Consider the following 144,179-nt stretch of genomic DNA (forward strand, 5'->3'; position numbering starts at 1 on the left):
CAAGGACAGCTTGCTAGCTCCTCCAGTGATTCTCTGCAACTCACTTGAGAGAGAACACTGCATCTTGGATTACTGTCCTTTCCAAATCAATCCAAGAATTAATATTTTGGGTCTGAAGAAGGGTCTCGACCCGACACGTCACCCCTATTCCCCTCCAGAGATGCTGCCTGCCCCGCTGAGTTACTCCAGCATTTTGTGTCTATCTTCGGTTTAAACCAGCATCTGCAGTCCCTTCCTGCGCATACTGTAAATATTTTATAACTTTGTTTGAAATTATTCCTGATCCTGAAGGAGTTACTGCCTTGTTTACTGCCCTGCACTTTACCACCTTGTTTATGGTGGGGAAGATTGCATGTGTCTAAGCTACATTGGTGGGTGGGGGGGGGGGGGGAAAGGAAGGTGATGAAAGAAAGTTCAGTGGACAGAATGGGCAGGAGCACGGCAGGGAGCAAGGAAGGATTGTTGGATTACATTGCATTTACTTTAATGCAAGAAGCGTTAAGAGTAAGGTGGATTAACTCAGGGGATAGATTGGGATTGGGACATTGCGACTGGGACATTGCAGCCATCACTGAAATCAGGCTGGAGAGGGACAGGTGCAGAAGCTTAATGCTCCAGGTGACATTGGAGAGATGGAGGTGGGGGTAAACGAGGAGGGGGTGTTGCGTTATTGATCAAGGGGAATGTCATGGCAGTAGTCCGAGATGATATTACTGTGACATCCAGTGAGTCTATATGGGTGGAGTTGAGAAACAAAAAGGGGTTGATCACCTTGTTGGGACTTTACTATAGACCCCCAAATAATCAACGGGATTAGAAGAACAACTATACCAGGTGATTGCAGGCAGCTGCAAGATTAATAAGGTTGTCATAGTAGGGGGTTTTAACTTTCCCAATATAGAGAGGGTTTGTTATAGTACCAAGGGCTTAGATGGGGTGGAATTTGTCAAATGTGTTCGGGAACATTTCCCCAGGCAATATGTAGAGGGCCCTACAAGAGAGAGGGCAAAGCTTGATCTAGATGGGCAAGGTCCTCAATGAGTATTTCTCCTCTGTTTTAACCACGGAGAAAGACATGAAGACTGGGGAACTTGGGACAGTTAATGGTGATTGGGAAGGGCAAGTGACTGAAGTGTCCATGGGAAAGCCTTTTGACACCAGCAACCACAGTTCTATGAGCTTTAAAATAGTTATGGACCAAGGCAGGGCGGGCCCGCAAGTTAAAGTTCTGAATTGGGGCAATGCTAACTTTGATGGTAGAGACATGAACTTGCTAAAGTTGATTGAAGTTGGTTGTTTTTGGGCAAAGGAATGTCTGGAAAGTGGGATACTTTAAAAGATTGACGACAAGGGTTCAGGGCATGCATGCTCCTGTTAGAGTGAAATACATGGCAGGTGGGAGTATGGAAGCTTGGACAATGAGGCTCTGGTCAGGGAAAAGAAGGAGTCATGGGACAGGTATCGGCAGCTGGGATCAAGTATATCGCTGGAGGAGTTTCCATAACTGAGGAGCATTCTTAAGAAGGAAATAAGGAGGACAAAATGGGGGCAGGAGCTGGCTTTGGCAGGTAAAATTAAAGCAAAATCCAAAGAAATCTTATGTACATTAAAGGAAGGTAGGTAACTAGAGAGAGAAGTGGGTCCCTCAGAAACCAAAGTGGTCATCTCTGTGTGGAACCACAGGAAGATGGGCAAGGTCCTCAATGAGTATTTCTCCTCTGGAGAAAGACATGAAGACTGGGGAACTTGGGACAGTTAATGGAGATTAACTGGTGGTCGAGAGGGCCTTCGGTACATTGGCCTACATCAATCAGTGTGCTGAGTATAGTAGTCGGGATGTTATATAACATTTGTACAAGGTATCATTTGGAGTATTATATTCGGTTTTGGGTACCCTGCTACAAAAGGGATGTTGTTAAGCTGGAAAGAGTTCAGAGAAGATTTATGAGGATGTTGCCACAACTTGGGAAACTGAGCTACCAGGAGAGGTTGAGCAGGCTAGGACTTTACACGCAGGGTAATCTTATAGGGATGTATAGGGTCATGAGAGAAATAGATTAGGTGAATGCACAGAGTCTTTTGCCCAGAGTAGGGCCATCAAGAACCAGAAGGCATAGGTTTAAAGTGAGAGGAGGAAGATTTAATACGAATCTGAGAGGCAACTTTTTCACCCAAAGGGTGGTGGGTGTACGGAACAAACTGCCAGAAGAGGTGGTTGAGGCAGGTACTATGACACCATTTAAAAGTCATTTGGACAGGTACGGGGATAGGAAAGGTTCATGGTTTCAAGGTTATTGGTCAGGTTATTGTCACATGTACCAATTAAGTTACAGTGAAATTGGAATTAGATGGATATGTGCCAAACATGAGCAGGTGGGACTAGTGTAAATGGAGCATTTTGGTTGGCATGGGCAAGTTGGGCTGAAGGGGCTGTTTTCGTGCTGTATGACTCTATGGCTATGACTATGACTGTAGACTGACTCTGTGTGGATTATGCTCCTGGTAGGGTCATCCTTGTAGGGCAGGTCAGGTGGGTGGGGGGCGCCTGACAAAACGCGGCTAAGCACAATAGGCGGAGGTTGGTGGCTGACCATCATGTGGACCACCACAATGGCTGAGAAGTCAAGAAAGTCCATGGCAAGCAGAAACTCCCAACTGTCCTGGCGTCCACGCCGTTGGACCTGGGTCTGTCGCTGCCCAAACCGCGTGTTGGCTGCCCATGCACCCGTCTCCCCACAGTAAGAGATGTCACACAGAGGTGTCCACCTAGAGGGACACACCATAAAGTCTGTGGTAGCAGTATTGGCCTCTTCAGCCATCTTACGACCCAGAGCAAGGAGCCACCAGCAGGACGGTCAAGCTTGACTTTGAGTGATCGCCAATGGCGACCATGATGATTTGGCAAGTTTTTCTCGCGAGAGAAACGTTCCAGTTAATGACCAGCGCACTGCGTGGAGCCAAACAACTGTCGGGGCGGGCCACTGGGAGCAACCCGGCGTGGGGGCACTGAGTATAAAGAGGGACCGGGTGTGTGGGGGGGGGGGGGCGGAGGGGTTAGGTGCCAAGAACGAGGGTCCCAACGGGGGGGGGGGGGGGGGGGGGGGACACTGAAAACAAAGAAGGACCCCGCGGGGCATGTCCAGTGGCATGTCCAGTGGCAGATAAGACCGTACTAAGAACCTTTGAAACTGGTCAGCACCAGAAACGTGGCGACTCCTTGTGTACTGCCCGGGTGAGGTCTGCTGTATGATTTAACATAGATTGTATGCAAGAACCAAGCATTTCACTGTACCTCGGTACATGTGACAATCAAGCATCAATGAATCATTGAGGAGAACACAGATTTCTTACCTGGTTGTCCAAATGGAGGAAAGTTTGGCGGGGTTTGCATGGAGTTATAGTACATCGGAGGTGGGTATCCATAACCACCATACATGGGAGAAGTTGGCATATAATAACCACCTGTAGCAAATAAATCATTCCATTGATTCAGGGCATAGAGCAAATATTGGTCTGAAAACTAGCACATACTGTAAGCCTTGTCTCCCACTGTCAGTAAATTTAGTTTTGTTTATTATTGTCAAGTGTACCGAGGTACAGTGAAAAGATTTTCCTTGTATGCTGTCCAGTCAGCAAAAATACTATCCATGATTACAATGAAGTCGTCCACAGTGTACAGATAGATGCAAAGAGCTGGAGCGTGGGAGGAAAGCAGAGCACCTGGAGAAAACCCACGTGGTCACAGGGAGAAGGTACAAACTCTGTACAGACAGCACCCGTGGTCAGGATCGAACCCGAGTCTCTAGTGCTGTAAGTCGGCAACTCTACCGCTGCGCCACTGTACCGCCCTTCAAGTTCAAGTGAAGGACGAGATCTGTAAAGTTGGCCCTTTTAGACAAAACTAAACTACGGGTAGGAACAATGATGAAGCAGGTTCTGTTGGCCACCCTGATTTTGATCTTTGGTGCTGTCTGTGTGGAGCTTCCATGTCCTTCCTGTGACAGCGTGGTTTTTCTTTGGGTGATCTGGTTTCCTCCCACACATGTTGTAGCCCACATGTTTGGTGGGCTCATGATAGGGATTGGTCAGCTTGGGCAGCTTATACTGCAGCGGCATGAATATCGTCTTCGCCAACCCCAATCCCTCCCCCTCCCCAGTTCTCTGACCAGTCTGACTGTCCCCGATTACATTTTATCTCTGTTTGCTTTGTTGTCACCTTCTACTAGCTAACAATGATCTAGATATTCCACATGTTCCTTGCGCTCATCTCTTTTGATGGATGTCTCATTTTCACACCTTACCCTTCCTTATCTCTGTGTCACCCTCTTCCCCCGACTCTCAGTCTGAAGAAGGGTCTCAACCCGAATCGTCACCCATTCCTTCTATCTAGAGATGCTGCCTGTCCCGCTGAGCTACTCCAGCCTTTGATGTCTATCTTTGGATCTGGAGTTGGGGAACGGGATTGATAGAATCGGTTTGAGACTTAGCATCGAGTCAAGAGTGCGATTAGCTTCCTCCCATGATGTATGGAATTATGAAAAATGAAGCAAAATTTGAGAAGGTCATTGTAGAGTTATTTTGGGTGGGGGTAGTGTCTGGAGAATAACCAATGATATTTCTGCAAAATAATCTAATCTATATAATTCTAGATTTCAGTAACGGAAATATGTAACAAAAAAATAACACTACCTTGCGGAGGAGGTGATGCAGGAACATATGCATAACTTCTGCTCTCATTTACAACTGGAGCAGCAGATCTAAGGAAGTTTTGGTTTCTCACTGGTATAACACGAATCGTTTCATAAACGTACACCACAGGACCGTAAGGTGCAACGTTTCTAGATGCTGCAAGGACAAATTAAAATTCAAATCAACAGCGTGATTATATAATTAAACACCGTATCAAAATGCTATGGGACAACATTTTAGAGTAAAATATTCCCTCAAGTTTCACGGCGTCTCATGAAGTTGATATATATATATTTATATATCGGCGAGACCAAGCGCAAACTGGGTGATCGTTTCGCTGAACACCTACGCCTTGACCGACACGATCCCCCAGTAGCTAAACATTTGAACTCCCCTACCCATTACACTGCTGCCTTTCTGGCCTGGGCCTCCTCCTCTGACAGAGTGAGGCCACACGCAAATTGGAGGAACAATACCCAATATTTCGCTTACAACCCAGCGGTATAAATTTAATATCTCTAATATCAAGTAACTCTTGCATTCCTTCTCTCTCTGCCCCTCCCCCACCCTAGTTGTCCTGCTAGTTGCACTGTTCGTATCCCTTTGTTCTCACCTCTTCACCAGCCAACAATGGGCCATTGTGGGCTCCACCTTTCCTGAGTCATCGGTGCCGGCTCTGATTTGTTCTGAACCTTTACACATCTCTAGTTTCCCTCTCCCCTGACTCTCAGTCTGAAGAAGGGTCTCGACCTGAAACCTCACCTATTCATTTTCTCCAGCAATGCTGCCTGTCCTGCTGAGTTACTCCAGCATTTTGTGTCCATCATGAAGTTTGTGTTTTACTTTCTTAAAAATGGCAATATCCAGTTTTGGGAGCATTTGAGATAAAATGTGTTTATCTTTATAACTTTGAACAACTGGATGTTCTTAGAATCATAGTCATAGAGTGATGCAGTGTGGAAACCGCCCCTTCGGCCCAACTTGCCCACACCGGCCAACAATGTCCAAGCTATTCTAGTCTCACCTGCCTGCGCTTGGTCCATATCCCTCCAAACCTGTCTTATCCATGTACCTGTGTAACTGTTCCTTAAACATTGGGATAGTCCCAACCTCAACTATCTCCTCTGGCAGCTTGTTCCATACACCCACCACCCTTTGTGTGAAAAGGTTACCTCTCAGATTCCTATTAAATCTTTTCCACTTCATATGAACCTATGTCCTCTGGTCCTCGATTCCCCTACTATGGGCAAGGGATTCTGTGCATCTACCCGATCTATTCCTCTCATGATTTTGTACACCTCTATAAGATCACCCCTCACCCTCCTGCACTCCAAGGAATAGAGACCCAGCCTACTCAACCTCTCCCTATAGCTTAGACCTTCTAGTCCTGGAAACATCCTTGTAAATCTTCTCTGAACCCTTTCAATCTTTGGTGCCCAGAACTGAACACAATACTCTAAATGTGGTCTCACCAATGTCTTATACAACTGCAACATGACCTCCCAACTTCTATACTCAATACTCTGACTGATGAAGGGCAATGTGCCAAAAGCCTTTTTGACCACCTTATCTACCTGCGACTCGAACTTCAAGGAACCATGCACCTGCACTCCTAGATCCCTCTGCTCTACAACACTCCCCAGAGGCCTACCATTCAATGTGTAGGTCCTGCCCTTGTTAGACGTCCCAAATGCAACACCTCACACTTCTCTTGCGTACTTAGTAGATCAGTCTCGTCGGCACAGTCATGAGTATAATGGTATGTGGTTAAGTGACTGGGCTGGGATCCTGATTCCTGGACCACTGACGTGCGGATATGAGATTGAATTACACCATGGGAGATATGGGATAGCAGAGCTGCTGCCTCACAGCACCAGAGACATGGGTTTGATCCAGAGCTTTGATGCTGTCTGTGTAGAGTTTGTACATTCTCCTTGAGACCGCGTGGGTTTCCTTCCACATCGCGAGGATGTGTGGGGACTGTGGGTTAATTGGCCTCTATACATCCTCCTTAGTGTGTAGGGAGCGGATGAGAAAGTGGGATAACATAGGACCAGTTTGAATGGGCGATCGATGGTCAGCATGGACTCGATGGGCCGAAGGGCCTCTCCGTACTGTATCTTTCAATTGAATTCAAGTTGAAGTAAATGGGAATTAAAAGGCTAGAGTCAATGTTGTTTGGAAAGCTGCTGTTCTGTCCTCATGTGTTTCACAGGATCTTCTCCCTACCTGCTGGGGACAATATGTGAGACAGGACGTTTCATTGTGGCTTTAGTTTTTTTGTAGGATACTGTGCCTGGGAAATGTTGCGGGGAAATTTTTGCCGTGTTAGTGGTGCTGAACGAAAGGAAATTGTTGGTGTGTGGAAGTGGGAAAACATCTACAAATATTTCATAGCACGAAGAGCACAGTTGTAATGAACAAGGCCAATCGAATGTTTCAGATGTAACCATTGTCAAAAGCAACCCATTCCACGTCATACCCTTGAGGGACTTTAGATGTTACTATTTAGAGATACAGCGTGGAATAAGGCCCGCGTCCTACTGAGACTGCGCCGACTAACGATCACCCCGTACACTAGCACTATCTTACACACCAGGGACAACTTTACATTTTTACCAAAACCTGTATATCTTTGGTATGTGGGAGGGAAATAACCCCCAGGGAGAATGTACAAACTCGGTGCAGACAGCACCCGTAGTCAAGGATCGAACCCGGGTCTGGCACAATAATCAGCAACTTTACCCCTGCATCACTGTGCCGCCATTGTGCCGGACACCAGTATCTTTCCCATTGCCTACCGGGATTGGCTACTTGGACAACCGTCTTGGCAAACTCAACCGCTCCTCCAGAGTAGAACGTCAGTCTGAATGTCGCTTTTCCTTCCCAGCCACCTGGTTGGAAAACAAAACTGTGAGAAATGGTACGTAGCGCACAGCTCAATTAAGAGAAATCACCGGTGGTTCTTTCCAACAGTTTCAAATGCCCGTGGCTTGCACAGCCTGCAGTTTTTAGTTAGATTACAAACTGTTAACAAAAGGACACATGTTGCTGGAGTAACTCAGCGGGTCAGGCAGCACCACTGGAGAACATGGATGGGTGACATTCGGGGTTGAGACCCTTCTTCAGACATGGAAGGTCACCTATCCATGTTCTCCAGAGATGCTGCCTGACCTACTGAGTTACTCAAGCTCTTTGTATCCTTTTGTGTGTTCACCAGCATCTGCTGTTCTTTGTTTCTACGCATTACAAACTGACCATGCATATCCTATGGCTGACTATGCATATCCTATACTGAAATAACTGTTGGCGTATGATGAACATTTCCTTTGCTAGGCATTGCATTCACTCACAGTGTCAACGCTTTTTTCCAATACTGTTTGAACTTTCCACAAGATGAGGAACTCAATCATGAGGTGGAAGACCAGCTATGACTGGCCATGACCATCCTCCTGTGCGACCTTCCCTCTCCCGTGTCGGGTCATTATGGATATCCATCTCCGACGCACTGTTTCCATGTAACCCCTTCCAAACTTTATCCCAGTTGGACAACCAGGTAAGAATTCGGTGTTAAACTGACCATTGACTGGGTCTTTTCTCTCACAAGAAGAACGTGCCAAATCATTACCATTGTTAATCTGGTGGGAAGTTCCCGGTGTGTGCCGTGGAGTCGTCAAGGGAGGGCCCGGTGGCGGTCGAGGAAAGGCCACCATTGGGTGCCGGAGGTCGGTTGGACCCGCGGTGGGAGCCATAGGGTCAAATGGTCCTGCAGAGGGTGCCGGTCGGTCGAGAATGCACTGCCGAGAACAAGAGGGACCCAACATGGGGGGTATGGGTGGTGGGATGGGCACCAAGAACAAATAGGGGCCATTGGGGACTAAATGGGATACTTTGTAACTTTGGCACCCTATATGTAGCGACTCAGTGCATACTTGTGTATGCAAAACAAAGAATCTCACCGTGACATGTCACATGGGATAATAAAATATCATTCAAAGCTATTCATTCAATCAGGATCGTCATAAGATCCCTTCAGATTTTTGTTGCATATTTTCACACAACATGCAAGCATGCCATTCAGTCCATCATGTCTTGTGCTAGCCTCAATAACAATCCCACCAAACCCATCCACCCACTTATTTCCTTGTAATCCATTCTCTCTCTCCTATACCCATCAACTCCATCCTGATTGTCCTCTCATCAGGCACACTTGTTTAGAGTTTGTTTAAAGATATAGTGTGGGAACAGACCCTTCGGTCGACCGGACCCGTGCCGACCAGCGATCACCCGTTCACCAGCACCATCCTATGCACTAGGGACAATTTACAGAGGTCAGTTAACCTACAAACCTTCACGTCTTTGGAGTGTGGGAGGAAACTGGAGTACCCGGAGAAAACCCACGCATTCACAGAGAGAACATACTAACTCTGTACAGACAGCACCCGAGGTCAGGATCGAACCTGGTCCTCTGGTGCTGTAAGGCAGCAACTCTACCGCTGTGCCACTACTTGGCCTAATTAATCTGGCAACCAGCTTGTTGTGCTTGGGATGTAAGTCCCAGAGAAACCCTCGGGGTCAGAGGACGAATAAGCAAACTCCACGCAGAGATCAGGGTCAAACCCAGGTCACTGGCGACGTGAGGTACATTGATCATGAACAATTTCAGAAAGATACAATTTTCCTTGATTGCTGAGAATCTTAGTGCCATATTTTTTAAGCAGCACAGTTGCCTTGTGTCTTACCTTCAGGCTGAGCGGTTATCCTTCCCTTGATATAATTACTGGAGAATAACCCCTGCTCAACAGTAAATCCTTCAATGAGTTGAAATGGCAGTGAGAACGATTTCAGTGGTTTAGACTGATCTTTTGACAAGAATATCACCTAAGGAATAAAGAAATAATATCGATAGCCTGAAGCATCAACTAAATCAATTGTTTTGGTTGATTTGGGTCAAAGGAATATGATTAAGAATACCTACCCTCCATTGAGTGAGAAAGACCTCTCCTTTCCTTTTGTTTTTCATTAGATCAGGGATTTTATTCATATCATGGATAGATAGCTGGACATCTTTGAAACTCAATAGTATGCTATAAAGATCAAGACATTTGGTTACCTTTGACATTTGGTAGACTGTAGAAATGCAATTTTGTCCAAACCAAGCTGTTTGAATGACAATAAAAGGCATTCTATTCTATTCTTCTATTCTACCTTCCAATTCTATGAAATGGATACGATGCTATTACAGTCTGCTCTCATTATTGTGGACCTCATGGATTATAAAAATGGATTCTGGTTAAAGTGGACAAAATATGTTGAAACCTGGGTCCATTCATATTGGGAACAGAGGGTTTGTTTTAGACTTTAGACTTTAGAGATATAGCGTAGAAACAGAATCTTCGGCCCACCGAATATGCATCGACCAGTGATCACCCCATACACTAGCACTATTCAACATGCTAGGGACAATTTACAATTTTACCGTAACCAATTAACCTATAAACCTGTACGTCTTTGGCGTGTTGGAGTGTTGGAGGAAACCGGAGCACTCGGAGAAAATCCATGAGGTCACACGGACATACATACTCCGTACAGACAGCACCCTTTGTCAGGATTGAACTGGGTTTCTGGCACTGTAATGGGCCTGTCCCACTTAGGTGACTTTTTAGGGGACAGCAGGAGTCTATGCAGTCGCCACGTGGTCGCCACATGTTCATGGGTGGTTGCTGGGGAGTTGCCTTCATGGTCGTGAAGAGTTCCCACAATCTGGGAACTAGTCGCGGCCTCGTTATGGTTGCCGTGAATTTTTCAACATGTACCTTTCAACTTGTTGAAAAATTAGCGGCGACCAGAATGAAGCCGCCATGTGAGAATTATCGTGCCGTAGGTGGGTCGCCAGGTGGTCCTAGTGGGTTGCCAGGAGGTTGAAGGTTCTCGTAGGTTGTAGCCAGTGCTGACCGGTGAATTTCATTGGCTCATTGGGAAAAAAAAACGTAAGCAGTAGTTTTCAGAACCAAGGATAATGTTGTTTTCAGAAGCGGTAATGTTAATGTCTGCCAAGCTTCACAGCCGTGTATCTCTGGCTTCTTAAAAGTTGTCTCCACTCCTTCTCCCCCTTCCCCCCCCTCCCCCCCCCCACCCCCCCCCCCCTCTCCCCCCCCACCCCCCCTCTCCCCCCCTCTCCCCCCTCTTTTAAAGGACTTACGTGATCCTTCCAGTACACTGTGTTTTTACCGTCTTAATTACAGCGCCAACCTTCCTGTTCATCGCGGTGTGTGTCTGTATCACATTGGCTTTGCACCGTGTGAATTTCACTCAGACAGCACTCCCCCCGCTTGCCCTGTCCCCCGCCTGCATAACGGGCTGGTGAAGGAAGCGATGTGTGTGTGTGTGTGAGTTCCACTCTGACAGCCGCCGGCAGTCGCCTGAAAAATCCCCTATGTGGGACAGGCCCATAAGGCAGCAACTCTATCGCTGCGCCACCATTCCGCCTAGGTCCTCTGTCTATTTTCCTCCGCAGATGTTGCCCAACCAGCAGGGTTTTTTTCCACATAGCTCTGCAGTTTCCATATTTGCAAAAGTTTTAAAAGGAAAAAAACAAAGTTTGTTATTGTCACGTGTACTGAGGCGCAGTGAAAAGCTTTGATTTGCAAACGGATCAGATATACCAGATATACCATGCATGAAAATAATTACAGCATGGAGGCACAGTGGTAGTGGTGCTCCTGTTTCCTCACACACCTCAGAGATGTGTAGATATGTGCAGGTAGACGTAACAATAATAATCTAAACATGGAAATAGTATGAACGGGTGATCGATGTGTTGGCATGGGCTCGGTGGGCTGAAGGGCATGTTTCCATGCTGAAGCTTTAAATTAATCATAGTGGTGTTACTTGTGAACATAAAGCTGGGAGTGGTGACTACAGTGATTGTGACACCATCGGAGACTCTTGTGGTAGAATATTAGGAGCTTCATGGTTCCATTTCCCTTCTACTTGGTGCTGGAGACGAGTTCAGCGCACCTACTGATAAACCCATTTAACATGTAGGAAGGAACTGCAGATGCTGCTTTACACTGAAGGTAGACACAAAATGCTGGAGTAACTCAGCTGGTCAGGCAGCATCTCTGGAGAATAGGAATAGGTGACATTTCAGGTCTGAACCCTTCTTCATTGATAGTCTAAATTTAGGCTGATGGAATGTGTTGCTCAGCTTTATAGACAATAGACAATAGACAATAGACAATAGGTGCAGGAGTAGGAGCCAGCACGACCATTCAATGTGAACATGGCTGATTATCCCTAATCAGTACCCCATTCCTGCCTTCTCCCCATATCCCCTGACTCCGCTATTTTTAAGAGCCCTATCTAGCTTTCTCTTGAAAGCATCCAGAGAACCTGCCTCCACTGCCCTCTGAGGCAGAGAATTCCACAGACTCACCACTCTCTGTGAGAAAAAGCGTTTCCTCATCTCCATTCTAAATGGCTTACTCCTTATTCTTAAACTGTGGCCCCTGGTTCTGGACTCCCCCAACATCGGGAATATATTTCCTGCCCCTAGCGTGTCCAAACCCTTAACAATCTTATATGTTTCAATAAGATCCTCTCATCCTTCTAAACCCCAGAGTGTACAAGCCCAGCTGCTCCATTTTCTCAGCATATGACAGTCCCGCCATCCCGGGAATTAACCTTGTAAACCTACGCTGCACTCCCTCAATAGCAAGAATGTCCTTCCTCAAATTAGGGGACCAAAACTGCACACAATACTCCAGTTGTGGTCTCGCTAGGGCTCTATCTGGCAGAAAAAGTCAGTAAACTGCTGAAGAATCTGTTATAAAGGTGCAACGACGCAGATAATTAAGCATAAAATTAATTTTCAAGGACTGAAAGATGCATTGCCTTTTTTGGCTAAAGGGGCCGTCCCACTGCGGCGACCTAATTGGCGAGTTTAGAGAGTTTGCCCTCGACTCATACTCGCAGCATGGTCGACACGTGGTCCTAGGAGGTCTTTGCAACTCTCCTTAATGCTCGAGAGTAGTCCCTGCGTACTCGAGGCCTCAGCTAGGTCGCGGCGTATTTTTCAACATGCTGAAAAATGCCCGCGAGTAAAAAAAGGTCGCCATGGAAAAAAACGGATTTTTTTTTTACTCGTAGGTTTAGTCGAAGTCGGTCGTAGTAGGTCGGCATGTTATTCATAGGTAATCAAAGGTAGTCAAAGGTAGTCGTGGATAGTCTTCAACACAGTCGAAGGGAGGTCGAAGGAGATCGAAGGAGGTCATCTTCACTCTCCACTATTCGGTGTCCAATTTTCACGAAGCTAGTCGAAGCTAGTCTTCAACATAGTCGAAGGAGGTCAAAGGAGGTCTTCAACATAGTCGAAGGAGGTCTTCAACATGACACTTTTTCAAACTCTCCTAAATGCTTTTAAACTCGCCAATTAGGTCGCCGCAGTGGGACATCCCCTTAACAGAACATACAGAAGTGACACAAAACGCTGGAGTAACTCAGCGGGTCACAAAGCATCTCTGGAGAAAAAGAATAGGTGACGTTTTGGGTCAGAACCCTTCTCCAGTCTGAAGAAGGGCTCCGACCTGAAACATCACCTACTCTTTTTCTCCAGAGATGCTGCCTGACCCGCTGAGTTACTTCAGTATTCTGTGTCTATCTTCGGTGTAAACCAGCATCTGCAGTTCCTTCCTACAGAATTGATGATCGATTGACAATTATTTTGGGGGGGAAATGGCTTGAGTGAGCAAAACATAACTAATTATCTGAAGATCATTTTGACTTGGCTAGATTAAGGAAAGTGATAGGTGAAGGCAGAAGAAGAATTACAAGGCCCATTAAGATTCTGAGATCATTGCTGATGTAAGGCTGAACAATTACTGAGGACATAGTGATGGAGTTCTGACATCACCTGTTTAGATCTACACTGTATGTACCCATGTGTTGCCATCACGGCTACACAAAATGATCACATTGAAAGTGAGTAAGTGGTTCCGTCTCTGAGCTGGAGACTGAGTAAGGATGTTTAGAAAGGAGGACATTTGCTGATGTTGATGGAATAGATCGTATGTTAGTACAGACATGCTCATTCACATATCGGGGGGCGGCAAGGTGGTGCAGGGGTCGAGTTGCTGCCTCACAGCATCACGGACCCAGGTTCGATCCTGACTATGGGTGCTGCCTGTACGGAGTTTGTACCTTCTCCCGGTGACCGCGTGGGTTTTCTCCAGGAGCTCTGGTTTCCTCACACACTCCAAAGATGTACAGGTTTGCAGGCTGATTGGCTTGTGTAGGATAGTGTTAGTTCGCGGGGATCGCTGGTCGGCGTGGACCCGATGTGCTAAAGGGCCTGTTTCCGCATTGGATCTCTAAACTAAAGTTGTGAACACATGCTTGCTCATTCCTCATGTGACCTCATGCCCAGTGTGTGAGATCTGTCCATCCTTAAGAGTGAGCAGCCACATATCCATTGTGATATGATGTTTGATGTTTGTTATCAGTGCGTCATGGCAATGAACCATAAACAATAATATGCCTCCGCATCAAGATAGTTCACTCTAATTCTGCATTAATCATTAAACGAGAAACTCTTGAAGTTGAGGCTGCAAGAACAGGTCAGATAAGATCTTGCACGTGTAACTATGGCTATGGGCATTTTCCCTTTACTGATGCTTCAGTGTGTCAGGCAGCATTTGTGGATGGAATGGGCAGACAACATTTTGGTTTCTTTTGATGTTAATTTCAGAACATTCCAGTTTCTGTGTGTCTGTTCCCTCCACAGATGATGCCTGACCCTCTGAGTTCCTCCAGCTTTGTTTATTGTCTAAGATTCCAGATTCTGCAGTTTCATGTATTTCCATGCTTGTTGTTAATACATTTTTAAAGTATAAATGACTGTTCAATCACTGAACACTAAATTTAGAAATTCCATTCGTTCGATGGGATACAATTGTGAAAATAGTCATAGTTATTCACTGTATAATCAGTAAACGTCAAAGCACAACCTGTTCCACCAACGTTTTGACCAAATATGTGAGGAGGTGGCAGTATGTTAATAACATAGAATGGGCAAAATGAGTGGAAATGGCAGGTCAAAGAAAAACTATGAGAGATGAACAAAGCATTCTCCTGGACTAAAGGACACAAAGTGCTGGAGTAACTCAGCAGGACACTTAGCATCTATGGAGAACATGGATACACGTTCCATGTTCTCCAGAGATGCAGCCTGACCTGCTGAGTTGCTCCAGTACTTTGGTGTCCTTATTTGTATAAACCAGCTCCTGCAGTTCCTTGTTTCTACAATCACCTGGGCTAATCATGAATAGGTCTCTTGAAAGGCATTGCATAATTTCTACAACAAACCACACTTTACTTAATCGGTACTTATTCATTGTGAAAATATTATCAAAGCAAATCCAAGGTCGGATTATGGAGCAAAGGGGAAGATACTGAGTGCAGAATATAGTTCTCAGCATTGTAGTGCATCAGATGCAAAATACTGGAGTAACTCAGCGGGACAGGCAGCATCTCTGGAGAGAGGGAATGGGTGACGTTTTGGGTCGAGATCCTCTTCGAACCGAAATGTCATCCATTCCTTCTCTCCAGAGATGCTGCCTGTTCCGCTAAGTTACTCCAGCATCTTGTGTCTATTTTCGATTTAAACCAGCATCTGCAGTTCTTTCCTACCCATTGTAGCATATCAATTCCATAGACAAAGTTCAATGTCCGCAATGGGATAGAAGTGAATTGGACAGTACCCCAGCTTGTGGAAGGACCGTATAGAAGCCTGATAACAGAGGGGAAGATGCTGCTCCTGAGTCTGGTGATGCACGCTATCAAGTTTCTGCACCTTCTGTCTGACTGGAGCGGGGAGAAGAAGGAATGACTGGGGGTGGGACGAGTCTGTAATTTTGCTGGCTGCTTTTCCGAGTAACTGCGTGACTGGAAGTACAATTTTTAACTAATTGTTTAAACACACAAAGTGGTAAATAAAGTTCCGAACCGATTACCCAGGAAAATATCATATATTAATTTCTAAAATAATTTTAATGAAGATTTGGGATACTTTTTTGGGGGGGAATAGTTTGCAAGTATTTAATCAGATATAAAATATCCCATATTGACGAAGAGCAGAGGATTTTATTGCTGATTAATTTATTTCTAAACATTTGGCCATTATCTCATGGCGGATGTGGGAGAGGACAAGGCACAAACTGGCTGTTATGTTTCCTATAGTGCAATAGGGAGTAAACCTGAAGAGTTTTCAGGAAATGTTTAATTAACTACCATATGAAGAGGAGTATTAAGCAGTTTTGAACATTCAGAAAATATATGAAATGTTCATAGTAGCTGCAATTTTTTATTTCTAATAGGTTTCAAATACCGTACAACATTTTGTTACTCTTGCATTACAGACAGAAAATAACTTCAAGTAACCTTTGCACTCCCTCTCTCTACAGCCAACAATGGACCATTGTGGGATCTACCTTTCCTTGATCTTCGTTGCTGTCTTTGATTTGTCCTTTTGCATACCTTTCATTCATTTGTTCTCCTGTTCGTATCGCTAGTTTCCTTCCTCCCTGACCCTCAATCTGAAGAAGCATCTCAAACTGAAATGTCACCTATTCCTTTTCTCCAGAGATGCTGCATGACCTGCTGAGTTACTCCAGCATTCTGTGTCTATCTTCACTGTAAACCAGCATCCATAATTCCTTGTTACACAAATAATGATTTGATAATTTCCCTAGAAATTCATATTAAATACCAACTCTTACCCTTGGTTTCATTTGGATATGTTAGATCTTTCTTCTCTACATTTCAAATATGTTAATACTAATAAAAGCTACAAACCCAGCTCAGGGGCACTATTTAATTTACAGCGCATTTGTGGGTATTAGCTTCTTTATGACAACTCTGTTAAACTGTTTGATCTTTACCTTTCTTGGTCGTCCAGTACTGGCTTCCCATTCTCTACCTTCACTATGTTCACCGCCATTTTCTCTGTTTCTCTTTAAACTCCTCACATGTTTGATTGTGTTTACATTGTTTGTTTTTTCCTGGTTTTTTTCCCCTTCTCTTTTGCTTCTCCTTCCTCTCCTCTATCTTTCACCTCCTCCCCCCTTTTCTTTTGCTTCTCTCCTTTTGCCCCTCTTTCATATCTCTTCCTCTCCCTCCCCTCTCTCGCTCTCTCCCTCCCTATCTCTCTCTCTCTCTCTCTATCTCTCTCTTCTTTTTCTCTGCTTTTCTCTCCCCTTCAGTAAAGCATTGTGTCATAATCAGCTACAACCTGGTATGTCACCGGCCATGTATAAAGCGGTTAAGGCACTTTGGCATGTTTGTAGTTTTTGCATTTTTGCATTAAGTGAAATAAATGTACTGTATTTAGTTCTGTCCCTCAGTAAATAATCGATGGCCACAATTATGTTCATATGAGAAACGATCATTTTTTTTGTCTTTAACATGCATTAAAACATGACAGTCAGAACGGGTGTCAGGAGTTATGGGGATAAGGCAGGAGAATGGGGTTAGGAGGGAGAGATAGATCAGCCATGATTGAATGTGTAGGATGGAACTGCAGATGCTGGTTTAAACTGAAGATTGACACAAAAAGCTGGAGTAATTCAGCGGCAACTTCTCTCCAGAGATGCTGCCTGGCACACTGAGTTACTCCAGCTTTTTGTGTCAAGCCATGATTGAATGGCGGTGTAGACTTGATGGGCCGAATGGCCTGATTTTTGCTCCTATCACTTATGACATTATGGCCTTTCTTCTCAGGGTGGAAATGCCCAATAGCTATAAGGTGCGAGAGGGAAAGTTTCATGGAGATATGCCGGGTAACTTGTTTTTTACACACAGAGAGGTGGGTGCGTGGAAGGCATTGTCAGGGGTGGTGGTGGAGGCAGATACAATATGGCGTTAAAGAGGCTTTGGGATCGGTACATGGAGGTATGAGGAATAGATGGATATGGATCATGTGCAGGCAGATGAGATTGGTTTAACTTGGCATCATGTTCAGCACAAACATTGTGGGCCGAATGCCTCGTTCCTGTGCTGTTACATTCTAAAACATTAATTTATAGTGAATTTGAGATTATTTTAGGTTTTATATTGTTAAACACAGAGAGTGTAAATGCGATGTGGAGAGCCAAATTTTTCACGCAATGAAACACAACTCAGTCCCGTTCTGAAATGCCACCTATCCACGTCCTCCAGCAATGCTGCCTGAACCCCTGAGTTACTCCAGCACTTTGTGTTTTATTTTGTCAACCGGCAACTGCAGTTCCTTGTTTCTTCATTCTCCCAGTGAGGGTATCTGGTAGAAACAGAAGAATAAGAGCATGAGTGAGCCCCATAATCCCTTGAGTCTGCTTTGCCTTTCAATGTGTAAGAATGAAGATGGACACAAAATATTGGGAGTAATGTGAAGGCAATCAAACTGAAAGGGAAACACCTGGAGTAACTCAGCGGGTCAGGCAACATCTCTGGAGAAAAGTAAACGGTGATGTTTTTCGAGTCTGAAGAAGGGTTCTGATCCAAAACAAAAGGTCACCTATTCCTTTTCTCCAGAGATGCTGCCTGACCCCTGAGTTACTCCAGCATTTTGTGTTTGCCTTTCTATGTGATTGCCTTCATTGCCTAAAGAAGTATTTCATTGTCACTTGCTAAACTTATCTGATGTTTGGAGATAGTTTATACTCAACACCTACAGTTCGCTGGGATAGAGAATTCCAAAGATTCACAGCCCACAGCGTTAAGAAATTCCTCCTGAACTCAGCCCCAAAAGTTAACTTTGATCTACGACATTCTTAACTGGGAGTACTGATTGCCAGCGATCGCTATTGCAATCATCTGCTACATCTGGAATGTTGCAGCACCATACATTCAGTGCTATGATGACACAAAGGTTTGTACATTAGAATCAAATTCACAGGTCTGGACAGTTGACTGTCGACTATTTGCTGTAGTGGAGACAAAACTAGATTCCTGAACAATGAAAAGAAACTGCAGATGCTAATTTACCAAAAATAGACACAAAATGCTGGAGTAGCTCAGCGGGTCAGGCAGCATCTCCAGAGAATATGGATAGGTGACGTTTCGGGTTGAGACCCTTCCCGACCAGAAACATCACCTATCCATTTTCTCCAGAGATACTGCCTGACCCGCTGAGTTACTCCAGCATTTGGTGTCTCTAGAAGGTGCTGGTCAGACCGCATTTGGAGCATTGTGAGCAATTTTGGGCCACATATCTGAGGAAGGATGTGCTGGCACTGAAGAGGTTCCAGGGGAGGTTTACGAGAATTATCCCAGGAATGAGTGGGTTAACATCTGATGAGCATTTAACGGCACTGGGCCTCTACCTGCTGGGTTTTAAAAGGATGAGGGGCCACCTCATTGAAACTTACCGAATAGTGAAAGGCCTGGATAGAGTGTATGTGGAGAGGATGTTTCCACTAGTGGGAGAGTCTAGGACCAGATGTAATAGCCTCAGAATTAAAGGACATTCCTTTAGGAAGGAGAAGAGGAGGAATTTCTTTAGTTAGAGGGTGGTGAATCTGTGGAATTCATTGCCACAGAAGGCTGTGGAGGCCAAGTCGATGGATATTTTTACGGCAGAGATAGATAGATTCTTGATTAGTACGGGTGTCAGGGGTTATGGGGAGAAGGCAGCAGAATGGGGTTAAGAAGGCAAGATAGATCAGCCATGATTAAATGGTGGAGTAGACGATGGGCCGAATGGCCTAATTCTGCTCCTATCATTTATGATCTATTTCAGACACCTGAGTGTTTTGTGAGATGGGTTTAAGGAAGCTCACTTCTACTCCATGTTGTCCTTTCTCTCTGGCTTTGAGTCGACCCCAATCCTGTTATCAGCATGAGGGTATAGGAGTCTGAAAAAACCATAACCACCAGGTTCAAAATTAGAAACAAAGAATTGTGGATGCTGGTTAAATTCACAAAAGAACACAAAATGGTAGAGTAACTCAACAGCTTCTTCTCAACAACCATCAAGCTCTGAACACTACAAAAACACGAAGGAAACTCTAAACTATGGACTGCCTTTGGTTACACTAAGGACTTTGGGCTCTTTGCACTAGTATTGGGGTTATTATTAATTTTTTTTGTTCATTATATGTTATCCATGGCTGTTGTGGTTACAGGCCTGTTATGCTGCTGTAAGGAATAATTTCATTGTTCCATTGTCAGTACATACGACAAGTAAACACTCTTGACTTGAATCTGCTCAGGTCTTTCTTAAACATCTCCACATCGCCTCTCCCATCTCACCTTTTCACAGATTCTTCTGAAGATTATATTAAGTTTTAAAATCCACATCGCTGATTGACAGACGCAGCCAATTTTTGTTTTTAGTTTAGTTTAGCGATACAATGTGGAAATAGGCCCTTCAGCCCACTGAGTCCATGCTGAGTGCAGTGATCACCCTCACACTACGGACAATCTGCAGAACCCAGAATCCTACAAACCTGCACGTCTTTGGAGTGTGGGAGGAAACCGGAGCACCCGGAGAAAACCTACGTGGTCATGGGGAGAGCGTACAAACTCCATACAGACAGCACCCGTGGTCAGGATCGAACCTGGGTCTCTGGCACGGTGAGGGAGCAACAATACCGCTGTGCGGCTTGACTTTTTTGAGGAAGGCTTATGCCCAAGGCTGATTGCACCTTGAAACTACCTATTCTGATCAGTCACAGCTGAATGACAAGCCACAGCTGTGCCCTGACGGTCATATGGATACTCCGGTTACTTATTTCAAATAGTTTCTGAAATAATAAAAAAATATATTCCTCGTGAATCCTGGGCATTTTGCAAATGTTAATGTGCAGGAAAGAACTGTAGATGCTGGTTTAAATCAAAGGTAGACACAAATTGCTGGTGTAACTCAGCAGGACAAGCAGCATCTCTTGGAGAGAAGGAATGGGCGATGTTTCGGGTCGAGACAATGCTTTTGATAAAAAATGTTAGCACACTGATTAGAATTAACCATTCAGAGAGCGCTAGGACTTTCCCAGGGCAGTAGCAGCCTGGCTTTACCTCAAGTTGTTCTAATGAGACAACAATCCACCCTTCTTTATAGTGATGATATAAGTAACTATTAGAGAACTTGGATTTGATCTGATGAACTTCATCAGAGTTTAATTTGTGTGAAATGTAATATTATACGAAGAATTAAATGCCGCAATGGGTGGTATGTTTAGATTGTCAAGTCAGCCTATTCCGTTATCCCCACGAGTAATTTCTGCTTTCCCATTTTGAACAGAACTGTTTGACAGGGAGTGCAAGTTCAAAGAGTTTGATCACAGACCGGCACCAGGTTAAAGGCCTAAATATTTCTCCGAAAGTGTTATTCGCCCCATAATTACCACTGCAATTGGGATTGTGGGTCATCCTACCTAGAGGGCACCAGTGAGCGGCTAAAACCTACAACAATTGGAGTGGGCTGGATCCCTTCCATTAGAATTAGGAGGTGGTGCATTTTTCCTCCTTCTGGTGTTGCCAAGGGAACAGCAGAACACATATGACACACTGCTGTGACTGGAAGCCAAGAAACAAAAGACAAAAAGATCAAAATCTTTACAAACAGCCCAGCTCTTAAGGCTCAAAGGTAAGGTTATGTTTATATTAAATGTTGGTGTTGCACTGTGGGGTGAAGTGGGTGGGGAAATTGGCAAAGAGAGCCATGTTTGGAGGTGAAGCGTTTGATTTTGGTTCACGTTGAGTTATCTTAGGCTGCAGGCTTCACTGACTTAACCTCCAGGCAACTACTATCTACCTGATTGGAGAGCCTCGGACTTTACTGACTTTATCTTGTACTAAACGTTACTCCCTTATGATGTATCTGCACACTGTAATTGGCTCGATTGTAATCATATATTGTCTTTTCGCTGACTTGTTGACACTGTGCCTCGGTACATGTGGCAATAAACAAAACTATAAAAACCTACACAGAGAATGGCCTCAGCGTCAGTTTGGTCTCTATTTATTCTCGCCATATGGATGTCACTGGAAATGCCAGCATTTAATGTTCATCCCTCAGTACTTGCAAATTAGGAGCTTACGTAGGCCACACTGCCCCTCGAGCCTGGTCTGCCAGGCAATAAAATCACCGCTGAGGTGACTGTTTAGTTTTTAGTTTAGAGATACGGCGCGGAAACAGGGTCTTTGGCAGACCGAGTCCGCACCGACCAGCGATCCCCACACATTAACACTATCCTATACACACGAATGACAATCTACACATATACCAAGCCAATTAACCTACATACCTGTACATCTTTGGAGTGTGGGAGGAAACCGAAGATCTCGGAGAAAACCCACGCAGATCACGGTGAGAATGTACAGACTCTGTACAGACAGCACCCGTAGTCAGTATCGAACCGGGTCTCCACAATTTGCAACTCTTTATCCTCTCTGGCCTCACACCTGTCTTTTCATCTCTAGTATTTGTCCAGCAATCTGCCTATCATATAACCCCCTCACCTGTGTTCACCTATAACCAGCCATGTTCTGTCCTGCCCCACCTATTTTCCAGCTTTCTTCACCAACCCACTGTAATCAGGCTGAAGAAGGGTCCCGACCTGAAACGTCACCCATCCATGTTCTCCATAGATGTTGTCTAACCCGCTGAGTTACTACAGCACTTTGTGTCTTTCTTTGGTTTAAACCAGCATCTGAAGTTCCTTATTGTTAAATATTCTCAGGTATTAGTTTAATAATCCTTCCCTGAACTGCTTCCTCCTTAAATTAGATGACCAATATTGTACACAGTAGCACAAATGTTGTCTCACCCACAACTAGTCTAACTGAACATAACCTAATTTTGTATTCAAAAGCCCCAGCAATAAATGATAGCATTCTGTAGTGTTTCCTAATTATTTGGTTTACCTGCAGACAAAGCTTTTGTAAGTCAAGAAATAGGATGTCAGAGAAATCTACAAATTGTCACCGTTTAGCAGATATGTTCTCTTTTCCTTTTCCCTGTCAAAAATGATACATTGCACTCTATTTGCCTGCTTGTCTGCACTGTCTGCTCACGTAACCTGTTTGCATTGTTCTGCTACCACTTTATGTTTAGTTACAAATTAGAATGGAAACAGGTCCTTTGGCTCACCGAGTCTGCGGCAATTGGCAATCACCCCTACACCCGTTCTATCCTGCACACTGGAGAGAAGCCAATTAACCTACAAATGGCACGTCTTTGTAATGCGGGAGGAAACCAGAGAACCCGGAAAAAAAACGCACGCGGTCATGGGGAGAACGCACACACTCCATATAGACTGCACCCATAGTCAGGATCGAACCCAGATCTCTGGCTCTGTGAGGCAGCTACTCAACCACTATGTCCTCAACACAACCGGTTTTCCCAATTTAGCAAACATATGCGCTCATCCAAATCATTTATGGAGATTGTGCGAAGTTGAGTCCAAGACACAACACATTAAATCTCGTCTACCAGAGAAGGAATGATTTACGCATGCCCTCTTTTTCCTATCAGCGAGTCTTTCAGCTTTCCATTATAAAATTTTACCTCCCACACAATGAGATATTATTTTCCTCCCAAAGCTTTGAAACAGTATCTTATCAATGCTCTCTGGGGATCTATATAGAGCTCACTCTCTGGTTCCCCTTGATCTTCATCACTTCACTTCCACAAAAAACTCTATTAGTTAGTCAAACATAATTGCTATTTCACTAAACTATGTGGGCTTTGCCTGATTGCCTTTAATTTCTCTCTGTGTCTTAAATTAAATTTCTTTATTTATATAGCACATTTTTAGTCAACTTGCATTGACCCCAAAGTGCTTCACATAATTACATCCACACACACAGGCAAAGGTGGGTGAAGTGTCTTGCCCAAGGACACAACGACAGTATGCACTCCAAGCGGGATTCGAACCAGCTACCTTCCGGTTGCCAGCCGAACACTTAGCCCATTGTGCCATCTGTCGTCCCCTTGCCATAATGCCTTTAATAATAGCTTTTAATATTTGCCTCAGGATAGTTTAGTTTAGAGACAATGTGTGGAAACAGGGCCTAGTGTATCCAACACATGAGGGACAATTTGCAGAAGTCAATTAACCTAAAAAATCGCCACGTCTTTTGAAAGTGGAAGGAACCAGGAGCACCCAGAGAAAACCCACGTGGTCACAGGGAGAATGTGCAAACTCCGTACAGACAGCACAGAACACGTGTCTCTCATGCTGTAGAGCAGCAACTCCACCACTGTGCCACGGGGCTCCATCTTCCTCCCACGTCCCAAAGACGTGCGGGCTTGTAGGTCAATTGGTCTCCGTAAAATGGATGGGTCGGCCTGTACTCAACGGGCCGAAGGACGACCGATACAGACAGCACCAGTAGTCAGGATTGAACCCGGGTCTCTGCCGCTGTAAGGCAGCAACTCTACCGCTGCACCACCGTGTCCTGCAGAGTGAGGAAGTATTTCCCAAATGGCAGTGCTGCAGTAGTTTCAATGTACAGGAAGGAACTGCAGATGTTAGTTTAAACCAAAGATAGACACTATGTCACAAAATGCTGAAGTAACTCAGCGGGTCAGGCAGCATCTCTGGAGAAAAGGAATAGGTGACATTTTGGGCTTTCCCACTGACTCTCAGTCTGAAGAAGGGTCTTGACTTGAAACGTCACCTATCCCTTTCTTCAGAAACACAGCCTGACCTGCTAAGTTACTCCAGCTTTTTGTGTCGACCTTTGGTTTAAACTGGCTTCTGCAGTTCCTTCCTGCACAGTGAAGCTAGCACTGCCATGCCAGTTCCACAGTTCGTATCCCTTCATTATCGCCTCTTCCACGGCCACCTTTCCTGGGTCATCGGTGCCGGCTCTGGTTTGCTCTGTACCTTTTCATACCTCTAGTTTCCCTCCCCTGACTCTCAGCGGTCTCAACCCGAAACGTCAACTCTCCTCGTTCTCCACAGATGCTGCCTGACCCGCTGATTTACTCTAGCACTTTGATCTTCCTAGGCCACATTATGAACATCGATGTTGTGGGTCGGATCCGACCGGCACGAAGACCGGAACAAGGACACAGCCTGCAGACGTCGGCTGAAGGCAAGACCATCTACACAACATTGGGAGGAGGTGCCTCCTGCAGGTACATCATGGGCAGGGAAAGAGCATTTTCACCAATCTTGTAATTTCCAATGTCCAAAATTAAGCATTGAGAAACTAAAGATATAAATATTTCACAACGGCAACCAGATTTACCCACTACTTCGTTACATGGAGAGACTCGGCTTGTACTCGCTAGAATTTAGAAGATTGAGGGGGGATCTTATAGAAACTTACAAAATTCTTAAGGGGCTGGACAGGCTAGATGCAGGAAGATTATTCCCGATTTTGGGGAAGTCCAGAACCAGGGGTCGCAGTTTAAGGATAAGAGGGAAGTCTTTTAGGACCGAGATGAGAAAATCATTTTTTACACAGAGAGTGGTGAGTCTGTGGAATTCTCTGCCACAGAAGGTAGTTGAGGCCAGTTCATTGGCTGGATTTAAGAGGGAGTTAGATGTGGCCCTTGTGGCTAATGGGATCAGGGGGTATGGAGAGAAGGCAGGTTTGGATATTGATTTGGATGATCAGCCATGATCATATTGAATAGCGGTGCAGGCTCGAAGGGCAGAATGGCCTACTCCTGCACCTATTTTCTATGTATCTATGTTTCCATGTTTCTTTGTCTCTGCCTTTTGCTGGTTAAAGGAAAAATGGCCCGATTCCTCTCTCAGCATCAGGTTGGGGTCAGGATGCAACTCCTAATCTGTTTGACTACTTTGATTCACTGCCCTGGGTTAACAGTAGGGTGTCACGCTCGCGCAGTGGTAGAGTTGCTGCCGTACAGCGCCTGGGACCCGGGTTCGATCCTGACAACGGGTGCTTGTCTATACAGAGTTTGTACATTCTCCCGGTGACCTGCGTGGGTTTACACCGGGTGCTCCGGTTTCCTCCCACACTCCAAAGATGTGCAGGTTTGTAGGTTAATTGGCTCGGTAAAATTGGATTTTGTCCCTTGTGTGCGTAGGGTAGTGTTCGTGTGGGGAGGATTGCTGGTCGGCGAGGATTCGGTGGGCTGAAGGGCCTGCTTCCGTGCTATATCTCTACAACTAAAAACGAATACAAAAATCTCCCTTGGGGCAAACACACCTCCCAACCCCGGCTCCCTGACTGTAGCACGCCTCTCCTCCTCCTCCCAAGTTACCAGAGTCATTCCAGTCATTCCAATCCTCACCGTGGGTGCTTTCCTTCCTCCAGTTTTCAGGAGGTCTTCGACCCGAGCGTTTCCACCCGGGAGATATTCACCAAGACTGTGGAGCCCCTGATCAACGTATTCACGGAAGGAATGAATGTCTGTGTTGCCGTGTTTGGTGAAACTAACTCTGGGAAGACGCACACACTAATCGGAGAAAAGAATGACCGATATGCAATCATACCCCTAACGATTGATTACGTCTTTGGTGAGTTGTTTGGTTCTGACAGCTATTTGGGCCAATGAGTCTATGCCGGCCATTGATCACACATTCTATGTTATCTCACCTTCCCATCCGCTCCCTACACACCAGGGGACAATTTACAGAGGCCGATTAACCAACAAACCTGCACATCTTTGGGATGTGGCCGGAACCCTGTGCATCCGGAGGAAACCCACGTGGTCACAGGGAGAATGTGTAAATTCAACCCGAGGTCAGGATCGAACCAGGTACCTTGCCCTGTGAGGCAGTGGCTCTACCAGCATCACCACTGTGCCACCTATGGCGAATTGGTTGTAACTATTGTGTTATAGCACAGCTTCCTTAAGGCGGCATGGTTAGAGTTGCTGCCTTACAGCGCTTGCAGTGTCGGAGACCCAAATTCGATTCTGACCACGGGTGCTGTCTGTATGAAGTTTGTACGTTCTCCCCGTGACCGCGTGGGTTTTCTCCAAGATCTTCGGTTTCCTCCCACACTCCACAGATGTAAAGATTTGTAGGTTAATTGGCTTGGTATGTAAATCGTCCCTAGTGTGTGTAGGGTAGTGTTAATGTGCGGGGATCGCTGGTCAGTGCAGGCTCGGTGGGCCGAAGGACCCGTTTCTGCACGGTCTCTCTAAACTAAACTAAACCTCCGCATCCCTGCCGAACTAACTAATTTCATTCACTTTACTTCTGCCCTCAAATTCACTTGGATTATCTCTGACACCTCGCTCTCCTTTCTTAATCTTTCTGTCTCCATCACAGGGACAGACCATCGACTGACATCTACTACAAGCCCACCGACTCCCAATTATCACGCTAGTTTTCCGTAGATCGTGGGCCATGGATCAAGGAGGCACAGCGGCACAGCTGGTAGATCGTCCATCTCACAGCGTGCTAGACCCGGATTCAATCCTGACCTGGGATGCTGTCTGTGTGGCGTTTGTGCGTTCTCCCTGTGACCGCGTGGGCTTTCTCCAAGTGCTCTGGTTTCCTCCCAAATCCCAAAAGTGTGGGTTTAGTAGGTTAATTGGCCCCTGTAAAATCGACGGTCAGTGTGTATGCAATGGGGCAAAGTGCCTGTTACCATGCAGTATCTCTAAACTAAATCATTTGCAGGCAGATATGATTAGTTTATCTTGGCAACATGCACGGCACCGATGTTGTGGGCCACAGGGCCTATTCCTATGCTGTGCTATTCTATACTAAACTAACGCAAACTAGGGTGGCACGGTGGCCCAGCAAGGTGGCATGCTGGCGTGGCATGGCGGTGGAGTTGCTTCCTTACAGCGCCAGAGACCTGGGTTAAATCCTGACTACGGGTGCTGTCTGTTCAGAGTTTGCACGTTCTCCCTGTGACCACGTAGGTTTTCTCCGGGTATTCCGGTTTCCACCCTCATTCCAAAGATGTGCAGGTTTGTAGGTTATTGACTCTGATAAAATTGTCCCTAGTGTGTAGGATAGTGTTAGTGTACGGGGAAAGTTGGTCGGCGAGGATTTGGTGGGCCAATGGGTCCGTTTCAGCATCATACCATATATATAACCATATAACCATATAACAATTACAGCACGGAAACAGGCCATCTCGGCCCTTCTAGTCCGTGCCGAACACGTATTCTTCCCTAGTCCCATCTACCTGCACTCAGACCATAACCATCCATTCCTTTCCCGTCCATATAACTATCCAATTTATTTTTAAATGATAAAATCGAACCTGCCTCCACCACCTTCACTGGAAGGTCATTCCACAAAATAAATACCGCAAAACTAAACTAAACTAAATTAAAGCAAAGGAGCACACAAAGTGCTGGAGCAACTCAGCAGGCCACACAGCCTCGCTGGAGAAATAAGATGGGTGATGTTTTGTGTTGGGACCCTTCTTCAGACCGTTCCATGATCTATTGATAAAACAAGCCCACCTCTATCAAAATAGTTTGATTGCACAATTTTGTTATTAATCTATTTTGTTTCCATTTCTGTAACAATTGTAGGTCAACCAAATTTGCAGAATTTGCAGGTCACTGCAATGTGGTCTCTTTCCATGTGCATGTATGAGATTTATGCTGAGGCTCTGAAGGATTTGTTACATTCTAGTGGATTGGATCCTGCCACTTTAAAACTTTCATGTACTGCACAGGATGGTACATTCATCAAGGTACGGTCCGTATGGTCAGACCATCAATCGGAATGTAGATAGAGTCACCCTTGGGAGATAAGTCTGCAAAACCATCCTGTAAATCTGTACCAATTTTTTTAACGTCAATGAAGGAATTTGAGTGATGCGAAGGCAATGTTCTCTGGAGGGCACTGGGTAAATAGGCTCAGAGAGAGGTCAATAGCAGATGTTTAAACAGTGAGTTCATAAAGCTCAGTAGAAAAATTACCCAGTTCTTGACTATCAATTATTTCTGGTGAACATTAATGACCTGGGGCGGAGGGGAGGGGGGGGGGGGGGGGGGGCAGTGTCTATGGTATTCATCTTTGCAATTTAAAACAAAATAATGACATGTGAAGCCAGATGAAAGAAGATATAAGGGGAAAAGGGGGAAGGCCAAAGGGGGGAGCGGGATAGTGGGAGAAATGGGTGAACACCTGGGTGGGGCACAGGGAAGAGAGGGGGCGGGGGGGGGGGGGAGGGGGAGGGGGTTTGTTACCTAAAATTGGAGAATTCAACATTAATTCCATTCGGTTGTAAGCTACCCAAGCGGAATATGAGATGCTATTCCTCCGCTCTGAGACTTTTCTATCGTGGGCCTCCTCCATTGCCAGACCGAGGCCACACACAATCCTGACAATACTGTACTTGAATATACCATCAACTCATCCACGAGTACAACAAATACAGCAAAGAAAATAAAATATTATGGTGCTCAATATGGTTTTTCAGCATTGGAGCCCAACAGTTCCAGGGAAAAAAGTCCATTGTCTGCAGTGAGGTAGGTTGGAAGAACAGGACTGTAACATTACTCATCAAATTTTTATTTTAGTTTAGTTTGGAGACACAGCGCATATTTTAGGAAACGGGCCCTTTGACCCACCAAGTCTGTGCTGACCAGTGATCACCCCGTCCACTAGCGCTAATATTTGTTTTACAAATACCGAAGCCAAATAACCTACAAACCTGTATCTCTTTGGAGTTTGGGAGGAGACCGGAGAAACCGTGTCCCTGGCACTGTAAGGCAACAACTCCACCGCTGCGTCACCGTGCCGCCCATAATGGAAATGTGTTTGCAGCTCGCATCTTAGACTGATATTTTGAGATTGGGTTGCAAAGTTGGACTCAAGCTACTTTTCCCAGCTCAGGTACAGAGTTAAGTGTGCGTGAGCAGGGTACGCACTATTGAATGTTGACTTGTGTTGGTTTACAGGGGTTGAGCCGTGTCGCCCTCTCTTCGGCAGCCGATGCTACCACCATTTTCCGGCAAGGTTGGGCACGACGCACCGGGGCGGTGACGGACTTTGGACCTGCGGCCAACCATGCGACCGTCGTGACGCAACTAAACTTGCTGGTGGTGAGGACCCAGAATATTTACTGTCAGTAAGACTGCTTCAAGTTCTGTAACTACAATTGGAGGACACATCCACCATGTTGGGAAGGGCAGTGCCCTTGGCCCAAGAGCTATCGGGAAATTGTCTTCCATCCGCTTGACTTCGGTCAAACAACGGAAGAGATAAATGATTCATAACTCTTTAGACGTTATAGGAAACTATCCTTCAAAAACTGGTCTTAAAAGCACGATTTAAATAATCCGCTCATTCAAAGCCAGCATTTACTTACCCATTATGTTAAATGTGAGAGGAAGTTTGTGACACTGAGAGGTGGTGGGTGCCTGGAGGCTGTGGGGGATATGATGGTGGCGTTTAAGAGGGTGTTAGATGGGCACATGGAAGTGCAGGAAATGAGGGATATGGATCATGCGCAGGCAGATGAGAAGAGCTTGGCTTGCTTCTCTCAGATCTCCCCGCGACCTGCGGTGTTCCAAAGGAAGGTCTGTCCAACCTCTCTTGAAAGTTTGCAAACTTTTCTGTTATTTCTGGATATTTTTAAGGCAGAGATTAACAGATTCTTGTGAGGGAAAGATAGATCAGCCATGATTGAATGGAGGAGTAGATTTGATGGGCCGAATGGCCTAATTCTGCTCCTATAACTTACGATGCTGCTGCAAGCAATTCTATGCGTATACAAAACCCCATCGCACAGACCATCCCCTCCCTCCACTCTCTTTACTGACATTTGATTTCTACATACTGCAGCAAGACAGAAATGAGCTTCATCCCACCAAGTCAACCCTGCAGATCATTGAACTACCAGGAGCAGAGGTGCTCGTAGATGACAAGAACACGCTACACTTTCAAGAAGGCTCCTTACTCAGCAAGTCGCTTCTTGCCTTCTCTCAAGTGGTAAATAATCTGGCCAGTTCACCCATGCCGGACAGAGTTATTAACTACAGGTAAGACCAAGGCAACACTAGGTGTGGGGGACAATATACATGGAGATCAATAAATAGTCAAATTAAAGATAGACACAAAAAGCTGGAGTAACTCAGCGGCTCAGGCAGCATCCCTGGAGAAAAGGAATAGGTGACATTTCGTGGTGAGACCCTTCCTGCGTTACTCCAGCTTTTTGTGTCTAATCTTGGTTTAAACCAGCATCTGCAGTTCCTTCTACAATAGCCAAACCAAGTTGTTTATTGCCAGGAACTATTAAAATCTTGCTTGTAGCAGCATCATAGGCAGACAGCGCACCAGTTATAAATACTGTACATTACACATAAATTATACTTAAATTTAGTCAGGGGGTAGTGAATCTGTGGAATTCATTGCCACAGGCGGCTGTGCAGGCCGTCGTTGGATATTTTTAAGACAGAGATGAACAGATTCTTGATTAGTGAAGGGCCTGTCCCACTGGCAATATTTTCGGCGACTACAGGCGACTAGGCTGTCACCACATGGTCGCGGGGTGACGCCTGTGTGGTCGTGAGTCGTCTTCCTCAATTCGCCTAAAGAGTCATAACTTTTTTCTTCTCCACGCTGGATTTTGAAATGTTCAAAACATTTCGGCGACTGTGGGCTTGACGTAGCTTGTCTTCTCCTGTCGTAGGTGCTGTCGTAGGTTGTCGCCAGGATGACGCAGGTTGTCGTCAGGTGACATAGGTCAACTATGACAACTACCTACGTCAACTGGCGACAGGTACCGGCGACTGAATTGTCTTCAGTTGTCGCCGACATGGTCGTAGCTTGTAACGGGTGGACTTAGGTTGACTTCGGTTGTCGTAGGTTGTCGCCTGTGTGGTCGTAGGTTGTCGTAGGTGTGGTCATAGGTGGGGTCATAATGGCTCGCCGGTTGTCGGTGGCTTGCCGTAGCTTGACGTCGACTACGTGGTAGGTCGTCATAGACATTGTCGTAGAGGGGTCCAGTAGCCGTTTTTTCGGCGACCTGCTATGACTGTGACTGTCGCCAGCAGTCGCTGAAAAATCGCCTAAGTGGGACAGGCCCTTATAGGGTGTCGGGGAGAAGGCAGGAGAATGGGGTTGAGAGGGAAAGATAGATCAGCCATGATTGAATGGAGGAGCAGACTTGATAGGTCGAATGGCCTAATTCTGCTCCTATAATCTATGATCTATAAATTACACCAACCTTGCAAGATAGTGAAAAGAGAAAAAGATTTCAAAAAAGAAACCATTATACAAAACACAATTAGAAAAAAACAAGTAACAATTTAATTTTTACATTTAATGGGGCAGCTTTTTCACTCAGAGGGTAGGGTAGTGGGTATATAGAACAAATTGCCAGCGGACGTAATTGAGGCAGGTATAATAATAGTATTTAAAAGACTATTTGGACAGGCATACGGATAGGAAAGGTTTAGAGGGATATTGGCCAAAGGTGGGGAAATTGGACTTGCTTAGATGGGGTAAAGCTGATAAATGGAATTAGCAGAGCTAGTTACTTGATAGTTGGCGTGGTCATGGTGGGCTGAGAGGGGCCTGTTTCTGTGCTGTATGACTATGATATTGATACACACTGACGCATAGACACATGCACGCACCCAGACACAGACAGACAGACACACGCGTACACACACACACGCACACACATAGACAGAGTTAGAGACACAGAGACAGACAGACAGGCAGACACACGCACACGCATGCACTGCTGGTGGCTGGTCATAGGAATTGACAAGTGATCATGTCTATTGATACTTGTGCAACGACACTAAAATGTAACATGCAGCCTTTAGTATTTATTTTACGGCAGTAACAAAATGTAATAGTTATTTAAAAGATCTTATTTTTGAAAATCCTGCGGGGAAAAACGTTGCCTATTGTTAGTTTGAAACTCTCGTCCCTAACCCCTCTGTTTACACACTTGGTTCTATAATGCGATTTTCTATAATGCTAATTTACTCAGGAACACAAATATCACATTATAGCAGAACTATTGTTTGTGTTGCCACAACTGCATTGTGAGAATGAATGTGATCATGTCACCAAGGCCGATATTTGTTCCTGTACTTTTTGCATTGTAGTGAATCCAAACTAACTCAGCTGACACAAGATGCTTTTGGAGGGAACTGCAAGACTCGGATTATTTGTTGCCTGCCACCTAAACCGGAAACCCAGCGCCTTTCTGCCGTCTTGCGGACATGTGCTACGCTTTCCCAAGTGAAAAACTTCCCTGTGTTAAACGACCACTTTGTTGAGGTACGCACTGAGAAACATTAATCCGTGTGTAACCGTCACCAAGTGCCATGTTGTTCAGTTCCTGCAGCCGTGAAGCCATCCATTAGGTGCTCCACCCAAAGGCTGATGATGCAGATGTTTTGTTAAACCAGGCAGGTGGAGGTTGGTCATTTAAAATGGTCACTAAGAAACTTCATCTTGTAACTGAGTTACACATGGAATGAACTTAAAATGTTGCTAAACCTCATTTGCATTGCCTATCCAATCTGTGCCAATCCAATAACTAATGGTTGTTTCTGGAAGTGCTTGAATGTAGGAAGAGAATGATCCAGCATGGAAGAATAAAGGAAGATTATAGTTTAGTTTTGTTTACGTAGGTACAATGAAAAGCTTTTGTTGCGTGCCAACCAGTCGGTGGAAAGACTATACATGATTACAATTGAGCCATCCACAGTGTACAGATACAAGATAAAGGGAATGACGTTTAGTTAGAAGATAGCCTGAGGGTCTGCAATGAGGTAGATAGCAGCTCAGGACCGCTCTCTTAGTTGTTCATAGGATGGTTCGGTTGTCCGGATGGAACCCGGGTCTCGGGCATTCCCCCAATCTGCCAATGGAGTCACCCATTGGGACAACAAGTACCTGCCATCCTTGCCCTCACTACTGCCCACTAGTGGAAGCAGCAGGAGACAAGAGTTCTGAGACATTTAGTACATCATGCTGTACTGGCTGCTCATGTAGTGCACTGTGTGAGTGTGTAATATCCAGAAGGTGGCAACATTGAACCATGTCTTGTAAAAAGCCACAGCTCCATGAAGGAATGTTTACTCTGTGAATTGCACAAGGATTTCTTTGGAAGTTATAAAATAAAAACAAATCGTACGGTGTAGTATATAGGAACGGGAGGAGACCATTCAGCTGGTGGCACAGCAGTAGAGTTGCTGCATTATGTTTTATTATTCATGTTTTGTGTGTCATTCCTAACTGTCACTGTATGTTGTTGTCACTTGCGGGCGGAACACCAAGGCAAATTCCTTGTATGTGAATACTTGGCCAATAAACTTATTTATTCATTCATTAGAGCGGCAGAGACCCATGTTCGATCCTGACTATGGTGGGTGTCTGTACGGAGATTGTACGTTCTCCCCTTAACCTGCGTGGGTTTTCTCCGAGGATTTGATTCTCTAATTTTAATTAACTTCATCCCGTGCTCCCCTTCCCTCCCCCTCCCTCCTTGCCCACTTCCTCCTCCCTAGTCATTTTACCAGTTCCATGGTTCTTCACATTGTTTCTCTTGAGAGCACACCTTCCCTGCCCTGCAACATGCTGCCTGAGGTCATTTGTGGCTGGCCTTGATTATTCCTGGTCTTTACTTGCCTCCAGCTCGTCACCTCCCCTCCCCCCGCCCCCTACTTTCAGTCTGAAGAAGGGTCCTGACCCGAAACGTCACCCATCTTTTTTCTCCAGAGATGCTGCCTGAGCTGCTGAGTTACTCCAGCACTTTGTGTCTATCTTTGGTATAAACCAGCATCTGCAGTTCTTTGTTTCTACCTTTTTTGCATACAGTTCAGTAAAAACCTCACCATACGGAAGCACAATTATACTTTAAGTACGAGGGTGTAAGAATAGTAGATCACACTGAGGCAGCACAAAAGAGTCACCATGTCTCCTGCATTATCTAATACCCTTGATTCTTGATTAATAAGGGTGTCAAGGGTTATGGGGGGAAGGCAGGAGAATGGGGTTAGCAGGGAGAAATAGATCAGACATTATTGAATTTATAGACTTGATGGGCTGAATGGCCTAATTCTGCCCCTATTCCTTATGACCTTATAACCTTCAGAGGTTCAAAGGTTCAAAAGTTGATTTATTGTCACATACACCTAGATGTAGTGAAATTCCTTTTGCCAATGCAGCACATAAAAAAGAATACAAACATAGCAATAATAAATAGCTTTAACATAAAATCATCCCCCCACAATGGTTCCCATTATGGGGGAAGGCACAAAGTCCAGTCCCATCCCCAATGTCCACCCATAGTCGGGCCTATTGAGGCCTCCACAGTTGCCTCTACGGAGGCCCGATGTTCCAGGCCGTCCTCGCCGGGTGATGATGTTCCGGCATCAGGAGAGTCCTCTCAGCGGCATGGGAACCCTGGAACGGCCGCCTCCCTACTCGAGACCGTGGCTTCCGGAGCCGACAAGGCTGCACCGAATGGAGCTCAACTGGCGATCTCGTCGCGAGATCCCAGGCTCCCGGTGTAAAGTTCAGCGCCGCCGCCCGCAGCTCCGCGATGTTTTTAACGCCGGTCCCAGCTCACCGGAGTTCCAGCGCGGCGACCCAGGCAAGGCACCGCCCGCCCCACAATGGCGCTCCAGCGCTGCACCGCCATCCTCACACCCGCAGCTCCGCCGCCGCCGCCGCCGCCGCCGCCGCCGATGCCGGTGCCGCCGCCGCCGATGCCGATGCCGAGGCTCCGGGCGGTCCCCTCGCTCCTCGGACCCGCAGCTCCGCAGCCGCCGCCGCCGATGCTCCGGGCGGTCCCCTCAGGAAATACCGCTCCAGGCCCGCTGGTAGGCCGCGAGGACGGGTCGAAAGTGCAGCCCGGAGAAAAGCTGCATCTCCGACCAGGTAGGGACCCTGAAAATTAGTTTCCCCCTTCCCCTCCCCTCCCCACACATAAAAAAGCTAGAACTCCTTAAAAACAAAACACTAAACTAACTAAAAATAAGAAAAAAGAAATGAAAAACAGACAGCTGCAGGCTAGGCAGCCATACCCCCTACAGGTCGGCGCCACTTTCACGCCACCTTCACGCTCAGAGTTGTTAAAAATGTAGAAATTTCGTTCATAATCCTAATGGATAGGATATGACAGGTTTCGAGGGATATGGGCCAAATGCAGGCAGGTGGGACTGGATGGAACATGTTGGCTGGAGTGGGCAAGTTGGTTTGAAGGGCCTGTTTCCACACTGTATTACAGTGGGATTACTTCTTCATCTTCTATACTTGGGAAAACACGTCCAGATTTTGAAAACTATAAATCTAATATACTAATTACAATGTCGGAATTGCTCCCATTAAATATACATTTACAAACATCGCTAACCACCTATCGGAGACATTCACTGACATTTACCAATGGTCGTTCCATCAATGACATTCAGATGTCACCATTGACGAGACACTCAACTGGTTGAGCCATGACGTTGTGACTGTGAGAGGAAGGGGAGAGCTGGATATCCTGCACTGGGTGACTGATTTCCTAATATCCCAAACTTACAGTACATTAGTTTATAGTTGAGCATGGAAAAGGCCCTTCGGCCCATCGAGTCCATGCTCACCATCGATCACCTGTTCACACTAGCCACTTTCTCAACCACTCCCTACTTCTTGGTTCTTGGTTTCTTGGTCCTCCAAAATATTCCTCCCAAATGGAATTTAAACTGGAGGTGGTGAAGGGAGGGCTTAAGCATTACACACTAAGGGCAATTTACACAGGCCAATTATCCTACACACCCACACGTCTTTGGGGTGTGGGAGGAAACCAGAGCACCCGGAGGGAGCCCACACAGTCACAGGGAGAACATGGAAACTCCACAGACATAGCACCCGAGGTCAGGATGGAACCCAGGTCGTTGTTAGGCAGCAGTTCTACCAGCTGCGTCACAATGCTGTCCTGCCTGATGTTCTTATGTATGGTTTTATTTGTCTAGATAACACAGGGAAGAAGGTTTCTTACTGTGTCTCAGGGGTTGGACAGGCTAGATGCAGGAAGATTGCTCCCGATGTTGGGGAAGTCCAGGACAAGGGGTCACAGCTTAAGGATAAGGGGGAAATCCTTTAAAACCGAGATGAGAAGAACTGTTTTCACACAGAGAGTGGTGATTCTCTGGAACTCCCTGCCACAGAGGGTAGTCGAGGCCAGTTCATTGGCTATATTTAAGAGGGAGTTAGATGTGGCCCTTGTGGCTAAGGGGATCAGAGGGTATGGAGAGAAGGCAGGTACGGGATACTGAGTTGGATGATCAGCCATGATCATATTGAATGGCGGTGCAGGCTCGAAGGGCCGAATGGCCTACTCCTGCACCTAATTTCTATGTTTCTATGTTTCTATGTTTCTACACATGACGATAATATATCAATACCAAATCACTGACCTCACAAGAGCAGTGGAGGTCTTTACCGCTGCAGCCAATGTCAAGACGGGCCTAGCACAGTCTTTACTCACTCTGAGTGAGCAGTCGTTTTGTCCAGAACATCAGAGGCTGAGGGGAGACTTGATGGAAGTTAAAAAAATTATGAGGATAGATTGAGTTGATTCAAAAACATTTCCATGGTAGACATGTCAAAATCTAGGGCATAACTCTAAGCTGAGTGGGCAAAAGTGATGTTTTTTAACATAGAGAGTGGTAGACAACGGGTACATATTGTTGGAGTTGTGGTGGAAGCAGATACAATAGTGATGTTTGAGAGGCTTTTAGATAGACGCATGAATTTACAGGGAGTGGAGGGATATGGGTCACATGCAATCAAAAGGGATTAGTTTAACGACACCATGTTCGGCACAGACCTTCATGGTTGACGGCTGTAGGACCTGTTCCTCTTCTGTGCTGTTCTATATTTTTGGTGGTAAATTAGTTTATTTTAGAAATACAGCGCAGAAACAGACCCTTCGGCCCACTGAGCTCGCACTGACCAGCGATCCCCGCACATTAACACTATCATACACACACTAGGGACAATTTACACTTATACCAAGCCAATTAACCTACACGTCTTTGGAGTGCGGGATGAAACCGTAGATCTTGGAGAAAAACTCACGCGGGGAGAACGTACAAACTCCGTACAGCCAACACCCGGGTCTCTGGTGCTGCAAGTGCTGTAAAGCCCCTGTCCCATTTTCACGACCTAAATGGCGACCTCTGCCGAGTTTGCCCTTGACTCATACTCGCAGCATGGTCGCCACGAGGTCATAGGTCACCCATCCTCATGCTCGTGAATGGTCTCCGCGCACTCCTGGCCTCAAGTAGGTCGAGGCGTTTTTTTCCAACCTGATAAAAAATGTCCACGAATAAAAAAAAGGTCGGCATGGAAAAAAATGATGCTTTTTACTTGTAGGCAGGTCGTAGGTAGTTGTAGGTCGGTAACTGGCCCGAGATGACATCATTTTATCATGCTATCATTTTCCACTCGTAGCTAGTCATAGTTGGTCTTAGGTGTGGAAGACTGAGGTCGAGGGGAGTCATAGGAGGTCATAGGACGTCGTAGACATGGTCGTAGGAGGTCTTTTACTTTGGCGAGTCAACACGACCTTGACATTCTTTTCAACTCGTCTTCTAAACTGGTGGATTAGGTCGTCCAAGTGGGACAGGACCTTAATGCAGCAACTCTAAAGCTGCACCACCAGAACTGGGGTCATAAGTAGAAACCAGTGGGTAATAAATACAGGAGGATTGTTTTCATCTGAAGTGTAGCCAGAATATGGAGTCCACAAGTACAAGGAGTGGTAACTAGGAATTGCAAGAAAGTATTTTAGGTATGTCCAGGACAGGAGAAAAAACTGAAAGGACAAACTGTTGAGGTGGTGTAACAGGATAGGAGAAGATAGGAACATAGATTCCAGCACAGGTCAGTTACACTAACTGGCTGTCTGTACACTGTCAATGGTAATGAATTTTAAGGTGCAGAGTACAATTTGCTGGCAGTACATCAGTCCTACAGATGTGGGGTGATTTTTTTAGCATGAGAATATCTTTTTTAGAGAGATAGAGCGCATAAATATGTCCTTCGGCACACCGAGTCCGCGCTGACCAGCAGTCACCCCGTACACTAGTATTATAAGTTCATATGTTTTAGGAGCAGATTTTGACCATTCAGCCCATCAACTCGACTCTACCATTTAATCATAGCTGATCTATCTTTGCCTCTCAACCCCATTCTCCTGCCTTTTCCCTACAACCCCTGACACCCGTACTAATCTGTCAATCTCCACCCTATGAATATCGATTGACTCGGCTTCCACAGCCATCTGTGGCAATGAAGTCCACAGATTCACCACCCTCTGACTAAGGCAATTCCTCCCCATCTCCTTTCTAAGATACTTTTATTCTGAGGCTATGGACACTGGCCATAGACTCTTGGACTAGTGGAAAAATCCTCTCCACAACCACTCTATCCAAGCCTTTCACTATTCAGTAAGTTTCAATGAGGTTCCCCCTACAAATTTGTATGTCTTTTGGAGTGTGGGAAGAAACCGGAGCACCCAGAGAAAACCCATGCTGTCACAGGGAGAACGTACAAATTCTGTACAGACAGCACCCACGGTGAGGATCGAATCCGGATCTCTGGCGCTGTAAGCAGCAACTCTACCACTACGCCACCGTGCTGCCCTCAAATATCTCTTTGTAGAATGAGAATGCACAGTTTTAGGGGCAGTATGATCTGTATTTTTAATGAGAATTTTACACCTTCATGACAGATGCTATTAGAAGATCCCCTTTTAAAGAGTATGCTTTATTTGAAAAATACGAGCAGGCCTTGTCTGCAGCAAAACCAACAGCAGGCTTGCTGTCTGACCAGTGACAGGGAGCTCTCTGGTTCATTTAATGTGCTCCACCTCCCTGATATTTCAGCATGAATGAAAAGGGGGTAGTTTGCTCTCGGCCGGTCAGAGTAACAAAGGGAGTAGCAACAAAGTGTTTATAGCAACAGAAGGAGTGTGCACACAGTGCAGGCTGTATGTGCAAGCTGACTTGCCGTGAAGGGGTGTGGACATGCATTGACTCTCTTTTCCAATTGATTGCAGTCACTGTTGACCCAGTACCGGGCACGGATTTTGGCCCTCCAGGCTGGAGAGGATATGGGCACCAAGGCGGGGAGTGACAAGACCAATACCCTCAAGGATCAAATTCGTCGACTGAGCAATGAAAACGTAAGAAACCAGTTTGAGCATTGGGCTAAAGAGCATAAAAATATCTGCACCGTAAACCCTCGTTATCACAGACCTGCGTATAACGGATTTTTGGTTATAGCGGACGGACCCGCCGACCTTCACCGCCAGGCCGAGCTGCCAACGCCACGACCATTGACCCCGTTGATCCTCGCGGGCCTCTACCCCGCCGGGGCCCGCAACTCGCCTGGACTCCAGGCCCAGTTCCAGACCGAGAGTCTGGAGAAGATTCTCGACCCGAAACGTCACCCACTGTATCCGTATTCTCCAGAGATGCTGCCTGACCTGCTGAGTTACTCCAGCACTTTGTGTCCTTTTCTGTGTTAACCAACATCTGCACTTCTTTGTTTCCACCACTCATATAATGATAACCTGTTACTGAGCGGTAATCCCTTACTTGGTTACAGCGGACAATCGGCTGTAACAGATACCATTCCCCTCCGCTGTGATCCGTTATAACGAGGGTTTACTGTATCTAACTGAATAGCAGGCACATCATTGTTGATTAGCTGTTCATTAAACACTGAAATCCTATCCCAGTTTATAACACATTATTTTGAAAACCATTCAATTATTATGGTACATAGAAAAGGGTTACAATTTGTAGTTTTAACATTTAAATTAAGTATTTTTCCCAGTGTACGTAGTCATAAATTCCAGGGCATAGGTTTAAGGTGAGAGGTGAAAGATTTAATGGGGATAGTTGGCACATGATGCAGCTAATCGAGCTGCTCCCTTACAGCACCAGGGTTCGATCCTGACTACGGGTGCTGTCTGTATGGAGTTTGTATGTTTTCCCCGTGACCTGCATGGGTTTTCTCCGGGTGCTCCGGTTTCCTCCCACATCTCAAAGACGTGCAGGTTTGTTGGTTAACTGGGCTTTGTGAATTGCCTCTAGTGTGCCTGGAGTGGATGCGAATTGGGATAACATAGAACTAATGTGGACAGGTGATCAGTGGTCGGCATAGACACTTTGGGCCGAGGGGCATGAGTAGCAACTTTATCCATATGGAATGAGCTGCCAGAAGTAGTAAGCACAGGTCCACCATCGATTTTCCAGCACCCTTAGTTCCTGAGCGAGGTCACGGCTTTTGGAGGATCGAGATACCAGCTCTCAAAGTCGGCCTTGGATGTTGGCTATGGATCCTTGAATGGATCTGGCGGCTGTGGCCGGACTGGAGTAGAAGAGCCCCGGCCACAGTGGTGGGAATTCGACCCGTTGATAGGCGTGTAAGTCCCAATGAGGCCGATCAGCCACCTCACTCGGCCTAGGCACCACAGTTTTGGGGCGACTTCCAGGGAGAGGAGGTTTTGTCTACATTACAGTGCCAGAAAGTCAGTGGTGGACCTGTATAATAACAATATTTTAAAAAACATTTGGACTGATATGTGGATAGGGAGTTTTAATTAGGGTATGGACCAAATGCAGGCAAATGGGACTAGCTTAGATGGGGCATTTTGGTTGGCATGGACATGTTGAGAGAAGGTCCTGTTTCCGTGCTGTACGGCTCTATGGTGCTATGACCTGCCTCCGTTGTTCAGCTGAAACCTATCCCTTAATCAACACACATAAAGCAGAGTAATTAGCCAACATCATCTTGTTGTTTATGGGCAGGAAGGAACTGCAGGTGCTGGTTTACACCGAACATAGACAGAAAATGCTGGAGTAACTCAGCGGGACAGGCAGCATCTCTGGAGAGAAGGAATGGGTGAAGTTTCGGATCGAGATCCTTCTTCAGACTCGGTTTCAGATTCAGTTTGTGGCAGTGTACTGTGCGTTGTTGCGTTAACTACATTAAGGTTGTGACTAAGGTACTAAAAACTCTTCACTGTAAAACATGTTGGGACATCCTAAAAGTGCAAAACTTTCTCTGTTTTGAAGCAGATATTATATAGAAATTATGATTTTCCAGTCTTTGTTTAGAGGTGTCATTCAGCTGTTTATACAGGTTTTATCTAAGAGTAAACACACACATGTTTAATACTGGTTTCATGTGCGTTAGCATTGCCTGGAGTTGCAATTGACAGTGTTGAATGTGCAAAGTAAGTGTTTTAGTCAGCATCAGTAACGCTTCAACATTCTTTATACTTTAGAGATTCAGTGTGGAAAAAGGCCCTTTGGCCCACTGTGTCCACACAAATCCCTGTACACTCCTACACACTAAGGATAATTTACAGTTTTACCGCAGCCAAATAACCTGCAAACCTGTACGTTTTTGGAGTGTGGGAGGAAACTGTAGCACCCGGTGAAAAAACCCACTCAGTCACAGGGAGAATGTGCAAACCCTCCACAGACAGCACCGGGAGTCAGGATGGAACCTGGGTCTCTGGCGCTGTAAGGCAGCAACTCTACCGCTGCACCACTGTGCCACCACTGCTGGCACCTTCAGGGATGAAGGGAGAGGAGAAATGGTGCTGTACTACCCGTCTGTTGTCAAGTCAAGAAAATATCAGCCCCAGGCAGTGTTTCACTGTATCTCAGTTTACGCGATGACAATGCGCCAATATCAATACCAAAAACCTCACAAAAGCAGTAGAGGTCTTCACCCCTGCAGCCATCTCAAGGCCACCAGAGACTAATCCTTGCACCTTCTGAGTTGTCCTCATCTCTCTATCCCCCACTGATTCTGACCGGATGTATCTCAGCCCGGTACGGCAATTGCTCTGCTCTCGAACTATGCCAAGATGTGGCCTCATTAACATCTTGTACAACTGTAACATAACATCCCAACTTCTCGTTATCACGTTCTAGACTCAATACCCTGACTGATGAAGGCCAATGTACCAAAATCCTTCTTTACCACCCCATCTACTTGCTACGCCACTTTCAAGGAACTGTGTACCTGTAATCCCAGATCCCTCTGTTCCACAATACTCCCCAGGACCTTACCATTCACGGTGAAGGTCCTGCTCTGGTTTGACTTCCCAAGATACAATATCTTGTACTTATCCGCAACAAACTCCATTAGCCTTTCCTCAGCCCATTAAAACGTTGCAAGCTGAAAAAGAGAAAGTGGCGTGGCTTGGAAGATGTGCCATTTGCCTAGATTAACCTTACACCTTTCTTAAAGCCGATGAATAATATTCCTACAAAGAACTTGTTCAGGGACTGCAAACGACTTGGCACGATTTATTTGCGTTAGGTTTTGATTGCTTGACCTGATTCATTGACCTGCCGTAAAACCAAAGGAGAGACCATAATAACTCAGCATGTTGTAAACACTAACGAGTTTTCCCCCCCAAGCGTTTGGCTCTTTGAAATATGTCCTGATGATACATAGTTGTAATAAAGATTCGAATTATCCTGTTGCTTGAATTAAAGCAAAGAATTAATACTGTAGGGTTGGAAATTCAGCATTTTTATAAAATACTATTTTTTAAAGATTATTTTAGATATTTTTACTTTTTTAAAAAATGTTATTTAATTCTTTATTTCGAACAGAATAAAAGAATAAAAAGCAAGTGTGAAACAGCATACAAACAACAAAACAAGAATATTTATAGTGTCATAAATAAATAAATGAAATCGTATGTGTCCGAAAAGGAGCAGGAAGAAGCCAAAGCTTATTAATTCCCACCTGCTTATAATTATCTTATACAAATTTAGCAGCTATATGTACTCCCTATGTACACCAGCAGCTATATGTACACCAAATTATTTACATTTATACACTAATCAAATATTTACAAAGCCATACAAAAAAGAGAGAAAAAGAAAAAAAAGAAAAGAAAAAACCCCTGATATACTATACAGTATCTTTTAGTCATATATACAACCCATCACCCTATAATCACCCTTCCCAATACAATCAGTATAACAAATATCCCACACTACATGGGGAGAGGGTATGGTGGCGCAGCGGTAGAGTTGCAGCCTTACAGCGCTTGCTGCGTCAGAGACTCGGGTTCAACCCTGACTACGGGTGCTGTCTTTACGAAGTTTGTACGTTCTCCCCGTGACCGCGTGGGCTTTCTCTGAGGTCTGTGGTTTCCTTCCAAACTCCAAAGACGTACAGGTTTGTAGGCTAATTGGCTTGGTATAAGTGTAAATTGTCCCTAGTGCGTGTAGCATATTGTACATATTGTGGGGATCGCTGGTCGGCGTGGACTCGGTGGGCTGAAGGGCCTGTTTCCATGCTGTATCTCTAAACTAAACTAAATGTAAAAGATAGCTGTAATAAAGATTTGAATTATCCAGTTCCTTGAATTAAATCAGAGAACCAATGCTGCAGAGTTGTAAATTCAGCATTTAAAACCCCCCAATATTTTTTGATTATTTTAGATATTTAAACATAAGTCTTAGTTATAATTATTTATTTGCAAACTCTAATTGCTCCCTCATGCATTCTTAAACCACCGCAACTTTACTAAACTGTGATGTTTGATTAAATTCAACCTTCTTTAAAAACTCTCACTTTCTGCACCAGATGTTAAATAATGCTTGTTCATTTGTACTAAAATTTGCAGAAGAATTGGGGAGGGGGAGAAATATTGATTAATGTTACAGAAACAAAGAGCTGGAACTGCTCAGCATGTCATTCGTGAAAGGAAAGACAAAATTAACATCTCCAAAACATTAACTTTTGTCTTTATTCAGATGCTGCCTGACCTGCTAAAAATTCCCAGCACTGTCGGCTTTATTTCAGGTTTAAACTATCCGCAGCTGCATTTTAAAATTGTTATTTCTCTCTTGTTCCTTGAAAAGTTGTAAAAGGCTCAAAACCTCAGGGAAGTCGAGAGCAGTGGGTCGGGCTGAGAGTCTATGAACAGACAAGGGAGGCCCGGGATATGGAGGGGTAGAGGTGGAGAGGGGAGACTGGGAGTGGTAGAGGGGAGACAGGGAGTGGGAGAGGGGGGACTGGGAGCAGGAGAAGGGAGACAGGGAGCAGGAGAGGGGAGACTGGGAGCAGGAGAGGGGAGAGTGGGAGCAGGAGAGGGGGGACAGAGCAGGAGAAGGGGAGACTGGGAGCAGGAGAGGGGAGACTGGGAGCAGGAGAGGGGAGACTGGGAGCAGGAGAGGGGAGACAGGAAGTGGGGAACGGGGAGACGGAGTGGCGGAGGGTGAGAATGGGAAGGAGTGGAGGAGGAACAATGGGGAGGGGGAGACTGAGAGTGGGGGAGGGGGAGCACTTGAGCGGGGGAGGGGGGATAATGTAGATATTTAGTGATGCATCACGAGGAAGGGAGGGAGGGAGGGGGAGAGTGGGAGTGGGGGAGGAGAGATCTGGGAATGGTCCTGGGGCAACCTAGAAGTGATCAAGAGGGAGGGCAGAGAACCCAGCATCCACTGAAAGACAGGTCAGAGAGCTCTGGGACTTGCAGTGGAGGCCTGTGGTTGTTCAACCTGAACTCCTGTAATTCAGGGCTTCGAGCACGTGGGAATCGATGGATAATGGGATAGACAAAGTGGAACACTGGGCAAGGTCAGATCAACACAGTGAACAGTGGGATGGATGGGCAAATTAACATGTTTATATCCCTCTCATCCTGTCCCTGTCCCTACACCTCCTCCCTCACCTCAAAAACTCTGCAACTCCTTGGTTCACTCATCCCTTCAAACCCAAACCACCCCCTCCCCATGTACTTTCCCTTCCAACTTCTGCAGATGTAACACCTGTCTCTAGACCCACCACCTCACCTTAAAAATCACCAACCATGCTTTGTCCTGCCTCTCCTCTCTTCCAGCTTTTTTTCCAACCCACCCCCCCCCCCACCACCGCAATCAAACTGAAGATGGACCCCAACCTGAAACATCGCCTATCCATGTTCTCCATAGATGCTGCCTGACCCGCTGAGCTACTCCAATTACTTCTGTGTCTTTCTGTTTGTATTAAATCTCATTGCAAATTGAGGCAGAGACTATTGCAACGTTTAAGAAACATTTAGACAGGTACAGTACATGGATAGGTTAGGTTTAGAGGAATATGAGCCAAAAGCAGGCAGGTGGGATTAGTGTAGACGGAGCATGTTGGTTGCTGTGGGCAAGTTGGGCCGAAGGGCCTGTTTCCACGCTGTATGACTCCTTGATTCTAAATGTAATATTTAAATTCAGTTACTTAAGTAACTATTCCACCACCGTACTTTAGAGAAACCAATTTGCCATCCTTACCTGGTCTGCTCAGACCTAGAGCTTTGAAGTTGTCTTCCAAGCCTCTCCAGCTCACTATTTCATGAACAGTTAGGGACACAATAAATATGGACCTCCCCTTCATTATCCCCGTATGTTGTAATATGTAACAGCTGGGCAGTTGGCACTTGTCATGTTTCTTCCCTAAGAGGCTGCAGCCCTCTTTGAACAAGAGCAAAAACGTGCAAGCATGATGAGGGCAATTGAGGGACTAGTACGTGCTATTAACCTGCTTTCGGGGATAACCTAAGCCTTTATTAGCCCTTTACCAGGAATCAACACGCACTCTCACTGTTTGGTACATTTACTATTCCCAAAGGTGCATCTTCGTGACAAGAACGAACGCTTGTACAACAAGCTGGGAGATCTCCAGGGGAAGATGGGGCAGCTGGCTGGGTCGAAGACCGATCTCTCATCCAAACTCGTCTTCAGCGAGGAAGAGAAACTGAAGGTGAGGTTCTGGACATTTAAAGCCCAGTCTACCAGATTTGTGTATGTCTTTGGGGGGGGGGGGGGGGGGGGGAGGGGACTGCAAATGTTGGAATTTAGTTTAGTTTAGAGATACAGCGCGGAAGCAGGCCCTTTCGGCCCAAAAGGTCCGCGCCGACCAGCGATCGCCGCACATTAACACTATCCTATACCCACTAGGGACATTTTCTTTTACATTTACCAAGCCAATTAACCTACAAACCTGTACGTCCTTGGAGTGTGGGAGGAAACCGAAGATCACGGAGAAAACTTCAATCGATTGATTAGATCGCAGCATTGCACAGAAACCGGCCCGTTGGCCCACCGAGTCCCTGCCGACCATTGATCACTTGTTCACACCAGTTCTATGCTATTCCACTTTTGCATCGACTCCCTACACACCAGGGGCAACTTGCAGAGGACATTACATCTACAAACCTATATGTCTTTGGGAAGTGGGAGGAAACCGGAGCACCCGGAGGAAACCCTGGTGGTCACAGGAAGAATGTGCAAACTCCACACAGACAGCACCCGATGTCAGGATCTAATCAGGGTCTCTGGTGGTGTAAGGCAGCAACTGCATCAGTTGCACCACTGTACCGCTGCAAATTGCACCTTAGTATGTGAGCGCATTGATGGAAATTTGGGGGGGGGAATAAATGGAATTAGTATAGGATTAGCATTTAAAATGACATTAGGGCAGGTATATGCATAGGAAAGGCTTAGAGGGATAGGGGCAAACACAGGTAGGTGGGACTAGTGCAGATGGGGCATCTTGGCCAGCATTGACAAGACGGGCCGAAGGGCCTGTTTCCATGCTGCATGATTCTATGACTCTAATTGTGTAAATGTGAGTTGACATTGTATGATTCCGTATCTTAATGACTCTATGATCATTATTGCCAAGGCAGAGTCCACTTTACTGATGTTCTCACACATTCCCTCTAAAGCAGGGGTCATTGCACATAGACGAGCAGCTGAAACCTTCAATAAATCTCTAGCTCCCTCGCAGCTACAGTCCCCTGTTGCCTGCTGAGCGGAAATGAGCCTCCTCAGCATAAATCCCGGGCATGAACGCGGCACTAGCCCTGTCCATGTGATTTTAAATCAAAATACTGAACAGTCTGCTGAGCGATAACTTCAGTGAAAAGCATAATTGCCAAATGTTCTTAAAATCAGAATTTTGTTCCAAACTCTGCAATTTAAAAATATAAATTTGTTTAGGTTTATATTTGTCCGAGGTACAGTGAAAAGCTTAGTTGTTCATGCTACCTGATCAGATCAGATAATACTATACATAAATACAATCTAGTCAAAGTCAAGTACAATAGGTAGAGCAATGGGGAAGATGCAGATTGTAGCATATAACTCTCAACATAGTGGTGCAACTATTTCATAGACAAAGTGCAATATCTGTAACAGGGTGGAGGTGAATCACACAGTGCCCTAGCTTATGGTAGTGCTGTTCAGAAGCCTAATCACAGAGGGGATGGAGTTGGTCTTGACTCTGGTGGCGCGCGCTTTCAAGCTTCTTGGAGCGCCCGATAGGGGTGGGGAGAAGAAGGAATGAGTTTCGAGATACAGCGCAGAAACAGTCCATTCGGCCCACCGAGTCCGTGCCGACCAGCGATCACCCCAGTACACTAGTTTAAATCTTTTTATTTGAATTTTGAATTTAACAGCAATTTGCATACATACAATGATAACAGACAGTGATAATCAGGACATAATTGTACAACAGTATGTAAACGACCCTCAAAACCCTTACCCTTACCCTTACCCACCCTCGCCACCCGGGAACAAACAACACTCACATACGTACACATCCACACAAATACGATAAAAAAAAAAAAAAAAAAAAAAAAAAGAGGAAAAAATAAATAAATAAATAAATAAATAAATTGTGGGGAGGGAGAGGGGGGGGGGAGGGGTTGAGGGGATAGCAGATGCAATAAGACAGAGCTGTGATAGAGGACACTCAGTCCTCTTCCGAGTCCGGAAACAAGTTAAGAGAGTTAACAAGTTCCAGGAAAGGGTTCCATGTATCTAGGAATGTCTTGGTAGAGCCTTTGAGAGAGAACCTAAGTTTTTCAAGCTTTAAGTTGTAGAGCACCTCCTTGATCCAGCGGGCGTGTGTCGGGGGACAGGTAAGTCTCCAGTTAAGCAAAATCAGTCTCCGGGCTAACAGGGTTGTAAAAGCCAGGACCCGCTTCAACGCAACAGAGAGGTTGGTGTTGGGGGGAATACCAAAAATAGCTGACAGTGGGTTTGGAGGAATAGTCTGGCCATAGGCTCTGCTTAGCACGTCGAAAGCACTCCTCCAAAAGGTTGCTAGCTTAGGGCAAGACCAAAACATATTACTATGGTTGGCAGGGGATTGATTGCATCTGTTGCAGGTGTCTTTAACAGCGGGGTATATTCTAGATAATCTTGCATTTGTGTAGTGGACTTTGTGAAGGACTTTGCATTGGATTAGGCCATGACGGGCACATATGGAGGAAGAATGGATCAAATCCAAGGCAGAGTCCCATTGCTGGTCTGTTAGTTTCATATTCAGCTCGCCCTCCCACGCAGCTTTTAATGAGGTATGAGGTTTCAATATAACCGACCCTAACAAGTTGTACAAAAAAGAGATGCATTTCTTCCTGTTGGGATCTAGAGCTAGGATGGAATCGGTCAGGGTTTCAGGGGGACGATTTGGGAAATGGGGGAATATCTTCTTCACAAAATTCCTAATCTGGAAAAAAACGAAAAAGGTGGGAGTTTGGGAGGCTATAGTTGTACGAAAGCTCTGCAAAAGACGAAAAAATACCATCCTTGTATAGGTTTTTGATACTACTGATGCCATTACTATGCCAGGTTTTGAATGCGGAGTCTGTACTTGAAGGATTAAAGATGTGATTTTTAAGCAGTGGGGTCAAGATGGAAGGGCCTTGTAAACCAAAGTTTTTCCTAAATTGACTCCATATCTTGAGCGAGAGGGACGCAATTGGGCCTGCACCCACAGATGTTATAGAAAGGGGGAGTTGAGAGCATAGGACAGACCGCAACGGGAGATGTGAACTCGCCTTTTCCATGTGTACCCAGGTCGGTAGGTGGTCGCAATCATCATTCATCCAGTACAGGATTTTTTGCAAGTTAGCAGCCCAGTAGTATCGCCTAAAGTCAGGAAGTGCCAAACCGCCGTCACTCTTAGGAGACTGTAGTAGCGTCTTTCGAATTCTGATCACCCCAGTACACTAACAATATCCTACATACTAGGGACAATTTACAACCAATTAACCTGCCGACCTACAGGTCTTTGGCGTGTGGGAGGAAACCCAGGAGGTCACAGGGAAGGATGCACAAAGTCTGTGCAGACAGCACCTGTAGTCAGGATCGAATCCGGAACTCCAGTGCTGTCACCTCTACTGCTGCACGACTTGTCCCACCCTGAACGACTGGGCTGGGATGTCTTTGATGATGTTGGCTGCTTTTCCAAGGCATCGTGGAGTGTAGATGGAGTCAGTGGTAGGAAGCTGGTCTGTGTGTGGACTGGTACAACTTGACATGTTTTGGGCTAATTTGCTGATTCATTCCCAGAGATTCCTCTTCCCTCTCTAGATTTCCAAAGATCTGATCGATCTGCAAATCCAGACAAACAAGATTCGGGAACAATATGAAGCAGAGAACTTTGAACTGAAGAATAAGGTATTGTGGCCACATATAACTCACATCTGTTCATTTCTATGATGAAAATCTGAGCAACCCATGTCACTTTGTAACGTACACAGTTGGCTAGTTAGGACATTGTACAGCAGGCAACATTTGTTAAAGTCCGGAGTCAATAGGCGAGGACAAATATCCTAACCTAAATAATATCAACGGTTCAGATAGTTTTTTGCAACAATCTGGTGATTTCAAAATTCTCGTGACAGATGCCAGGGTTTTGATTCCAGATTTAGAACATCTATCTATATATATTACTAAAACTCTGATCTTGACCGCTTTTGGCCCACTGTGCTGCGATTTCCGACAGAACGCCGCCACCTACGGCCGTCATTTTTGGCCACCTCGCTCAGAGCCCCCCTCCGCCTTACGGGTGCGGAGGATTTTTCCCATCGATGACAAATCAGAGAAATATTAATGTTTTTTAAAAATTCACCATTCTCTCTGCTGCCCCTGCTGGAGTGAGGGGGAGGGACTATAAAACCAGGAAGTGGTGTGCCTCACTCACTCTCTGCAAGATGGATGAAGCCAAGGGTCACGTCTCTCTGAGCTCTGAATAACACTGAACAAATGTCTACACAACTGTGAGTACCCTTAATGTCGTTTGAAAATGAAAATATGGTTTGTTTGAAGTAAAAAGGCACTGCCTGCAAATGGTTGTTTGGGTGCTTTGGCTTGAAGTTGAAAGACACTACTTACTGCACATGGTGGCATGCAGTTGAAAGGCACTACTTACTGCAAATGGTGGCTTGGGTGCTTTGGCTTGAGGATAAAAGGCATTACTTACTGCAAATGGTGGCTTGGGTGCTTTGCTTGAAATTGAAAGGCACTACTTACTGCAAATGGTGGCTTGGGTGCTTTGGCTTGAAGTTGAAAGGCACTACTTACTGCAAATGGTGGCGGGTGATTTGGCTTGAAGTTGAAAGGCACTTCTTACTGCAAATGGTGGCTTGGGTGCTTTGGCTTGAGGTTGAAAGTCACTACTTACTGCAAATGGTGGCATGAAGTTGAAAGGCACTACTTACTGCAAATGGTGGCATGAAGTTGAAAGGCACTACTTACTGCAAATGGTGGCGGGTGATTTGGCTTGAGGTTGAAAGGCACTTCTTACTGCAAATGGTGGCTTGGGTGCTTTGGCTTGAGGTTGAAAGGCACTACTTACTGCAAATGGTGGCATGTAGTTGAAAAGCACTACACTGCAAATGGTGGCTTGGGTGCTTTGGCTTGAGGTTGAAAGGCACTACTTACTGCAAATGGTGGCGGGTGCTTTGGCTTGCAGTTGAAAGTCACTACCTACTGCAAATGGTGGTTGGGTGCTATGCTTGAAGTTGAAAGGCACTACTTACTGCGAATGGTGGCTTGGGTGCTTTGGCTTGAAGTTGAAAGCCACCTCTTACTGCAAATGGTGGCTTGGGTGCTTTGGCTTGAAGTTGAAAGGCACTACTTATTGCAAATGGTGGCATGAAGTTGAAAGGCACTACTTACTGCAAATGGTGGCTTGGGAGCTTTGGCTTGAAGTTTTAAAAAATCACCATTCTCTCTGCTGCACCTGCTGGAGGGAGGGGAGGGGAGGGACTATAAAACCAGGAAGTGGTGTGCCTCTCTCACTCTCTGCAAGATGGATGAAGCCAAGGGTCACGTCTCTCTGAGCTCTGAATGACACTGAACAAATGTCCACACAACTGAGTACCCGTAATGTGGTTTGAAAATGAAAATATGGTTTGTTTGAAGTAAAAAGGCACTGCCTGCAAATGGTTGTTTGGGTGCTTTGGCTTGAAGTTGAAAGGCATTACTTACTGCAATTGGTGGCTAGGGTGCTTTGACTTGAAATTGAAAGGCACTGCTTACTGCAAATGGTGGCTTGGGTGCTTTGGCTTGAGGTTGAAAGGCACTACTTACTGCAAATGGTGGCATGTAGTTGAAAGGCACTCCTTACTGCAAATGGTGGCTTGGGTGCTTTGGCTTGAAGTTGAAAGGCACTACTTACTGCAAATGGTGGCTTGGGTGCTTTGGCTTGAAGTGGAAAGTCACTACTTACTGCAAATTGTGGCTTGGGTGCTTTGCTTGAAGTTGAAAGGCACTACTTACTGCAAATGGTGGGTTGGGTGCTTTGGCTTGAGGTTGAAAGGCACTACTTACTGCAAATGGTGGCATCAAGTTGAAAGGCACTAATTACTGCAAATGGTGGCTTGGGTGCTTTGGCTTGAAGTTGAAAGGCACTACTTACTGCAAATGGTGGCTAGGGTGCTTTGACGAAATTGAAAGGCACTACTTACTGCAAATGGTGGCTTGGGAGCTTTGGTTTAAAGTTGAAAGGCACTACTTACTGCAAATGGTGGCTTGGGTGCTTTGGCTTGAAGTTGAAAGGCATTACTTACTGCAAATGGTGGGTTGGGTGCTTTGGCTTGAGGTTGAAAGGCACTACTTACTGCAAATGGTGGCATGAAGTTGAAAGGCACTATGTACTGCAAATGGTGGCTTGGGTGCTTTGGCTTGAAGTTGAAAGGCACTACTTACTGCAAATGGTGGGTTGGGTGCTTTGGCTTGAGGTTGAAAGGCACTACTTACTGCAAATGGTGGCATGAAGTTGAAAGGCACTACGTACTGCAAATGGTGGCTAGGGTGCTTTGACTTGAAATTGAAAGGCACTACTTACTGCAAATGGTGGCTTGGGAGCTTTGGTTTAAAGTTGAAAGGCACTACTTACTGCAAATGGTGGCTTGGGTGCTTTGGCTTGAAGTTGAAAGGCACTACTTACTGCAAATGGTGTGTTGGGTGCTTTGGCTTGAGGTTGAAAGGCACTACTTACTGCAAATGGTGGCATGAAGTTGAAAGGCACTACGTACTGCAAATGGTGGCTTGGGTGCTTTGGCTTGAAGTTGAAAGGCACTACATACTGCAAATGGTGGCATGCACCATTTGCAGTCCCATCAAAGGCCGAATGTGGCACCCACAAACACACCCAGGCAGAAACACACACACACAGACACACACGCACACACAGTTTTAATATATAGAGTAGACTAAGTGGGACCCGTTGGGTCCCATGTTCACACGGGAGGGCTGGTCCCCCGACGCAATATTCCACCACCCACCAATTCCAATATTGGTGGCCAGTGGGGGGGCTTTCTGGAGTGCTGGTATGGGTTCTTGGGGTGGCATCTCAGTCCCTCAAGCCTGATCTGCTGGTAGCTCACTCACGGCTGGTGGGCTGGCAGTTGACTCATGACTATTCCTTGAAATTCCATTTCAAGCAGGGTGCAAGTCCACCAAATTCAAATCCATGTTCCTACCATTTCAAGCAGGGTCCAAGGCCACCAAATTCAAATGCAGCTTCATACCATTTCATGCAGGGAGAAACCACCATAAAACCACACAAAACACCAAATTCACAGTTCTGTAGACATTCAGTGTGTTCAGTTGATTCACAGCTCAGACAGTCATGACCTCTCCATCCCCCATCATGCAGAGACTGAGCCACAACCACACTTCCGGGTTTTATAACCCCTCCCCCTCGCACCGGAAAAGGTGAGGCTTTCAGGGTGTGATTGACAGGAGAGAGGTTCTCAACATTTTTTAAACACTAATAACACATTTATTTTTCATTGATGGGAAGAATTCTCTGCAGCTGCTCAGCAGAGGGGGGACTGAGTAATATGGCCAAAAATCACAGTCGTAAGTGTGGCGTTTTATCCAAAATCAATATACAGTGCAAACAGGAAGTGCATTTGCAGTAGTGCCTATTAACTTCAAGGAAAGGCACCCAAGAAGCCATTTGCAGTAAGTAGTGCCTTTCAAATTCAAGCCAAAGCACCCAAGCCACCATTTGCAGTAAGTAGTGCCTTTCAACTTCAAGCCAAAGCACCCAAGCCACCATTTGCAGTAAGTAGTGCCTTTCAACTTCAAGCCAAAGCACAAAAGCCACCATTTGCAGTAAGTAGTGCCTTTCAACTTCAAGCCAAAGCACCCAAGCCACCATTTGCAGTAAGTAGTGACTTTCAACTTCATGCCACCATTTGCAATAAGTAGTGCCTTTCAACTTCAAGCCAAAGCACCCAAGCCACCATTTGCAGTAAGTAATGCCTTTCAACTTCAAGCCAAAGCACCCACGCCACCATTTGCAGTAAGTACTGTCTTTCAACTTCAAGCCAAAGCACCCAAGCCACCATTTGCAGTAGGTAGTGCCTTTCAACTTCAGGCCAAAGCACCCAAGCCACCATGTGCAGTAAGTAGTGCCTTTCAACTTCAGGCCAAAGCACCCAAACAACCATTTGCAGGCAGTGCCTTTTTACTTCAAACAAACCATATTTTCAAGCCACATTAAGGGTACTCACAGTTGTGTAGACATTTGTTCTGTGTTATTCAGAGCTCAGAGAGACGTGACCCTTGGCTTCATCCATCTTGCAGAGAGTGAGTGAGGCACACCACTTCCTGGTTTTATAGCCCCCTCCCATCCCAGAGTGCAGAATATAGTTCTGAACATTGTAGCGTATCATTCCATTGACAAAGTCCAATGTCCTCAAGTCAAGTTTATTCATCACATACACATACGAGATGTGCAGTGCAATGAAAAGTGACAATGCTCGCGGACTTTGTGCAAAAAGACAAACAACCAAACAACCTACAAACAGAATCACATGTTCTTTTACATATTAAATATTGTGGGCAGAAGGAAAAAGGTTCAGTAAAGTTAGTCCCTGGTGAGATAGGAGTTTACAGTCCGAATGGCCTCTGGGGAAAAAACACCTTCTCAAACTCTCCGTTCTCACAGCATGGCAACGGAGGCGTTTGCCTGACCGTAGCAGCTGGAACAGTCCGTTGCAGGGGTGGAAGGGGTCTCCCATGATTTTATTGGCTCTGGAGTTGCACATCCTGATGTATGGTTGCTGCAGGGGGGCGAGTGAAGTTCCCATAGTGCGTTCGGCCGAACGCACTACTCTCTGCAGAGCCTTCTTGTCCTGGGCAGAGCAATTCCCAAACCAGATGGTAATATTTCCGGACAAGATGCTTTCCACAGCCGCTGAGTAGAAGCACTGGAGAATCCTCGGAGACACTCTGAATTTCCTCAATTGCCTGAGGTGGTAAAGGCGCTGCCTTGCCTTACTCACGAGTGCTGCGGCGTGTGATGTCCATGTCATATCCACAGAGATGTGGCTCCCAGATATTTAAAACAACTCATCCTATCCACAGTATCCCCATTTATCCTCAATGGTGTGTACGTCCTCGGATAACTCGGATAGGGTAGAGGTGAATCCCCGGACAGTACCCTAGCTTTTGGAAGTACTCTAGTGTAATGAAGAGAAGGGTAAAATGAGGGGTGTGATTTTGTTACCGAAAATTAAGAATTTGATGTTCATACGATTGTGGTTGTAAGCTACCCAGGCAGAATGTGAGGTGCTGTTCCTCCAGTTTGCGTGTGGCCTCACTCTGGCAGTGGAGGAGGCCCAGGACAGAAAGACTTGGGAGCCAATTTGCTGTATAAGTGGTTGGACATTTAGGAATGAAATTTCTTCACACAGATTGTGAGTCTTTAAAATTCCTGGAGTACTGTGGATGTTGGGATGGATGGATCTTTGGACGTTTATGGAGCATAGTGGTGGGCGAGGAGAAGGTCTTCCTGATTTATTTAAGATTACCAGCCTCCTCCCATTGTATTTCTTTTATTCCAGCTGCACCTTCTCAACCTGTTAAAAGATCTTAAGCATGTAGGAAAGAACTGCAGATTCTAGTTTAAATCAAAGATAGACACAAAATGCTGGAGTAACTCAGCGGGACAAGCAACATCTCTGGAGGTTGACGTTTCAAACTGAAGAAGGGTCTCGACCCGAAATGTCGGCCATTCCTTCTCTCCAGAGATGCTGCCTGTCCCGCTGAGATACTCCAGCATTTTGTGTCTATAAAAGATCTAAAGTCCAGGGTTACAGTCTGCAGAGAGGATCAAATTCTCCATGACGTTAGTCAGTTGCTGGAGCAACCAGAAATGCAACCAGTGACTCGGAGAGCCTGCATGATTTCTGTTGATTAGAGTTGATTTGGATCACTGTGATTTATGACCTACAGTACATCTTTCAGTATCAGTCAGTGCGGCTAATTTATCTGTGAGTTGCATCTTGATTTCCCCCACTGCTAACCATTGATGGAAAAAACATTCAGACTGTTAAACGTTCATTTACCGTGTGTGTGTGTAGACAATGAAAGGGATAATACATCAATATAATTGGATTCCTGCAGATTGTGCATTCAACCATCCGAATCGCTAGAAATAGGAAAAAAAAAAATCATCAATTTGTTCCCACAACGAACTGAGTCATTGTGGTGGAAAATTGGAGTGAGTGTAAAGTAGCGAATGAAACTGAGGTGAACAGAAAAACAAGTGCAATTTATCGTTTAACTTCAATCCTTTTTTTTGAACATGCCCAAAAACAGATTGTGTTTCCCAGAATCTTTCCTTGAGATGCCATTCTGAATTGCAGCATGGGAATCTTTAACTCGGCCATCTTGGGACGTGTATGGCTCCATCAATAGAACTATTGTTTAAGTTGGAGGTTGTAGATTGTTGGCGCTGCAGTAGAATTGCTGCTTTACAGCGCCGGAGTAACCGGGTTCAATCCTGGCTACGGATGCTTGTCTGTACAGCGTTTGTACGTTCTCCACGTGACCTGCGTGTGTTTTCTCCCGGTTGCCAATCATTTCAACTCCCCATCCCACTCCAATACTGACCATTCTGTCCTGGGCCACCTCTATTGCCAGAGCGAGGCCACACATAAATAGGAGGAACAGCACCGTATAGTTTGCTTGAGTAGCTTACATCCCAGTAGAATGAACGTTGAATTCTCTAACATTAAGTAACTTTTAATTCCACTGCTCTCCCCTTCGCCCTTTTTCCACCCTAGTCGTTTAACCAGTTCCACAGTTCACATTGTACCCTTGTTAAGATCACACCTTCCCGAGCCAACAATGGGCCCAACAGGGCACCACCCTGCCTGAGGCCACTTGTTGCCGTCCCTGACTGACCTTGGTCTTTTCTCGCCTCCAGCTCTTCACCCCCACCCCCCCCACCCCCCTTACTTTCAATCTGAAGAATGGTCCCGACCCGAAATGTTATCTATCCTTTTCCTCCAGAGATGCTGCCTGACCCGCTGAGTTTCTCCAGCAAGTGGTGTATATCTTTGAGATAAATTGGATTAGTTTGTGCTCAAGTATCGGTTGCTCTGGGCGCAGTGAGTTCTGAACCTAAAAGGTCACAGAAATATAATTCCTCTACTCGCTGGTAATATTTGTAATGCTCATTATTCCGTGATGCTTTCCTGTTTCAATTCATTTTTACTCAGAAGCCTTGATTTCTGGCAGAGTTTAGGAGTTAAACATTGAAGGGCCTGTCCCACTCGGGCGTTATTTGCGCGTCACGCAGGTGGTGGGCGAAGATTTTGTGAATCCCAAAATCCTGGGGCGCCACTGCCTACGTCACTGCCTACGTCACCACGCACCATGCGCGCGTAATGCACACCATGCGTGCATCACGTGCGCATCACAACGAGCGCGTCATGTGTCGTGACGGGTAAATTATGTCGTGTAAATGACGCGCAAATGACACCCAAGTGGGACAGGCCCTTAACGCCCGACAATACTGGACAATTTCCACCGCAAAACGCCGCATTAACAAAACACTGTTAAGATGTTTGCATCTCTATTTCACGGTCAATTATGCTGCCACGGCCTGGATAAAGTGGATGTGGAGAGGATGTTTCCACTAGAGGGAGCGTCTAGGACCAGGGGGCATAGCCTCAGAATAAAAGGACGTACCTTTACAAAGGAGATGAGGAGGAATTTATTTAGTCAGGGGGTGGTGAATCTGTGGAATTCATTGTCACAGGCAGCCAAGGAGGTCAAGTCAATGGATACCTTTAAGGCGGAGATTGACAGATTCTTCATTAGTAAGGGTGTCAGGGGTTATGGGGAGAAGGCAGAAGGATGGGGGTTGAGAGGGGAAGACAGATCAGCCATGGCAGAGTAGACTTGATGGGCCGAATGGCCACATTCTGTTCCTATAACATGAACTTCTGAATACTTTGCAGATTTTAATTCTTGAAAACAGAACAATGGAACTGGAAGGGCAGAAGAACAAATGTCTGAACGAATACGAGGTGGCAAGGAACCACCTGAAGGCACTCGAGAAAAATCGGCAGGAACTAGCCGATGAATATGTTGCTCTGAAGAGCAATTATACAACACTGAGTAAACGGTATGAAAAGGAGGTAGGTGTATTTAACTAATGTCACTAGCCAGAATGTCATTAGTTTAGTTTAGTTTAGAGCTACTGTCCACCAGGTCCCCGCCGACCAACGATCCCTGCATATTAACACTATCCTACACACAATAGGGTCAATGTTTACATTTACCAAGCCAATTAACCCACAAACCTGTATGTCTTTGGAGTGTGGGAGGAAACGGAAGATCTTGGAGAAACCCCACGCGGTCAAGATAGATGCAGGAAAAATATTCCCGATGTGGGGGAGTCCAGAACTTAGGGTCACCGTTTAAAAATAAGGGGTAGGCCATTTAGGACTGATATGAGGAAAAACGTTTTCACCCAGAGAATTCTTTGCACAGAAGGCAGTGGAGACCAATTCACTGGATGTTTTCAAGAGAGAGTTTGATATACTGTAACTCTTAGGGCTAATGTAATCGCCCCGCCTTACCTCTCTGAGCTGCTCCACCTATATGCTCCTGCCCGGTGCCTCAGGTCAGCTGATCAGCTGCTCCTTGAGGTACCAAGGTCTAAGCGGAAGCTCAGAGGGGATAGAGCCTTTTCTGTTGCTGCTCCGGCACTCTGGAACACCTTGCCGTTGCACATCAGACAGGCCCCCTCACTGTCCATCTTCAAATCCTCCCTAAAAACTCATTTTTATTCTCTGGCTTTCGACACTGGCTGAGACATTGGTCCTGTTTTTTTTTGTTTTTTTTTAGATGTTTTTATTAAGGACAGTGCATATTTATAAACATTTGCATGCAATACGCAAGATTATAGCTGTAAAGGAGTGATATCTGACACACTGTAACCTTTACTGGTAGTTTATTATAGCACATGGCACACACGTCCCAGCACTGACTGCATCCAGCCTTCAGGCGTACTGGGACCTAGTGGGAGGAACAAAGGGAGGATACTACAGTTATACTAATATGATGGGGCGTGGTTAGTGGTGATGAGGTAGCTACATTATAGGTTGCATGCATAACCCATCTACATCCTTTCCCTTACAATTCAAACAAGTTACTACAGTAGCAGGTTTATTATACAGTACCTGCAAAGCTAAGCATATTCTCCGTAGCGAGCCGGAGGTTTTACAATCCGACCCGAGCGAGTGCGCACAGCACCTTCACCCTCCCCATCCGAAAAAATAGGAGGAGGGACAGGAACAGAAACAGGAGGTGGAGAGAAGATGGGTGGGGAACCCGGCTTGAAGGGGGAACGGAGAGGCACAGGAGAGCCAGGTGAGAATGAAGGGGTAGAACGAGCTGAAGTTGGAGAGAGAGAAGACTTTGCAGGGGACAACAGAGCCTGGGGAGCAAAACCCGGAGGAGCAGGGGGGGCTATCCGAGGCAAGAGGCCCGACCGTGGCATGCAGGGAGCAGATGGAACGTTAGTGGAGGAAGGCTCGACACGCGATGGAGGGGTATACGGAACCGCAGGAGGTGGTTTGGGCTCGTTAACCGCCAACAGGTGCTGGCGGCTGCGTCGGTATACAGTCCCTTCGAAATCCACGAGGTAGGACCGTGGCGCGCTGTCAAACCCGACGACGGTGGCAAGTCGGGAATAGCCGGTGGGCGTCTGCAAACGGACGACCTGTCCAGGCATCAGTGGAGAAAGAGGGCGGCAGGATTTATCATGCGATCGTCGCTGGATCTCGTGCTTCTGGGCAATACGTTTCTGGACATCAGCAGGCTGCAGGACCTTAGGCATCAGGGACTGCTGGGCAATAGGCATCGGAGGGCGGACAACTCGGGACATGAGTCGCTGGGCAGGGGATCCCATGGTACTGTCTCTGGAAATGTTGCGAAGGTTCAGGAGACACTGATAGAAATCCCCGTTCGAGAGGCGGGTTTGTTCAAGCAGGTGCTTAGCGCTGCGGACCGCCCGTTCAGCTAGACCATTGCTTTGCGGGTACTCCGGGCTGCTAGTGAAATGATTAAAGTTCCACTTTGTGGCAAATGATCGAAACTCGGCGCTGGTGAACTGGCGACCGTTGTCTGTCTGTAGCCGGACAGGGGAACCAAACGTGGCAAAGTGGCGGCGAAGCTTGCTGATCACCATCTCGGAGGTGATGGCAGGGAGGAGGTCCACCTCGAACCAATTCGAGTAAGAGTCTACTAGCACAAGGTATTGCTTCCCACGCCAGTCGAAAATGTCGGCAGCCAGAGAAGACCAGGGCATGTCAGGTGCAGGCTGCTGCAAAAGTGGCTGTCTTTGCTGATGCGGGGCAAGCGAGTGACAGTCCGGACAGGAATCAACCCTGGCCTGGATGTATTTAGCCATGGCCGGCCAGTAGTACTGTTCCTGGGCATGTGAGATGGTGGCATCCGCCCCAGGATGACCCATGTGGGCGGCATCAAAATACAAGCCACGCAGCGATTCCGGGATGACAACTTTGTGTCCTTTGATAATAATACCGTCCCGGAGGACTAACTCATCGCGGACCAAAAAATAGGGGTGGACGCTGGCAGGCAACGAATTCCGCTTGGTGGGCCACCCGCGCTTGATGACAGCAGCAAGCTGCTGCAGGTCGGGGTCGTTTGCGGTATGTTCAACCAAGCACTGCAGCTGGTGAGAAGGGACGAAGTTGACGTTCAGTACCTGTAAGTCCGACTGCTCGAAGGGGTGCTGGTCGCAGGAGGCACGGGGGGCCCGGGACAGTGCATCAGCCACATGCATCTCGGTGCCCCTCTTATATACGATTTTAAAGTCAAAACGCTGTAGCTGCAGCATCATCCGCTGTAGCCTGGCAGGAGCGCAGTGTATTGGTTTGTTAAGTATCGTTACCAGTGGCTGGTGATCCGTCTCAACGGTGAACCTGGTGCCAAATAAGAAGTCCTTAAACTTCGAACACGCGAAAACCACCGCCAGCAGCTCCTTCTCTATCTGGGCATAGCGCTGCTCCGTGTCCGTCATGGTCCTGGAGGCATAGGAGATGGGCAGCAGCGAGTCACCAGCATGGGGTTGCAGGCAGGCAGCACCCAGACCAAATCGAGAGGCATCGCAAGTGACTACGATCGGGCGCAGCAGATCAAAAAACTTCAGTGTAGGTGTGCTGACCAGCCTCGTCTTTAGCAGATCAAATGCCTGCTGGTGGTGCGGAAACCATGCCCAGGCAATGTCCTTCTTTGTGAGCTGTCTCAGGGGTGCGCTCAACTCGCTGAGGTCGGGGATAAACTTCCCCAGGTAATTCACCATACCCAGGAAGCGCTGCAGACTGACAGCGTCTGTTGGGGCGAGCAGCTCAGAGATTGCGCTGGTCTTTTGCGGGTCTGGCTTCAACCCTTGGGCCGTGAAAACGTGGCCGACATATGTGACCTCAGGCACCCGGAACTTGCACTTTGACCGATTGAGCTTCAAATTAATCTGCCGCGCACGGTCCAAAATCCGCCGGAGGTTGTGGTCATGTTCGGCCACATCCCTCCCATAGACCAGAATGTCATCCACAATGATCGCGCAGGGCAGACCTGCGAATAATTGTTCCATAGAACGCTGAAATACCTCGCTGGCAGAGTTGATGCCGAACGGCATCCGTAAAAACTTAAACCTGCCGAAGGGCGTGCTGAACGTGGTCAGGTCCGTGGAGCGTTTGTCCAGTGGTATCTGCCAAAACGAACTTTTTGCATCGAGGACGGAGAACACTGTAGCTTGTCCCACCTGGGCGGCAACATCTTCGACAGTCCTCATGGGGTAGTGGGGCCGTTTAATCGCCATATTTAAGTCCTTAGGGTTGATGCATATCCGTATCTCGTTTTTTCCTTTCTTCAACGTGGCGACCATGGTGGAGACCCATACGGTTGGATCGCTGACAGCCTCCAGCACTCCCATGTTGACCATGTCCTTAAGCATATTCTCCACCTTGCCCTTCATGGCAAAAGACACTCTGTGGGGTGGACGGATCACAGGCTCCACAGATGGGTCAGTCGCGATCTTGTACACCACCGGCAGCTTCCCCAGCTTGTCGTCAAACAGGTCTGGGTACTCACATAGTGGATCCATCACAGGTTGCACCTCGTGGACCGTATGGTTAAACGACACCAGCCCAAGATCCTGGCAGGCCTGGTTGCTAAGCAACGTCACACAGTCACTGTCCAGAATGAAGAAAGACAGGTCCTGGGAAGATTCCTGCAGCACGCAGTGGAAAGTCGCCCTCCCCACAGGTGTTAGTTCCTCTCCCCCATAGGCACGCAAAACAGAACGGTCGGCAATCAGCAGCTCATTATTCCTTATCTGGTGGAACAGCTTTGTTGACATTACGTTCACCTTCGCCCCCGTGTCAAGTTTAGCAGAGAAAGACTTATTGTTTACAGTTATGTTCACAGAAGGATCGGGGAGGCGAGATCGGCTGTGGAGGAGAGTGTAAATACTTACATCTCCCGTGGAAAAGCTGAGCTCAGAGTCGGGGGCAGCGTCAACAGAGGGCTGAGAGTCCATCTCGCTATCAACTTGCAGAAGGTTGTTTAGGAGTTGTCTGGGAGCTGAGGGCACTTTCCCACGGGATCGGCAGACAGCTGCAAAATGGTTTCTTCTCCCGCAGAAATTGCAGGTCTTACCAAGGGCTGGGCACTGTGATTCTGAGGAGTGCACGTAGCTGCAGTTAGGACACTTGTTAGATCTTGGGTCCCGGGGTGTACGAACGGGCCGCGGTGGAGGGCGAAAGTTCTCCTTCATCCGTCGTTGTCCAGCAACACCAGTTAAATTTATGGCTCGGTTGTCAGACCCCCTCTTTCCATGAGGAGGGTTGACCACTTCGGCAATGCGGCACGCATGCATTGCCTGAGTCAGGGTTAGGTCAGGCCGTTGCAGCAGGTCGGCACGCAGCTTCTGATCGATCATACCGGTAACGAGAATGTCTCTGGTGAGCTGGTCGCGCATGGTTTCGAATCGGCACCTCTGAGCGAGGTGCCGCAGGTCGGCAATGAAGCATTCAACAGGTTCATCAGGCTGTTGCTTGCGTGAGAAGAACCTGGCCCGCTCCAGTATACGGTTGGAGGGCAGGTCACATATCTCAGCGAATTTGCGCAAAAGACATACCGGGTCGTCGGCCGATTCAGCTGGCTCGACCGGTTGGTCGTTGTCATCCAGGACCGCTGGTTCGTAGACAAAGGCTTGAGCTCTCTTCATTGCGTCGGGACCGGCCAGGTTGAGCAAGAGTGATGCTTTGACCGCGGCTGGGTCGTTCCGGTTCGCAATATTGACGTAGTGAGTGTAGTCCATCACAAAAGTCGACCATCGTTCCGCAATGTCAGCATCGAAGACAAGAGGAGATGGCTTTCGGCATGAGGATGCCATATTAACGGAAACCCGAAACTGGGCACTAACGGGGACAAAATAAATGAAAACCGGTAAACGGGAAACGCGAGTTTTAAACTTCTGACACCATGTAAAGGAGTGATATCTGACACACTGTAACCTTTACTGGTAGTTTATTATAGCACATGGCACACACGTCCCAGCACTGACTGCATCCAGCCTTCAGGCGTACTGGGACCTAGTGGGAGGAACAAAGGGAGGATACTACAGTTATACTAATATGATGGGGCGTGGTTAGTGGTGATGAGGTAGCTACATTATAGGTTGCATGCATAACCCATCTACAATAGCTATAGGCTAATTTCCATCTGTAGTCCCTCTGGTAAACCAGGTTAACACATCACAACACATTCAATCCATAAGAAAAGAATCAAAACAAAACAAAAGACAAACAAAAAACATAACAAAACAGACAATAAAGTTAAAAAGTAACAATAAAAGACTGCCAGATGATTATATTACGGTTGATTATGAATACAGGTTTGATTTTCCAGTAACCATTTTTTGAGTTGTTTTGTAAATGTGGTGATGGTTGGCAGATCCCGTATGAAGCAGGGGATCGCGTTCCAGGTATGCGACGCTCTATAGGAAAATACTGTCTGGCCAAATACACTTTTCTTAAACGGGACAACACAATCACCCCTGGATGCTGCTCTTGTCGACCTATTTATGTTCTTCTTTATAAATTCTTTTAACGGAGGTGGGGCTAGTCCATGGATGATTTTATAAACTAAAATTGAGTCTGAATAATTTATTACATTTTCTCAGCTCAGCAGATCAAATTTTTTAAGGATGCTGGTGGTACATTCTGGGCTTTTTATCGAGAGTTTTTAAGGCTTGTTTGTAAGCAATTTCAACAGGCTTTATCGTGGACTTACATGCCAATGAGCAAGTCGTTATACCGTAGGTCATGTATGGCATAATCATAGCATTAAAATATAATTTAGCCGAATCAGTAGTTAAATTATTCCTAATACATCTAAAATTGGACAAATTAAATGTAATTAAATTCACTGTTCTTTTTGCACTGTTCTTAGTGCTTTTAATGTCTTTTAATTTTTACTGTTTTTTAGTCCTTCGTTTTACGGTTTTTAATGGTTTGTAATAACTTTTTGTCCATGAGTTCTCATGTACAGCACTTTGTGGCAACTGCGGTTGTTTAAAGTGCTTTATAAATAAAGTTATTATTATTATTATAAGGGATATGGGGAAGAAGCAGGAACAGGGTACTGATTTTGGATGATCAGCCATGATCATATTGAATGGTGGTGCTGGCGGGCCGGATGGCCTTCTCCTGCACCTATTGTCTATGTTTCTATGTCTATGTCTCTATAGCTCTCGTGCTGTCGTGGGAATTCCTTGATACTACGTACCTCAGTACGCGCCTCAATACCAAATGTGGGCAGATTTTGTTCTCAGCTCTGCAAAACACACTTAACATCAATTTTCATTTACAGAAAGTACAGATCTTAGACAATTTCCTTTTTTCCTTTTCTGTAGTAAAGATCCATTGCTGTGAAAATGTTCTGTTTCCAGAGGCTATTTGTTTATTTTGCAATTTCTGTACTGCACCAATTTTTTTCTGCGGTCACTTGATTTGGAGTTTGAATTAACTGCGGAGATATGTGTACATGGATGAGAGAACATGTAAAAGTACCATGTGTGTAGGAAGGAACCGCAGATGCTGGTTTACACAAAAAGATAGACACAAAATGCTTTAGTAACTTGGCAGGTTAGGGCAGCATCTCTGGAGACATAGAATAGGTGACGTTTCGGGTCGACACCCTTTTTTGGACATGTATAAGTACCATGTTGTATTGACATATAAATTACAGATTAGATAAATTGATGATCAGACTTCAGTTGCTATCATTACTCACCAGGAGGTTCAGTATAAGGTAGAGATTTCTACTTGAAAGATGCTCTCATAAATGTGACAGTGAAAGGCAGAGAGAGAGTGAATATGGTGAGTACACAGTGACTGTGCACCACATGAATGGATCCTGACAGCCAGTGGTTGATGAATGTCAGTAGACAACATGTTCCTGTGGGAAGGAACTGCGGATGCTGGTTTACTCCGAAGATAGACACAAAATGTTGGCGTAAAGGGCCTGGTCCCACTTTCACGACCTGATTCACGACCTCTGCCGAGTTTGCCCTTGACTCGTACTCGCAGCATGGTCGTCACAAGGTCGTAGGAGGCTGTAGGTAGATCGTAGCAGGCCGTGATGCTAGTCGTAGGTACTCGTGGCATCAAGTAGGTCGGGGCTTTTTTTTCTAGCCTGATGAAAAATGTCCACGAGTAAAAAAAGGTCATGAATTAGGTCGTGAAAGTCGGACAGGCCCTTTACTCAGCGGGACAGGCAGCATCTCTGGAGAAAAGGAATGGGTGGAGTTTCGGGTCGAGACCCTTCTTCAGTCTGAATTCAGTCTTCTGTCCCGTTGAATTAGACAACATATTAGATTTTGTGCACTCACACACAGGAACACAGCATATCAACGTTTGAACTGAGTGCATACAAACACAGAAGAGGCAGGCAGGAGAGAATGGGTTGAAATACATGATTGAATGGATACATGATTGATACATGATTGATACATAATAGATACATGATTGAATGGCGAAGCAGACTAGATGGGCTGAATGGCCTAATTTTGCTCCTATGTCTTATGGCAGTGGATTGTTAGGGTGGGGACATTTCTAAATAGTAGCAAGGAGGTGGCAGAGATCACGGAATATGGATCACATGCGGCAATACCTACTCTGACCACCTCTGCTACCAGTATCTAGTAATGGAAACTCCAGACGATTAATCCAAAATGCTCGCGGTCCTGTCTTACACTTACCCTAACCCATCATTAAACAATCGTAGCACCACAATATCATGTACCACATATAAAAACCGGGATACATTTACACAAAATACACTTACAAAGAAATACACTTACAAAGAAGCACACTTTCCTTTCTGCCCCCAACTGATGCTGTTTCTTCTCCATTAAATCCACGTACTGCCTTGCTCTGCTGCCTTTTAACATCTCCTGTAAGGCCTGATGCAGACTCTGTCCGCAAATTCCTAGCTCTCCAACAGCGACATCGATCGCGCTATGAAACCTCTACAACCCATCTCCACTACACGTACACTTGCTTTCCATCCTCGCTGCTCAACCTCTGCTGCCAAATCTACATATCTAAGCTTTTTCCGTTCATAAGCTATGCTATGTTCCATGTTCCATGTTTGAGTTGGAACTCCAAAGATTTTAGTTGTCAAATAGAAACAAACTATTGTACTTCAGTAGCTATTCCCACAACATCCTGGACAATTTAATATCTGCATCTAGATATTTAGCGCTACACAATCTAGATCACAAATATACAGCAATACCAGAAAGTCTAGAAAGCAAATTAAAGTTCTTAAAAAACGTTTACGCAGCAGGAAGAAAAAATTAAGAAAGGACAACAAGGCTTAAAAAATGTTTTTTCAAACAACAGACACAGGGAAAAGATAACAATAAAAATATTACTTAAATATTTTTTTAAAACATTAGACTAGAGGAAAACTCTCACAAATAGGAGGAATAGAGTAAAAAAAATTAAATATAATTTTTTCCAGTGAAGGTTCTATTAAGATTTCAGTCCTAGAGACTTTGATGGATCAATGATTATGAACGATATCTGTTTTGTGACAGGTTGCAAGGAATGATGAGCTGAGCATGGAACTCCTGAACTTGGCCAATTCCAGGAACTCCCTTATCAAGGACCAGGACCAGCACGTGAAAACCAGAGCCATTTACGATGAGGCTGCCGTGGAGTTAAGCAGAGTGAAGGATCTTGTGGCCAGACTCAGCAGTCAGAAGGTGAACACAACCACTATTCCATGAACATGGTTACGTTTTATTCACTGGCCAGTGAGAGATGGCCCAGCCCATCTCTCGCCTTTAGATATGAAGGCTGCAGAAATGCACCATGCACGAGACAAGTAGTTTCAAGTACTGTCTGTGTGGTATGGATCTAAGATTAGGCCTTCAAGGATGTAAGAAATATGGAGCCAAACAGCTCAGCATTGAACAGGCCATTCAACCCACCATGCCAATGCAGACCATCAAGGATGCAATCAAAGGGTAGTTGTCGGCGGGTGTTTTCCTGATTGGAGGCCCATGACCAGTGGAGATCCTCAGGGTTGAGATCTTGATGGTGGGTCATCACTGAGGTCCTTCTGGAGGTGTCCCCCCCCCCCCCCACAGTTCAGTTGGTGTGGAGTTCCAGGACTTTGACAGGGCAGTGACAGAATTATAGAAGCAAACAGTACAAAATCAGGTCCTAAGGACCAACATGTCCATGTCAGCCATCAAGTACTTATCTAATTTAAGGGCATTACATTGGGGAGCCAGGTTCAATCCTGACTTCGGGTGCTGTCTGTGTGACATTTGCACGCTCTCCCTATGACCGTGTGGGTTTTCTCCTGGTGCACCGGTTTCCTCCCACATCCTAAAGACGTGCAGGATTGTAGGTTAATTGGCCTCTGTAAATTTCCCCTAGAGTGTAAGGAGTGGATGGGAAAGTGGGATAACATAGAACTAGTGTGGATGGCTGATCTATGGTTGGCATACACTTACTTGGTGGGCCTTGCTGTGTCTTTCAATCAATCTATCAGCATATATATTATCAGCATAGACAGTCGGAGGATCTCACCGGGTCAAGCAGCATCTTTGGGGGGAAATGGACAGACGATATTTTAGGTCTGGACCCTTCTTCAGGCCAAAATGTCATTCATCCATTTCCCTCCACAGATATTGCCTGACCCGTTGAGTTCCTCCAGCTGTTTGGTTTTTGCTCAAAATTCCAGCGTCCACATCTCTCGTGTCTCCACATTTACTGTCACTTGGTCCATAGGCTTGGTAATTCATGTAGTTGGCTGAAAATGTCTTAAATATTACCAAAGTACCAGCCTCTACCACCCACTCATGAAGTTTCTGAAGAAAAGTCTGAGTTTCTGAGTCTGAAAAAGGGTCTTGACTCGAAACATCATCTATCAATTTTCTCCAGAGATGCTGCCAGACCTGTTGTCTAACTCCTGCACTTTGTGTCCTTTTGTGTATTAACCAGCATCTACAGTTCCTTGATTCTGCAGTTTCCAACCACCCTCTGAATGAAATAAAAATCTTCCTCAGATCCACTTGAAACCTCTTATCTCAAACCTGTACTCTTTAGTTTAAGCCACATCTGCTTCAGGGACAAGTTTTCTACTATCAACCCTTTCTGTGGCTCTCATGATTTTGCAAAGCAATGAGGAAAGAAAAGGGATACATTTCAAAGACAGATACTGCATGACTTGCAGGAGAACCTGGAGGTGGTGTCTCCTATGAACTGATCTCAACCACAGTCATCTCCAACATCTTCAACCTCTCACTTCAATAGTTTTCTGTCCCCATCTACTTCAAGGAAATCTCCATCATTCCATCCTCAAGAAAAGTAGAGACTGTCTCAATGAGTATTGTCCATTTGGTCTAACATCGGCCATAATGAAGTGGAAGACGTAATGATCTACATTTCTGCCAGTCTCCTTGAACAATGTAGACCACTCTCTGAATGAGGGCACAGGAGAAATTGGTCTTTGGAGGAGGTCATCTCCATTGCACTGCATTCAGACCAGAATCACCTTGACAATAAGAGCACCTGTGGCAGGATGTTATTATTGACACCAACTTAGCTATCAACACCATATAGTGAATAAGCTCATCTGTAAACCTCTTGGCACTTGGCCTTAGGACCTTCATCTGCAACTGGCTTCTGGACCTCTTGACTGGCAGATATCAGTTGGTTAATAACAGTTGATAATAGCATTTCTTCCATCTTGACATCAGTTCTTCTCAGGATTGTGTGCTGAGTCCCACGCTCTACATTCATAACTGTGTGGCCAAGTGCAATGCCAACACAATCTTTACGTTTTCCAGTGATACCACTTTTGATGTACAACATACGGGAAAGTGATCGAGAACCTTATGTGACAGGCCAATAACATTGCCCTTCATGTCAGTAAGACAAAGAGATGGTTGTTGTCCTAAGGAAGCGAGGGGGTGAACACACCTCTGGCCGCATGAAGGACAATGGAGATGGTGGACAGCTTCAAGTTCCTAGACTTCCAAATCACCTGCAGCCTGACTTGGTCCCTTCACACTGCCGCGGTGGGCTGCGAAGATGTGGCATGCCCAAGAGGATTGCCTCGAACTTCTGCAGGTGGGTTGCAAAAGGTATTCTGACAGAATTAATCTCAGGCTGGTATGGCAACCGCTCTGCTCTCTACCAACGGAACCTGTGGTGAAAATAGCCCAGTCCTTCCCAGGCTCCTCACTTCATTCCACCCAATCCATCTTCATGGTGCGTTGAAGGGTTGAAAGTATTGTCAAGGACGCCTGCCATCCTGGCCATTCTCTTTTCTATCTTCTATCTTCTGGGAGAAGATACAACAGCTTGAAAGCTTGAACATCCAGGCAAGAACCTTCTTCTCCAATGCTATCTGACTCCTGAATCAAATCTTCTTTCACACTCCATACCCAGAAGTGCTGCCACGTGCTCTTACTCTCATCGATACCTCATTCAGTTATTCTGTTATTGTATTATAAACTCCTGTTGCAGGACTTGCATTTTGAACTACAATCTTGCACCATGCTGCTCTTTTGCCATTCGTTGTTGCATTTATTGTAATATAAGGAGGATATCTTCCCCTTTTTGCTCTACCTATTGAACTTGAGTTTAACGATTGTATTTATGTATAGTATCTGATTTGATTGGACAACATGGAAAACAAAGCTGTTTGGCAGCACCTTGGTACACATGACAACAATAAACCTAAGCCTAAAATACAGAGAGATTTCTGGGCATAAAAGGCATCATAGAAAATGGAGAATAAGAGGGAATGTGGTATTTAGATAGAAGATTAGCCATAGTGGTGAAGCTTGTAAAGCCGCTGCCTCAGAGACTTGGGTTGAGTCCTGACCTCAATGTTGTCTACGTAGTTTCCATGTTCTCTCAGTTTCACTTAAGTGGTTCCGTTTCCTCCCATATTTCAAATTCACTTGGGTTGGTAGATTAGTTGGCCCTCGTGTGCAGGTGAGTGGCAGATTCTGGACAGGGGGAAGGGGTATAGTGAATGATGAGGTTGTGTGGAGAATAATAAAATGGATTACTTTAGGATTGTTATAAGAAGTTAGTTGATGGTCAGCATGGATTTGATGGTTTAAGGGACAGTGTATGTGCCGTGTGACTCTATAATCATGTTAAATGGTGAAGTAAGCTTGGATAGGTAACATTTTGGGTTGGGACCCTTCTTCAGACAGGGTGGCGTTTCAATTTGGGGTTCTTTTTCAGACTAAAGAAAGGTCCTGACTTTAAATGGCATCTATCCATGATTTCCAGAGATGCTGTCTGACCCGCTGAGTTACTCCAGCACTTTGTAAATTTTTTTAATTTCTGGAGTTGTGCATTAACTGCTACCCAACCACCCTTCTATTCCTTTTCTCCCTTGTATAATCTTTTTTCCCCAAACATACCATATACATTAAGTTTCTCAAGCACTACTTGTTAATCTTTGTTAATATTGAAGCCATCAGGTGGTGCATTCGCATGCAAAAGTACCCCCGACTGTTCAATCTTTACTGATAGGTACAGCCTTACAGTTCCAGTATCACTCCAGTAAATATTAATCGCACCTATCTCAAGGTTCTTTGGCGGCCAGATTCAATTATAATTGTATATCACATAATATAATTCTATATCTTGAATCAATATTTCAATTCTAATGAAATATTATTTTGTGGCAACTTTTCCCGGTTTTGGGGAATATTGCAAGAAACAACACATTGGTTGGATTCCTTGTTTCAAGATGCCGATATTATAGAGACCCTCTGAAGCAGACAATGTCTGCAGATGTACTTAAACCATTAAGCTTCATAGCCCATCAGTTGTATTTTAGGTAGTAAACTTACAATGATGTTAATGAGTTTGCTTTTACATCCATGGGCCATCAAGACTGAAGAGGCTTCTGAATACGAACACGCCACGTTTGTGAGAAATGTAAGTGTTCATTGAAAGGTGTTTAAAAATGTCGAATTTTTCTGAACCTGTAGCTGCCTTAAGGGCCTGTCCCACAAGCATGCGACCTGCATGCAGCAAGCGCGACCAAACTGGAAGCGGGGGCCGCACGGTGGTCGAGTGATCCCCGTACAGGGCCGATCCCACCAGCATGCGACTGCATGCGGCGAGCGTGACCAAACCAGAAGCGGGGGCCGCACGGAGGTCGAGTGAGTGACGTGAAGTTCGAGTGAAGTCCGCGGGAAGTTAGCGTGTGATGTACGGCATCAAGACGCTGCATATGGCGTCGAGACGCTGTGTATGCCCGTCGAGGCGGTGCGTACGGCGTCGAGGCGGCTGCGGGCCGGCACGGCAGGCCATTGCCGCGCGGAATTTTTGAACAACGTCAGTTTTTCGGAGCCCCGCGCGATGTCGGGACAAGCTCCGCACAACTCCATATGGCCCCGGCGATCGAAGTGGGACCGGCCCCGTGAGGCCGTACGGCTCAAGCGACCACGTTAGGTCGCGCTTGCCGCATGGAGTTGCATGCTCGTGGGACAGGCCCTTAAAGCTCATGTTAAAATGAGGCAATTTCACCTTATGGTTGACTTGTTTCATACAACTCGAAGCTTGCTCCGGTAAAAACATATAATACGAATTAGTTTCTAGTTTAAGTTAGAACTCGCATAGATTCAAAAGCAAACAAATCATTTGAATGATGATGAGTGACTGCAACTTATAACCATGTTATAAAAAACATGACATGCTGGAAATAACTCAACAGCAGTAGTGGAAAGAGAAGCTTGAGCTTCTCTTCCACATTTGAGCTTGTCAGAACTCCTCACCCCAAAACTTCATTTTTTTCCCTCTCCACAGATGTTACATGATTCAGTAGGCCTTGTTTTTCATTTTAAACATACAGACTTTAGACTTTAGAGATACAGCAGGGTGGTGCGGGGGTAGAGTTTCTGCCTTATAGGGTGATCAAGAAGGTTTTCAGTACATTGACCTCCATCATTCAGGAGATTGAGTATAGAAGCTGGGATGTTTTGCTACAGTTGTACAAGGCGTCGGTGAGGCCGCATTTGGAGTAATGTGTTCAGTTTTGGTCACCCTTCTGTAGGAAGGATTTGTTTAGCTGGAAAGAGCGCAGGGAAGATTTACAAGGATCTTGCCAGAACTTGAGAGCTAGAAAGAGAGGTTAGGAAGGCAAGTGCTTTATTCTTTGGAGTGCAGGGGGCTGAGGGGTGCACAAAATCATGAGCGGGGTAGTAGAGTGAATGCACAGAGTCTTTTACCCAGAGTAGGGGAATCACGAACATATGTTGAAGGGAAAGATAGTAGGATTTAATAGGAACCCGAGGTGAAACTTTGTTACACACAGGCTGGTGGGTATATGGAATGAGCTGGCTGATGAGGTAATTGAGGCAGGTACTATTACAACACTTAAAAGACATTTAGACAGGCACATGGATAGGAAAGGTTTAGAGGTGATGTGGCCCAAATGTGGGCAGCTGGGATTAGTGTTGATGGACCATGGGCAAGTATGGTTGAAGGGCCCATTTCTGTGCTGTCTGCGTATATGTTATAGGACAGATATTGTCAAGCTGGAAATGATGAAGAGAAGATTTACGAGGATGTTGCCAGGCATCGAGGGCTTGAACTATGGGGAGAGGTTGAGCAGGCTAGGAGCGCAGGAGGATGAGGGGGTAATCTTGTAGAGGTGTACAAAATCATGAGAGGAACTGATTGCATGGACGCACAATGTCTCTTGCCCATAGTAGGGAAATCAAGAAACAGAGGGTGAGGGGGAAAAGATTTAATAGAAACCCGAGGGGTAACATTTTTGCACAAGGGGTGGGGGCCATGGGTGGTTGTTGAGGCAAACAATATTTGCAATGTTTGAGAAACATTTAGACCGGTACATGGATAGGACAGGTTTAGAGGGAAATGAGCCAAACACAGCAGGTGGGACTAATGTAGATGAGCCATGTTGGCCAGTGTGGACAAGTTGGGCTGTAGGTTGCTTCCGCTCTGTAAGACTCTCTGACTCTTTCACTTTGAATCTTGTTGAACCTGTTGCCTCTTTTTGACGTGCATTCTTGATGTTTAAATTTGCTTGAGATCGATGCTTTTACCTCAGTTGTTAGGTAACCAGGATCAGATCAAAGACCAAATAGACGTAATGAAGCTAACCTACGAGAAGCAGCAAAATGCAATGGAAGAACGAATGTAAGTACGCCACCATGGGCCACTGTTCAAATTGGCGAGGATTAAAGTTAGATAAGATCAATCTAATTGCATTACGCAATAATGATATTCGTTGAGGTGTGTCGTTATTTATACCGCATGTTTATTCTTCCCAAGTTTGTTTCATAAAAATATATGGAGATCCCGAAATCAAATAACATCTGGGAATTATCTTGTATTTCTTCTCAATCTCAGCACAAAAGGCCACTTCTTTAACATCTCTGAGAACTGAGATCCATGCTTGGGTACAGAAGAGAGAGCAGTATGTCAATAAACTAAATGGAGACATAGTGAACTAAGGATTCAGAACAGCAAATGCTCATTTATTCCAAAGATAGACACAATGTGCTGGAGTAAAGGGCCTGTCCCACGGGCATGCGATTCCATGCGGCAAGCGCGACCTAAAGGGCCGGTCCCACCAGCCTGCGCCTGCATGCGGCAAGCGCGACCTAACCAGAAGCGGGGGCCGCGCGGAGGTCGAGTGAGTGACATGAAGTGCGAGCGAAGTCCGAGGGAAGTTTGCACGTGACGTACGGCGTCGAGGCGGCTGCGGGCCGTTGCCGCGCAGAGTTTTTGAACACGGTCAGTTTTTCGGAGCCCCGCGCGAAGTCGGGACCAGCTCCGCACAACTCCATACGGCTCCGGTGATCGAAGTAGGACCGGCCCCGCGAGGCCGTACGGCTCAACGCGACCACGTTAGGGTGCGCTTGCCGCATGCAGGCGCAAGCTGGTGGGACCGGCCCTTTAGGTCGTGCTTGCCGCATGGAGTCGCATGCCCGTGGGACAGGCCCTTTAGTCAGCGAGACAGGAATCATCTCCAGAGAAAGATTGTCTAAAGAAGGGTCCCGACAAGAAACCTCACCCATCCTTTTTCTCCCGCTGAGTTACTCCAGCACTTCATGTCTATCTTCTGCAGATTCTGTAATCTTGCAAATAACACAAAACGCTGGAGTAACTTAACGGGTCAGGCAGCATTTCTGGAAGACTTGGATAGGTGATGTTTCGTTTGTTGTCTATTGAAACGGCACCTATCCATGTCTCCAAAGCTGCTGCCTGACCCGCTGAGTCAATCCAGCACTTTATTTTCAATAAACTAAGTTATGGGAGATGGTGGGTGTGGATGGGAGGAAACTTCGATTTTTTAATGTATTTCTATCTTATATTATGTGACCCCTTTATTAGGGTGGCACAGAGGCACAGCGGTAGAGTTGCTGCCTTACAGCGCCAGAGACCCGGGTTCGATCCTGACTACGGGTCCTGTCTGTACGGAGTTTGTACGTTCTCCCTGTGACCACATGGGTTTTCTCCAGGTGATCCGGTTTCCTCCCACACTCCAAAGACTTACAGGTTTGTAGGTTAATTGGCTTCGGTAAAATTGAAATTGTCCCTAGTGTGTAGGATAGTGCTAGTGTACGGGGATTGCTAGTCGGTGCAGACTCAGTGGGCCAAAGGGGCTGTTTCCACGCTGTATCTCAAAGTCATCTAAAGTATTAGCCCCGAGTGTGTTTGCCCGTAGGTTTGATATTATGTTGCTCATACAACCTGGTAGATTTTGTTCGCGCATTATTGTATAACTGCTTGTAAACCTCTCGGTCACCATGGGTTGAACGTAAAATCTTTCTGATCTCTGCTTCAGTGTAAAGATGGGCAAAGAACTTCAAGAGGCCAAAAGAGCTATTAGAAACACACAACACAAACTGGCAGAGCAAACAGTGGTGAGTTGTTGATGATGTTGCAGATAATTAGAGTCATAGAGACATGTAACACATAACAGACCCTTCAGACCAACTCATCCATGTTGACCAAGATACCCCCACCTGTGCTATCCCCATTTGCTCACATATGGCTCATATCCCTCTAAACCTTTCCTATCCATGTACCTGTGCAAGTGCCTTTTAAATGCTGTTATAGTACCTGCCTCAACTACCTCCTCTGGCTGCTCGTTCCATACACAAACCACCCTTTGAGTGAAAAAGTTGTCCTTCAGTTTGTATTAAATCTTTCCCGTCTCACATAAACCTATGTCCTCCGGTTTTTGATTCCTGGTCTCTGGGTAAAAGACTCTATCCATTCAATCTATCCCTGCCCCTCATGATTTTATACACCTCTATAAGATCACCCCTCAGCCTCCGCCGCTCCAAGGGATAAAATCCTACTTTGCATCACCTTTCCCAACAACTCAGCTCCTCAAATCCTGGCACTATCTTTGCAAATCTTCTCTGTACGCTTCCCAGCGTAACAACATCTTTCCCAAAGCAGGGTGACCAAAACTGAACACAATGCTCCAAATGCAGCCTCACCAACATCCGAACTTCTGTACTCACTACCCTGACTGATGAAGGCTAATGTACCAAAAGCCTTATTGCCCACCCTATCTGCCTGTGACGCTACTTTCAGGGAACTATGCATTGTTCTCCTAGATCCTGCTCTACAACACTCCCCAAGGCCCTGCCATTCACTGTGAAGGTCCTGCCCTTGTTTGACTTCCCAAAATGCAAAACCTCGCACTTCCCCACGTTAAATTTCATTAGCCATTTCTCAGCCCACTAGCCCAGCTGGTCAAGAGACCTCTGTAATTTTTGATAACCATCTTTACTATCTATGTCACCACCCGCTTTAGTGTCAACTATAAACATATTAACCATGCCTTGTCAATTTGGTAAAATAGTCAATTGTATCTAGTGTGTAGGGTAGTGCTAATGTACAGGGTGATCGCTGGTCGGCGTGGACTCGGTGGGACAAAACGCCTGTTTCCACGCAGTTTCTCTAAAGTCTAAAGTCAGAAACCAGGGGGCATAGCTGTAAATAACCACTGCCTCACATCGCCAGTGACCCAGGTTCAAATCTCACCTCTGGTGTTGTCTATGCGAAGAAAGCACGTCTCCCTGTGACTGTGTGGGTTTCCTCCGGGTGCTCTGGTTTCCTCCCACATCCCAAAGATGTTTGAGTATGTAGGTTAATTGCCCTCTGTGAAATTGCCCTGAGTATGTAGGAAGCGGTTTAGAAAGTGGGACAACATTGACCTATCTAAACGGGTGATTGAAAGTCGGCATGGGCTCGACGGGTCAAACCTGTATGTCTAAACTCAACAAAATTCTACAAATAAACTATAACAGTATAGCACAGGAAAAGGCCCATAATATCCACGTCAAACATGATGTCAGATTAAACTAATCTCTTCTGCCTGCACATAATCCATATCCCTCCATTCCCTGTATATCCATGTGCCTATCCAAAAGCCTCTTAAACATTTGCCTCCATTGTATTTGCCCCTATCACCATCTCTAGCAGCATGTTCCAGGCACCCACATGTGTGGGCATAAAAACCCACTCATTGAAACTTGCCCCTCTTTTAATTGTTTCCGCTTTCACCTTGAAGTGACTGTATGTCCTCTAGTCTTTGACATTTGCAGTTTGGGAAGAAGATTCTGACTGTCCACCCGACCCATGCCTATCATAATTTTAGAAGGAAAAATATTTTCAACCAGAAGTTCGTAGGTGTTTGGAACTGAAAGGGTGGGAGAGGCAGAAATACCTGAGGTGGAGAAAGATGAATATTTGAAAGATTAAAAGGTTAATGGTTGTGGGGAATGGGCACAGAAGATAACTTTCGAGGTGCAGCACGGAACCATGACCTTTGCTGGACTGAGTCCGTGCTGACCAGCGATCATCCCGTATGCTAGCACTGTTCCACACACTAGGGACATTTTACAAGTTTTTTACCAAAGCCAATTAACCTGCAAACTTGTACCTATTTGGGGTGTGGGAGTAAACCGGAGCAGCCAGAGAAAACCCACGCAGTCACAGGGAGAACATACCAACTCCATACAGACAGCACCTGTAGTCAGGATCAAACCCGGGTCTCTGGCGCTGTAAGACAAAGTGTAGGAGTAACTCAGCGGGTCAGGCAGCATCTCTGGAGAAAAGGAATAGGTGACGTTTCGGGTCGGAAACCCTTCTTTAGATGGAGAAAATATTGAGGAAATATCTCAGTCAGCTCGTGTTAATTTTTAAACTATAAAACATGCACAGATTTGCCTGCCACTTTCTTTAGATAATGATATATTTAAAAGGGAAACATCTTCCTAATTTTGTGTTGTCGTCCTCAATAGGCATTGCTCGGTTCCCAGAGTCACGTGAAGGAGGTGGAAAGTGAGAACTCTCAGCTGCAGCTGCGCCTGAAAGAACTGAATGAAGAATACCGCATGCGGCTTGTCCGCTACATCGAAGATGTAACAGTGAGTGGTGAACTGATTTGCTGTGCATTAACAGGTCAACTCAGTAGCACATGCCTCACAGCTTGCTACATGGTATCAAGGAATTCCCATTTGACCACGAGAATCATTGTCGTAGGGCATGGAAACAGGCTCTTCGGCCCAACTCGTCTGTACCGACCAATGCCCCATTGAAGCTCGTCCCATTAGCCGGTGTTTGGCTCATAGACAATAGGTGCAGGAGTAGGCCATTCAGCCCTTTGAGCCAGCACTACCATTCAATATGATCATGGCTCATATCCCTCGAAACCATTCCTATCCATGTTACTATCCAAATATATTTTAAATGTTATTATTTTACCTGCCTCAACTACCTCCTCTGGCAGCTCATTCCATATACCCACCACCCTCTGCATGAAAGTGTTGCCCCTCAGGTTCATCTTTCCTCTCTCACTTTACACCGATGGCCTATAGTTCTTGCTTCCTCTAACCTGAGAAAAATAAGCTGTGCTTTCACCCTACCTATTCCCCTCGTGATTTTACACAACTCAATAAGATAACCCCTCAACCTCTTGTTCACCAAGGACTAAAGTCCTTGCCTGCCCAATCTCTCCCTAAAGCTCAGGCCCTTGAAGCACGGCATTGTAAATCTGCTCTGTACCCTTTCCAGTTTAATGCAATTTTTCCTACACCAGGGTGAGCAAAACTGTACACAATACTCCAAATGTAGCCTCACCAATGAGTTGTACAATTGTAACATACCATCCCAACTTCAATGCTCAGTACCCTCACTGATGAAGGCCAGTGTGCCTAAAGTTTTCTTCACCACCTTTGTCTATCTATGACTCTATTTTCAGGGAACTATATACTTATACACCTTTGCTCTACAAGACTCACCAGAACCCTGTCATTCATTGTGAAGGTCCTGCCCTGGTTCGAATGATTAAAATGCAACCCCTCGCATTTGCCCAGCTGATCAAGATGCCACTGTAATTATTGGTAATCAGCTTCAATCAGTGCCGTCGCTGCATCAAAAAGGCTGGAAGTATCATCAAAGACCCACACCATCCTGGCCACACACTCATCCCCCGCTACCTTCAGGTAGAATGTACAGGGGCCTGAAGACTGCAACGTCCAGGTTTCGAAATAGCTTCTACCCCACAGCCATCAGGCTATTAAACTCAACTGAAACAAATCTCTGATCATTATAGACCATTATCTGTTTATTTGCACTTTATCTGTATATATTGATGTGTGTATATATTTATATAATGGTATATGGACACACTGATATGTTCTGTATTCATGTCTACTATCTTCTGTTGTGCTGAAGCAAAGCAAGAATGTCATTGTCCTATCTGGGACACATGACAATAAACTCTCTTGACTTGACTCACTATATTTTACCACCTATTTTAGTGCCGTTTGAAAGCTTGTTAATCATGCCTTGCATATTCTTATTCAGAACTTTGATATAGATAACAAACTGCATTGGACACAGCACTGAACCCAGAGGCACACCACTGGTCACAGGCCTCCAGTCCAAGAAACAACCTTACACCACCACCTCTACATCCTACCGTGAAGCCAATTCTGAATACAGTTAGCTAACTCTCCCTGTATCCCGTGGGATCTATCCTTCCAGAACAGTCACCCATGCTGAACTTATCACAGGTCTTGCTGAAGTCCATATAGCCTTGCCCCCATCAACCTTCTTGATTACTGTTAGTTTAGTTTACAGATACAGCACGGAAACAGGCCCCTTCGGCCCACCGTGTTCACGCCAACCAACGATCCCCGCACATTAACACTATCCTACACTCGGGGCAATTTACACTTACACCAAGCCAATTAATCTACAAACTTGTACGTCTTTGGAGTGTGGGAGGAAACTGAAGATCTCAGAGAAAACCCACGCAGGTCACAGGGAGAATGTACAAACTCTGTACAGACAGCACCCGTGGACAGAATCAAACCCGGGTCTCTGGCGCTGTAAGGCAACAACTCTACCGCTGTGCTACCATGCCGCCCAGCATTGAAAACCAATACTTCTTCAAAAAACTCAATCAAATTTATGAGATACGCTCTTCCACTCACAAAACCACGATGATTATTCCTAATTAACCTCTGTCTTTCCAAATGCATATCTATCTTATCCCTCAGAATCCTCTCCAGTAACTATCTTACCACAGATGTTAATCTTACTGATCTATAGTTCCAAGATTTTTCTTTGCAGCCCTTCTTCAATAGAAGCACAACATTAGCCACTCTGCAATCTCCCGGCACCTCACCCGTGTCTAACGATGATGCATATATCTCAGTCAGCACTCCTGCAATTTCTTCTCTAGCTTCCCGCTGTGTCCTTGGATAGACCTGATCAGACCCAAAAGATTCATCTATCTTCATTTGCCTTAGGACAGCCAGCACTGCCTCAATTGTAATGTGGATTGTTCTCAAGACATTTCTATTAACATTCCCACCTTCACCTAGTCGTCATGCCTTTCTTGACGGTAAGTACAGAGGAGAAATATGGTTCATTCCTGACCTTCAACACTGCCTGTGTGGAGTTTGCCTGTTCTCCTGTGACCGTCCAGGTTTCTCAGGGTGTTTGGGTATCTGCCACATCTAAAAGACAAGCGAGTTGGTAGGTTATTTGGCCACGGAGTGATGTTTTTATGGAATATGAGGAACATAGATCATTGGGAAAATTAAGTTCATAAATTCATAAGCCATAGGAGCAGAATGAGGCCATTCGCCACATAGAGTCTACCCCGCCATTCAATCGTGGCTGATCTATCTTTCCCTCTCAACCCCATTCTCCTGACTTCTCCCCGTAGCCTTTAACATCCTTACCAATCAAGAACTTGTCAATCTCCGCGTTAAAAATATCCAAAGACGTGGCCTCTACAGCCATCTGTGGCAATGAATTCCACAGGTTCACTGTCCTCTGGCTAAAGAAATTTCTCCTCATTTTCTTTCTGAAGGTACATCTTTTTATCCTGAGTCTGTGCCCTCAGGCTATAGACTCTCCCAGTAGTGGAAACATCCTCTCCACATCCGCTCTATCCAAGCCTTTTACTATTCGGTAAGTTCCATTGAGGTTGCCCCCTCATCCTTCCAATGGAATTATTCTGTGAGTCAGCAGGGACTCGATGGGTTGGACTTCTGCGTCACGAGTAAATGTGGAAACAGTTGAAAGGAAAGCTAATGGTGTGTTGCTCCCAATGTTCTGTATAAGGACTACGTGGATAGTTCAGGGAAACCGGGCAATGACAACACCAAACCCTCAGCTGACCCGCCGCACCTGAAGAGGTTTGTGGATAACATGCTCAAGGACATGCGATCTGCCTACAGATCTCGAGAAGAACAGTTGGCTACGGCAGCCAGGAACTACAAGAAAAGGATGCAGAACGTCTTCAAGAAGCACGAACATCTCCTGATCGCTTACAGGTTAAAGAATCTTTGGCAAAATCTAGTGGTGACTCTACAATAGTTAAACTGACATCTCTGTGAATGCAGTTTGATACTTCTCACATTTGTTAAATTAGTAGGTTGACTGTACTATTGGGATCAATGTTGCAAATCCCTCTATGTTATATGAGTTTAGTATATTGTCACGTGTACCGAGGTACAGTGAATAGCTCATGTTGCGCGCTAACCAGTCAACGGAAAAACAATACATGATTACGACGGAGCTGTCCAGTTGTATATATCAGTTATATCAGGGAAGCTGGAACCAGCCATCCACCTTCTACAGATGCCTTGGGGAAAACATTCTGCCGGGTTTCACAGCTCAGAGATGTGGATGTAGCCCAGTCCATCACATCAACTGGACTTCCCATCAATGACTCCTTCCATACTTTACGTTACCTTACAAAAGCAGCCAACATAATCAAAGCTATTTCCCATCCCAGTCCCTTCCCACCCCTTCTTGCCCCTGCTCCTGTCAGGCACAAGATACAGAAGCTTGAAAACTCGCACCAGCCGACTCGAGAACAGTTTCTGTTCAGTTTAGTTTAGAGGTACAGCGCGGAAACAGGCCCTTCGGCCCACCGTGTCCGCACCGACCACTGATCCCCGCACACTAACACTATCTACACACACTAGGGATATTTTACATTTATATCAAGCCAATTAACACACAAACCTGTATGTCTTTGGAGTGTGGGAGGATACCGAAGATCTCGGAGAAAACTTACGGTCATGGGGTCACAGTGGCCACAACCACAGCGGTCATGGGAAGAATGTACAAACTCCGTACAGGAAGCACCCGTAGTCAGGATCGAACCCGGGTCCCTGGCACTGTAAGCATTGTAAGGCAGCAACTCTACTGCTGCGCCACCATGCCGCCCATTCTTATTAGGCTTCTGAACGGTCCTTCCAGAAGCTAGGACTGATTCTCCTCTACGCTACCTCATTGCGGACATTGGACATTGTCACTGGAACTGTTGCACTATAATGCTGAGAACTATATTCCACACTTTCCCTTTGCTCTACCTGTTGTAGTAGAGTTTGACTTGACTGTATAGTATTATCTGATTTGAATGGATATCATGCAAGGCAAAACCTTTCACTGTACCTCGGTACAAATGACAATAATGAACGTAAACCTACCTATCTATTGTAACTTATGGTCATTAAAATGTGCGTGTCTCAAACCTAGACCCAGACTCAAGGTGGGAGAATAAGTAAATATTCAGTGACAAGAGCTATAAGGCTCCCTTTGTGTAAAATATTCTCCCCAGGCATTCCTATGTCAGAATGGTCCTAATACTTGGACACAAAGTGCTGGAGTAACTCTGCAAGGGCCAGTTTCAATGCTGTATTCCTAAACTGAAAAGAAAATCAAACTCTCCTGTGCTGGCTACACATGTTCTGGACGGTGTGCCCTGTGTGTATAGGGAGGAGTTGCGATAGTTTCAGCTTCAACCTCTCTTTAAATGGACACTGTGTTCTAAGTAGTTTATGTGGTTTACAATTGACTTCTGAGAAATATTCTGTTCCTGAAATTGGTTAGCCATGCTGTGGTTATAGAATAGTACAGCACAGGGACGTCCAGCAAAGTTTGTGCCCAACATGATGCCGTGTTAAACTGATCTCATCTGCCTGTACGTGATCCATATCCCTTTATTCCTTGCATTTCCATGTGCCTATCTAAAAGCCTCGTAAACACCACTATCATTTCTGCCTCCACCACCACCCCTGGTATTGCGTTCCAGGACCTCACCACTCGATGTGCAAAAAAACACTTGCCCTACACATCTCCATTAATTTTTCCCCTCTTACCTTATAGCTATGCCCTATTGTGTTGGATATTTCCACCCTGGATAAAGACTCAGACTGTCTACCCTATTTATGCATCTCTTAATTTTACACACTTCTATCAGGTCTCCCATCAACCTCCCTTGTTCCGGAGAAACAATCCAAGTCTATCCAACATCTCCCTGCAGTTGAAGCCCTCCAATCCCTTGAGATCACAACTTTCCTAGCCAACAATGGGTTTACCAGGCACCACCCTGCCTGAGGTCATTTGTTGCGGCCCTGATTCGTCTTGGTCTTTTTCTCACCTCCAACTCTCCCCCCCCCCCACCCCCCCCCCTCCTGTCCTCTCAATCCCTTCTTTCAGTCTGAAGAGGGGTCCCGACCTGGAACGACTCACGCAACCTTTTTCTCCAGAAATGCTGCCAGACCCACTGAGTTACTCCTGCGCTTTAAGTCCATCTTTAGCATTCTGGTGAACCTCCTCTCCACCCTCTCCAAAGCCTCCTCCTGTAATGGGGTGACCAGAAATGCTCGCAATACTCCAAATGAACGTTCAGTTTACTGCACTTGACCTGGGAGAGGATGAGATGAGGAACTTGCAGATATAACGTACCGGGTTTTCTGAAGCGACTGCCAGCATCACATCTATAACAAAGTCCATTTTTGGTTTGGCACAGAATGCAGCGGGAACAGATTTTATCATTGGGCAACAAGGACCTGGATCCTGGCCCTTCAGAGATAACTTTTGTGGTCACCGACAGTGAACTATTGAACAGTCATAGTCAGGAGCTGAACCGCTTACGTGAGGATAAAGCTCGTCTGGAAGCTCAAGTCCGGGAACTCCAGGAGAAGGTGAGAGATCTGCAGAGAAACCAGAGGGGGAAAGAAATCTCCCTTGAAACCGGGAGTCAATTTTTCATTCAGCTACATTTGGCATTTGGATTGTATTATTCACGGCAGTAGCAGTAGAGCTGCTGCATCACAGCGCCAGAGACCCAGATTCGATTCTGACCTTGGGTGCTTACTGTATGGAGTTTGTACGTTCTCCCTGTGACCGCGTGGGTTTCCTCCAGATGCTCCTGTTTCCTTGCACACTCTGAAGACGTGCGGGTTTGTAGGTTAATTGGCTTGGATAAAAATTGTAAATCGTGTGTAGGATAGTATTAGTGTATGGGTGATCGCTGGTCGGCATGGACTCGGTGGGCTGAAGGGCCTGTTTCCGAGCTGTAGCTTGCAAGTCTGATGTACTTACTAGTTGCACAGGTTTTATTAATTTCTCTGCCCTGAACCAGTCCCACTGTGTCTAACTGTAGTAGACACAACTGTTCTCAGTTAACTGTTCTCGACAGAACATAACTGTCTCAAATTGGTTCATGAATCACATCAATAAAAGCGATCACCTTCTTGCAGCCATAATGGATGAATGTTTCAATCAAGACAATCTTTGTGGCTGCAAACATGACACAAGGAACTGCAGATGCTGGAATCTTGAGCAAAACACAAATGCTGTTGGAACAGGCAGCGTCTGTGGAGGGAATGTTTAGATGATGTTTCGAGTCTCAACCCTTCTTCAGACTCAGCTGATGATTTGTGTCTATCCATTCCCTCCACAGATAGAACAAAATATAGAACAGTACGGTACAGGAACGGGCCCTTCAGCCCACAACCTTTGTGCTGAACATGATGCCAAGTTGAACTGATCTCCCAACATAATCAAGGACCATTTACACCCCATCCTACATCACCCCATTACACCCTATATATTATCTGTCAGTATGTGATCCATCCTATTCCTTCGACTTCCATGTACCTATCTATAAGCCTCTTACATGCCACTTTCATATCTGCTTCCACCACCACCTCTGGAAGTGTATTCCATGCCCCCAGTACACTTTGTGTAAAAAAAACCTTGCCCCGCTCATCTCCATTAAATTTTCCCCCTCTCACCTTATAACAGCTACGCCCTCTAGTGTTGGATATTTCCACCCCTGGTAAAAAAGGTTCTGACTGTCTATCCTATCCATGCCCCTCATAATTTTATGTACTTCAATCGTGTCTCTTTAACTTCAATGTCCAGATGTTGACTGATCAGCTGAGTTATGCCCCTGTCCCACTTAGGAAACCTGAACGGAAACCTCTGGCGACTTTGTGCCCCACCCAAGGTTTCCGTGCGTTTCCCGGAGGTTGCAGGTGGTTGCCGGAGGTTGCAGGTAGTGGAAGCAGGCAGGGAGACTGACAAAATCCTCCGGGAACCTCCGGGAACCGCACGGAAACCTTAGGTGGGGAGCAAAGTCTCCAGAGGTTTCCGTTCAGGTTTCTTAAGTGGGACAGGGGCTTTACTCCAGCATTTTGTGCCTTGCTCATGGTCCCAAATAAGGCACTGTGCAAAGTGACTGGTTCATGTGGTATTGTTTAAAAAGGAACTGCAGATGCTGGAAAATTGAAGGTAGTCAAAAATGCTGGAGAAACTCAGCGGGTGAGGCAGCATCTATGGAGTGAAGGAATAGTTGACGTTTCAGGTCGAGACCCTTCTTCATCTTCAAGTGGTAGATGCTTTGCCTTTACACTTGGGCTCCATTTTACTTGGTTTTACACCATGCTCTTACAAAACATTCATTTTTATGTCGAAGATAGACGCAAAAAAGCTGGAGCAACTCAGCGGGCCAGGCAGCATCTCTGGAGAGAACGAATGGGTGATGTTTAGGGTTGAGATACTTCTTCAGACTAGTTAGGGAAAAGGGAATCGAGAGATATAGATGATGATGTAGAGAGATAAAGAACAATTAATGAAAGATATGCAAAAAAAGTGTCATTTTTTTGTCCGTGTATTCCTGTACAATATATTTGATTTTTGTCACCTTCACTCATTTAATTTGTGTTTCTTTCTTAGATAAGGCTGGGTGGGAGCTCTGTGCTGACCATGCCTTCCTTGACGTGAGTATTACACTAATCAACTTCCTAGCAATTTAGTGGTGTTTCATTTTTAGATTTTTTTTCATGCTGTTCATTTTGAGGGAATACTGGTCGAGCTATTGGCTTAATATTGTCACGTGTGCTGAGATATAGCGAAAAACTTTCTCTGCATGCGATGTCAAATCAAGCCTAGAATCTTTAGGTTTACTCCAGCATTCAGGTTTACTACAGTATTTACTCCAAACTTTAGGTTCTTCCTATTTACTCTATCATTTGACAAAGGTTTAGAATAAGGAGGTAGACAAAAATGCTGGAGAAACTCAGCGGGTGCGGCAGCATCTATAGAGCGAAGGAAACGTTAAGGTGATTGTTGCTACTGCAGTGAAAGGCACAACATGAAAGAGATGGCTTTCTATAACTTTAAAGCAATAATGGGGCAGCTTCCTGAAAGCAGTCTCTTTAGACTTTAGGCTTTAAAGATATAGCTCGGCCACAGGCCCTACGGCCCACACAGTCTGTGCCGACCAGCCAACCACCCCGTACACTGACACATTAGGGACAATTTACAATTTTACCCGAAGCCAATTAACCTACAAACCTGTACGCCTCTGGCGTGTGGGAGGAAACCGGAGCACCCGGAGAAAATCCACGTGGTCACAGGGAGAACGTACAAACTCTGTACAGTCAGCACCCATAGTCAGGATCGAACCTGGGTCTCTGGCGCTATAAGGCAGCAACTCTACCGTGCACCACCGTGATGCCCTGATTGTATACTTTATACAATGGAGTGCACAATCAAACCCACTTGTACACCAATAATCTGGAATAACAGATTACTGGCAAAATACTCTGCATTTTAAAATTAAATTGGTTCAGCAAATGGGCTTTTTCCTCACACAAAGGACACGACAAAATATTGTCAATGTGAAAATATAATTTGGGAATTGAAGGCAGAGGATAGATAATTATTTTGGAGGGTTTTAAGAGAATGGAATATTTGAGTCTAGGACGTACGCAAATCAGACAGCATAGAGTCTGACAGAGTGGAAACAGGCCCTTCAGCCCAACTTGCACACACTGTCCTATGCATGTACCTGTCTAATTGCTGATGTGAAAGAAGCAACTGCAGATGAAGTTTTAAACTTCAGATAAACACAAAATGCTGGAGTAACTAAGCGGGTCCGGCAGCATCTCTGGAGCGAAGATCCATTCTTTCCATTCACCCATTCCTTCTCACCAGAGATGCTGCCTGTCCCGCTGAGTATTCCTGCATTTTGAGTCTATCTGAAGTTTCTTAATTGTTATTAATAGAATCAGAAAGTAAAATTTACTGTTTTAATGTCTGCTTTCAGGCTGGAAACAGGTGGCAATTTTGATAATGAACGCTGGAGCGAACTAAGGAAACAGCTGAGAGAGTTTACATTTGCAACACAGGTGTGGGATGTTGCTGATTGTGGAATGTGTTTGAACCACTGATATAATGTTCCATAGTCACCTCTTAGAATGGAAGTACAACTACTGGAAAACTTGTGGTTAACAAAATCTGATATTTGATTTCTACAAAATGCAAAGATGCATTTCTGTTCTTATCTAAAATGATAAAATATTCATTTCATTCTTCATTTCTCAGACCACAAAAATGTCCAATGTGGTTGCAAACTGCAGTCGTGGTTAAAAGAGATAGGGGTAAGGAGACAGTTGTTATTAAGGCAGCTCACAACCCAGCGATATTAACCCAGTTGATTTCTCTAATTTCAAGTAACTCCTGCATTCTCTCCCCTCCCCACTCTAGGTCACACCCTAGGTCTTTCTCCTAGTTCCACTGTTCTCATCCTTGTATCCCTCATCTTCCCCAGCCAACAGAACCCATCTGTTCTGACCTTTTCTTGCCTCCAGTTTAGTTCAGTTTAGTTTAGAGATTCAGCGCGTAAACAGGCCCTCCGGTCCACCGCACCGACCAGTGATCCTCGCACATTAACACTATCCTACACACACTAGGGACAATTTACATTTATAGAAAGCCAATTAACCCTCAAACCTGTACGTCTTTGGAGTGTGGGAGGAAACCAAAGTTCTCGGAGAAAACCCACGTGGACACGGGAAGAACGTACACGGGGAGACCAGTTTCCCCCTCGCCCACCCCCACTACCTTTCACTCTGCAGAAGGGTGCCGATCCAAAAATTCACTTATTTCTTTGCTCCATAGATGTTACCTGACCCACTGAGCTACTCCAGCATCTGTGATTCCTTCCTACACATTATTAAGAGCAATATTAGTCTGTCCTTTTAAAAAAAACAAAACCATAATTGATTGTAGAGAATGGACACAAAATGAGAAGGATCTCATGCGGTGGCCTGTGTCAGAGACATATTGAAGGTATTGATTCTGTGGAAGCTGCCAGGTTAAGGAACTAATTAACCAGAACAATGGTATTGCTGGCTGTTTGCTGATGCAAGGCTCGTACTATCAATCAGGAGAGACAAGCTAAATTCTTACATGCTGAAATGCATGTGAGCATTAGAAAGATATTTTAAGAGGAATATTAAACAGCATGGTTAGATTGCAATGATAATTTCTGAAGAATGGTCTCGACCCAAAACATCACCCATCCCTTCTCTCCAGAGATGCTGACTGTTCCGCTGAGTTACTTCAGGTTTTTGTGTCTACCTTCACGCAAATTTCATTGTTCTTCATAAAGGAAGCAAATGTACAATAGGGCCTATCTAGATCTGAGACACAGATGCTGGTTTACAAAAAAAACAATACAACGTGCTGGAGTGACTCAGCGGGTCAGGCAGCATCTCTGAAGGACATGGATAGATTACATTTTGGTTTGGGACCTTTTTCAGTTTGGGACTGAAAAAGGGTCTTGACCCGAAACATCACCAATGCATGTTCTCCAGAGATGCAACCTGACACGTTAAGTCACTCCTGCACTTTGTAATTTTTTTCCACTTAGATCTGAGATCTTCATACTAATGCACAGGAAATGGAAGATATAGTATTCCTAGTGAGCAAGCGTGATCAAGCTTAACTAAATGTGAAGCATGGAGACACTTAAAGGCCAATTAAACAATTTTAGAGAGTTAAACTTTAGTGCAAAGAACCATTAATAGACCTCAAATCAGGGAAAATCATTCCGTACATTTATAGAGACTAAGTAATGAGTGTGCAAAATATCTCCACATTGAAGAATATCAAAATAAAAAGAATGATCAACTAAATCACATATAAAAGAGGAACCAAGACCTCCACAAATCCTGTAGAGAGAAATAGAATTAACTTATGAATGCTGAAATCTCTTGTAAGCAGATCACAGAGGTGAACGTTGTCTCAAGGTAGAGGTTAAATCTTATAAAAGACGCAAAGTGCCAGAGTAACTCAGCGGGGTCAGGCAGCATCTCTGGAGGACATGTTATAGGTGACGTTTCAGGTCGGGACCCTTCTTCAAATCATATCCATGTTCTCGACAGACACTGCCTGACCCACTAAGTTACTCCAGCACTTTGTGTCTTTTACGGGCATTCCAGCATCTGCAGTGCCTTGTATCTCTAGAGGTTAAATCTTTGCAAGTTGCAAGTGATGTGAAAGCAGATGTCTGAAAGGCGCCCATTAAATAAAATTTATTATTATTATTATTATTAAGTGTATTATAGTATACTAGCTGTGGCCTAACGTGTATATAGTTGTACCGTAATCTTGTTGCTCTTAATCAATGCTCTGACTACTAAATGCTATACCCTCCCATGCCTCATTAACTACCTTACATGCCTATGCTGCTGCCTTCAGGGATCCTTGAGCGTTTGATGCCTCTACTCCCTGGAATTTAGGATGGGGGAGGGGAAATCTCATTGAAACCTACTAAATAATGAAAGGTCTAGATTTGAGTAGATATGGAGAGGATGTTTCCTGTAGTCAGAGAGTCTAGAACAAGAGGGCACATCCACAGAATACAAGGATGTACCTTTAGAGTGGAGACGAGGAGGATTTTTTTAGCCAGAGGGTGGTGAATGTGTGGAATTTATTGCCACAGACGGCTGTGGAAGCCAAGTCATCGGGTATTTTTAAAGTGGAAATTGATAAATTCTTGATTAGTTATTGATGCCTTATCAAAAGTATGGGCAGAAGGCAGGAGAATGGGGTTGAGAGGGAAAATAGATCAGCCATGGATCGAATGGCGAAGCAGACTTGATCGGCCAAATGGTCTAATTATGCTCCTATGTCTTCTGGTCTCACGGTTCCTCAGTTCTTCCTAGGGCCTTAAAAAACTTGAGAAACATACTTTTCTCAGAAATAAAAGCTATGGCAGATATAAATACAGTTTAGTTTAGAGATACAGCGTGGAAACAGGCCCTTCGGCCCACCGGGTCCGTGCTGACCAGCGATCCCCGTACACTAACACTATCCTACACACATTGGGGACAATTTTTACATTTACCAAGCCAATTAACATACAAACCTGTCCGTCTTTGGAGTGTGGTAGGAAACCGAAGACCTCAGAGAAAACCCACGCAGGTCACGGGGAGAACGTGCAAACTCCTTACAGACAGCATCAAACCCGTCATAGTCAGATTCAAACCCATGTCTCCGGCGCTGTAAGGCAGCAACTCTACCGCTGCGCCACCATAAATGAAGCAGAAACCTAGACAGACTAGAAAATGAAATACCTTGGTAAACTACTTAATTTAGGAGTCACTTTGAAAATAAAAGAAACAATGTTTATATCTGAGTTTGCTTTTAGTTTAGAGGTACAGCGTGTAAACAGGCCCTTCGGCCCACCAAGTCCACGCTGACCGACGATCACCTGTTCACACTAGTTCTATCCTGCACTCTGAAGACAAATTACAGAAACCAATTAACCTACAAACCTGCACATCTTTGGAATGTGGGGGGAAACCAGAGCACCCAGAGTAAACCCACGTGGTCACAGGGAAAACGTACAAACTCTGTGCAGACAGCACCCGAGGTCAGGATTGAGCTCGGATCTCTGGCGCTGTGAGGCAGCAACTCTACTGCCCTATCCTATTAAAGCATATCAACAAAAAACTGGCCTAACATTGCCCACAAGACGACTTAGAGAGTTTTGAATGGGGATAAGAAGTATTATGCTGGCTCTTAATATTATCAACGCTGGATTATATTGACAGGAAGAACTGGAACGCGAGCGTGCACAGTTGTATTCACGGGTCACCATCGCAGAGGAGCAGTTGGCCGAACTACAGGAGTATGTGGACAAGCACCTGGGCAGGTAAAGCCAGACCGCGCGGCACGCAGAGAAATAGTTTAATGCAGCTGCAAATCTGTCTTTAGTTTTAGACATAAGGAACTGCAGATGCTGGCTATCAAAAAAAAATACACAAGGTGTTGGAGTAACTCAGCGGGTCAGGCTGCATCTCTGGAGAACATGGACAGGGTCGGGACCCTTCAGGTAAAGCCAGACCACACAGCATTTGGAGAAATAATTGAATGCATCTGCACTTCTTACTTTATCTATAGACACAAGGAGCTGCAGATGCAGGTTTACAAAACAAAAGATACAAAGCGGGTCAGGCAGCATCTCTGGAAACGCGATGTTTCAGACTAAGACCCGCCTTCAGACTGATTGTGGTGGGGGGTGGGGGGTGGGGGGGGGGGAGAGAAAGCTGGAAAGGAGGAGGAGCCGGACAAACTATCTGCCTATTACACACACCCCACTCACCTGTATCCACCTATCACTCGCTGGGCTTGGTCCTGCCCCTTCTCCCTTCCTGCTTTCCTCCTCCCCATCCCCATCCCACCGCCATGACTATCAGTCTGAAGAAGGGTCTCGACCCAAAACGCTACCTTTACTCCAGCACATTGTATCTTTGCCTGGACAGTGATAGGTGGATACAGGGGTGGGGATGAGGGTGGGAGGGGGGGGGAGGTTGATAGGCAGATGGTTGGACAAAGGCAGGAGGTAAAGATAAAGCAGGTTCGAATTGCGAAGCCAGAGAAAGAAATATAGGTGGAAGGGGAGTTTGCACATTCTCCTTATGACCATTTGGGATTACTTTGGGTGCTCCGGTTTCCTCCCACACACTGAAGACATAAAGATTTGTAGGTTAATTGGCTTTGGTAAAATTGTAAATTGTTCCTGGTGTGTAGGATAGTGCTAGTGTATGGGTGATCACTGGTTGGCATGGACTCAGTGGGCCGAAGGGCCTGTTTCTGTGCTGTATCTCTAAAGTCTTAAATCTAGAGTTTAAACGAGCTAAAAGTCCTGTATCTACCACTTAAGGAATTAAACTGTTGTTTTTAATGCTAGTTAAAATTGCATGTGAGTGTATTAATCAATAAGGTTGAGGAGAACATTAATTGTCGTGAGTTCAATGTTGGAAAATGACATTTGTATTACAATGATAAATGAAGGTTCCAAATATTTTAATGTAATAGCATCTAGTTGTCAGAATAAAATGGCTGGTATTACTAACAGCTTCATTAGTTACCCTGGCAACATGTGAGAAAGGTTGCAGGAATCTGCTTGCTAAACATGTGACTGATACCTAATTCAGTTTGAAAGTTAAATAGAACAAGTTTTAATAGGACTGACATTTTTCTTCCCATGATCATAAAAACTACAAGATATTGTAGCAAAAAAAATGAAAGCAGCTGGAAGAACTCAGCGGGTCAGGCAGCATCTGGGGAGGGAAATGGACAGTCGTCTCGAGTAGAGACCCTTCATCTAGAGTAGACCAAAGGAGTGGAGGGGTCCTATGAGCGGTGCCTGTTCCAGGCAAGTCCCAGGCTGTTGCGGGGCCTCCAGCCATCGCCTTCCTTGGACACCACGTCCCTCTCCTCGCCCGTCCACCTTTGTTCCCCAGGGGGATGGGAGCCTCCTGCAGCAAATCTCGAGGTTTCCTCTCCTCTACTCCCAGTCTCGCTCATCGCCCGTCGTGTCCATTGTCACTGGCTCCATCCTCCCGGTCTCTCGTCATCGGGGGATGAGCAGGGTCTGACTCCCACTTCCAATGCCGCCAGGTTCAACGAGCTGCCGACCAGCTCGGCGAGCTCCCCTGAAGCCACGATCCGCCGGTCCGGGTCATGTTCGGCGACGGGAGGGCCGCACCGCAGCCTCCTGGGAGCCTTCAGTCATGTGCCAAATGTCAACAGTCCATTTCCCTCCACAGATGCTGCCTGACCTGCTGAGTTTCTCCAGCAGCTCTTCCTTTAGTTGCCAAAGATCCCAACATCTGAAGTCTCACGTGCCCACAAGTTAGTGAAATTCAACTCGGTTTCTGAAAATAAATGAAACTTGGAGTTTACATTGTCCATGATAGGTAAATAACCAGTGTTTAGCAATGGTTTCACGTACATACAATGAACCACTCAAGAGAATGGAAAGACAAGGAACTTTTTGCAAAAGAAAGTGCTGGAGTAAGTCAGTATCGCTAAGACTCTACTACTAAGACATACAGATTTGTAGGCCAATTGGTTTAGTAAATTTGTAAATTGGCCCTAGTGAGCCCGTAGAATAGTGTTTGTGTGCATGGATCGCTGGTCAGCATGGACTAGGTGGGTTGAAGGGCCTATTTCCGTGCTGTATCTCTAAACTAAACTAACAAAAATAAACTTTGGGGACAATGAATAGGTGATGTTTTGGGTGGGGACCCTTCTTCACTGAAGAATGGTGGCGGAGGAAAGTGTTAACCGTACCTTTTACAACTTGTTGATCCAGTCGGTGTCCAATTGCTGGTTTTTAAAGTAATTGTTACCATGGCAATTTTTGGCTGTGCAGCCTACAATAGACATTCCCTCTGTTCCTTTCACCACACTGATGCTGCTTGGCCCACTTGGTGCTCCCAGCGTTCTGCTTTTGAATAGAAAATGTTGGAAACACTCAGCAGGTCAGGCTGCATTTGTGGGAAGAGAAACTGAGTTTAGTTTAGTGTCACATGTATCGAGGTACAGTGAAAAGCTTTTGCTGTGAGCTAACCAGTCAGCGGAAAGACTATACATTATTACAATTGAGCCATTCACAGTGTACAGATACATGATGAGGAGAATAATGTTTAGTGCAGGATAAAATCCAGCAGAGTAAAATTAAAGATGATCCGAGGGTCTCCAATGAGGTAGATAGTAGCTCAGGACCGCTCTCTAGCTGTTGACAGGTTAGTTCAGTTGCCTGATTACAGCTGGGAATTTGGAGCTGTGTGTTTTCACATTTCTGTACCTCTAGCCTGATGGGGAGAGGGGAGAAGAGGGAGTGAGGGTGAGACTTGTCCTTGATTATGCTGGTGGCCTTGCCAGGGCAGCGTGGTGTAAATGGAGTCAATCTAAGGGAGGTTGGCTTGTGTGATGGCCTGGTCTGGGCTGCGTTCATAATTCTCTACAATTTCTTGCGGTCTTGGATGGAGCTGTTCACAAACCATGTTGTGATGCATCCCGATATAATGTTTTCTACGGCAAACCTGTAGAAGTTGGTGAGGGTTGTTGGGAATATGCCGAACTTTCTAAGCCTTGTAAGGAAGTAGAGGCGCTGGTGTGCTTTCTTTGTCGAGACCCTTCTTCAGCCAGTCCTGTTATATTCTGGCCTTCTCTATCTTTCAATCTGAAGAAGGGTTCCGACCTGAAACGCCACCTATTCCTTTTCTCTAGAGATGCTGCCTGACCCACTGAGTTACTCCAAAATTTTATGTCTGTCTTTGGTATAAACTGGCATCTGCAGTTCCTTCCTACACGTACTTATGCATGATATGATTTGCCTTGAGAGCACACTACACAACGTTTTTCTATGGTATCTTGGTACATTTGATATTAACAAACTAATATAAACACAATGTTTAGCTTGCAATGCCATATCGTTTCTGAAAAATACATGACTATTTAATCATTATTTAATATTTCCAGGTACAAGCAGGAAATTACGCACCTCAGGAAACTTGTTGGGACTGAAGAATCGAGAGGTCTACGCTAACAGCTCCAGTATTTAGTTCATCCATAGAAATTACACCAGTTCTCAGGTCCTCAACTCTGAAAAACAGTAAAGTAACTCCTAATATTGTCAGGGAGTTTCTGTATGATTATTTCAAGGGGCCGCAAACATTGTGATTAGTGAAGTTACTTTTAACAAAGCATCAAGCCTACGTTACAGAATGTGATCAATCTTCCTACCTCCGGTCCGCCAATGCTTAGCGGATCTCCTGGTTGTCAACCATTTTAACTCCCTTCCCCATTCCCACAATGACCATTATGTCCTGGGCCTCCTCCATTGCCAGAGTGAGGCCACATGCAAACTGGAGGAACAGTACCTCGTATTCTGCTTGGGTAGCTCACAACCCAATGGTATGAACATTGAATTCTCCAATTTAGGTAACTTCTCACAACCCTGCCCCCCTCCATTTCCCCGTTCTCCCGAACACCCCTCTTTGTTCCCCCCACCATCCACACCCCCCTCCCCTCGGCGGGCTCAGTGCCTCACCTGGACCTGCACATATACCCCCCCCCCCCCTCACCTCCTCCTCCATTCATTATTCTGGCTTCACCATTCGTAACTCTTCAATCCTTTTGTCTCACACCTTCTATTTTTTCATCTCCGGCCTTTGTCCAAACTCTGCCTAACAAAACTCCTCTCACCTCTATCATCCTATTACCTGCCAGGCTGTGTCCCGCCCCTCCTCTCTACAAACTTTCTTTCCGGGCCGACATTCAAGCTGAAGAAAGTCCTGACCTGAAACGTCACCTATCCACGTTCTCCAAGGATGCTGAGTGACCTGCTGAGTTACTCCGGTACCTTTCTTTCCATAAACCAGCATCTGCAGTTCTTTGTTTCTACCTCCGGTCTTAATAGGTTCCCATCGAGTAACAAACACATATGCTGGGAATTGCAGGGATAGAGTGGACTGTTCAGGAACACAGGCCTATTCCAATATTCAGTTAGATCCAGAATTGATTCCTTAAACCTTACTCATCTTGCCCAACAAAATGCTATCAATCTCATTTCTGAAACGTTCAATTAATTCCAAACCACAACAGCATTCCAGGGAAGAGAGTTTCCCAGGGACATGGGTCCCAACCCGAAACGTCACCCATCCTTTTTCTCCAGAGATGCTGCCTGACCCGCTGACTTACTCCAACATGTTGTGTCTATCTTCGGTATAAACCAGCACCTGCAGTTCCTTTCTACACATTCCTAATGCTTCTAACATGTTTCCGGTGTAGTCAAGCTTTAATTAGCCCAATACCGACGGATTGTGTGTGAATGAACTGCAGATGCTGGTTTACACTGATGATAGACACTAAATGCTGGAGTAACTCAGCGGGTCAGGCAGCATCTCTGGAGAGGAGGAATAGGTGATGTTACGGGGTTGAGACCCTTCTACAGACGGTTGTAAGAAGGGTCTTGACCCAAAACGTCACCTATTCCCTCTCTCCAGAGATGCTGCTTGACCCGCTGAGTTACTCCAGCATTTTGTGTCCACCAATAGATTGTGATACAGGCTTCTGAACATATTGAAGGGAAGCTTACATTCAACCCCCTTATTAATATCAGTTATTTTAAAACATTTTTTTGGAATACATATAAAGCATTTGTTTGAAAACTATACCTGCATTAAACAATTTCCTTCTGAAACGTATGATCAGATTTAGCTTTTATTGAAGCACTCTGCATTTACCACCTCCCTTTTCTCAACTTTTTTTAAACTAGTTTATATTCAGAATATTGGACAGCCTGAAGGTATTACAATGCTGCAATCATATTGAGTGGCTCTTATAGTCACAAGCTACAAGCAATTAATGTTCGAGCCCAGGATGAGATCAGCCTTGAAATCAATCCTCTACAGCCGTTCTTCTCTGCCATACATCCCAACGAATTGAGCCAATTTCATAACTATTGTACTCCATTTGTCATGCTGGAAATCAACATTATGTGATAATGCTCACTTGTCCATTTAAGCTATAATTATATTAAACTTTCCAATTCCATAACTGACTGCAGGGTATATCATAATGCGTGCCATATCATTATTAATGGATACCAACGGCATTTAGAGTAGTTGTTATGCTGAGGTTTTCTCCTGAACGTAAAAAACCCATTAAAACTACTAATTTTTAGACTTTGTTTCCTACGTGAAGATGAAATGCTTGGAGTTCTGCCGATTTCTATCACACTCCTTTTAAGGCTTCCGATAATCAGAAAAGATATTGTAGCTTGTGGCTTAAGTATTAATCATTGAAAATAATACCAATTGGGAAAATTAGTTTTGTATAATTCAATTTGCCGTAATGTTTCAAGATATAACTGAAGGCGAGTGAAATGATAATATTATTTTGTGGCCTTCTCCATTTCTAAGGATGTATCTTTTCCCATCTCTTGCTACCAGCGGGTTTCATGTGGGACTGCAATCTCCATAGTACCCTTTTACTGTGTCTTGGGTGTCCATAGGACTCAAAGCTAACCTTACCTTTCACTTGAAATTAGAGTGCTCTCTACCAATGATAGGGGTAAGATGCAGTTTACATTCCCAGCTATCTCAACCACTGATGGATAGTGAAGGTTTTGAGGGATATGGCCTAAATGGGGGAAAATAGCACCAGCTTATATGGGGGATCTTGGTCAGCATGGACAAGTTGGGCCAAAGGGCCTGTTTCCATGCCATATAACTCTATGACCAACTGTGAACCCTAGGGCATACCCATTGTTTCATCTTGTACATCTCTGTGTCTCTACATCTACAGACTCCTACAACTATCTTGCCCATATTTCCCCCCAATGCCTCTTTCTTTAAGTACTCCATACCTTTCTCTCAGATCCTCTGTCTCAGTTGTATCTGCTCCAGAGATGAGACTCTCCATAACGTGCCTTTGAGATGTCTTCCTGCTTCCGTAACAGTGGCGTCCCCTCTAACTGTTAATGGAGTCCCATCTATTTTCTGCTCCTCTGCCCTCCTCCCGGTTAAAGCAAGGATTAAGTTCACTCGGTCATCATTTTCCATCCTTCCAGCCTCGGCATTCAATGGATCATTTGTCATTCTCCAATTTTGCCATTCCATCAGCTCCAGCAAGATTCTACCACCAGATGCATCTCATGTCAGCATTCTGAAGGAATTGATCCCTTGGTGACTTCCCATACAATCTCCCAACTTTACAAATCACTCCCATTCTCCCAGCACTTTCCCATGCCACACCAGGAGACATCACTTGTTCTGTCTATCCCTTCCACTTCTTCCAATGTAATGCATTGCAGGGCAGCACAGTGGCGCAGTGGTAGAGTTGATGCCTTCCAATGCCAGAGACCTGGGTTTGATCCTGATCACTGGTGCTGTCTGCGCGGAGTTTGTACGTTCTTCCATGGACCTGCGTGGGTTTTCTCTGGGTGCTTCAGTTTCGCCCATACTCCAAAGATGTACAGGGTCGTAGGTTAATTGGCTTCGATAAAATTGTAAATTGTCCTTAGTGTGTGTAGGATTGTGTTAGTGTGCGGGAGTGTGCAGACTCAGTGGGCCATTGGGCCTGTTTCAGCGCTGCATTTCTAATACCTCCTCAACCATCTTAGTTTAGTTTTAGTTTAGAGGTACAGCACAGAAACAGGCCCTTCAACCCACCGAGTCCATGCTGACCATCGATCACATGCTTGCACAAGTTCAAAGTTATCGCATCCACTCCTTACACATTTGGGGCAATTTACAGAGGACAATTAACATACAATACTGCACGTCTTTTAAATGTGGGAGGAAACTGGAGCACCCGGAGGAAACTCACAATCACAGGGAGAACGTGCAAACTCCACAAAGACAGCACCCGAGGTCAGGATCGAACCGGGCTCTCTGGCACTGTGAGGCAGAGGGTCTACCAGCTGCACCACTGTGCTGCCTTTCTCTGCAACTTAAAACTAGCCGTTGTCTCTTTTCCAGTTCTGATGAAGGCTCTTCAAATTGAAGTGTTAACTCAGCTTTCCCTTCCATGGATGCTGCCTAACCTCTTGGGCATTTCCAGGATCTTCTGTTTTTTTGATAATCGCTATGCGGGCATTGCTTCCTGCAAGCATCAGTATTTCTAGCATTTACTATCTTGCAGTTTTTTGACCAGTAATAACTCTGCTAGTGAAATTTGTGCCGTCTTAAAACTGGCAAATAACTTTGATGTGGGATGTGATTTATTTATTGAATTTTGTAGTAAATGGTTTAATTTATCATTCCCACCTCTTCCCACTCAAAAAATTCATACCATTGGAGATGTGCAGTAATATCGCCGACTCAGACATTTAATGATTTTCTATCCAGCCCACTTCATGAAAGGTTTCTCATTCTTCCCACCACACACCATCCCTCTCTGCTTCAGCCAGCAGACAGAGGCAGTGATGTAGGCCAAAATTTATCTTTAAGTTATTTCTTGTTTCCTTGTTTTAAGAAGTCAGAAGTGTTTAGCATCAAATAATGGGCGGTACAGTGGCGCAGCGGTAGAGTTGCTGCCTTACAACGTCAGAGACCCGTGTTCAATCCTGACCATGGGTGCTGTCTGTACGGAGATTGTACGTTCTCCCTGTGACCGCGTGGGTTTTCTCTGGGTGCTCCGGTTTCCTCGCACACTCTAAAGACGTACAGGTTTGTAGGTTAATTGGCTCTGGTAAAATTGTCCCTAGTGTGTAGGACCTGTTTACACGCTGTATCTCTAAATTAAACTCGTTTTTAATTCTAAAAATTCTAAATTACGTTAATGCTTTACCGTAGATGTGTATAGATGTTTTGAAACGTATTTTATTCTGGCTGGTTAAATCTCTTGAGATGGAATAGCACTTAGACTTGATGTAGGCACTTATTGAATAGCACTTAGACTTATGGACACTTATTAATTAATAGGCCAAAGAATCTGGCATCTTCAACTTAATTGTTTAATTTAGATATTCTGCTGCCTTGTGGTGACACAATCGATCAGCATAGATAACTACTGTCCTTGTTCCTTACATCAGTACAAAAAAATAGAGACCAGCTATGAAACGTATTTTTATGCATAACCTGCGCAGGGAACTTTATCACAGGAACATTGGAGACACGAGGAACTGCAGATGCTGGAATCTTGAGCAGTGCAACAGAATGCTGAACATGGTTTAGTTTAGTTCAGATACAGTGTGGAAACTAGCCCTTCGGCCCACCGAGTCTGTGCCAACCAGTGATCACACCCCAAACTATCACAATCCCGCACACTAGGGACAATGTACTATTTCTACCCAAGCCAATTCACCTACAAGGCTGGATGTGTTTGGAATGTGGGAGGAAACCGATGCGGCCACAGGGAGAACATGCAAACTCCGTACAGACAGCGCCCGTAGGCAGGATCGAACCCGGGTCTCTGGCGCTGGGTCCTCCAATTGAATCCTCCAATTTCAAGTAACATCTCTTCTTCCCCCTCTCTCTTTCCTGTGTTCTCCGCCCCACCCGTGAGCACCCATTCCTCCCCCCACTATCCCCTCACACCCAGATCCCACCCTCTGGCTTTACATGTCACCATTCATCTCTACTTGTCTGACACCCTTTTTTAAAATCTGCTTGGCACTTCTGGCCTTTGGCAACTGGGTGGAATAAGTGCCTCTCAATCCCCCAACACCCTCACTTGTATCCACCTATCACTTGCCAAGTTTGTCTCTTTTCTAGCTTTCTCCCCCCCACCCCTACCACAATTAGTCTGAAGAAGGGTCCCGACCAGAAACGTCACCTATCCATGACCTCCACAGATGCTTCCTGACCCGCTGAGTTCCTCCAGCATTTTATAACTTGCACGGGGAACTTTAGCACAATAACATTGGAGACACAACGAACTGCAGATGTTGGAATCTTGAGCAGTGCAACAAATTGCTGAACATTGCTTAGTTTAGAGATACAATGTTTAGAAAGTACTGTAGATAAAACATCAGAACAGCTCAGTAAATCTAATATGCAGGATGTGCAATATAAAAGTTGATCACAATCTGTTCGTCAGTTTAATCTATTGTCACAAGTTCTGAGGTACAGTGAAAAGCTTTTAGGTGCATGCTAACCAGTCAACAGAAAGACAATACAGGATTACAATCGATGCATTTACAGTATATAGATACATGATAATGGAATAGCATTTAGTGCAAGGTAAAGCCAGCAATGTCCAATCAAGGATAGTCCGAGGGTCATCAAAGAGGTAGATAGTAGTTCAGCACTGCTCTCTGGTTGTGGTGGGATGATTCAGTTGCCTGATAACAGCTGGGAAGAAACTGTCCCCGAATCTGGAGGTGTGCATTTTCGCACTTCTATACCTTTTGTCTGATGGGAGAGGGGGGGAGGGGGGGGGGGGGGGGGGGGGGGGGAAGGGGGGGAGCGGCCAGGGTTTGTCACTAAGGAATACATTAAATATAAATATGTGAGGTGTGCCAAGGCAAAAGTAATTATAGAATCTGTAATTGGAAATATTCCACAGAAAGAGCTCCTGGGCAGCAGAATAGACATGAACTTACCAAACTGCGCATTGAGAGGGGAACAGAATCAACTATCCCCAGGGGAGGGTGATGCATCAGAAGTTACTCAGCCAAGAATGCAGTGGCCGCAATAGGAAGCTGTGACATTTAAATGCAGATCATTTGGAAAATAACAGCAACATCACAAAATAATAGGAAAGGACTGCAGATGCTGGTTTATTCCTGAAGATAGACACAAAATGCTGGAGTACCTCAGCAGGTCAGTCAGCATCTTTGGAGAAAAGGAATAGGTGATGTTTCGGGTCGGAACCCTTCTTCAAACATCACCTTTCTCCCAAGATGCTGCCTGACCCGCTGAGTTACAGTATGTCCACCAGAGATGCTGCCAGACCCTCTTCAGTACATTGTGTCTATTTTTGTAAACCAGCATCTGTAGTTCCTTGTGTCTTCGATGCCATCACTAAGTTCTGCCCCCCCCCCCCCCCGATCAACATCCTGGGGTCACCACTGACCAGAAATCTAACTGTACCAGCCGAATAAATATTGTGGCTACAGGGGCAGGCTGGTTACCCTGTGGTGCACGGATCACTGTCTGATGCTCATCAAGGGGTTGGACAGGCTAGATGCAGGAAGATTGTTCCCGATGTTGGGGAAGTCCAGGACAAGGGGTCACAGTTTAAGGATAAACGGGAAATCCTTTAGGACCGAGATGAGAAAAACATTTTTCACACAGAGAGTGGTGAATCACTGGAACTCTCTGCCACAGAAGGTAATTGAGGCCAGTTCATTGGCTATATTTAAGAGGGAGTTAGATGTGGCCCTTGTGGCTAAAGGGATCAGGGGGTATGGAGAGAAGGCAGGTACAGGATACTGAGTTGGATGATCAGCCATGATCATATTGAATGGCGGTGCAGGCTCGAAGGGCCGAATGGCCTACTCCTGCATCTAGTTTCTAAGACATATCAGGAGTGAGTGGGTACACTCTACATATCTGGGCAGTTGCAACTTCAATAACTGTCCAAGATCATGAGCACAGAAGCTTGATTGGCAATTGCCATTCTCTACAGCACTGCCGAACCCATAGTTACAGAGTGTGGAAACAGGTCCTTCAGCCGACTAACATGTCCCATTGACAATAGTCCAACCTACCTGTGTTTGGATCATATCCCTCTAAACCTAGACTATCCATGTACCTGTCCAAATGGTGTATTAAACGTTATGATAGTACCTGCCTCCAGTACCTCCTCCGGCAGCTCGTTCCTTACACTCGCCACCCTTTGTGCAAAAAAAGTTACTCCTCGGGTCCCTATTAAATCTTTTTCCCTTCACCTTAACCTATGTCCTCTGGTTCTTGATTCCCCATACTCTGGGCAAAAGACTATCTGCGTTTACCCGATCTATTCCTTTCATGATTTTGTATACCTCTATAAGATCACCTCATCCTCCTGCTCAACCTCTCCATATAGTTCAGGACCTCCATTACTGGCAACTTCCTTGTAAATCTTCTCTGCATCCTTTCCAGGTTGTCTTCTTTCCGATAACATGGTGACCAAATGTGAACACAATACTCTAAACTCATTGGTGGCCTCACCAATGTCTTATATAACTCCACCTCCCATCATGTAGCCATTAAAAAAAAAATGATTGCCATTACTCACCTCAGGTACTTCAATAGTTACTCCCAAAACATGCAAACTCAAGTGCAAGAGCAAGACAACACCACAGAGTGCAGGTTCACTCCAATCCTGAGTTGGAAATATATGATCTTGAAAGTCCTTCCCAACAGCAATTTGGGGAATATCTCCATCAGCAGGAATGGAGCAGTTTAGGACGGTGGCTCACCACCAATTCCCCAAGGCATTTAGAAATGGGCAATAAATGTAAGTTATACCAGGGACACTCAGTTCTCATTGAAAAGAATAACAAAGTAGAAGTCCAGAATCAACTTCAAGGAATTACATCTCCCTCTACAATTTGGCCAGTGCCATCTTCTACGCTGTTGTGTGCTGGGGTAGCAGGGCAAAGGCCGTGGACAACCAACAAATTCAACAAGCTCATCGGGAAGGCTGGCTCCATCCTGGGGGTGGAGTTGGATTCATGTGAGGTGGTCTTGGAGGGGAGGATGCTCCTCAAACTGCAGAGGATCTTGGACATTACAGCTCACCCCCTCCATGACACACTGGTCAACCTGAGGAGTACCTTCAGCAACAGACTGGTTCCACCAAGATGCAGGACAGAACGCCACAGGAGATTCTTCTTCCCTGTGATTACAACTCCTTCCCCTTCTGTCGTGGGGTAGACAGACTTCCCTCCCCCTTCCCCCCCCCCCCACCCCCCCTCCCCAATCTTTGCACATCCCCAACCCTTTCCACGTTATTTTAATTTCAAGTTTCATGTATTTTGTGTTTTATGATTGTAGGCAGACCAATCTCCCTCCTGGGATAAATAAAGTTCTATCCTACTGTGACGTAAATCAATGTACAAATGCTGTGCCATTATTACTGTCAAAATTTGAATAGAAATGGAAACTTCAAAACATTTTGAATGATCGAGAAAATTGAGAATATAGCACTGAGGAAGAAAAAATAAAACGATAAATTTTGTAATAGTTCTTTAAACAACACAACACAAGGGTGATAATTCTGAATCCCCAGATTAGATTTTAAGAGTAAATAATAACATCAAAACTCTAAAAAGCTAACAACAGAGAAAGGGAGAATTTGAAACTTATAACAGCAGCAGAACAAGAACAGCTTAAAAAATATAGGCACAAAATAAGTAGTCTTAATGAATTTATAACCCAAATATTAATGGACAATAAAACTAAATGTGGTAATAACTGAATTGAGGTACAGAAGTATGAAAAAGCACAGCTCCAGATTCAGGGACAGTTTCTTCGCAGCTGTTATCAGGCAACTGAACCATCCCATCTCAACTAGAGAACTTCCTCATTGGAGACCCTCAGACTATTTTTGATCGGACTTTACTGGCTTTATCTTGCACTGAATGTAAGTCATGTTATTTCCTTTATCATGTACAGTATCTGAACACTTTGAATGACTTGATTGTAATCATATGTTGTCTTTCTGGTTGGCTGACTGGTTAGCATGCAACCAAAGCTTTTCACTGTACCTCAGTACACGTGACAATAAAATAAACTAAACTAACTAGATTCCAGCAAGAGACAAAAAATAAGATTCTTTGACTTTTCCAGTAAAAAGATGCACAAAGGAAATAAGAAGACTATAAAATCTTCATCAATGGGAGAGAAATTGGCAATCTGAACAATAATTGGATTTGCATAAATATCCTTTAAATAACATTAAAGGGTTGGGGTAACAATTAGATCTGCCTCTATTTTAACTGGTGAAGTAGGCTCGGGAGGTTGAATGACCTACTCCTGCTCATAACATGCCTGCAACACAGTGCAAGCATTCTGCGACCAACTTTAGTTTAGTTTAGAGATATAGCACGGAAACAGACCCTTCAGTCCACTGAGTCCACATCGACCAGTGATCTCCATACACTTGCACTATCCTACACACATAGGTACATTTACAAAAAGAAATCCAGATTTTTTACCGAAGCCAATTAAACTACAAACCTAGGTAGACAAAAATGTTGGAGAAACTTAGCGTGTGAGGCAGCATCCATGGAGCAAAGGAAATAGGCGACGTTTCGGGTTTAGGCCCGAAAAGTTGCCTATTTCCTTCGCTCCATAGATGCTGCCTCACCCGCTGAGTTTCTCCAGCATTTTTGTCCACCTTCGATTTTCCAGCATCTGCAGTTCCTTCTTAACCTAGTTCTTTGGTGTGTGGGAGGAAACCAGAGAACCCGGAGAAAACCCACGTGGTCACAGGGAGAACGTACAGACAGCATCCGTAGTCAGGATCGAACCTGGGTCCCTGGCGCTGTAAGGCAGCAACTCTACCGTTGCGGTGGGCTTTCACACCAGGGTGCTTTAACGTATGTATAATGTAGCATTTTCGGGGGGAAATTGCAGTAAATTTTTTCAAATTGCTCCTTCTGTCAATAAAGAATGAAAACTTTCCACTAAAATGGACCATACATGTTAAATAACTGGAAGTATCTCAGTGCATGAATTACAAAATATACAGATTCATACAGCACACACACAGGCTCTTCGATACACTATGCCCATGCCGAACATGATGCCAGATTAAACTAATCTCCTCTGCCTACACGTGATCCATACCCCTCCATTCTCTGCATATCCATGTAAAAGCTTCTTATAAACCAATATCGAATTTTATTGATATATGTCTAGGATTTGCCGTAAAATACATAGAGAAACATTCAAAATCTTTACATGCAAGAAGTCAACTTCAAATCCAGGCAGAGGACTGATGTAGTGAAGACACTGAGAATAGATTACCATCTAACTAATGCAGAAACCTGACAAAAAAAACGAACAAGTATGGAATAATTTTAAGAGCACTGAAATAAAATTCTACATGTCCCCAGTGACATTTTGCACAAGGCATTTTACTGAACAAGCAGGTGGTGGGAATTCAGAAATTTCTCTGTGATAATAAGCAAGGATTAATTGAATTGAATTGAATATGTTTATTGTCATTGCACAAAACTGAGCAACGAAATTCTATTTGCTTCTCCTCCGTTAAAAGAAATACAACACAACAACCAATACACATATGTACAGTTAATAGTAAAATAATAAATACATTTCTAAAAGAGTTTAAAAGAATTTAGCGGTATTCCTCGAAGTTACTTCTTGCTTCCCAGTGTTCACTATTGGAGTTAAGCTCTTTTACCGCACATGGGTAGAAACTATTTTTTAGTCTACAGAGACCTGAGTCGCCTCCCAGAGGGTAGCAAAGTAAAAAGGTGGTTGGCAGGGTGGGATGTGTCCTTCTTGATATTTATGGCCCTGCGCAAGCATCGGGCCTTGTATATGTCATCCAAGGAGGGCAGGTTAGCGTTTGTAATGCGCTGCGCAGTTTTTATAATTCCCTGCAGCGTCCTCCTCTCAGCCACAGTACAGCTGGCAAACCACACCAGGATTCCATAGGTGAGGATACTTTCCACGGCGCATCGATAGAAGGACAGCAGCAGCGGCTGTGAGACGTTAGCTCTCCGTAGAGACCTCAGGAAATACAGCCGCTGATGAGACTTCTTCAAGAGAGTGACGGTGTTCATTTGCCATTTGAGGTCCTGGGAGATGTTTATTCCCAGGAACTTAAAGTCGTTGACTCTCTCCACCATGTCTCCTTTGATGTATAAGGGAGCAAGTTCCTCTCTCCTCTTCCTCCTGAAGTCAACGACAAGTTCTTTTGTCTTTGATGGGTTTAGTACCAGGTTGTTTTTGGTACACCAGACGGTCAGTTTTTGGACTTCATCCCTGTAGGCAGACTCGTCATCGTTGTTTATCAGTCCCACCACAGTCGTGTCGTCCGCAAACTTGATGATCCTGTTTGTACTGTGTGTTGGTATACAGTCGTAAGTGTATATTGTATACAAGATTGGACTCAGCACACATCCTTGTGGCGCACCTGTGCTAAGCGTCAGGACTGGGGAGTAATTGGACCCCATCCTGACAGTCTGTGGGCGGTCTGTTAAAAAGTCCTTAATCCATCCACATGTGTTTGCATTAACACCTAGATCAGACAGTTTGTCCACCATTCTGCTGGGGATGATAGAATTAAATGCAGAACTAAAATCTACAAATAACATCCGCACATATGAGCCAGGACGCTCTAGATGTGTCAGTGCAGAATGTAGAGCTGTGTTGATGGCATCTTCCGTTGACCTATTAGCTCTATACGCAAACTGATGCTGATCCAGGGTGGGTGGGAGTGAGGACTTAATGTGGGCCAGGACCAGCCGTTCAAAACATTTCATCACGGTCGAAGTGAGAGCAACAGGTCTATAGTCATTCAAGCTCGTAATGAATGTTTTTTTGGGTACAGGCATGATGGTAGCAGTCTTAAAGGGCTTTCTCATTGTGCGACCTGAAGCAAGACCTAACAAGATTTAACATCGTGGGAACCTTCTGCGATAGCAGTACGGCATTCGTGGACCACCGAGGACCTCCGTGGCGCTAACGGCAGGTAGTCGTGTGACTTGGTAAGGTCGGGAGAAAATTCAAACATTTTTGAATTTCTCCAAGAGTGTCTTGAGCAGCGTTGCAACATTGTATGGACGCAGATGCCAGTGCGATATCCGTGCGATATCCGTAATGACACTTGCGAATACCGTGGGAACTCCTGCGAACGGTAAACCCGGAAGCTTGACAGAAGGGACATAAGGTGAGTAAAAGAGGTGATCTCAATATCGCCAATGGACCATGTGTCCATCGAGGACGTCCCACCTAATTGTCATTGTTTGAGAATCTTTTTCACAGTAAGACTTGCAGAGATGCCTCTCAGAAAATCGCAAAGAAAGGGGTCAAAGAAAGTCGGAAAGTTTTTAGCCATGCAGGTAAATGAGGAGGAAACTCAGCAAGCGAGACAGGTGGAGAGGCAAGAGGAGATGCCAGAGATACCACTGCCTGTGGGCTCCTTGGAGCAGGGAGAGGGTGATCAGGGTGTATTTGAGATTGCCTCCCCAGTAGCTGTTGCCTCCACAATATTCTCAGCAGACGAGAACATAAAGGTTAGGTGGCAGAAGGTAAAGCCATATAACTTCAACAGGGAACAAGAGGGTGAACTGGTGGAGTGGTACCAATTCAATGAGATTCTCTATGACAAATCCAGAGAGGATTATAGAAATAGGGAGAGAAAGCGCAACCTGCTGGAGACGAAGGCTGCTGAGTATCCCCGGTGCTCATGTGAGTAACTATAACAATATATTAGTTTATGTACAGGAGAACAATTTAATGTTATCCATGATTTTAAAACATACAATGCTACAGATGTAAAAGTGCTGTTTTTGCAGTCACCTTTAATTTATCTTATAAGTCTGTCTGTTCCCTGCAGCTGCAATGTAAAAGTAGTGGCAGACAGCTTTTACACCCTCTTCGTTTGAAGTGGGAATCATCTCTTTTAGAGCCATAAAATAAATTATGCATGAGGTCCCAAATTATTCTTTAACTCATTAAAGAGCTCGGGTGAAATTCTGACAAAGTTTTTGAATGCACTTTTATCCTCTTCGCACAGCACATTAAGCAGTTGCTCATATTGTCCTAATTGAGGTCTCCGTTGAAACATGGGCTTAACCCAGTGAGACTTCCTCTTAATTATCTTTTTAATTAATCTCACCCTTCTGCCTTCACGCAAGCGTTTTCGATACACATGTTGCGCTAATGCATACAGCGCGTCAATGAAAATAACAACCAGCCTGTACTCGAACCAACTTTGTATAGGCATGTCTGCAAATGAGACAATTCTACGAACGGAGGATATTTATATAGCGTGTGAAAAAAAAGTGACATCATTTGTGCCACGTGATTAACTACACTACAGTCCACGATGTTCATTCACGATTAACGGGAAAGATCGGGAGACGGACAAGTCAGTCGCACAAATGACAGAATTGCCGAGTACCGTGGGAACTCTTTATCGTGGGAACACTTTATCGTGCGGAACTCGTGCTGGACCACGACCACTTCACTCGGGTGACATCTTGCTTCAGGTCGCACCGTGAGAACTCGCCATTAAAGCATTTAGGGACAGTGCACGTTAACAGAGAGAGGTTAAAGATTTTGCTAAAAACCTCCGCTAACTGGTCTGCACAGTCCCGCAATACTCTCCCTGGGATGCCATCTGGGATGCCATCTGGTCCAGCAGCCTTCCTGGGGTTGACCCTGGATGGTTGAGCTCCTCAGCTAGTGAGTTGTTACTGCTGCAGATGATCGGCCCCCCCTTGCCCTTATAGTTTGTGAGTTGCTGAATGCCCTGCCAGACACGCCGAGGGTCCCTCTCGTTGAAATACCCCTCTATCCTTCTTCCATAGGCTGTCTTTGCCTCCTTAATGGCTCTCTTTAGTTTAGATCTTAAGTCCTGGAGAAGTGAGCAAAGACAGCAATGAAAAATGCTCAATTTTAAAAGCCCCACCAGAAATAAAGGAACCAAGAAAGACAATGTCACTCAGTTCAGAAGGTAAAGTTGAAAAGAAACAAGATGTACGAATGTCAAATGGATAAATTCAAACTGCAAAACTGCTTATTAATGATCACCCAGTGGAAATCAGATGACACCCTTCACAAATGAGAAGATACTGTGGCAGGACAACAATGGTTCAGTTTCTTTATTGTCATGTATGCACAGAACCGTGAAATTATTTTGCACAACCATAAATGCAGTCGCCATATTTTGGCGCCATTTACAAAAAAAATATCCACCTGGAGCACCCCGACCCAGGTAAGCCCAGGTAAGCCCCAAGCATTTGCATGTCCGCGGCCCGATATACCTCTCCTCGCCCGACCGCCCTTGTGTCCCGGGGGTGCCTCCTGCAGCCGACCTTGAAGGCGCTGGAGGCAACTCGGTCTTCTGAGGCATGGTCAATTATGTTTGAACAAGACTTAGATCCAGAACCTCGGACAATCGATCCAGTGACACGTCTGCATTGGAATTAAGAAGCTACTATCATGATGGTAATGTCACTAAATATTTTGAATTTAAATTCTGGTTGATCATAGGCAGCACTGGTGCAGAAGGTAGAGCTGCTGCCTCACAGCACCAGACTTGGGTTCAGTCTTGACCTCGGATGCTGTCTGTGCAGAGTTTGCACGTTCTCCGTGACTGTGCGGGTTTCCTCCGTGTGCTCCAGTTTCCTCACTCATCCCAAGGTCGTGCATGTTTGTACGTTATTAGGCTTCTGTAAATTGCTCCAAGTGTGTAGTGAGTGGGTGAGAATGTAAGACAACTTTGAACTAGTGGGAAAGGTTTGGTTTGGACTTGATGGGCCGAAGAGCCTGTTTCTATGCTGTATCTCTAAACTAAATATAGCATAGAAAGGCCCTTTAGCAAACCTTATCCTTGTCGACCTGATGCTTCCTTACACTAATCCCATTTGCCTGCATTAAGCCCGTATGCCTCCTGCTGTGCTATTCCTACCTAAGTACCTGCCCCAAATCCTTCTAAATGTTGCAACTGTATCTGCTTCTACCATCTCCCCTGGCAGCTCATTCCAGATAATCACCATACTGTGTGAAAAACTTGCCCATCAAATCTCCCATAAATTTCTCCCCTCTCACCTTAAACCTGTACCCTTTGGTCCTAGATTCCCCATGCCCTGGGCAAGGAAGGTCTATGGCCCTCATAATTTTATCAGCCTCTATAAGGTCATCCTTTAGCCTATGTTGCAGTGAGAATAACCCCAGCCTATCTAGTCTCACCTTATAACTAAAGCCCTACATTCCAAAGACCTGGTGATTCTCTTCTTCACTCTCTCTATGACTATTACATCCTACCTGAAGTGTGGTGGCTGTAAAATGTATGCAGTATTCCAAATGCAACCTAACCAATATTTTGTACAGTTGTATCATGAAGGTTGCTGTGGCAGTGAGTAAGGGTTATTTTAGAAACATTTATTTGAGTAAGGTTTATTTGAAGGAACACCCTTGCATAAGCCACTCTAACTTGACCAGCTCCTTACTCTGGGAAGTTTAAGTCACATATTTATACTACTTAAACCACATGCAGAAAAGATTTATGAGGATGTTGCCAGTACTCAAGGTTCCTGAGCTACAGGGAGAGGTTGAGCAGGCTAGGACTCTATTCCTTGGAGCACAGGAGGATAATATGATCTTATAGGAGTGCACAAAATCATGGGAGGAATAGATCGGGTAAATGCACAGTCTCTTGCCCAGAGCAGGGGAATCGGGAACCAGAGGACAGAGGTTTAAGAAGAGTGGGGAAAGATTTAATCGGAACCTGAGGGGTAACTTTGTTTTACACCAAGGTGGATTTGTGGAACGAGCTGCCAGAGGAGGTAGTTGAGGCAGGTACTATTGTAACATTTAAGAAACATTTAGTCAGGTACATGGATAGTATAAGGTTAGGGGGATATGGGCCAAATGCAGGCAGGTGGGACTAGTGCAGATGGGACATGTTGATCAGTGTGGGCAAGTTGGGCCGAGGGGCCTGTTTCCACAGTGTATGACTCTATGATGCTTCACAAACATTTTGGTTTATCCTTACCCATCAACTTGGCCATTACTGTAACTATTATCCTTAAACTCCATAAAGGTTACTTAAATAAAAAATAATACTAAAGGGTGTGGTATTGAATTCTTTGGTTCAGAAGAATTATAAATGACAGAAAAGGGTCAGAACATCAACAGTTGATTTGTAAGATACAGGGGGTTTAAATACTTAACATTAAAATTTCCTTTCTGGCATTGTAGAACATCTCGGTGAGGGAATGGATTCCACCTCGGGCAATATTCTTCTAAATTTCCTCTGTAACTCTGTGGAAAGATTAGTGGAAATCTTGTAGGACAGTTTCTAGTTATTCCTGCCATTTCCCGAGAGACACCATCGTTCATCTGATGAAGTTACAAATGAAACCGTGAATCAAGCGTATCAAATAGGTACCACTATCTAATAAAAAAAATATCTTTATAAGACACACTATTGTGGTTATTTTAAACATTTTTGATGCAGCTTGCAGCTGAGCAAAAAGATAAAACAAATAACCTTCGCTTTAATTCATGCATCAGGAGTTGGCGGTTGATTGCTGCTTTTACACTGCTGTTCCTTCCTGTGTGATTTGAGATTCATTTTCATGACGTAGTCTTTTGTCCCTGTAAAGCCAGGCTCTGTCCACCCCCTCACCAACAACGGTGAATGGCTTCCAGCTTTGGAAAGGGAATCGTCCAGCAATAATCCAGGCCTCTTCCGGAAGTTCAGACTGCGGCTTGTTTTCCAGTCGAGAAAGCTGCGCACAGAAAGAGTTGTTTGAATTACTTTCACTGCCTGACCCATTGAAATGTTATAAAAAGTTACAACCACAATCCATTGTGCATCCCGACTACAAGGAGAAAGAGTGCAGTAGATTTACAGTGATCATTCCGCAAATTGCTCCTTGTGCCTCTACCCTGAACAACTCAAACAAGGGGCCTATTGGGAATCCACAGCCCAGGGAAAACCACTGTACGAATAAAATCATTTTATAACAAATTATAAATCTGCAATTCTTTGGTAACGATTTACTAAACCTATTTCCATCAGCTGTAGACTGATTTTAAAGCATTTTTTTTCTTTATCCAGCCTTGTTCTCATTTGCTAGCTTCATCAAAATGATGAGCCAGGAGTCCAACCATATAGAAAACTGTTGAGGTTGAGTTAGTTCACAAATAATAAGCAGTTGGATTTGTGAACTAACGCTGCTTTTGACCTTGGCGATTCTAGGAGAAAAGGCAGGATTGGGCTGGAATTCCACCCTCTTGAACTCTTGGTCAGGAATAATATAGGAAGCAGCGAATGAGGTTTGATTTTAAAGAGTGTATCCGATGTAAAAATGTAACTTGCCGTAATTTATCAAATTCTTTCCTCATGGTTACTTTGAACCTGGACTTGAAACTAATCTCATGATTTTTCAATGGCTGTTATATCCGGCTACTATTTATACCTCAAGGCATGTCAAAGATGTGTATGGTTGCACGACGCTGTGGTTTGATTATTCCGTTTGTTCTTAACTGTAAATCCTTCCCACGGGTCATTGGCAAAGCCAAGCCATTCCATTTAATTCAAATACCATGTGGTTTACATGCGGAGGAGGATGTTTTGAACGCATGTGAGCAGGCAGTCAGTGATGAGGGAAACAGTCAAGTCTGTATGACAGGAAGAACTAACACTCACTGCCACTACATTAACAGTTAGTTCTGACTAAGGGCCCATATGTGGCCAGGGTTCAAGCCGACAGCAACATCAATGTTGTGATTAGCGTTTTTAAAAATAAGTAGGGTTTTTGTTCCAATTGTGAGGGGATGCATGTCCAGTGCATTAACAATGAATCATTTCCTTTTTGTTCACCTATTATTAATGATAATATTACTACAATGATGCTCTTTTTATGACTTCTCAAATAAATCAGCATCTGCAGTTCCTTCCTACACATAAGTGATAGTATTCTGGCTTACAAACTCAAGCAGTTATATGGCGTGCACAGCCTAAAGTTGTCGGACAACTTGTTCTATTTGATCTTGTTTGATTGTGCACGCCGGGTTGATTGCCTTCGTCGAAACAAGGAGGACCACGTGAAGGTTGCAATCTCCCACCGCATTGACCTTTAGTTAGAGATAGACACAAAATGCCGGAGTAACTACGCCAGTCATGCAGCATCTCTGGAGAAAAAGTATGGTGATGTTTTAGTTCGGGGCCCTTCTTCAGACCCGACCAGAAACGTCACCCATCCTTTTTTTTTCCAGAGATGCTGCCTGACCCAGCGAGTTACTCCAGCACTTTGTGTCTGTCTTTGGTATAAACCAGCACTTGCAATTCTTTGTTTCGACCTTTAATCAGAACTTGTTGTTAGAGATACAACAGGTTTTAAGCAAATACAGAGACAGAGAAAGAATGGATGGGTGAGAAGGAAGAAAACTACAGGGAAGGTTGGTGAAAGGGTTTAAGGCAGTTTGAATGATAAGAAGATATTTAACTTCAGTGCAACAACAGTCTAAGACCGTTCTGAGAAACCCTTTACGATGCCTTGCCACATTGAACACAGCAAGCACATGGTTTAAGAGGAACTGTGGAAGTGGAGGGATTAAAGGGATATGGATCCTGTACAGGCAGGTGAGATCAGTTTAACTGGACATCATCTTCGGCACAAACACTGTGGGCCTGTTCCTGTGCCGTTCTATGGTTCTATCAGGTTAATCTGTCATTTCAGTGATCTACTTCTGAAACAAGTCAACTTTGTTTTTCAGTTTTTCAATCAAAATGTTTTACTTGGTCTCTATGCATGGTTTGGACTAGAATGGTACGCAAAGGAAAGTTTTCACATTAAACTTTGAACAAGCAACTTGCACAATGTTAATAGTTTCCTTGCTTGATACAATCAAACCAAGTTATTTATCAATGGCTGGTCTTTTCATGAGAACAATCTCTTGATACACCTCTCTATAGTTTAAATAAACTGGAAGATATCCCAGTCATAGAATTAAAACTGACCACAGACATTCTCTAGACTAGAAGAAAATGTTAAGGGGGGATATAAGGAACTGCAGAGGCTAGTTTACCAAAAAAGACAGAATGTGCTGAAGAAACTCAGCAGGTCAGGCAACATCATTAGAGAACATGAATAGGTTACAATTCAGTTCTGAAAAATTGTTACTCCTGCACTTTGTGACATAATGTTAAGATACTGATTTGTACCTATCACAAAGATTCTTGCATTATTTTACCTCTCTGGAATTTAATAGCCAAAGGAAAATTTAAAATGCAATTTCAAACGGATGCAATTTTTCCTACGTTCTCATTTAAGACCAAGAAAATTTAAGGATGGAGCCCTTCCACTCCTAGTAAGTCAAACAAAATGTATCTCTAAAATAGACATAAAGTGCTCGATTAACTCAGTGGGTCAGGCAGCATCTCTGGAGTTAAAAGGTCCTTTTAGATGCTGCCTGATCCACTGAATTACGCCAGCACTCTGTGTCTATCTTTGGTATAAACCAGCATCTGCAGTTCCTTTCTACACACCATCAGCAATTTTGAGTCTTTAAATATCTTCAACATTTATGGACAATTCAATAAGTTAAATAGGTAAAGGATCCCAAAGAAACTGCTTTTAAATGATTTAGGTCCATCCACCACTATACAGGCAGCAAGTCAGAGATTCAATGCATGTACATTTTATTTCTACCTGCTGCAAGTCTTGCTTCACATAAGACACCTTGTCAAGGTGGCTGGCTATCCAAGCATGGAACTGTGACAGACTGATGAGCCATGGGTTCAATTCAGAGCCAACTGCTGCGTGGAAGCCACATGTGCTGGCTTGCAGAACCTGTGGATCAATATGGGATCTTGTGAATCAACTATATAATGGAATCCCATCACCAATGGATTGTGTGAGAAGAATGGGTCATTTCACTCTGATTTTGACAGAGCAGCAGCAATCAATTTTCCTTTCATGTTACATAGAAAATATAGCAGAAGCAACCATTTAGCCCAACTGCTCTCTCTCTCTCTGCCCATGTCCGTGCTTCAACCAAGTTTCATTTCTTTAGATTGCTGTGATTATCTGTTGTGGCTCATTTGGGGATGATCATCATCTCTTTCAGGAGATGGCGAGTTCAAACTCCACTCCAGAAGCTTGAGTACAAAAGCTAGGCCGACACTCCACACTTGCTCAGTCGAAGAGTCACTGAGATGTTTGGACAAGCCACATGGAGAAGTTACCATCAGCATAGGCTGGAGTAACTCAGCGGGTCAGGCAGCATCTGTGGAGGGAAGGGATAGGTGACATTTCGGGTAAAGGCCCTTCTTCAGACTCATCAGAGCTGTTATCCCAAAGAATCAGAACAATTTTGATCTTCGCTTTATAATGAAGCAGTTCACATCTTGCATGAATTTACAACGCTTGATGTTACAAGCTGCAGCTTATTTCTTTATATTAAACACTGACATGTAAAAACACATACAGGACAAATGATGGCCCATTCTGGGCTGTGAGACTTTATGATTCACCGTATTCTGCATAATTCCTTTTTCCCCTAGGATGGAAATGTCAAGGACTACAGAGCATAGGTCTCAGGTGAGAGGGCTACATAGAATCATACAGCATACCTGTCGAAACATTTCTTAAACTTTGCAACAGTACCTGCCTCAACTACCTCCTCCTGCAGCTCGTTCTATACAACCACCATCCTTTGTGTAAAAAAGTTATTTGTGTAAAAAAGTTACTCCTCAGGTTCCTATTAAATCTTTCCCTCCTCACATTAAACCAACGTCCTCTGGTTCTCGATTCCACTACTCAGTGCGTTTACCGGATCTATTCCTCTCATAAGTTTGTACACCTCTAAAGGATCACCCCTTATCCCCCTGCGCTCCATGGAATAGAGTCCTAGCCTGCTTAACCTCTCCCTATAGCTCAGGCCCTCGGGTCCTGGCAACATCCTTGTCAATCTTCTCTGCACCCTATCCAGTTTACAGATGAGCGGGGCAAGTTTTTTATTATACAAAGAATGGTGGGTAATGCGACATGCTACCAGGGGTGGTAGTGGAGGCGATATGATAGTGGCATTTCAGACGCTTTTAGATAGGCATAGTGATATGCAGGAAATGGTAGAATATGGATCATGTGAAGGCGGAGAACATTCGTTCAACGGCATCATGTTTGGCATAGATACTGTGAGCCAAAGGGCCGCTTCTTGTTCTATATTCTATGTTCCTTAATTTAATGTTTAAAAAACATTTGGATAGGTGCGTGGATAGGGTAGGTTTTGAGTGATATGGACCAAACGTAGGCAGATGGGATGAGTGTAGATGGGGCATGTTGGTCGGTGCGGGCAAGTTGGGCTGAAGGGACTATTTTCACACTGTATGACTCTAACTCAAGTGTTTTTTGTTTATCAAGTTGTGCATGGCTGTGATGCCTACAGTCAATAATAATAGGTTGCTACAAAAGCACTTTACACCATCCATATTGAAGCAATGGCCAAGAATGCACGCCAACGGCTCTACTTCCTTAGAAGTCAGGGAGTTCGACATGTTTGCAACAACTCTCACCAACTTCTACAGATGCGCTGGAGAAAGCATTTTATCAGGATGCATCACAGCATGGTTTGGGAACAGCTCCATCCGAGGCCACAAGAAATTGCAGAGAATTGTGGACGCAGCCCAGACCATCACAAACCAACCTCCTTTCCATTGACTCCATCTTCACCTCATGCTGCATCGGCAAGGCCTCCAGCATAATCAAGGATGAGTCGCACCCCATCCACTCTCTCTTTTCCCTTCTCCAATCAGTCAAAATATATAGTAGAGTGTATATTCACAGACAGATTCTTCCCAGCTGTTATCAGGCAACTGAACCATCCTATCAACAACTGGAGAACAGTCCTATCCACCTTATTGAAGACCCTTGGACGATCTTTGAACGGACTTTATCTTGCACTGAATGTTATTTCCCTTTATCATGTGTCTGTACTCTGTGGATGGCTCGGCTGTAATCATGTATAGTCTTTCCGCTGACTGGCTAGCATGCAACAAACGCTTTTCACTGTACCTTGGTGCACGTGGCACTAAACTAAACTCAAACGTAGCGTGTTAATCATCCCACATCACACCCCAACTGTGATGTTTACCAGGGGAGCAGCTCCAGGCCTCTGCTAGTGCATTTCTGTAACTGGCAAGTGCTTTTCCTTAAAACCGGAGGGATCATCCTAGCTGGAACCACATGTGATTAAAACCTTCCACATAAGTGGGACAGGCATTTCCTGCAGATAAAATAAGGCAAGAATTAAAATACAACATACTGTTCCCTCATTATGCCTTCCTGGCCAGGGAACCAAGTAGCAATTGGCCGGGACTTTGAATTTATGAGTGTTTCAGGGAATACATCAGATCTTCCTTCCTCTCGCTAAAGCACAAGACCCTATACAGCATGAGGGAATAAAGATTGCTTTGAGCAGAGTTGGACAAGAGAAATTTGAAGAAATGTATTGAGACACGGGCTAAAGCCCACGATGCACTGTAGACTAATTGTCTCCTCCCATGTGTACAATCCTAGGCAGGGATCAGCACTGGCCGAATAATGGTCTGAAGAAGGGTCTCGACCAGAAACGTCACCCATTCCTTTGATCCAGAGATGCTGCCTGACCTACTGAGTTACTCCAGCATTTTGTGTCTCCCTTCGTTGTAAACCAGCATCTCTGATTTTATCTCATCCCATTGCCTGCTCTCCACACCCTCTAGCCCCACATGGCCCAGTTTTACCTTCTCCCCAAAATCCATAAACAGATCTGCCCAGTCTGAAGAAGGGCCTCGACACAAAACGTCACCTATTCCTTTTCTCCAGAGATGCTGCCTGACCTACTGAGTTACTCCAGCATTTTGTGTCTAAAATTGGCGATGGCTTTGGCTGAAGTCTAAGCTCCATCCTATGCTGCTTCAGCTATCCTCACCCCAAATGGCTGAGGCCCAGTCACCATGTGGGCCTTACTGCTGGAAGGGGGTATGGACGGTCAGTACAATTGTCCTCTCCATCCAGTACAGCTAAGTGTGGGCTGCATGATTACAATTCCAGGCACAGTCCAGACCGATATATTTTAAGGTGATCAAGTTAAGAGGCTGTCGCTCTTGGGCGACCTAATTGGCGCGTTTAGAAGAGTTTGAAAAAATGACATGTTGAAGACTTCCTTCGACTGTAGAAGACCTCCTTCGACCTTCTTCGACTATGTTGAAGACTAGCTTCGACTAACTATGACTAGCTACGACTAACTTTGTGAAAATTGGAGGTGAAGACAACCGAATAGTGGAGGTGAAGACAACCTCCTTCGATCTCCTTCGACCTCCCTTCGACTATGATGAAGACTATCTACGACTACCTTCGACTACCTTCGACTACCCTCGATTAACATGCCAACCTACTACGACCTACTACGACTAAAAAAGTATCGATTTTTTCCACAATGACATTTTTTTAATTCAAGGGCATTTTTTAACATATTGAAAAAAACGCCGTGACCTCGCCTAGGCCCCGAGTACATGGAGACCACTCTCGAGCATGAAGGAGAGTTGCGAAGACCTCCTAGGACCTCGTGTCGACCATGCTGTGAGTACGAGTCGAGGGCAAACTCGCCAGAACTCGTGGATTAGGTCGCCCAAGTGGGACAGGCCCTTTAACAACTTAGTTTAGTTTACAGATACAGCATGCAAACAAGCCCTCAGCCCACTGAGTCCACGCTGTTCATCATTTGCCCGTTCACACGTTCATGTTTCAATAGTAAAAAGTATTTTATTGTCATATATCCCAAAACGGAATAATCAAAATCCGTCTAGGCTGTCGACCAAAAACGTCTCCTATTACTTTTCTCCAGAGATGCTGTCTGACCTGCTGAGTTACTCCAGCTTTTTGCATCTATCTTCGATGAAATTCTTACTTGCAGCAGCTCAACGGATATGTAACAATAGTACTCTGTAAAACCCATAATAACCAACAATCAAAAAAGTTCACTATATATATTAAAAAAAAAAGATAAACAGGCAAATAAACACACAATCAGAATGCAAAGTGAAAAATAATGTTTCTGCGCTATCCCACTCTCTCACCCACTCCCTAGACATTAAGGGAAATTTTACAGGAGCCAATTAACCTTCAAACTTGCATGTGTGAGTTAACTGGAGAAAACCCGCCCAGTCACAATGAGAACATGCAAACTCCACACAGACAGCACCCGAGTCAGGAATGAACCTGGTTGTCTGGACCTGTGAGGGAGCAGCTCTACCAACTGTGCCAATGTGCTGCCCAACAAAGCTAGAAATTAACAAAAAAAAACTAAAGAGAAGCGTTAAGATTATGAGCAGATCATTCAGTGCCATCTCAATCCCAGCTCCATTAAATCAGTCTGAAGAAGGGTTTCGGTCCGAAACGTTGCCTATTTCCTTCAATCCATGGATGCTGCTGCACCCGCTGAGTTTCTCCAGCACTTTTGTCTACCTTCGATTTTCCAGCATCTGCAGTTCCTTCTTAAATCCATTAAATGGTCTTTGGTCCAAATTCTTTGATGCTAAATGATATGGATATGGATCACTTCACCAAAATCTATTCATCTCAGGCTTGAAAATGTTAATGGATCTGCCATCCACAACCCTAGGGGAGAGCGACTCTCAAATCCCCAACACTTCCAAGTGACCCAGCAAAAAGATTTTAAGCGGCTTTTTCACGGGGCGACTTGACGCAAGAGTTAACCAGAGTTTAACATCGTGGGAACCTCGTGCGATAACAGTACGGCATTCGTGGACCACCGTGGACCACCGTAGCGCTAACGGCAGGTAATCGTGTAACTTGGTGACTCGGGAGAAAATTGAAGCAAGTTTGAATTTCTCCAAGAGTGACTTGTACACTTGTGGTTGAGTATTGCAACATTATATGAACGTAGTGGCCAGTGCGATATCCGTGCGATATCCGTAATAACTCTTGCGGTTACCGTGGGAACTCCTGCGAACGGTGAACCCGGCAGCTGGACAGAGGGGACAGAAGGTGAGTAAAAATTGTCTTCTGTGGGATTGAATTTAAAAAATAAAGATTTGCATCCGCATATGGACATCAACTTATTCATGAGTTATGTTAATGAGATTCCAGAAAATAACTATAATCTTTAAAAGGGACTTTAAAAGGGACTTTACTGAAAGGTCCCGCATTTTTATGGTCCGTGAGGAATTTTTCACGTACTTTTTTGAGAGATACAGCTCGGAGTCCTCGCCGACTAGCGATCGATGCCTTTCCGAAGCAGGGTCCGGAATGCTACCAATCAATGTTCTCCAGAGACCCGTGTAAGGAGTGAACTGCACATGCTGGTTTAAACCGAAGACAGACACAAAAAGCTGGAGTAACTCAGCGAGTCAAGCAGCATCTCTGGAGAAAAATAGCTGATGTTTCGGGACGAGACACATCTTCAGACTCAATTCCGATTAGGATGTCTGAAGAAGGGTTCCGATTCGAATCGCCACCTATTCTTTTTCTCCAGAGATGCTGCCTGACCCGCTGACTTACTCCAGCTTTTTATGTTTTTCTTCCCAGATCTGACTTACCTGCTGAGTTACACCAACATTTTGTGTCCTTTTGTACATATTAACCAGCATCTGCAGTTCCTTTAGACATTACCTAACTTCAGATTTTAGAGATATAGCGCGGAAACAGGCCCTTCGGCCCACCGAGTCCGCGCCGACCACCTATTCTTATCCGGCTTCAGAACGGTTCTTCCTTCCATTCGTTTGGGCACTGACCCGATCTACCAACCTACCTCAATGCGGACATTGGACTTTTTCCCCCTGGAACTGTCCTGAAAACATATATTCGGAACTCTGGTATTTTCCTCTTCGCTCTACCTGGTGTTCTTGTGCATGTGTCGGAGGGAACAGCAGATGCCGGTTTAAAGAGAATGCTGGAGTAACTCGACGGTTCAAAATGCTGGAGTAACTCAACGGGACATGCAGCATCTCTAAAGAGAAGGACGGGTGACGTTTCGGGTCGAGGCCCTTCTTCAGACTGTACGTGGCTTGGTTATATTCATGTATAGCATTATCTGATATGATTGTATAGCACGCAAACAAAAGTTTATTCTCTGCATAGAATCATACAGCGTAGAAACAGGCCCTTCGACCCAACTTGCCCACACCGACCAATATGTCCCATCTACACTAGTCCCACTTGCCCGCGTTTGGCCCATAACCATCTATACCTATTCTATCCATGCTTCAGTCTAATGCGTCTTAAACATTGCGACAGTACCTGCCTCAACTACCTTAACGGATAGCTCATTCCATACACCCACCACCCTTTGCGTAAAATAGTTACCCCTTAGGCTCTCATTAAATCATTCCCCCCGAACCTAAACCTGTATCTGCTGGTTCTCGATATGAGACAATAATAACAAACCAAAGCGAGTTAGGACATCAACGGGGAGATCCTGGATAAACCCAAGGTAGCCACAAAATGGAGGAACTCAGCGCAACAGGCAGCATCTCTGCGGAGAAGGAATGGGTGACATTTCGGGTCGAGACCCTTCTGATATGCTGCCTGTCCCGCTGAGCTACATGTTGTGTCTATCTTCGTTTTAATCCAGCATCTGCAGTTCCTTCCTGGCCGAACCCGATTGAAAGATGAGAGGCTGGGCGATAGAGCACTGGGTGTGACAAGGATCAGGCTTCAGTAAGCAAAGTAAAGAGAGGTGGCAACGTTATGGAAATGAAGCGGGTAATCCGAGTGATGGCGAGACGGTATCCTCTAATGTGTCGGAAAGAACTGTAGATGTTGGTTTGTGCCGATGATAGACACAGTAATACTGGAGACAGACATAAAATACTGGATGGGCAGCATCTGGATAAAAGGAATGGGTGACGTTTCGGGACGAGACTCTGAAGAAGGGTCTCGAACCGAAACGTCACACATTCCTTCTCTCCAGAGATGCTGCCCGTCCCGCTGTGTTACTCCAGCATTTCGTGTCTATCTTCCGTATGCTCTGTGATGGTCATCTCGGAGTCAAGTGGCAACTCTGGTCTGTAGACACGAGGAACTGCAGATGCAGGAATCACGAGCAAAACACAGAGCGTTGGACGAGCCTGACCCTTTGAGTTCCTCCATCACTTTGTGTTGAAGTCAGGTCTGGACATTGCTTGGCTCAGTCTCAGGCGCCGGCTAACTAGGAAGGTCGAGTCAAAGTCCAGAGCTAACACTCAAGAAATAACGTTTGCGGCCTGATGTTCCCAATATTTAATTGAAATCATTAATAAAGTAAATAAATAGATACCGGTCTAATCAGTATCTACGGGATTGGACAGGCTAGATGCAGGAAGAATGTTCCCGATGTTGGGGGAGTCCAGAACCAGGGTCCCAGTTTTACAGTCTACCGTGGGAACTCTTTAACTCAGTAAAGTAAAGTAAAGTAAAGTAGCCTTTATTGTCATATCAGCGCACAGGCAGCAGTTGATTGTTGCTCTATTCAGTTTCCCAGGGGGTCGGGACGGGACTGGAGTTGGGAGGGAAAGGTGGGGGAGTCGAGGGAGAGGAGGGGGAGACAGATGGGGGTGTCTTCATTTACTGGCGGCGGGCGTCTGTCACTGAAACAGGCAGGTGAGATTTCACATCCACCTTGTGTGTGCCTCTCTCTCTCTCTCCCTCCCTCCCTCTTACACAGGCTGAGAGACTCTGCCTCTGTGAGTGTACGTCTCTTTCTCCCCCTCTCCCACACACAGTAAGATCGAGGTACTTTGCTCAGTCCATCTGTGTCTCCCACATACACAGTAAAACATGTCTCCAAATGAGCCAATTCAACCAAGGGAGGATATTTATAGTGTGTGAAAAAAAAGTGACATCATTTGTGCCACGTGATGATTTAACAACACTTCACAATGTTCATTCAAGATTTAATGGGAAAGCTCGGGAGACGGACAAGTCACTCGCACAAATAACAGAAATGCCGAGTACCGTGGGAACTCTTTATCTACCCCCCGTTATATTGTGTGATATCGTGCTAGACCACGACCACTTCACTCTGGTTACATCTTGCGTCAAGTCGCCCCGTGAAAAAGCCCCATTAACATCAGGCTGCTCCACCCAGCATTGGAATAAACAATTATTCTGCTTCTACCCTCTCAAGTCCCTACTCGCCTTAAATTCCTGCCTTAGATCACTCTTCAGCCTAAGTTATGAAGGAGTACAGCCAAGTTTATTCGATGCGCCTTTATAATTAAACTCTCTGAGGATTTTTTATAAATCAATCTGACGAGTCCACATTAAATCTGTTCCAATGCTAATATTTCTTTGCTGAAATGTAACTCGGATCTGAATACAGATGGAAGTCTCACAGCAGCTAAACCATTGAATCAATGATGAATGGTACTTCGTTGTCACATGTACCTAGGTACTATGAAATGCTTTGTTTTGCGTACAACTTGGTAAAATCACACAGCACACCTCACCTAGGCTATACACAAGTGTCGCCGTTAAATCTGGCTCCGACAAAGTTCTGAAAGTTCGTTGAGCAAGTTTATCTTTGCTTGCAGCGGTGAACCAGGCCTGCCGCAGGTGGACACAGGTAGCCCAGCCGCCGGGTCTCCCTTCCTTCTAGGCGGCGCCCCGCCAGGTCCCCCCTTATTATATCCCCCCCCCCCCCACCATTATGTTCTAACTTTTGAGTTTCAGTTCCCTCGAGGTAAAGGGCAAGGCGCCAAAGCATTTTTCATTCCTTTGTTGTAACTAGCATCCCGTTCGAGAAGCACTGCTTACACTCAAGGCTCCATGCTGACTTTCAAGCAATTTGCTTTTACTTTGCAAGTTTAGTTTGAATCCATCTTCATTTTGCAAGATAGCGTTAAATAAAACGGGAACGCCACCCTCTCTAATGTGCTGAAAAATCAAATAGCAGGCACTGGATTATCTTATAAAGCTTTGCCCTCCAACAAAGCTAAGCCCTCTTGTCTTTGACATTTCCACACTGGCAGTGTCTCCTTACAGCTAATACCTCCTAATCCAGGCAACATTCTGGTCTTTTACGAATCGATGTCAAGGGTGGCACAGTGGCACAGCGGTAGAGCTGCTGTCTTACAGCGCCAGAGGCCCAGGTTCAATCCTGATTACGGGTGCTGTCTGTACGGAGTTTGTACATTCTCCCCGTGACCGGTTTGATCTTGGGGCTCCGGTATCCTCCCACATGCCAAAGATGTACAGGTTTGTAGGTTAATTGGCTTCAGTAAAACTGTAAATTGTCCCTAGTGTATAGGACGGTGTTGGTGTCGCTGGTCGGCATGGTCTCGGTGGCCTGAAGGGCCTGTTTCCGCGCTGTACCTCTAAAGTAAAGTCAAATTAAGCCCACTCTGAAACCTTTCAAGATATCGAAGACACTATATAATAGCAAAATGTTGTTGTTGCTGTGGAAGTCTCTCTTCACATAAGCATAAATTGAATGATGTTCTTGGGATTGAATTATATTCCTGTCACAGTCCATTAGCTTATCCCCACCTCCTTCACTTTCCCTTTGAAGGCAGAATAGATCATCATTCTTCATTTTGCTTGAAGTGTAGTCATTTTACATCAGCTCAAAAAGCCATTAACTTTTACATGCCGTGGACGGCATAATAATGATACTGCGTTTTGTTTTTTCAGATATCAGAAGTGTGCAAACGTATGCCGAGGGATCTACATGTTACTTGCCCAAGTCTCCATCCTTTTACCCAGGGTGCGAGAATCAGAAACCAGAGGACACAGGTTGAAGATGAGAATGGGCAAGATTTAATACGAACCTGAGGGGCAACTTTTTCACACAGTGTTGGGTACAATTGGTAATTCACAAGTTCATAAGTTATACGAGTATAATTAGGCCATTCATCCCATCAAGTCTACTCTGCCATTGGCTGATCTCTGCCTCCTGATCCCATTTTCCTTCCTTCGCCCCAAAACCCTTGACACCCATTCTAATCAAGAATTTGTCTATACCTGCATTACAAATATCCACCGACTTGGCCTCCACAGCCCTCTGTGGCAATGAGTTCCACAGATTAACTGCCCTCTGATTAAAGAATCCTCAGGTACCTCAGGTAATCCTCAAGTACCATCCCTGAATCTAACAATGTCTGGTATCACGGTGGTGCAGCGGTAGAGTTGCTGCCTTACAGTCGAGACCATGGTTTGGTCCTGACTATGGGTGTTGTCTGTACATAGTAGTACGGAGAAGGTGGTGAAAACAGATACAATTGTTATATTTAAGAGACATTTAGGCAGGCAAAGCATAGAAAGACATCGGGACGTGGAATGAGTGCGTATGGGCGAAGGGGTCGGCATGGATGTGATGGGCCAAAGGGCTGATTTCTGTGCTATACAACTCTATGAATCTACCACACCATGACACTGTGACTCTGGGTGAGAAAAACAAACTAATCTCAACCTCATTAGATTTACTTATATACAGCCTAGCAGGTAACTGACACATAATAACAATATTAAACTCTTCATCTCGTTTCTATGAATAAGAACATTGAAAGAGACGGAAGAGCAAAGGCTATGCAAGCTAATGGATATTACTGAAGTCCTCCACAGTTATCAACTCCTTTGAAAGCTTCATATATAAAATACTTTATGTAATTATCCTTATGACGCAAATATTATCAAATATCTCAAAGCTCCTCTCAATAGGCCTCTTGTTTTGTTTTTTTAATTGTTGAATTATATTTTAACTGTCTTTCCATTATTCAGAACACGCAGATACTTGCTATTTTAACACAGGTTCAAATGCATACTCACACCGCTATTTTCCAGCGATCAGCTATTTATTATCTCTGTGGACTTGTATTGATCACATCATTGTACTAATCCATCAGTGTGGAGATAATGACTCATTTATAATACCAATTGCTCTATGTAACACTTATCCCGAACGTCGCCTTTTGGCAAAAAGAAATCCAAGAAGGCAATGCAATCACATTTAGATGATACAATCATCCTTTGAATAGTTCAAAACTATATTCCAATACAACAAACCCTTGTGAGCATTATGGTTGATGGTAATCGTCTGCCTGATTAATCCACATTGGTGTCTCTTGGTTTCTACGTCTGCAGAACATTTATCATATTTTCTGCTGTAATCTCTCCTTTTGATTTCGCCCCTGATAAGTTGTGGTTCTGTTAAAGCTCACGGTTTTTAGTTACCGTTTCTCTGTCAACAACTGCAAAGTGTAAGATGAGACGCACAATTTGCAAAAAAAAAGTTCAAGAGTCAAGAGTGTTTCATTGTCTGGAATAATGGAATTCTTACTTGCTGTAGCTTTAAAGGGACATTAAACCCAAGAATAACATAAACAACATAAAAAATGTATATAATGTGCAGTGAAGAACTGCAGATCAAAGACATGAGAGCTAGAACAAGATGGTCCACTCGGCGTAAAAGCCAAAGTAGGTCATGAGTAAATTTTGCGCCATCTTGGGAACCAGCTTCGCGATTACCGTCATGCTCTAGTATCTTTGCCTGCAAGTACAGAGTACGTAGCACCATGTTCGTCATGCCAGCGCCGCACATTAATGTTATTAGATTAAGGCACATTAACCAGGGGGGCTATTATAATCATTTTTGTTTATACACAAGTCTGCAGCCGTGATTAAGCGATTTAAGTCAGCTTGCACCGTAGCAACAGCGTTCCTAGCTCCGTGCACTAATCTTCGAGGAAATAATTTCTCCCAAGTTTGGACCATGCAATTAATTAATTGTGCAAACTTTTTTGAATGCGATTGCAGTGAAAAATGTACGCACTCCAGGAGCGAAAATGTGGGAAGTTTCCCTGATCTGTCCTTGGGCGCTTGCATTCACTCGTTAACTTTTATTCACGTATTAAAATGTAATTAAAAGGCAAGTCATTTGTTTAGATCTTGGACACATTAAGTGACAAAATGGCCAATTGTGAAAATGAACACTGAATAAGTTCTTATCTACTTCTCATTTAAGATTGAGAACATATAATGTACATATATTTAATTTTGTGAATGAAACAATAAATGGAAAAATACAATTTAAATTTTAAAACTTCCTCAAGCATAATTTAGACATCATTTAAATGATTTAATGGGACTTCATAAAATCAAGATCATGATATATGTTAAATTCAAAACTAAAATATGGTAGCAATGTGCATTATTCATGTCTAATGCTAGCACTTCGGTATCAGTGTAGGTCTGTATACACTACATTTAATTAAACTAATATAGAATGAAAAGAATGAAAAAATATCTTGGCATGTGTTCATGGATATTTTATTCACAATATTAAAGAGAGAGAGAGAGAGAGAGGGGGGGGAGAGAGAGAGAGAGATTGAAAGAAAAGGGTTGCTCAACAAATAATTAGAGAAAATCACAAGAAAGAAACGAGATAAATATATATATGTGTGTATATATATCACATATACTGTATATATGTGGACTGAGGTTCACAAATAAATTATTTCAACATGATTCAGATGAATCAAAAACCCTCACAGCAGCAGTACGACCGGGAGAGATAGTTCATGAAGTTTGAGAAAATGTCATTAATGAACAAAATTCAATATTGAACAAGTGTTCTTATGTGTTGTTTTACACTTTATCTTTGGTGTCCACCATAACAACCGTTACATGAAATTTAGAAAGTCATTTTTTTCTAAAGCATGATAGCTGATTTCTTCACTTTTGCTGTTTTTCAACATACAAATGTACTTTCTTGCTATAAATATGGAGTATGTGACCAAACGAGCGATACTCCTGTTATCTACTGAAACGTACGTTACACGCGTTACACAGCGTTCAAGGGTGGACACCAAAATGAAAAAAGCTCCTGTTACTTCCAGTATTTCTTTTTTGTTTTGAATTAACTTTATGGAAGTAATTGTCCATACATAAGAGTCCATACATAGTCATTCGATTGAAATATAGCTACTGCAAAATGCAGGTGTTACGCATGTGATGGTGGACACCAAAAATATTCATTAATTTGGGCATGCAGCAACATTTACAGAATCTTGATATTAAGGTTATTGAGTTCTTCAAACTAGAATATGTTCAATCTCCTTGGAAAGTTCTTTGGTCTTAATGTACCATTGTGGTGTAATGGTGGTTACTCTAAAATACGGTGGACACCAAGAATAACCACTGTTACACTCTTTGAAATATGGCCATTCAGAGCACAATGCCAAATTCATCAAAAGTTTTGCTTATTACAATAAAATTAATGCAGAAATTGCCTTTATTTCATCGTGTCAAAGCATGTCACATTTATGGTGTCCTAAAAATTGCCATTTTTGAGATACAAACTGGTTGAATTAATTTAGTTCCTAACTCGATTTTATCTCTACTATCTCGTGCACATTTGAGTAACAATCCCTGAAAAAATGGGTAAAAGGAGCGAATGAATAATATTCATATAATATCAAGGGGGGTGGTTGGTGTGTGTGTGTGTGTGTGCGCGGGGGTGTGGTTAATGTGTGTGTGTGGGGGGTGGTTAGTGCGCGTGTGTGACGCCACAGGCCCAAGACTTCTCTTGGATGTGTGTGTGTGTGTGTGTGTGTGTGTGTGTGTGTGTGTGTGTGTGTGTGTGTGTGTGTGTGTGTGTGTGTGTGTGTGTGATCACATCTTTGCGAAAAATCTACGCGGTACCGATAAAATATTTACATATTCCGGTAGACATTTTTCTCGTGGACTCCAAAAACTACTTATCTGAAAATGCCATGCTTTATTTCTCGACATTACTGAAAATATTCGAAAATGACAAAACTTTGAATTAAAAAATGACTGCCTTTCGCTGATGATGTCACAATGGATCCACCCCGCGGCATTCTTCCACGCGCTGTGAGTGACATCACCCCCCCATCCCTCCCCTGGTTATTCAAAAGACGCAGAAAGAATGAGCAAGTGATGTGTGTGTGATGCCGCAGGCCACCCCCCCTCGCAACCGGGCGTTGAAGGGGGCAGGACCAAGTTGTCGGGTCCTCAGGTCGGGTCCTCTCCCTCTGCCCTCCCTCCCTCTGCCCTCCCTCCCCCAGCCCTCTCTCTCTTTCTGTCCCCCTCCCTCTCCCTCTCCCTCTCTCTCTCTCTCTGTACTCTCTTTCCCTCTCTCTCTGCCCCCCTCCCTCTACCTCTCTCGCCGCGCCTGCGAGTTGGAGTTATGCGTGAGTGGATAGAGCGGGGGATGGGGTAAAAGGAGTGAATGAATAATATTAATATAATATCAAGGAGGGCGGATAGTGTGTGTGTGTGACGCCGCAGGCTGCTGCCCCCCCGCAACCGCTCGTTGAGGAGATGGGGCCCAATGGGTCCCACGTGGTCTAGTACATATACACATATACATATACATATACATATATAATTGCCTTTATGGTTTATGTAGATCATGTGCAAAATAAGATAAAGAGAAATAGAGCATTCATTTAAATCACAGTTACGTCTGATCCATGAGAGGGAACTTTGAGATCTATTTATCTCTATCTTGCCTCTCACACACAGACACATACACAAACACACATTCATGTGAAAATATTAAGTTATATTTGTGCACAGTGTGTGTTAGAGCAATACAAGGGAAACTGCAGAAAAGAGGGGGATGGGGAGGAAGGATGGGAGGGAAATGTGAAGAAACATATAGATTAAGCAGGGAAGAAAACAATTAAAAAGATTAACAAAATTATGAATTTGGTAGATGAGCTATATCACACACACACACACACACACACACACACACACAAATTGTTCCCCCGCAACACTGATTACACTGCGAGGCATAAGGGAGGTCGGGTTTCCCAAAACGGCGGACGATCTGCTCCGTTGCGTACTACACGTCAGTCCATTAGATCTCGTAGGAGTGCTCTATCTTAGCCTTCTATGATCTTTGCTGCAGATGGTGGTCTAAACCGATGATAGAAATTGTGCAAATCTATCAGTGTGGAGATAATCACCCATTTATAATACCGAGAAGGGTCCTAATCCGAAACGTCACCCATTCCTTCTTTCCTGTGATGCTGCCTGTCCTGCTGAGTTACTCCAGCTTTTTGTGTCAATAACTTTTCAGTTACTTTATCTCTCATTATTGATTCATTTTCTATTTCCTATCATTCATGTTTATGCAGTTAGTCCCCCTTCACGTTTTGGATCTCTTTGATAACTAAAATGTATTTCTACAAAGCACTGTGGGGCAGCGGTGAAGTTGCTGCCTTACAGCACCAGAGACCAGCGTTTGATCCTGACAACAGGTGCTCTCATAGATACATAGGAAATAGGTGCAGGAGTTGGCCATTTTGCCCTTCGAGCCAGCAACACCATTCAATGTGATCATGGCTGATCATCCACAATCAGTACCCCGTCCCTGCCTTCTCCCCATATCCCTTGATTCCACTAGCTCTAAGAGCCCTATCTAACTCTCTTTTGAATGCATCCTGTGAGTCGACCTCCACTGCCTTCTGAGGCAGAGAATTCCACAAATTCATAACTCTCTTGGGTGAAAAGGTTTTCCCTCATCTCAGTTCTAAATGGCCTACCCCTTTTTCTTAAACTTGGCCTCTGGTTCTGGACTCCCCCAACATCAGGAACATGTTTCCTACATGTAGCGTGTCCAATCCCTTAATAATTTTATATGTTTCCATGATACCCTCTCATCCTTCTAAATTCCAGTGCATACAAGCCCAGTCATTCCATTCTTTCATCATATGACAGTCCCGCCATCCTAGGAATTAACCTCGTGAACCTACGCTGCACTCCCTCAATAGCAAGAATGTCCTTCCTCAAATTAGGAGACCAAAACTGCACACAATACTCCAGGTGTGGTCTCACCAGGGCCCTGAACAACTGCAGAAGGACCTCTTTGCTCCTATACTCAAATCCTCTCGTTGTGAAGGCCAACATGCCATTAGTGTTCTTCACTGCCTGATGTACCTGCATGCTTACTTTCAGTGACTGATGTACAAGGACCCCCAGGTCGCGTGGAACTTCCCCTTTTCCTAATCTGATACCATTCAGATAATAATCTGCCTTCTTGTTCTTGCCACCAAAGTGGATAACCTCACATTAATCCACATTAAACTGCATCTGCCATGCATCTGCCCACTCACTAAACCTGTCCAAGTCACCCTGCACCCTGCTCTTTGTACGGAGTTATTTAACGTTGCTCCGGGTTTCCTCCCACACTCCACACAGGTTTGTAGATTAATTGGCTTTGGTAAAATTTTAATTGTCCCTAGTGTGTCGGATAATGCTAGTATACGGGTGATCAGTGGTAGGTGCGGACTTGGTGGGCCGAAGGGCCTGTTTCCACCCTGTGTCTCTAAACTCTAAAGCACTTTCTCCAAATGCAATGGCACCACCACCATATTCCTGCTGGTGGCGCTGGTGAGCCTTTTGATGATGACTTGCCTGGTGATGTGATTGTAAAGCAGTAAACTATGACCTGCAGAACATCTCTGCCTGTTCCCCTGGTGCATTTAGAGTACGGCTGCAGCCCAACTCTGGAATCCGTACCCCGAAGGAGGCCGCTTTACTCTGCTTTGCTTGCAAGTCAGGTCCTGATACCTTGCAAGCTCCATAGGTAGCTGGCCATCAGAGACAATAGCTTCACTGGAAAGAAAAGGACGAGGAATACAAATGATGCAGGCATATTAATGCACAGTAACATAGATAGCACTTACAGGCACATTTGTATGCTTTGTACTGAAAAAAAGTCCAGCAAATATTGCTACCAGGCAAAGAAACAGAAGTTAATAGAAGCAAACTTTTGTCCAACTGTCTGTGCAATAAAACGGATGCAGCCATAGAGGCAAGGACGCAGTGTACTCGAGGCACCAGCGTACTCGATACAGCAGTGTACTCGAGACAGCAGCGTACTCGAGACAGCAGTGTACTCGAGGCCGCATGTACTCGATACAGCAGTGTACTCGAGACAGCAGTGTACTCGATACAGCAGTGTACTCGAGACATCAGTGTACTCGAGACATCAGTGTACTCGAGGCACCAGCGTACTCGAGACAGCAGTGTACTCAAGACAGCAGTGTACTCAAGACAGCAGTGTACTCGAGGTCGCAGTGTACTCGAGACAGCAGCATACTGGAGACAGCAGTGTACTCGAGACATCAGTGTACTCGAGACATCAGTGTACTCGATACAGCAGTGTACTCGAGGCACCAGTGTACTCGAGACAGCAGTGTACTCGATACAGCAGTGTACTCGAGGCACCAGTGTACTCGAGGCACCAGTGTACTCGAGACAGCAGTGTACTCGATACAGCAGTGTACTCGAGACATCAGTGTACTCGATACAGCAGTGTACTCGAGACATCAGTGTACTCGAGGCACCAGCGTACTCGAGACAGCAGTGTACTCAAGACAGCAGTGTATTCGAGGTCGCAGTGTACTCGAGACAGCAGCATACTGGAGACAGCAGTGTACTCGAGGCACCAGCGTACTCGAGACAGCAGTTTACTCGAGACAGCAGCGTACTCGAGAGAGTGTACTTGAGGCAGTGTACTTGAGGCAGCAGCGTACTCGAGCACCAGTGTACTTGAGGCACCAGCGTACTCGAGACAGCAGCGTACTTGAGGCAGCAGTGTACTCGAGACACCAGCGTACTTGAGGCAGCAGTGTTGAATGGTTCAATGTAGGGGAAAAGGAGCATGGCCGGGGTGGTGTAGGTCGTTGATGAGGCTGGCTGCTGTTTTGAGGCAGTGCCTCCTACAGATCCCTTCGATGATGGGGAGGTAGTTGTAGATGCTGACTGCAAGTCCACAAGATTGAACCCAGTATCTGGGCCCAGTATCCCACACATCTCCCTTAAACCTTGCCCTTCTCCCTTAAAGCTATGCTCTCTAAATGTTGACATTTACTCCCTCGGAAAAAAGTCTTGATTGTCCATCCTATCTATTCCTCTCATAATTTTATATACTCCTATCAGGTCTCCCCGCAATCTCTGAAGCAGGTTACCACATCATGTTAATCTGCAGAAAGAGCTGTCCAAACCCTGGCATTTTCAACACAACCCTGAAAGCCAACATTTCTTCTGTGCATACCTTTTACTTGTCTTTCACGTAGTACATTTCAGTTCTCAACAGCTCAATATGAAGACCTTTCTTCACTTATAAGAGTGGTGAAGAAAGGTCTTCATATTGAGCTGTTGACATTTGATAACTGTCCAACTTTCCAAAGAAAACAGTTTCTTCCTACTTGTTCTGTCAAAGCTCCTTATTATTTTAAAAGAATTGGTAAGATTTTAAGTCGCTCTCCCTTGGTGCTTAGACTTACAGTAGGTGTAGGTTTTGGTTTATTGTTGCCGTAAGTTGCGAGGTACAGGGAAAAGCTTTGCTTTGCATGCTATCCAAACATATACCATATATACCACACAATGGGACTCTCCATCCCGCCCCCACCCTAGTTCTCCGACTAATGTCACTGTCCTCCTGATTAAATGTTACTGATTGTACGCCTCGTTGACACCTTCCCCTCAGCTAACGATGAACCATTCTACATTTTCCTTGATCATCCTCCCCTTTGGTCTGTGTTTTCACACCTTACCCTTCCATATCTCTAGTCTCCCTCTCCCCTGACTCCTAGTCTGAAGAACGGTCTCGACCTGAAGCGTCACCCATATCTTCCGTCCAGAGATGCTGCTTGTCCTGCTGAATTACTCCAGCTTTTTGTGCCTGTACATAGATACAATCAGTTCAAACTTAAGTTATGCAATATAGAGCAAAGTGGAAGATACAGAGTGCAGAATATGGTTCTCAGCATTGTAGCTCATTGCTGCCAGAATTATTTGCAATACCCCAGCTGTGGCCTGACCACTGGCTTGCAAAGGTTCAGCATGATATCCTTGATTTTGCATTTAGAGTTGTTATCAATATTGTTATTGTGGGATGTACTCTGATTGTTTTTCCTCACAGCTAAATGTAACAGTTGACTAAAGTGTATACTTACAAATTATATGCATTTTGATATAATGAATGTTTGGATTTCAGAGCATTTTTTTCAGGTGAAGTGTTGTAGAATGTAACAGCAGCACATAAGACATGACAACACTAACAACCAAATAAGATATGATAACTTGCAGATTGTGAATGGATGTCAGAGGAGTAGAAAATTATATATATTTATATATTCTTGCTCCACATTATTCATTTCCTCTGCTTTGTTTGCAAGTCAGATCCCCGCATATCTTTGTGTAAATTGGGAACAACTACAGCTCACATGAATACCTTCTGGCCCTCTGCAGTCTTGTGCTTATTCATGTGCTATCATGCATATAAAACTGCGGTTTAATTTTGGTTTTGTTGACTGTACACTACCCTTGTGGTCCTGAGTCACACTCCTCTGTCAAGTAATTTAACTTATGATTACCGATTTATCAATTGAAACTGATTGATTCAGTCCTTATTTTTGTCGTATTTTCTAACTGTCTTTCTACAAAGCCCAATAAACCTGAGCAAGGGTCCCGACCCAAAATGCCACCCATCCTTTTCCTCCAGAGATGCTGCCTGACCCGCTGAGTTACTCCAGCACTTTGTGTCTATCTTCAGTGTAAACCAGCGTCTGCAGTTCTTTGCTTCTACCATTCTTGTTGATTTGTAGTTGGATGCTTGGCAATGCAAAAATTGAAGTGACCATCGATGCCGAATTTATGACGAGATTTCAAGCTTGCCCATGGGAACGTTAACCAAGACATGGAATATTCACTGTTCATTCAACATGGGTCAATATCACGAAAATAAAATCAGAATAATTTCTCAGACAGCTCAATAAATCAGGCAGAATCTTTGGAGAGAGAAACTAAATTGAAGTTTAAGGTTGATGAACTTTCTTCAAAACTATCTGCTGCATGGCACGGTGGTGCAGCGGTAGAGTTGCTGCCTCACAGCGCCAGAGACCCCGGTACCATCCTGACTACGGGTTCTGGGTGTACGGAGTTTGCACGTTCTCCCTGCGACTGCAGACGTTTTCTTCAGGTGATCCGCTTTCCTCACACACTTCAAAGACGTGCAGATTTGCAGGTTAATTGGCTTCCGTAAACTGTCCCTGGAGTGTAGGATAGAACCAGTGTACGGGGTGACTGTCAGTCGGCGTGGATTCGATGGGCCGAAGGGCCTGTTTCCACGCTATATCTCTAACCCAAACTAAAATTAAACCATCATTGGGTGTTGCTCACTTATAGATGATTGCAGCCCATGGGAGAAGGCAGGGCATCAAGGCACTCACGCCCCCACCGTCTTTCAAAGCATAGGTTGAGCGCGGCTTGTCTACTTTTCCAGCTAATTGCCAGACCCCTAGAGGCCCAATATTTGGCGATTGCAACCTGGACTGGCGTCAGAGTAATCAAAAGCCTCTGACATAGAGAATTCCAAAGGCTTACAACAGTCTATAAATGTATTTAAATAGCTGACACCATATCCTCCAACTAAATCCCTTTGTTTGAGGCTTTCCATCTGGAGTGCACATCTTCCCCGCAGCTGCTCTCCCAATCCCCTCACAATGTATCTCAATTTTCTTCTCAATTTTTCTCTCCTTCGCAAGCTGCTATTATTTAATTATTCACAGGTACCGAGTACTGGAAAGATCAAAACTGCCCAGCATTTTGCAGACATCAATCAAACAGTCATCAAATTACGTCTGAAGAAGGGTCTCGACCCGAAACGTCAACCATTCCTTCTCTCCAGAGATGCTGCCTGCCCCGCTGAGTTACTCCAGCTTTTTGTGTCTAACTTCAGTCATCGAATTATACTCTTGTCCTCCTTGTCCGCAATGCACTTGACCACGTGTGGTGACCAGCGTTCACAGAAGGCATCCAGAGTCCCCGTGGACACTGCGTGTTCCCTCTCCAGGGACACGCAGGCACGGACGTAGGCACGGAAGAGGGGCAGGCAGTCGACTCGGGCAGAACTCTCGACTGCCTGCTGCCTGGACCCATCTTGGCCAGGCCCAGGATCAATCTAACAAGGAAATACCACCCACCCCTCCCCCCGCCACCCCACCCCACCTCGCCAACCATCCCTCCCTCCTCCCTACTAGGTGGTCAAATATCAGGAGCGTGGCGTCACTGTATCTCAATGGGACCACGTCTCAGCCTTTGAAACTCCATTGAGCGTGCACCCCAGTCTCTCTACAAACCACCAATCCACTCAGTCCCAGGAGCCAATTTAACTGGCATTGATAATCATTGAAATATTTTATTTAATAATAATAATACGACAGATGGCACAATGGGCTAAGTGTTCGGCTGGCAACCGGAAGGTAGCTGGTTCGAATCCCGCTTGGAGTGCATACTGTCGTTGTGTCCTTGGGCAAGACACTTCACCCACCTTTGCCTGTGTGTGTCCTTGGGCAAGACACTTCACCCACCTTTGCCTGTGTGTGTGAATGTAATTATGTGAAGCACTTTGGGGTCAATGCAAGTTGACTAAAAATGTGCTATATAAATAAAGAAATTTAATTTAATTTAATTTAATAGTTCCTGATGAATCGTTAGATGAGAAATTGCAGTGAGCTATCCTGTAACATGGGATATAAAGTGTACTGAGATGCTGAGGTTTCTCTTGGCTGTTTATTGATGGCATTTTTGAATCGTAGGAGGAACCTGGAGGAAACTCACATGGTCACAGGGAGAACGTGCAAACTCCCCATGGACAGCATCCAAGATTGGGATCTAACCCAGTTGCCGGGCGCTAAGAGGCAGTGGCTCTACCAGCTGGCCCACCGGGCCACCCTCAAATAAGAATAAAGTCTATGTTCATTCAATTGATCCCACCCTCTTGTTCATATCCCTTTTCCATTTCAAGTATTTGTCTAACTATTCTTTGAAGGCTGGCTGTCATATCTGCTTCTACCAGTTTCAGTTTCAGTTTAGTTAGTTGTCACGTGTACCAAGGTACAGTGAAAAGCAATTTGTTGCAAGCTAACCAGCCAGTGGAAAAACTGCCCGTGGTTACAATCGAGCCATCCGCAGTGCCCATCTTCTCAAGCAGTGCTTTCCAGGGAACAATAGCTCACAGTGAAACCGTACTTCCTCCGATTGCTTCTTGATTTTTAGCCATTGATTGTAAATCCCTCACCTTTTATTATTGAACCTCGAGACTCTAGAAAAGCTCTGCAATCCACTCTCTGAAACTCTCTCATCATTAGTAACATTGCTATCAGATCTCCACTCAATTGCTTGTGCTTTAGCAGGTAACTATCTTTTTGAAGAGTGCGTTCCCTCATAGGCTTGAGCACTGTCACTCAGTACTGTTCAGCTTGATCTCCCCCTGGATGTATGCAAAGAACCTACTGCTTTTCATTCTCTCCCCTTCACCCGCAAAGGTAAAAGAACGAGGAAAGGGTGCAAGATTCACAATGCTCCTAAAAAAAGTCTTCCAAAAGGACAATTGTCCAGGATTAATGCCCCGCTCCGCTAAAGTTTGTTGTGGGAGCGTTTCCGTTCACCCTGTGAGTGCTGTCTGTATGGAGCTTGTGCATTCTCCCTGTGACCATGTGGGTTTTCTCCGGGTGCTCCGGTTTCCTCCCAGACTCCAAAGACGTGCAGGTTTGTAGGTTAATTAACCTGCAATATTCCCGGTCGAGTTCTCAAACCCTGCGCAGACCAACTGGCCGGGGTTTTTACGGACATTTTCAACCTCTCACTGCTGAGGTCTGTGGTTCCCACCTGCTTCAAGAAGGCATCAATAATACCGGTGCCCAATAAGAGTAAGGTGATGTGCCTCAATGACTATCGACCAGTGGCACTAACGTCCATGGTGATGAAGTGCTTTGAGAGGGTGGTTATGGGGCATATCAACTCCTACCTCAATAAGAACCTCGACCTACTACAATTCACCTGCCGTCACAACAGGTCCACGGAGGATGCGATCTCACTGGCTCTCCACTCTGCACTGGACCACTTGGATAATAAAAACACACGTCAGGCTGTTGTTTATAGACTACAGCTTGGCGTTCAATACCACCTCCCCCTCCAAACTGGTTACCAAATGTTGCCTCCCGGTCGCGAGGGGGGCCCCCGGTGGGGGTCCCTCTACGCAGGGATTCTCCCCCTCTACATTGGGGACCTGGGGTGGAGGGTATTGCACCGAGGTGTTCCCTGCAACCTGTTTCTCTCGCGGTTCACAGACTCGCCAGCCGCCTGCCACTTTTGCGGGCTGGAAGAGTCTGTGTACCACGTGTACATGGAGTGCGTGAGGCTGCAGCCACTGTTTCAATACCTAAAGGGGCTGCTCCTTGCCTTCTGGCTGCATTTTTCACCCACCATCCTCATCTTTGGACACCCTGTGCGTAGGGGAGAGGGTAGGGCTGAAGATGTGCTGGTTGGGTTGCTCCTGGGCCTGGCCAAGCTGGCCATCCGCGAGTCACGGCGCCAGACGGTGGAGGGCTCTACCCGAGCCGGCTGCCTGCCCCTTTTCCGGGGATACGTCCGTGCCCGGGTGCGGATGGAAAGGGAATACGCCCTGTCTACGGGCACCCTGAGGGAGTTCCGGGACCGCTGGGCACCGAGGGGGGTTGAATGTATCCTTGACAAGGATTGCAATATAATTGTTTAGCAGTTGCTGAGCATATTTGTTCGTCTTGTATTATGGTGGTGTTTTTTTTTATTGTAGTGTCAATACTATTTTAATATTTGAATAAATATTTTTTATTTAAAAAAAAAAAAAAAAAAAAAAAAAAAAAAACTGGTTACCAAATGTTGCCTTCCAGTCGCGAGGGGGGCCCCCGGTGGGGGTCCCTCTACGCAGGGATTCTCCCCCTCTACATTGGGGACCTGGGGTGGAGGGTATTGCACCGAGGTGTTCCCTGCAACCTGTTTCTCTCGCGGTTCACAGACTCGCCGGCCGCCTGCCACTTTTGCGGGCTGGAAGAGTCTGTGTACCACGTGTACATGGAGTGCGTGAGGCTGCAGCCACTGTTTGAATATCTAAAGGGGCTGCTCCTTGCCTTCTGGCTGCATTTTTCACCCACCATCCTCATCTTTGGACACCCTGTGCGTAGGGGAGAGGGTAGGGCTGAAGATGTCCTGGTTGGGTTGCTCCTGGGCCTGGCCAAGCTGGCCATCCGCGAGTCACGGCGCCAGACGGTGGAGGGCTCTACCCGAGCCGGCTGCCTGCCACTTTTCCGGGGATACGTCCGTGACCGGGTGCGGATGGAAAGGGAATACGCCCTGTCTACGGGCACCCTGAGGGAGTTCCGCGACCACTGGGCACCGAGGGGGGTTGAATGTGTCCTGGACAAGGATTGCAATATAGTTGTTTAGCAGTTGCTTAGCATATTTGTTTCGTCTTTTATTATGATGCTGTTTTGTTTTATTGTATTGTAAATACTATTTTAATATTTGAATAAATATTTTTGATTAAAAAAAAAAAAAACTGGTTACCAAATGGTGGTGGGTTCTAGTTTGTTTTATTGTGGTGTAATATTATTTTTTTAATAATTGAATACATTTTTTGAATTAAAAAAACCCAACTGGTTACCAAGCTCATGGAACTAGGTCTCTGCGCATCCCTCTGCAATTGGATCCTCGACTTCCGCATCCACAGACCACAGTCTGTTCGAATTGGGAAAAACACTTCATCCTCAGCAATAATCAGCACGGGAGCACCTCAAGGCTGCATGCTCAGCCCCCTGCTTTACTCACTCTATACTCATGACTGTGTAGCCAGACATAGTGCGAACTCCATCATCAAGTTCGCTGACGACGCCACCATTGTGGGACGAATTACAGATGGTGATGAGTCAGACTATGGAAGAGAGATCGACCGACTGACCAAATGATGCCAGCACAACAACCTGGCTCTCAATATCAGCAAAACCAAAGAACTGATTGTGGACTTTGGAAGAGGAAGGATGAGGACCCACAATCCTGTTCACATCAATGGGACGATGGTGGAGAGAGTCAAAAACTTCAAATTCCTGGGTGTGCATATTTCCGATGATCTTTCCTGGACCCAGCATACTGATGCAATTATAAAGAAAGCACGTCAGCACCTCTACTTCCTGAGAGGTTTACAGAGATTCAGTATGTCAAAGAGGATTCTCTTGACCTTCTACAGGTGCACAGTAGAGAGCATATTGACTGGTTTCGTCATGGCCTGGTTCGGCAACTTGAACGTCCAGGAGCAGAAAAGACCTGTTTCCATGCTGTGTCTCTAAACAGATAGGGTTTTAATCTCACATCTTTTCAGCTAAGTGGTACCTCTGACAATGCTCCCCTTCGCTGGCCTGGTTTAATCATAGGTGAAGAATTCTGTGCAGTATTCTGCAGGTTTTGTTGTTGGGGTCAATGACTCTTTAATTGTCTCATTCACCCAAAATGAAAGGCAGATTTTCTTCCAAAGCCTGTGCTGTGGATTCATGTCAATCTGCTCCTTCTAATCGACAGGTTTTACTTGTGCCTGTTCTATTAATTTATATAGTCATTGTGTCATAGTCATACAGCTTTTGAACAGGTCCTTAGGCCCAACCTGCCCATACTGACCCAACCTGCCCACACTGGCCAATATGCCCCATCTACACTAGTCCCACCGGCCTGCGTTTGGCCCATTTCCCTCTGAACCTGTCCTATCCATGTTCCCGTCCAAATGTTTTTTAAACACTGTGATAGAACCTGCATCAGCTACCTCCTCTGGCAATTTGTTCTACACACCTACCACCCTTTGTTTAAAAACGTTGCCCCTCAGGTTCCTTTTCAGTCTTTCTCCCCCTCACCTTAGAGCAATGTCCTCTAGTTCTTGATTCCCCTACTCTGGGTAAAAGACTGTTCATGTACCCGATCCATTCCTCTCATGATCTTGAACACCTCCATCAGATTACCCCTCATCCCCCCTGTGCTCCAAGGAATAAAGTGCTATCCTGCTCAACCTCACCCTATAGCTCAGGCCCTCGAGTCCTGGCAACATCCTCATTAAACTATATACGTTCATAAGTTCTAGTAGCAGAATTAGGCCATTCGGCCCATCAGGTCTACTCCGCCATTCAATCATGGCTGTTCTTCCTTTCCCTCTCATGCCATTCTCCTGCCCACCCCACAACCCCTGAAACCCCTAACTAATCAATAATCTGTCAATCTCCACCTTAAAGATATCACTGACTTGGCCTCCTCGCCGTCTGTGGCGATGAATTCCACAGATTCACCATATTTGTGCTGTGGTCGAACCCATTAGTGTTCCTACTGTTAAAATGAGGTCAGTGACTTCATTTTAAGGTCAGTCAGTGCCGTTCACATCAAGGAAATGACAATGAGAGTCAACACTACTCGTCTACTGCATGCTTGGTGCAGTCAACTATGCTCCCACGTCATTCAGCCCAGTACATAGCAACAGTGAAATGCCGAACTCAGTGACAGGAAGGATCAGAGGGCAATTCAGAATCTTGAAAAGTACACACGCCCGAGATAGAAATCCAAATGATTTAGAGAAATCCATGGACCATGAAGAGAGTAGGAGGAAATGCTTGATGTACATGTGCTCGGTATAATGGCAAACTTATCCGGGAGAGATAAGAAAGGACAGATCAATAAGACAAGATGCTCCCAGTCAATCACCAGAAACCACAACACAACCTGCAGTAGAACAAGTTAACCCCTTCCTGCTAGCAACTGCAGCCCAGTCCATCACACAGTCCAGACTCCTCGCCATCAACTACATCTCACCCTGCCTTGGGAAAGCAGCCACCAAAATCAAGGGCCTTCCTCACCCCCATCGTTCTCTGTTCTCCCCGCTCGCATCGGGCAGGGGACACAGAAGCTTTCAAGTGCCCACCGCCAGCTTCTTCCTCTCCATTATCAGGTTTCTGAATCTGCTTCTCATAATATAGGGTGTAGTCCCCGATCTTCTTAATTGTGGACATTTATAGACTTCTCCTCTGGAGCTATCAATGGTTCTTTAATGCCACGTGTGCACTGCACAGTGAAATACTTTTTGCGCAGCTCACACATGCACGAGTCACCATATTTTGGCGCCATTTACAAAAGTCTAAAGTCCGGTCCACATGCTTGATGTGCTGGAGCGGCACTCATGCGGGTAAGCTCAGGTAAGTCCCAGGCCTCTGCAAGGCCTCCTCCCTCACCCATAACTTGCTGGGCCTGCAAACGGGCGTCCCTCTCCTCGCCCGACTGCCTTCGTGTCCTGGGAGTGCCTCCTGCAGCCGATCTTGACCTCACACACCAGCAGTCTGCTCACTGATGCCCAGTTCAGATTTCCTAAAAGCATCTTAGCTCCAAGCCTCATTACAGGCATACAGGAATATCTCTTTCCTCGACGGAGATGAGATTTTATCCGTATCGTATCTCCGTCCGTGCTGCGGTCTAACATCATGGCGATGGAGGTCCCTTTGCCGGGGATCGACTTCGGGAGCACCAACCGCAGGAGTTTCGACCGCCCCGATCACGGGAGCTTCGTCCGCTCCAACGGCGGATGGTTCGACTGCCCCGACCGCGGGAGAAAAGGAGGGAAACAGATAATACGTTATTGCCTTCCATCACAGTACACTGTGGTGGATGTTCATGTTGATTTTTATGTAGTTTTGTATCGCGTTGCTTTTTTAGTATGACTGTATGGTAAATCAAATTCCTTGCATGTTTTTACATACTTGGCTGATAAATGAATTACAATTACAAAGAGATGAATGGTCCCACCTGCCTGTGTTTGCCCCATATCCATCTAAACCTTTACTACTCATGTACCTGTCCAAATGTCTTTTAAACATTGAGATAGTACCTGCTTCAACTACCTCCTCTGGCACCCATCACTCTTTGTGTAAAAATGTGACCCCTCAGGGTCCTATTAAATCTTTCCCCCCTCACCCTAAACCTATGTCCTCATGTCCTTGATTTCCCTACTCTGGGTAAAAGACTCTGAGCATTTACCCGATCTAATCCCCTCATGATCCTATACACATAGGTCAATCATTTCCACTGTCAATATTCTCACACGAGTCACAAAGACATGATGTATTACATACATTTTAATGTTTATTATGTCTGGCTCAACATTGAACATTTAATCATTTTCCCCATGCAATTTTTAAACATTTTAGACTTTAAACTTTACAGAGACAGCGCGGAAACAGGCCCTTCGGCCCACCGAGTCCATGCCAACCAGCGATTACCCTATACACTAACACTAACACTCCATACACACTAGGGACAATTTACAATTTTACCATAGTCAGGATTGAACCCGGGTCTCAGGCGCTGTAGAGCAACAACTCTACCGCTGCGCCACTGTTTTCTTAAACCTTTAATCTTTTTTAATTAGCTTGCCTTCTGCTTGTTTACAATATTTTCTCTCCCTCCC

General features: G+C 45.1%; 1 protein-coding gene and 1 long non-coding RNA gene across 2 annotated transcripts; both read left to right on the forward strand.

Moving 5' to 3' along the window:
• Positions 1 to 21,207: 21,207 nt before the first annotated feature.
• On the forward strand, positions 21,208 to 26,138 carry LOC116985612. Its single transcript, XR_004415310.1, has 3 exons — positions 21,208 to 21,313; positions 24,685 to 24,814; positions 25,966 to 26,138. It is a non-coding gene; the product is annotated as an uncharacterized LOC116985612 (long non-coding RNA).
• Positions 26,139 to 30,448: 4,310 nt separating this feature from the next.
• On the forward strand, positions 30,449 to 95,397 carry ccdc78 (coiled-coil domain containing 78). The gene is made up of 16 exons (XM_033040460.1): positions 30,449 to 30,613; positions 32,696 to 32,870; positions 39,655 to 39,780; positions 46,245 to 46,376; positions 49,997 to 50,083; positions 58,177 to 58,356; positions 67,356 to 67,523; positions 73,880 to 73,968; positions 75,623 to 75,701; positions 78,099 to 78,224; positions 81,439 to 81,650; positions 84,140 to 84,314; positions 86,353 to 86,396; positions 87,728 to 87,809; positions 91,524 to 91,624; positions 95,245 to 95,397. Exons 1-16 carry the CDS (start codon positions 30,588 to 30,590, stop codon positions 95,309 to 95,311), a joined length of 1,869 nt encoding a protein of 622 aa, XP_032896351.1. The 5' UTR covers positions 30,449 to 30,587; the 3' UTR covers positions 95,312 to 95,397.
• Positions 95,398 to 144,179: the final 48,782 nt, after the last annotated feature.

The sequence above is a fragment of the Amblyraja radiata genome, chromosome 22 (assembly GCF_010909765.2).
Source record: "Amblyraja radiata isolate CabotCenter1 chromosome 22, sAmbRad1.1.pri, whole genome shotgun sequence".
Lineage (NCBI taxonomy): Eukaryota > Metazoa > Chordata > Chondrichthyes > Rajiformes > Rajidae > Amblyraja > Amblyraja radiata.

Coding starts and splice junctions, on each gene's coding strand:
- ccdc78 (XM_033040460.1), top strand. CDS start 30,588: ATGCCGGACAGAGTTATTAACTACAG. Junction 46,377..49,996: donor GCGAGGAAGAGAAACTGAAG/GTGAGGTTCTGG, acceptor TTCCCTCTCTAG/ATTTCCAAAGATCTGATCGA. Junction 81,651..84,139: donor CATCTCCTGATCGCTTACAG/GTTAAAGAATCT, acceptor GGTTTGGCACAG/AATGCAGCGGGAACAGATTT.